The sequence below is a fragment of the Ornithorhynchus anatinus genome, chromosome 5 (genome assembly GCF_004115215.2).
Source record: "Ornithorhynchus anatinus isolate Pmale09 chromosome 5, mOrnAna1.pri.v4, whole genome shotgun sequence".
Lineage (NCBI taxonomy): Eukaryota > Metazoa > Chordata > Mammalia > Monotremata > Ornithorhynchidae > Ornithorhynchus > Ornithorhynchus anatinus.
In genome coordinates this window covers 39,675,420-39,819,598 of record NC_041732.1, presented here as the reverse complement: position 1 = coordinate 39,819,598, position 144,179 = coordinate 39,675,420, and the positions used below count along the sequence as shown (strand labels likewise).

The window sequence follows — 144,179 nt, the reverse complement described above, 5'->3', positions numbered from 1 at the left end:
CTTCAAATCCCTACTTAAAGCTCACCTCCACCAAGAGGCCTTTCCAGACTGAGCTCCCCCCTTATTCCCTCTGCTCCCTCTACCCCCCTTCACCTCTCCACAGCTAAACCCTTTTCTCCCCCCTTTCCCCCTCCTGTCCCACCCCCTCAGCATTGTACTCATCCGCTCAACTGTATATATCTTTATCACCCTATTTATTTTGTTTAATGAGATGTACATCACCCTGATTCTATTTAGTTGCCATTGTTTTAATGAGATGTTCTTCCCCTTGACTCTATTTATTGCCATTGTTCTTGTCTGCCCGTCTCCCCCGATTAAACTGTAAGCTCATCAAAGGACAGGGACTGTCTCTATCTGTTGCCGACTTGTACATTCCAAGCGCTTAGTACAGTGCTCTGCACATAGTAAGTGCTCAATAAATACTATTGAATGAATGAATGAATATAATAAAAAACACTGACATTAAATCACATATTCCATATCAATACTATACTGGGAGCAGGACTGCTGAAAACTGGACTGTCTGGTATGAAACTAATTGAATGGTCCCTCTAACTCCACAGCCACTAGAGTTTCTTTTTTAATGGTATTTGTTACGTGCTTACTCTGTATCAAGCACTGTTTTAAACATTGATATAGTACAAGATAATCAGATTGGACACAGTCTGTCTCCCATATGAGGCTCACAATCTAAGTCAGAGAAGATTCAATCCCCATTTTACAGATGAGGCAACTGAAGCACGGAGCAGCTAAGCGACTTGCCCAAGGTCAGCAGAGCAGGATTAGAACCCAGGTCTTCTGACTGACTCCCAAATCCGTGCTCTTTCCACCAGGCTAAATTTACATCAACGAGTTAGACTGTAAGCTCATAGTGGCAGAGTGTGTCTGCTATATTGTTATATTGAACTCTCCCAAGCAGTTAGTACAGTGCTCAGCACACAGTAAGTGCTCAATAAATATGATTGACTGACTGACATCTTGACGGCAGTGAGAGGAGCCTGGTGGCATCCAGGGTGCCGAATAAGGTCGTGGATGTTGAAGGGAGGTCTCCATCTCTAGACTGTGGGTCAATGTCAGATGGGAGACAGCCTTCTCAAGAGTGACAGTCGGAAAGCACTGAGGCTCTGGAAGTCTCTCCCTTGGAGGAATGAGGTGAGGGTCTTCTCTTTCTCATGGAAGGCCCAGACTCAACTCATCCATTTCAGCTTTGAGGCGTGATGGCGAGGGGTCAAGTGCCCCCGGTTGGAAATATCTTTAGTAACAGGAAATTGCATTTTCAGAGAGATAGCTTAGTTCGTAGGTTGTTTATAGTTTGGGAAGATCCATATGCTGCGGATAAATGGAATCTGGATTTAATGACACTATTTAGAAACATTTTAGCTAAACACGGAAAATGGGGGCAAGAGTCAGTGTGCTCCCTCCCCCGGGGGGAGGGAAGTGGAATGCTTCTGTTTAGTATAACAAGTGTTAACATGGCCTCCTCGAGACCTCTGAAAGGGGACAGCGCCCTTTCAACAAACCAAAGCACAAGAAAAACAGCGGGGAAGGATGTAAACAGTCTAAAACTCAAGATTTTTATCTGTCAAGTGGTGGTACTGTAAAAACAAACTCCTCCCAGTTAGGGCCCCGGGGGCCTGGGCTGTGTCAGATTCATCAATGAACATTTTCATATGTCACACAAAAAGAGAATGGATGTTTGTGCAAGAGCAAATGCTTTTTGCTTTCATTTGTGTCCCTGGAAGGTCAGAAAGCCTCACACACTGTGCTGGGAGCCTATTTCTGCTGGGCCCTCTTATTGGATTTAATTAGGGAATAAAAGAGCAAATCCTCTAAATCCTCTATTAAGAGAACCAAATTAAAGTTCAGGGAGGCAGAATTACCTTATGAGCTGAGTGGGCTCAGGTAGACAAATTCTCATTTCAGCTCTGTCTCTGCACGTGTTATGACTTTTTGAACAGAGATGTTCAGTATTTACTGTGAACTCACAGTTTGCCAGGCACTGTATAGAACAGGGTAGTGAATAGAGCACGGGCCTGGAAGTCAGAAGGTCATGGGTTCTAATCCCAGCTCCGCCTCTTGTCTGCTGTGTGACCTTGGGCAAGTCACTTCACTTCTCTTGTACCTCATTTACATCATGTGTGAAATGGGGATTAAGACTTTGAGCCCCGTGTAGAACATGGACTGTGTCAAATATGATTAGCTTGTATCTACCTCAGCGCTTAATGAGTATGCAGCTTGTATCTACCTCAGCGCTTAATAGAGTACCTGGCAGATAGTAAGTGCTTGATGAATACAGTAAAATATAATAATAACAATAAAAGCAATAATAATAATGATACCGTGCAACAGAGTTAGTATACATGTTCCTTGTCCACAGTGAGTTTACAATGTAGAGAGGAACTTCTTGTAGGAAATTCCAGTAATAAAGATAATAGTAATGATGACATTTAAGTTCTTACAATGTGTCAAGCACTGTGCTAAGTGCTGGAGTAGATTAAAGGTTATGAGATGAGATCGAACACAGTTCCTGCCCCAAATGGGACTCCCAACCCGAATCATCCCCACTTTACAGAGGAGGAAAAGGTGGCTCAGAGAGGTTAAAGGACTTAACCAAGGTCACACAGCAGGCCACTGGCAGATCTGAGACTCAAACCTGGGTCCTGGGAATCTCAGGCCTGTGCTCCTTCCACTAGACATGGGCGAGGGGTCGGCGGCAAGATAGACGAGTTCAAGGTATAGCGAATAGGTTGGCATTAGAGGAGAGAAGAAGTGTGCGGGATGGGCTGTGTAATATAGTATCTGCCCTTATGGAGCTTCCTTTCCAAAGTGGCATGACAAATGCATCAGAAATAAAAATTATTTTCCCAGATTGAGCCCTCCCTTTCACTCTTCCCCTCCTCCCCACCCCATTCCCCCTACTCCCTCCCTCTGCTCTACCTCCTTCCCCTCCCCACAGCACTTGTATATATTTTTATACATTATTTATTACTCTATTCTATTAATGATGTGTATATATCTATGATTCTATTTATCTTGGTGGTATTGATGCCTGTCTACTTGTTTTGTTTTGCTCTCTGTCTCCCCCTTTAAGACTCTGAGCCCGTTGTTGGGCAGGGATTGTCTCTATCTGTTGCCGAATTATACATTCCAAGTGCTTAGTACAGTGCTCTGCACAGAGTAAGCGCTCAATAAATACGATTGGATGAATGAATGAATGCCTCCTTCCTATCAACAGAAGAAGCATACCCCAGTGACTAAGGAGGCCATTCAGGCACCATGTGTAAAAGGGTCACAGAAATATGCAGCTCTAGTTTCTTTAGCATAGTGAGCCTTTTGTTTTGGTCTGAGTGAAAGAAGGTTGAGAGGACCAGGCCTAGAGGGACCCTGAAAAATGCCAGTTATCTGGGGTTTTCCACCAGCTTCAGAGCTGGCATTATGACTGCAGATGCATTTCTCTCCAGAGACTTTTATATGTCTACATCGAAGCATGTGCTTTGGGATAGGGGAGGAGGGGTGGTGAATGTTTTGGTTACCCCACTCTTTGCGGCCAACCAACGTTCAGCACTTAACAGAAACTCTGATTAGTAATAGTAATGGGGGTTATTAAGCCCCTGCCGAGTTCAATAAACTGGATTAAGTGTTTAGGAAATTACAACAGAAGCAAAAATTACAAGAGAAGCAGCATGGCTTAGTGGATAGAGCATGGGCCTAGGAGTCAGAAAGATCTGAGTTCTAATCCCAGCATTGCCACTTACCTGCTGTGTGCCCTTGGGCAACTCACTTAACTTCTCTGGGCCTCTGTTACCTCATCTGTGAAATGGGGATTAAGACTGTGAGCCCCATGTGGATCATAAACCGTGTCCAATCTGATCAGCTTGCATCTATCCCAGGGCTTAGCATAGTGCCTGGCATATAGTAAGTGCTTAACAAATGCCATAAAAAAGAAAGAACAAAAGTCTTTCAAAATAATAATAATAATAATAATAATAATAATAATAATAATTGTACTTGTTAAATGCTTACTACGTGTGAAGCCCTGTTCTAAGCTCTTGGGTAGATGCAACTTAATCAGGTTGGACCCAATCCCTGTCCCCCATGATGTTCACACACTTCATACCCATTATACAGATGAGGTAACTGAGGCCCAGAAAAGTTAAATGACTTGCCCAAGGTCACACAGCAGACAAGAGGAGCAGCATGGCTCAGTAGAAAAAGCATGGGCTTGGGAGTCAGAGGTTGTGGGTTCTAATCCTGGGTCCGCCACTTTCATTCATTCATTCAATTGTATTTATTGAGTGCTTACTGTGTGCAGAGCACTGTACTAAGCACTTGGAATGTACAATTTGGCAACAGATAGAGACAAACCCTGCCCAATAAGCCACTTGTCAGCTGTGTGACTTTGGACAAGTCACTTCACTTCTCTGTGGCTCAGTTACCTCATCTGTAAAATGGGGATTAAGACTGTGAGCCCCACATGGGACACCCTGATTACCTTGAATCTACCTCAGTGCTTAGAATAGTGCTTAGCACATAGTAAGTGTTTAACAAATACCATAATCATTATTATTATTATTATTAAGTGGCAGAATGGGGATTAGAACCCAGTTCCTTCTGACTCCCAGGTTGATGCTCTATCCACTAAGCCATACTGCTTCTCAGTGGACCTAATGGAGCTAATGGACAGATGCTTTTAAGTGTCCAGGAGCCTCACATTAGCAATCTCAATTAGGAGCTCAGCCCAGTGGAGATAATAAGGAATGTATTGGTGATGGGCTAAGTCTTATTTCCTTTCCCTTCCTGGTCACTAAACCTACCCTGGCCTGAGTAGCTTCAGGACTGTCCCCAGAGTCCATTTAGGCAGACGGTAGGATGGAGAGGCATGGAAGAGCTGCCCGCGTCTCCCAGCATCAATAGGGAATCACTCTCCCCTCGGGCTAGGCAGGACACCCCTATGAGGAAGCGATTCCAGAGATGGACCAACTGCCCAAATTCAAGGCCTTAAGATGAATGAGTGCAACTGTAAAGAGCAATCTCGGTTAGTAATTCCCAGAGAAGGAGGTGTGGATAATTCTGCTATTAAACGGTAAGGAGGAGAAGCACAGATTTTTCCATATTCCTCTCAACTGGGTGGTTGGCCTAAGGAAGCTCCAGTACCTGGGGGATGAGACAGAGATCCAAAGTTGGCTAGCCTGGAGCCGTGTGGCCCAGTGGCTAGAGAATGGGCCTGGGAGTCAGGAGGACCTGCGTTCTAATCCTGGTTCCGCCACTTGCCTGCTTTGCAACCTTGGGCTAGTCACTTCACTTCTCTGGGTCTCAGTTACCTCCATTGTAAAATGGGGATTAAGACTGTGAGCCCCATGTGGGGCAGGGACTGCGTCCATTCTGATTTGCTTGTATCTATCCCAGGGCTTAGAACAGTGCTTCATACGTAGTAAGCACTCAACAAATACCACAGTTATTATTATTACTATTAACACATCTGCACAGTTGTCATGGGATCAAAGCAATGGACCTTTTATCGCTCCAGAGTCAGGAGATAAAACAGGGAGGAGGCTGATGTTCAAATTCATTTCACTTTGGCTTTCTCCCCAAAGAGAAATTGCCTTCTGGAAACAGCAAACGGCAAACCCCACCTGCTGAATCGGACTTACTATGACTCATTGTTGACAATCCTAATGGCAAGGGACTCAGGCTGAGGCCGCATTGTGCCTTAGGGACGAAAATGGCCAAGGAGACTTGAGTCCGGACGGTGGGACTAAAGAGCTTGACTAGCCAAGCCCCTGGATAGCCTCCAAGGGCTTTGGTCACGTTCCACAGTTAGGTCATTTCTTTCTCTCAGCAGGCACATTCTCTAATCCATGGATTCTGACTGTGAAGATTCATTTTACGCAAAGCCTGCTCCAGCCAAAGCATTTTTCCACAGAGCTTATCAGTGAGAGCAACCAGGGCCCCGACCTGAAGGGAATGAATGATTAGTGAAGATTGATTGTGCACAGAAGCAAAGACTAGGGTGGGGCTAGGGAGAGGGCAGAGCCAGTGGGCCATTTATGACTGACTCAGTTTTTCTCCTGTTCTGAATGCAGCTGTGGTTGATAGGTTCATCTCAGCAGCAGAAGACTCTTTGGGGAGCAGGGGGACACAGTGAAAAGAATGCAGGCCCGGGATTCAGAGGACACGGATTCTAATCCCAGCTCTGACACTTCCCTTCTGTTTGCACTGGAGCAAGTCATTTTAACATCCCTGGGCCTTGGTTTCCTCATCCGTAAAATGGGGATTCAATACCTAGACTCTTTCCCCTTTAGACTGTCAGCTTCATATGGGACAAGGCCCGAGTCAGACTTGGTTATCTTGTATCTACTCCAGCCCTCAGCACAGTGCATGGCATGTAATAAATGCTTCACAAATATCACAATTATTATTTTATTATTGGAGATGGGCTTTATCATCCTCAAACTTCACCAAAGTGCTCCACTCATCAGATAGATTCCTGCAGCAGGGGCACTTTCATTCATTGGATCGTATTTATTGAGCACTTACTGTGTGCACAGCACTGTATTAAGGGCTTGGGAGAGTACGATTTAACAATAGACACCAAGGGCAAACATAGCAGAAAACTCAGCTTTAGAAAGAGGTTGATCTAAAACCAGAAAACACTGATTTTAGAAAACACTGGTTTTAGAAAGTGGAAATCAAAACCCAAGAACCTTATGGTCCAGTAAAATTAGAATTCACTTGAAAAGCAGCATACTGTAGCAAATGTCGGGGTGTAAGTAGGATGAGGTGGAGCACTACTACACAGTTTCTGCATTTCTCAGCTTAATATGGGAGAAATTGGGTTTCCTCAAAGGACAGAGATCTTCAATTTCCCGGGCTTCTATAGGATTATCTCATATTAAGCCACCCGATCGATCCACGTGAACAGGAGGCTCACTGTGATTTCTGTCCCCTCCACTTGTATTTGGCTCTCTCTAACTCTTGTGAGAAGCAGAAAAGCTGTAGCCTCAATTAGTTCTTGCATTTCTGCAGTGTGGCCTAGTGGAAATAGGTGCTCAGTAAATACGATTGATTGACTGATTGACATCACTCTGCATAAAGTCAGTGCTCAAGAAATACAAATGATGGATTAATTGATAGCGCTCTGCACAAAGTCAGCACTTAATAAATACTATTGATTGATTGCTGTCGTCACCTTTAAATGGAGTGGGTGAATGCCAAAGATTGGAAGGTGTTACTTTAGTAGTAGTAATGGAAGTAATAGTATTTCCTGAGTGTGCAGTGCACTGTGCTAAACACTTGGGAAGTTCCAAACAAAGAAGTGATGCGCTCGCTGACTACAAGAAACTTACCCCCTAACACGGGAGATGGGTCCAGTGCTGACGGTGGATGTGAATGAAGTAACTAAGTGTCAGAGATGGCTGTGGGTGAAACTCAAATGGTAGTGCTGGGAAATAAATTATTTCCACTCATTCAGACTACCCAGCAGGGAGCTCTTAGGAAGCCAAGTGGGTTCACCATGTTCATTTCTCCCAAGAGAGCGTTGGTTTCAGCAAACAGCTCTTCAACCCAGTAGGTTTTTGCTCAGCCAGTGTTGTCCCTCCTTATTTAGGGAGAAGCAGGCTTTGTGTTCCCAAAGTAGAATCTTGTCCTCCTTTCTTCCCCTGCTCCTTTGATTTCAGAGATTTCAGTGCAGCCCGAAGGCATCAAGCCCAAGGTCTTCTTGGCCCGGCACCACCAGCAGGTAGAACAGTTGTAAGTCCCACGATGTAGGGTGTTTCTGTGACTATGGTGTTTCTATTGCTATGGGGTGAAACAGAAGTCCTGGAATATTGGGAGGAAACAGAAGTCCCAGAATATCTCTCCGGGCAGTGCCAACTCAAAGGTTTCCATTTCCTGGGACGCAGTTGAAAACATAGACAGAAGGGAGAATTAAGGAAGATAAAGGTGAAAAATTCCCCTCCTTAGGAGGGCATTGTGATTTTCTGAGCGAGAGAGGAGAATTGAGCAAGTTATTTCAAAGGCCTTAGAATGCTTGACCCCCCTCCTCACAGTCATACCTGGAGAATTTCCAGTACTCTAAAACTACGGGAGGGAGAGTCGAGCAGAGACATACCCACAGAGAAGGGCACAGATGTTGTGGATGGACGGACAGATTGATGCATGCATGAGGCAGTGGATGGGGTGATGGGGTGGTGTCCGTCTCCCTTGATTAGACTGTAAGCCCGTCAAAGGGCAGGGACTGTCTCTATCTGTTACCGATTTGTACATTCCAAGCACTTAGTACAGTGCTCTGCACAAAGTAAGCGCTCAATAAATACTATTGAATGAATGAATGAAAGTGTGGTGGGGTGACCTGGAAAGAACCAGGAGGCCTGGGGGAGGGAAGGAAGGGGCTTGGGGACAGTCTGATAAGCCAATAAAACAGACACATTCCCTGCCCACATCAGTAGGCCAGTAGAAGCAGCATAGCTTATTGGAAAGAGCATGGGTTTGGGAGTCAGAGGTCGTGGGTTCTAATCGTGGCTCTGCCACTTAGCTGTTTTGACTTGGGGCAAGTTACTTAACTTCTCTGTTCCTCAGTTACCTCATCTGTAAAATGGGGATTGAGACTGTGAGCCCCACATGGGACAACCTGATTACCTTGTATCTACCCCAGGGCTTAGAACAGTGCTTGGCATGTAGTAAGCACTTAACATATATCATCGTTATTATTATTGTGATTACCCATTCCATTCCTAGCTTGGGCCGTGGCTAGCGAGTGGTAGGTAATCTGCTACAAGTCAAAACTCACCTGTGCTGGGCAGCAGCGGTGTGGGAAAGAGTCAAGGGCGGAGATTCAAGTTTACTGCGTGGAAGGAGGCAATGGTAAACCACTTCTGTATTTTTACCATGAAAACGCTCTGGATACACTACCAGAATGATTGCAGATGGAGGTGGGGCATTCTGGGGAAGCAGCGTGGCTCAGTGGAAAGAGCCCGGACTTGGGAGTCAGAGGTCATCGGTTCGAATACCGGCTCTGCCACTTGTCAGCTGTGGGACTGTGGGCAAGTCACTTCACTTCTCTGTGCCTCAGCGACCTCATCTGTAAAATGGGGATTAAGAGTGTGAGCCTCACGTGGGACAACCTGATTACCCTGTATCTCCCCCAGTGCTTAGAACAGTGCTCGGCACGTAGTAAGAGCTCAACAAATACCAACATTATTATTAGTATTATGGGAGAGATGTGTCCATGGCACCGCTGTGGGTCAAAGACGACTTGACAGCATCAGACATGACAAGAATGCTTGAAAGCTCCTTTGCGTTTCTCACCTGCCTACAAATGCCCATTCCTGCCACCCATGGGCATTATTTCTGGGTGAAATTTTTGCTTGTTCTAACTTCTCTAAGTTACACAATTAAAAAACCAAGCAAAGGAAAATTAAGATATGCAGTTGCTCCAAAGCCTAAAGAGTAACAATATCTGATTTTTCCCCTCTTTTCCCCAGACTGACACTGTAAATTAATCCTTCTAGACTGTAAGCTTGTTGTGGGAAGAGAATGTTACATTGTTGTGGTGTACTCTCCCAAGCATTTAGTACAGTGCTCTATATACAGTAAGTGCTCAATAAATATGGTTGATTGATTGATTGATTACAACAGGGCTCAGTTCAAAATCCAACCAATGGAGTCCTGCATGCTGCTTTGAGCTCTGATGGTGGCTGGGAACTCAGACATTTCACAAAGCCTAAAACTATCTGGTCCTCAATTTGTCAATCTGCAAAATGGGTGACACATTCCATGCATCTCAAGCTCTCCCAGGTATACAGTAAGAGCAGCAGAAGCAACAGTCCAAGGGTGTGGTTTTTTTTTTTCATTTTTTAAGATTAACATTCCAGATAGCATTCAGACAGTACAGTTTGCTGTGCTGGAAGTGGGTGCAACTGACCTAAAGACACCACTGAAAAGAAAGAAAGAAAATCCCATTTCATCTGGCTTCATTTTACTGCTCATATAGTGGTAGAAAATCCTCACTGTCACCAAGAAGGTTTTAATAAAAGCACAATTTATTACAATCCACTGTACTCAGAACATCACAGTGGAAATTAGAGACTTTCCTGTTTCAGATTCATGTCTTTGGGACATTTTTTAGAACAGGGCTGAGTGACTGATTATCTAGGAGCTCCCCTCTTAATTGCAGTTATTTGTTCTCATAACCACAGCCCATTTTCATTGCAGACTCTCTGCAAAGCTAGTTATTGTATCAATTACCTGCTGCTTCTCAACAGTTTTCTCTCAGTCGGTAGATTGAGGAAACCGAAGGCCACACTAAATGGAGTAAGCACAGTTGGCTCTGAGAGTGCCTGTTTTAGGGGGACCTCACTCTTTTTTGGGATTCAGTTTCCAGGAACCATACCCCATATTTGCTTTTAACAAATGAATTATACGATTGATTTGATGGGACTTGGTTAGGAGCAAACTTTGCCCTGAGAATAAGGCTTTGAGTCACCACAAATGGCTAATCAGATTTTACTAGATTTGTAAGGTGGGCGAGGGTAGGGATCATTTCTACCCTCACTACTGCATTGTTCTCTCCTAAGTGCTCAATAAATACTATTGATTGAAAAGCTCATCCTTTAAATCTGTAAGATAGTCCTCTAATTTTTAATAATGGTACTTATTAAATGCTTACTTTGTGCCAAGCACTGTTCTAAGGACTGGGATAGACACAAGTTAATCAGGTTGGACACACTCCCTGTCCCACATGAGGCTCACAGTCTCAATCCCCATTTTTTTTAACAGATGAGGGAACTGAGGCTCAGAGAAATGAAGTGACTTGCCCAAGGTCACACAGCAGACATGTGGCAGAGCCGGGATTAGAAGCCATGACCTTCTGAGTCCCAGGACTGGGCTTTAGCTACTTGGCCATACTGCTTCCATGTTGCTCTAGACTGCAAGATTGTTGTAGGAAGGGAATCTGTGTTTATTGTCATATTATACTCTCCCAAGAGCTTATTCAGTGCTCTGCACATAGTAAGTGCTCAATAAATATGATTGAATGAATGGATTGATTTGGAATTAGGTTGAGAGGCAGGACCAGGACTGTGAGGTCACACCATCTCAGCACCCCTACTGCCATTAGGGTGGCCTTGGTTGACTTTCCCTAATACTTGTCATCCCTTTGGTCCACCTGAAAGTAACAGGCATACATCACATTGTGGGTGCATGATACAAGATGACGTGATGACACTATATAGAACCACATGAGGTATTCCAAAGACTCTGAGCCCTTGCTCCTGCTCCAGAGCCATTGAGTTCCCTTTCCAAGTTTTTTAAAACCTAGGAAATGCCTCTGAGCCATGGAACACAGGGGCAGGAACCAAGGTGCAGGGAGGATGGATGTTTAAAACAATCACAACAATAGTAATAATGCTAATAATGGTATTTGTTAAGTGCTTACTATGTGTCAGGGAATGGGCCTGTTTATTGTTGTATTGTACTCTCCCAAGTGCTTAGTACAGTGCTCTGCACACAATAAGTGCTTAGTAAATACGATTGAATGAATGAATGTGTCAAGTAGTGTTCATTCATTTATTCATATTTATTGAGTGCTTACTATATGCAGAGCACTGTACTAAGTGCTTGGGTTCTAAAGCCTGGGGTAGATACATGTTAATTAGGTTGAGCACAGTCCCTGTCCTACATGGGGCTCACAGCCTTAAAACCCATTTTACAGATGAGGTAACTGAGGTAGAGAGAAATTAAGGACTTAACCAAGGTCCAGAGCAGACAAGTGGTGGAGCTGAATTAGAACCCAGGTCCTTCTGACTCCTAGGCCTGTGGTCTATCCACTAGGCCATGCTGCTTCCCTAAAATATAAACATGGGACATAAAGTTTGCCATATCTGCCCCAGGCAATGGAACAGGATAGCAGAAAACCCAGACTATCTGGTATTAAAATGGGACAAATGTCCATCCTAGCTGCCATCTCTGAGGAAAGGATAATGCTGTTGTCTGCCTCCACCAGTTCACCCTCTCTCCTATTTTGGGGCATTGGACTACCACACCTTGCAGGTGAGCAGTGACACTGAAAAAAGAAGCTGAGGATCAGAGGGTGGAGCAAGTGACTGAGGCTATGTCACAGGGGAAAAAACACCCAGCTGTGGGCATGGCCCTACTTGTGGGAGGGACGGTTTCGGAAGCGGGGACGGAGTTAGAAGAGTCGGAAAGGTCTGGAGGTTCGGAAGCCAAGCTTTCCGCTGCGTACGAGAAGACATGGGAGACACCTGACACAGACCAGCTGCTTTTGCTTAACTCTGAGCTCTGTGACTGCTTTTAATAATCAGGCTGCAAATATACCACCGTTCCAGCTTTCTAATGCTGCCAAGAGTACACTCGGTACGAAGGGAGGATATAGCCCGCTCCGTGTTATCCCTACATAGTTCAACTCCAGAACGGTCAATTGCCAGGTCGTGGAGAGCAGACACGCCAGGAAGAGAAGCATACTTGGTGGAGTATATATTTTCATGTTGCACCACCAAGTGTTCCTGAGACCGCCATTGATCTAATGGAATGTTGGATGTCGTTCCTCCAGTGGAATGAACATATTTCTCTTGATTTGAGCACTGTTGACATTTTCATCAGCAGTGGAGGCTATAAAAGCCACATCTTGGCAACTCATAAGGTGAAATTTTACTCAAGCATTGCTTCAGGCGGCAGTTCTGAGGCTCTGGGTCGATTCTTTTCATCAGAGACCCAGAAACACCGTGATTAAGGCAAATAATTCTTTCCAGTTACGGAGAAGAGGCACAACAATGAGATTTATTTTATTGTTTTAGTGTTTATGTGAGTTCTTGTTTTTGACCCAGAGGATTGTTTGAACAGTCTCTGATGTGTTTCTGATGTGGGGCTCACTTCACTCTCAGGAGCTTTGTGAGAAAGCGACACCAGCCCCTTTCGTCATGAGGGCTTTCTCCTCCCATAGATGCGTCAATTTATTTATGATCACGGTATTAATTTCACACTGAAACCTCAAATATGGATGACAAGCTCTCCAAGCCAACATTAATCAATGCTTAGGATCCTTTTCCCTTTAAGCCTCTATTCCCTCAGTGAATCTTTTGAGGCTGAGGGTAAAGGCTGCACCTAGATGAATAACAAATGATGATGATGATGAAGGTATTTGTTAATCGCTTACTAGGTGTTAGGCACTGTTCTAAGTGCTGGGGTAGATACAGGTTAATGAGTTTGGAAACAGTCCCTGTCCCACGGGAAGCTCACAGTTTTCATCCCCCTTTTACAGATGAGGTAACTGAGGCCCAGAGAAGTGAAGTGACTTGTCCAAGGTCACACAGCACACAAGTGACAAAACTGGGATTAGAACACAAGTCCTTCTGACTCCCAGTCCACTAGGCCATGCTGCTTCCTGGATTATGAGGCTTGTTTCACTATGCCAAATATCAATCAATCAGTGGTATTTATTGAGTGCTTACTATGTGCAGAGTCCTTGGAAGAGTACAGAATAAGTAGGCATGTTCCTTGCCCATCAGGAGCTTACAGTCTTGAGGTTTTTTTCTGTGGCAATACCAAAATGGTGGCCAAGTGAGTATGAAGGAGAATGATCTCCAATCTCCAAGAAGCCTAAAGAGAAGTTTCCCTATCGAGTTGATTGGTTTTACCAAGTGAAGAAGCTCCCGGAGCAATGGTCCGAGTGCTGTGGTGGAGGGGAAGGCATGAAAGTCCACGGTGGCTTAGTGTAGAGACTCTTTGAGGGCCTAGAAGGACTGCATAGAGGAAACAGGGCCTAGGGCTAAGAGCACTGGAGTGGACCTCAGGAGATCTGGGTTCTAGTCCCAGCTCCATCACTGGCCTTCTGTGTGACTTTGGGCAAGTCACTTAATCTCTCTGGGTCTCAGTTTCCTCATCTGCAACATGGAGATGAAATAGATGGGACCCTCACATGTGACAGGGACAATGTCTAACCTGTTAACCTTGTGTTTACCCCAGCTCTTAGCCCAGAGTAAACACCTAATAAATGCCATCCTTGTTGTTATGGTTATTTCGATTATTCACCCAGCCTTCCCATGTGCCTTTCCACACTTCCTTTCCCCACCTTGAGAGGGTTAGGGGAGGGTGTTGGTGGTGTCATCACCTGCACAGAAGCAGTATGGCCTGGGAGTCAGAAGGACCTGGGTTCTAATTCCGGCTCTGCCACTTGTTGGCAGTGTGTGACGTTGAGCAAGTCATTTCACTTCTCTGGGCCTCAGTTACCTCATCTGTAAAATGGGGATTGAGACTGTGAGCCCTATGTGGGACGGGGACTGTATCCAACCTGACTTGCTTCTACCTACCCCGGAGCTTAGTACAGTTCCTCACACAAAGTAAGTGTTCAAAAAATACCATTGTTATTATTATTCATCGTTCAATAGATTGTGAGCCCCTTGTTGGGCAGGGATTGTCTCTATCTGTTGCTGAATTGTACATTCCAAGCACTTAGTATAGTGCTCTGCACATAGTAAGTGCTCCATAAATACTATTGAATGAATGAATATTTACTGTATGGTTAGTGTGTGTGCAAAGCACTGTACTAAGTGCTTGGGAGAGTGCAGTGTAACAACAAACAGACACATTCCTGCCCACAATGAGCTCACAGTTTAGAGGGGGAGACAGATATTAATATAAATACATAGAGAAATAAACAGATAAATAAATTACAGCTATAGACAGCTATAGACATATATGCTTATTACCATTTACCAATAATAAATACCATTATTATTATTATGCTTTCCCCTTCTGGCTAAGGAATTTGAACTTACCCCACAGGCCCTGGGCTCTACTTAACTTCCTTCTCACAGTGGGGCCTTGGTGGGATCGTTCTTCAAGCTTTCTCTGAAGCCGGTCCAAGTAGGCGGAGTGGCTGCGAGAGAGCACCTGCTGTTCCAGCCGAGGGATGTGAGATCCCGGGAGGCTTCTGGAAAGGAAGAAAGGATAGTAGAGGCTGCTAGCTGCCCAACAGCAGGAAATGCAAAGTTGAAGTTGACTCTTACTGACCTCCAGTCCCTTCCACAAAATCTCTGAAAAGCACCCTTCCTCCCTTCATCTCTGTGGAGCAGGACCCTCTTTATCACCTCTACCATCATTATCTGGAAACATCTAGGCTCTAATATGAGCTGGACCTAAGGAAAGGGGTTTCATTCATCCAGGTCGGGTAAGGTGGGGGCAAACTATGCCCTTTCTGAACTTTAAGACCCAACTTCCTCCTCACTCAGCAAATATTCCCATAACATGGAGTAACACATCACCACAGGGTTGAAATCAATCAGTCAAATGTATAGAGAAGCAGCATGGCCTAGTGGCAAGAGCATGGGCCTAGGAGTCAAGAGGTCGTGGATTCTAATCCCACCTCCGCCGCTTGTCTGCTGTGTGACCTTGGGCAAGTCACTTAACTTCTCTGTGTCTCAGCTACCTCATCTGTAAAATGGAAGTTGAGACTGTGAGCCTCATGTGGGACTTGTATCTACCCCAGTGCTTAGAACAGTGCTTGGCACATAGTAAGCGCTTAACAAATACCATACTTATTATTATTTATTGAGCACTTATTGTGTGCAGAGTGCTGGACAAAGCACTTGGGACAAGGCAGCATGGTGTAGTGGACAGAGCACAGGCCTGGGAGTCAGAGAGTCATGGGTTCTAATCCCAGGTGTGCCACTTGTCCGCTGTGAGACCTTGGGCAAGTAAGTCACTTCACTTCTCTGTGCCTCAGTTACTTCATCTGGAAAATGGGGATTGAGACTGTGAGCTCCACATGGGCCAAGGACTGTGTCCAACATGATTTGCTTGTATCCACCCTAGCGCTTAGTACAGTGCCTGGCACAAAGTAAGTACTTAACAATACCATTATTATTATTTCAATCAATCGTATTTATTGAACACTTACTGTGTGCAGAACACTGTACTAAAATCTTGGGAGAGTCCAATATAACAATTCAGCAGAGCTAGTACAGACGTTCCCAATATAATGATGTCTTATTACCCCGAGGCTGACCACTGCCCCAAGAGACTTCAGGGAAACTTTTCTTTTGGGGTTGAAGAGGATCATGAAAAGCTTTTGATCTTGTCTGCTGTGTAGTTAATTCCCATGTTGGGAGTCAGTATAAGAGAGTTTAAGAGATTTGGCCCATCTGTGCTCTGGAGCAGCTTGGTTGACTTAAGGTTGGGAGGTGGATTCCATTGGTGACCCTACTTTTGAACCTGCTTTTAACTTCTGGAAAATCTCCTTTTATCCTGAAGCTCATCCTGCTTAGCATCAGGCCAGAAGTGAATTTTTGGGAAAATTTATTTAACATGCGGAGATCTTATATTAAAATCTACAGTATTTCCTTTCAGGAAAGTGGCTTTGTTCTTTTTTTTTTTGCACTGTTGCTCTTTAGTATTCTCTAAAAATCCTGTTTTGTTGTTGTTCATTTGAAACTGGGGCTTTAGATCAGGGAAGTATAAAAAGTGATGTATATGATGGTTATAATTTGTGAAGAGGTAACTTTGAGTTAGTTATTCACAGATGTAGAAAAAGAAGATTCTTGCCCTGGTGTACTTACATGGGAAGGAGACTGTAAGCTCCTTGTGGGCAGGGATTTAGTCTACCAATTCTGTTGTATTGTACGTTCCCAAGTGCTTAATGTAGTGCACTGCACACAGTAAGCGCTCAGTAAATACCATTTATCCATGGGAATCCTATGAATCCTATAAATTCTATGAAGAGCTGTTGGGTCCAGCTAACTCATGCTAGGCCAACACTGAGCAACTTCTTATTTACTCAGTCTTCGGAGCAAGGAAGGATCAATGTAGAGACAGTGAGGAGAGAGAGGTGGGTGGAAAAAAAGGAATTTCTGTTCTTCAAACTGACCTCCCTCACTCTCCTGGCCCATGCTCACACTGGAATTTCTGGGTCTCAGTTTCTTAGCCAAGCTGGCCCTGGCTTTGGAGGCAATTTGTCCAGAGCCTTAAAAGAAGCTTTCCTTATTTTCCCCTTTTTTTGTCTCTAACTTGCAGAAGTTAGGTGAGAAGGTAGGGATGAGGTCATGGGCTGGGCAGCTGTGAGGAAGGGAAGAGTACAGTAAGTTAGTTTAAAGTCAATTGCAGAGGAAGTGGCAGAAAAAGAGTGAGTCGGCACCCATCTTCTATCTGTCCAGACCAAGGAGGAGACGTCAAAGGAAGCAGTGAGATTTAGTGAAAAGAGCAAGGTCCTAGGAGTCAGAGGACTGGGTTCTGGTCCCGGCTCTGCCGCTTGTCTGCTGTGTGACCTTGGGCAAGTCACTTAAATTATCTGTGCCTCCCTTACCACATCTGTAAAATTGGGATTAAGACTGTGCACCCCATGTGGGGCAGGGACTATGTCCAATCTGATTAGCTTGTATCTATCCCAGTAGATACAAAAACCATTTAATTTTTTTAAAGGAAGACATCCTCTTCCTTGGAAACATCTCTGTTTTGCTTTAGTCCCTTAGGCCTCCCCCATTCAACTGTAAATTCCTCAACAGGCAGTTTCTTATTCTTCTTTGGCTAACTCCCTTCAGCACCTAATATGGTGTTCTGTGCAAATTAGAGGCTCAGCAAATCCTGGTGATGATAATGATGATCCTTTCCAGCTGTCACTTCACAGAGTCAACCAAGGAGTTGCCACAATAAAATGGAATGATGGTGGAATCCATGTGGATTGAATCAATCAATCAATTAATCAAACAAATCTATTTATTGAGTTCTTACTGTGTGCTGAGCACTGTACTAAGTGCTTCAGAGATTAAAGTATAGCAGAGGTTCTAGACATATGCCCTTCCCACAAGGAGCTTACAGTCTACAGAAGAGAGAGATTAAAGTAAATTTCAGCTATGTACATAAGTGATGTGGGCTGAGGGTGGAGTGAATTAAGGGTACAAATTTAAGTGCAAGGGTGATGCAGAAGGGTGAGGGAGAAGAGAAAATAAGGGCTCTGAAAGTGGGGAGAGTGATGGCACGCCCAGTATGCAGGGGGAGAGAGTTGCAGGCCAAAACCAGGATGAGAGCAAGGGTCGGTAGTATGGTAAACGAGATCAAGGTACAGTGAGTAGGTTGGCATTAGAGGAACAGATTGAGTGTGCTAGGTTGTAGAAGGAAATCAGGGTGGCTTAGTGGATAGAGCATGGGCCTGGGAGTCGGAAGGACCTGTTTTCTAATCCCGGCTCCACCACATGTCTGCTCTGTGACCTTGGGCAAGTCACTTTACTTCTCTGGGCCTCAGTTCCCTCATTTGTAAAGTGGGGATTAAGAGTGTGAGCCCCATGTGGAACAAAGACTGTGTTCAACCTGATTCACTTTGCACATAGTAAGCACTTAACAAGTACCATAATAATAATTACTATTAGTGAGGTAAAATCAGAGGGGGCAATGTGACTGAGTACTTTAAAACCAGTGGCAAGGAGTTTCTGTTTGATGTGGAGATGGTTGGGTAACCACTGGGAGTTCTTGAGAAGTGGGGAGATGTGGACTGAACGGTATTTCAGAAAAACCATGTGGGCAGCAGAGTGAAGTATGTCTTGGAGTGGGTGGAGAGACAGGAGGCAGGACTGATGCAGTAATCAAATTGGGATAGGATAAGTGCTTGGATCGACATGACAGCATTTTAAATGCAGAAGAAAGGGTAGGTTTTATCCGTGCTGTAAAAGTAGAACTGACAAAGAGAAAGACATGAGAAGGATTAGGCGATGCCATCTTTGGGGTTGGCCCTCCAGACTGTTACTTGAATCCAACAGGAAACCAATAATGATTAATAATAAATATGGAATTTGTTATAATTATGGTATCTGCTAAGCACTTACTATGTACCAAGCACTGTTCTAAGTGCTCGGGTAGATTGAAGGTTGTCAGTTTGGACAAAGTCCACATCCCCACAAGTCTAGGTAGGCTGGAGTAGGATTTAACCCCTGTTTTACAGATGAGGAAACTGAGCCCAGGGAAACCCAATGACCTGTCCAAGATCACAGAGCAAAACCATCTCCTTAGGACTGTAAACTCACTGCGGCTAGGGAATGTTTCTATTTGTTGCTATACTGTACTCTCCCAAGTGTTTAGTACAGTCCTCAGTACACAGTACATGCTTGATAAATACGATTTATTGATTGGAGAGGGGCAGTTTGTGCTGAAATACAGAGCCATTCCTGCCATTGCCGGTTGATTTGCTCTCTCTGCCAATCAGCAAATAATGGTGATTTGGTTGTCTCCCTAAAAATGCCAAAGGGAATAGGCCCATTGTTCCACCAGGGACTTTGGTGAGTTTTCTAATTGCCTGTGGTCCCTATTCTTTGAAACAACTTTTTATTTCTCCCTTCATCTCCTGAAACAACTATTGCGGAGAAAAGGATTCTGAAATTTTATAGAGCAGCAATAAACCATTATTATTGATTAAATAAGAAGGTGCTGTAAAAAAAGAGAGAGGAGAATTTGCTACAGATGTTATCTATTTCAAGGGCATATGAAATTCCAGATGTCGGTAGTAAAATGTGGCCTCTAATTCATGTTGTTAGAGGCAGAAAATGCTTCTGGCGGAGGAATCTGGTCTCACTTTTCTGTGCGAAGACCTGCCTGCCCACCTGCAGTCAGGTGAAAGAGTTAACGGCCAGGGATTTTCTGCTTTCCATTCAAGACATGTGGCTGTGCTCACATGGTCACGTAAAATCAAGTGAGTCCCCTTTCTAGGAAGGAAGGGGGAGAAAAAAACGGTTCAGTAGGAGCTTTCCCACTGGCATTGTGCCAGTAGTCTTTTGGCTTAGTCAATTGGCTCAGCCCCTGCTGGGCAGACGTGGGTATCAAAATGGGGATTGGAAATAACAATCTGAAAGCTTAAGAAGTGTTTTCAAGAATGTTGTTCACCAGTGACCCAGCAATTCCTGAATCATTTCTTCCTCCTGAGGCTGAAAACCAAAACTCTGCAGACAGAGAGAAGGGAGTTGATGTCCTTTCAAACCCAGCCCATTTTAAAAATAGCTTCTGAGCAGAGCAACGGAAAGGTTGGCAGTCCCTGCCAACGGAGGGGCCGAGGGAAGCCCACGGCTGTGGCGTCTGTGGTGCCACAGATTGACTTTCCCACCCCTTAGTATATCCCTGAGCTGCCATACTCAGTGTGGCCTAGTAGAAAGATCTCGGGCATGGGAATCAGAAGACCTGGTTTCTAAACCTGGCTTTGTCAGTTGCCTGCTGTGTGAACTTGGACAAGTTACTTAACCCCTCTGAGCCTCAGTTTCCTCATCTGTAAAATGGGGATTCAAAATCTGTTTTCCCTTCTACCCTGACTGTGGTTCCCCTGGTGGGACAGGTTTGTACAGTGCTTAGTTCATAGTTAGTGCTTAACAAATGCCACAATTATTGTTATTATTAGTCCTGCATCTCTGATCCGCAGCACTCTCTTCTGAGCTATGGAGGCAGGACCACCCTACGTAGTTACTTTCCTGGACCATAAGCTCGTTGTGGGCAGGGAATGCGTCTGCTTATTGTTACTGTGTACTCTCCCAAGCGATGAGTACGGTGCTTTGCACACAGTAAGCGCTCAAAAAATGCGGTCGAATGAAAGAATGGATGGAAGTGGATTTTAAAATATCAGAAGTTGGAGTCCGCGATCTGGCTCTATGCTCCCTCCTTCTGGCCAACTTCAATATGACCTTCCTGGGCCTCCTTCCAACTCCCTCCCCCGGCAGAGCCGGTGCAGGCGAAGTTCCTGTGGGGAAACACTTGATCAGGGCCCTAGAGTCACTCGCCGGCTGATCAGATGTCTTTCTCACAGGTCCCGTGAAGAAAAATCAGCTCCACCGTCATGGTATCCAGGTGCCTTCTTACTAAAAGTGCAATCCGGTGGAAAGGATGGGACATTGAGCAGTTCGTGATAGACCCGGATGGGGTCTTCGAAGGACAGACCTCACTCAGTTTTGAAATGAAATTTTCCTTCTTTGTTTATGCAGCACCTAGACCAAAGCCCTCTGAAAAGCACTTGGGAGTTGTATACAGCATAACGGAAAAGCATCTCAAACAAGTCCCCACAATCTGTTCAGGAAAGTGAATATTGGCAGGGCAGCACAGTTGAGCAATTTCAGGCAGGGAAGGAGTCTGAGGGGAATGGGAAGTCATGGAGTATTGGAAAGGTGGCCTTAGTGGAAAGAACACGGGCCTGGGAGTCAGGGAACCTCATTTCTAATCCCAGTTCTGCTCTTTGCCTGGTGGGTGACAGTGGGCAAGTTACTTGCCCTCCTAAGTGGCTTCTACCCCCTTCACTCCAGAGAAACTGCCCTCTCAGAAGTCACCACTGATCTCCTTCTTGCCAAATCCAAGGGCCCCTACTCCATTCTAATCCTCTTCGACCTCTCAGCTGCCTTCAACATTGTAGACCACCCTCTTCTCCTAGAAATATTATCCAACCTTGGCTTCACTGACACTGTCCTCTCCTGTTTCTCCTCCTATTTCTCTGGCTTCTCATTCTCATCTCTTTCATGGGCTCCTTCTCTGTCTCCCACCCCCTAACTGTGGGAGTCTCTCAAGTTTTGGTCCTCTTCTATTCTCCATCTCCACCCATTCCCTTGGAGAACTCAATCGCTACTATGACTTCAACTACTATTTCTATGTGGATGATTTCCAAATCTACATCTCTCTCCTTCTCTGCAGTCTCACATTTCCTCCTGCCTTTAGGACATCTCTACTTGAATGTCCCACCAACACCTCAAATTTAACATGCCCAAAACAGAACTCCTTATTTTCCCACCCAAATCTTGTCCTCCCCCTGAATTTCCCACTGCTGTAGACAGCACCATCATCCTCATCGTCTCACGAGCTCACAACCTTGGCGTTATCCTCAACTTCTCATTCAACCACATTTTCCTATTTGTTCAGTCTTCACAATCTAACTAAAATCTGCCCTCTCCTCTCTATCCATACTGCTACCATGTCAATCCAAGCACTTATCCTTTCCCGCTTTGATTTTTAGCCTCCTTACTGTCCTCCCTGCCTCCTGTCTCTCCCAACTCCAGTCCATACTTCTCTCTGTTGCTGGGATCATTTTTCTACACAGATGCTCAGTCCATGTTACCCAATTCCTCCAGAATGCCCATTGGCTGCTCGTCCACCTCTGCATCAAGCAGAAACTCCTTCCCATAGCCTCTAAAGCACTGTCACCTTGCCTCCTGCTATTTTACTTCACTGATTTCCTACTACAACCCAGCTTGCACTCTTTGCCCCTCTAATGCCAACCTATTCACTGTACCTTAATCTCATCTACCTCACCACCAACCTCTTGCCCACATGCTGCCCTGGCCTAGAATGCCCTCCCTCTTCATATCCTACAGACATTCACTCTCCCTAACTTCAAAACTTTATTAAAAGCACATCCTCTAAGAGGTCTTCTTGCACTAAGCCCTCATTTGCTCTTCTCCCATCCCCTCTCTGTCACCTTGCACTTGAATTGGCACCTTTTACTCACCTCTCCCTCAGTCCCTTACATACGTATACATTATTTATGGATTTATTTGTTTAATGTCTGTCTCTCCTTCTAGACTATAAGCTTGTTATGGGCAGGGAACATATCTACCAACTCTGTTATACTGTACTCTCCCCCCAAATGCTTAGTACAGTGCTCTGCATACAGTAAGTGCTCAATAAATACAATTGCTTGATTGACTTAATTTCTCTGTGCCTCATTTTCATCATCTGGAAAAGGGGGATTCAATACTCTCCTTCCTACTTAGGCTGTGATCACTTTGTGGGACAGGCACTGGGTTGTACCTGATTATCTTGCATCCAATCCAGTGTTTAGTGCAGTTCTTGGTACATAGTTTTTGCTTAAAAGTATATCAAAATTAGTATTATTATTAGGGGAAACACTGACCCCTCACAATTTACCTGTAATAATAGAAAGTGGGGCAATTGCCCTGGACTCTTGGCAAATTGGGCTCTGAGCCACTGCTACCATTTTCCCCATCCCAATAATATTAATAATAACAATAATTATGGCATCTGTTAAGCGCTTACTATGTGCCAGCCACTGTACTAAACCCTGGGGCGGATACAAGCAAATCAGGTTGGACACCGTCCCTGTCCCACATAGAGCTCACAATCTCAATCCCCATTTTACAGATGAGGTAACTGAGGGACAGAGAAGTGAAGTGACTGCCCAAGATCACACAGCAGACAAGTGACAGAGCTGGGATTAGACGCCATGAGCTTCTGACTCCCAGGCCTGGGCTCTATTCACTATGCCATGCAAAGTGTTTGTTGCAGTGGGTGGACATTTATATTGAGAAACCTAATCCACTCCCTGCTCAGTTTTACTGGGCCTGTATTTTCCCAAATGGCTTGGGATATAGATGCAAATTCCTTCTTCATCCCTAACCCACCTGCCCCCCAGGCCACTTCCCACCAATTCCCCCTCCCCCCGATTCGCCACCCCCATTCTGCCTTTCCCTCTCTGGACCCGGCATCACCCTGGAAACAGTTCCGCTTAGAGATGTCTCCGAAGAGCAGAAAGCCCCACAACATTTGGGAAGTGTGCCTGGGAAACTGGTTAACACCACACTACGGCTGTTTTCCATGTTGTCAAACCCGGTGGGGTCATTCAGGAATGCAGACATTTCCACTAATTACTGCTCCGAAGAGTCCATATTCATAGGACATACCAATAGAGGAAGAGAAGGGGCTCCCAGGCAGGATCGTTGCTCTGGTCAACAACCTGAACGTAGCCCGTTCACAGGGGCTGAAGAGGACAGGGCAGGGAGGAGGAAGGGCAGGGCAGGTGAAAACAGGGTCGGACTAGGATTCAGTAGAGCTGGATTCCAGTCCTGGATCTGCTGCTGACGTGCAGTCTACTGACGTAAACCCTTAAGTGCTTACAACTTTCCATAGCACTTATTTACATTTCTTACATGCCCTATTACTTAGGCCCTAGTTCAAGTACCTACCCTTTTCCTTCTTCCCAGCTGTAATTTATTTTAGTGTCTGGTTCCCCCACTAGACTGTAAAATCCTTGAGGGTGGGGCCCATGTCCTCATCCCATTGTCTCTCAGGTGCTTAGTGTAGTGCTCTGCACACAGTAGGTGCTCAGTATATATTTCCATTATTAGCCATACTCATTAAGCTCTGACTGTATGCAGACTATTTCATCAAGTGTTTGGAAGAGTACAGTGAAACAGAGTTGGTGGGCATGTTCAAGAAGCAGCATGGCTCAGTGGAAAGAGCCTGGTCTTGGGAGTCAGAGATCATGGGTTCAAATCCCAGCTCTGCCACTTGTCAGCTGTGTGACTGTGGGCAAGTCATAACTTCTCTGTGCCTCAGTTACCTCATCTGTAAAATGGGGATTAACTGTGAGCCTCACATGGGACAACCTGATTATCCTGTATCTACCCCAGTGCTTAGAACAGTGCTTTGCACATAGTAAGCACTTAACAAATACTAGCATTATTATGTTCCCTGAGCTTACAGCGAGCTTACAGTCTACAGGTTTTCACTGACTGATTGATTGAATGCCTTATTTGGGACTTTCTCTTGCTTAGCTTCTAGGGATGGAAGCACTTGACATTCACCCCACCGTAAGCCCCACAGGAATTATATACATAGCAATAACATTTAATTATATTAATGTTCATCTCCCCCTCTAGACTGTCAGTTCCTTGTGTGCAGAGAACGTGTCTACCAACTCTACTGCATTGTACTCTTCCAAGTGCTTAGTACAGTGTTCTGCCCACAGTGAACACTCAATAAATACTGCTGATCAATTGATTTTAATAGGGACACATAAGATAACCACTGTGTATGTGTTTTGGAAAACAAAATGACAATGAAAATTCAAGATATTTCTCTTCTTGGGACAGGGAACATGTCTACTAACCCTGTTGTATTGCACCTTCCCAAGCACTTAGTACAGTGCTCTGCACACAGTGAGTGCTCAGTATATTCCACTGATAGATTGACTGATTGATTTTCCCTGAGGCAGTGCCTCTCTGTATACATGATTCTGGCCTAGCACAGACCCTCTGGGACTGCTTAATGTGGAGCAACTAGCTACCTGCCCCTTGATGGCTCAAACCATTGACTGAGATTTCAGTCGATGAGGAAATGCTAGAGGAGCAAATCTTTTGAGCTCTTGTCAGGATCAGATGACTGTGACCCACCAGGAGACAAAACTAAAGGGAATGGCTGTCCACACCTCAGTTTAGGCATAGCTGAGTTCCTCTGGTTCAAGTAGGCTTGTTAGATGCTGTTTTCAAAGGCCAACAGGTTGGCAATGTTACTACTAATATTGGTAGTACATCTTTGGACCCCTCTCAGGAGCTCACCTGGAGAGTTTCCAGTCCTCTGCCAGTCTTGGCTATGGGAAGGAGAGTCAAGCAGAGGCATGGCCTTTCCATTCCTAATGTGGGCAGTGGCTAGTGAGAGGAAAGCAATCTGTTACCACTCAAAACTCACCTGTGCTGGGCAACGGCAGTATGGGAGACACTCGAGGGCGGAGTCTCAAGTTTAACCTGCAGAGGAAGGTAATGTTAAACCACTCCAGGTGTCTACCAAGAAAACTCTATGGATATACTACCAGAACAATTGCAGGTGGAGGTGGGGTACTGTGGGAGAAATGTGTCCATGAAGTCACTATGGGTGAGACGATGCTGCAAGACAAGACAAAACAAGACATCTTCAGTGGCCAAAAACTTGGCAATGTTACTACTTCTATTACAACTACCCTCTTGTTTTCTCTCATGCATGTAAGTGTTTTGCGTACAGTTGGTGCTCAAAAAATACCATTTATTGATTATTTAAGTGTATGGAGGGCTTCTTTAAAGGGGAAGTTGCAGTATCATAGTACCCCAGGATTGGAAGTGCCTTCACACAATCAACTAGCCCAGCTTCCTGCAGTTCATCATCTCCCCAAATTCCTGGAAGGGAGGACCAGGCTGAAGGTGTGAGTGGTTTTAACACAATTAGAATACAGATAGTAACCACCCACTTAAATGGGATCTCTATTATTATGATCTCTTGGATGATTCCAACCACAATTCAGTGACTATTCCCCTTCAGACGTGACTGTGTCAGACACTACATTTCTTTGAGGATCAGACCAGTGGATCCTGGTTTGGATGAGTATGGGATGAACAGGAGGTAGGGGGTTCTCTTGAGAAATGTGGGAGGGGGAGGGCATCTGCTGCCTTTTATTTCTCCACCAAAGCATGAAAATCCTGGAAATGAGGAATTGCATTTAAATTGCAGACAGAAACATTTTACTCCTAGAGGAGGCTGTGGATGGAAAGGAGCTTCAGTTAGGGAAATACGTAGTTTCTTGATGACTTTGCCCTCAGTCTTCCTTGAAATGGAGAAAGCTAAGAGGTCTCTTCCCATCTTGTCCCAGTCTCCAGCATTGGTCTTGGGGAGGAAGTGGGCTACTGATCTGAACACCAGATTAGGATTCAAAGTCCTGTGGCCTTGGGGAAATCACTTTAACATTGGTAAAATGGCTTTTCACAACAGGGATTTTATAAAAACCAATCAGAGAACTTTGAGTTCCTGAGAAATTGGCACAATTTTAAATTCAGGGCATCTTATCAAGTCCTTTTTTTTCTAGGCACATGTTTACTTCTTTGGGACTAATCCATGCATTAGAATGTACAAAGTGTCCTTGATTACTGGCATGTCCCACAATCCAGTGGGGCTATTATGCTCCTGAAAACTGTGACTGTATTGTCACTGAAGCCCCACTGTTGGCCTAGTAGAAAGAACACTGCACTGAGAATCAAGAGACCTGGATTTTGGTCCCAATTTTGACTATATTTGGCCAAAGTGGGTAAAGACAGCACACAACCTCACGACGTGCTATACTTCTTCCCACTTTCTCACTTGTTGCACTCTGGCCCCCGACCGGTAGGGATGCAAGTGGGAGTGGTGTCATGCAAGCTTCTAGCACTATAATTGATTACCCCTCATAGGTGTTTCGTCCTAAGGTCTCAGAACAGAGGCTTATCTGCTTTTTGGAAGACCATCAATCAGCATCATGAGCGGCTGCATCGTGGAATACATTTTCCCATAGACATACATGCTGTAGGTTGGGATCCCTTTTCAAACATCTGGAAAAATACTATGAAATTCCTTTATGCTCTATACACTGTTATTCAAACATCATTAAACTATTGTTAAATCTTTGTTAAAGTAATTTAAAGCACAGCCTCAGAACACTAACTAAATGAGAAGTTGAATGATTATGAGTCTTTGCAGGCAACTGCCAAAGTAGGAGCTTGTACTGCTGATTCTGGTAGGGGTTTTTGAACTTCGAAGAAGAATTTGTCTATTTTAGGTTGAACAACAGTCTCCTGACTGAGTTCATATAACATACCCTGAAGCAAGTTGATTCTTTCAATACTCTGCTCTGAGTAAATGCTCAATAAATATCACTGATTGAGTCTATATCTGGGAGGCTTACTCAACCAAAGATTTTCAGTGACAACAGAGACCTGACTCCCATTCTCCTACCTAGGGAGTGCTCTATCCAAAGATGCACCTATAGACCAACAAGTACAAGGCCAAATAAAGGGACCATAGCTTGTAGGCAATGGGGCCTCAAGTTTCACCTCATATTAATGCACTGGGGAGCGTCACAATTCTTTATGGCCTGTGAGACTTGGACAGAAAGTACATCTTGCTTCTTGAGCACTATTATCAATACCACCTGAGAGTCATTCTTACATAAGTCAAATGGCAACGAAAGAATAACAACAAGATCAGTCAGTTCACCCAGATTGACAGTATTAAAATAATGTTCCTGGTAACCCTCCCCCTGTAGGCTACTAGCTCCTTGTGGAAAGGGATCTCATCTGCCAACTCTGTTATATTGTGCTTTACCAGTGATAATAATAATAATAATTATGTTACTTGTTAAGGATTTACTATGTGCCAAGCACTGTTCTAAACACTGGGGTAGATACAAGTTAATCAGATCAGATACAGGCCTAACCCCACATGGGGCTCATACTCTTGATCCCTATTTTCCAGATGAGGGAACTGAGGCCTAGAGAAGTGAGGTGACTTGCCCAAGGTCACACATCAGGCAAGTGGCAGAGTCAGGATTAGAACCCAGGACCCCATTAGAGCCAAAGGGTGCAGTGGCTCCAATTTTCACAAGACAAGCTGGCTCCCTGGTGCTCATTTAGAAGAGCCAGGGGCTGGGTGGCTCATGAAGGGTGGGCCATTACCTCTGCCCTCCGTGACTTCAGATGAGGCCTGGCAGCATTGGCGCTTATAAAATCCTGGGGACGAACCATTCCCTAGCACTGCACACTGTTCTACACACTGATTGATTGATTGATTTGCTGGGCAGGACAGATGCAAAGAAGGGATGATGGTAGGAGTTCCAAGCCATTGCTTTATTGTGAACCAAAAAGGGAAAATGCAAGCAAGGACAGAAACCATGTAGTCAAGCTGAGTAAACCACAGTCTCAAACAGTATGATGTAGATACAAGAGCTGACTGCCGAAGGGTTCCCTGCCCAAATGGGGTTGCCATTGTCCTTGAGCAGAGGCTTCGGGATGATTGGGGTCTCAAGAGCAGCTTCAAAAAGTGACCTGCCCAGCAAATGGCAAATGCAGCAAGGAACCATCTTTATAACATGGAATGGAGTATCGACCCTTAACAGTTATTCAAATGGCATGGAAAGCAGCATGACCTAATGGAAAGAGCATAGGCCGAGGAGTCAGAGGACCTGAGTTCTAATCCTGATTGCTATTTGCCTGCTCTGGGCCCTTGGGCAAATCACTACATTTCTTAGTGCTCTGGTTTCCTCATCTGTAAGATGGAGATTCAGTACCTGTTCTCCCTTCTACTCAGCCCATAAGTCCACTGAGGGACAGGGTCCCTATCCAACCTGATCATCTTATATCTACCACAACACTGAGTAGGGTCCTTGGCAAATAGGAGGTGCTTAATGAGGTGCTTAACAATTGCCATTAAAAAAAATCACGCCTGAACAGAAAGAAAGGTTCTCTCTGTCAGTGTCATCTTTGAAAATAAAGGCCATCTATCTGTATTGTTTTTATTCATCATAGTAGTCCCCAGATTATGGAGTGATTTTCCCAATTATGGGCTCCATTTTAGTAATTTCTGTATCTGGGGGATTCCAAGATGACACTGGAAAATCTTTGATGTCCATTTTATAATTTAAAATGCTGAGTTCTAATCTCAGTTCCATCCACCCCTCTCCTTCTCCTGAGATTAGTTACCCTCTCTATATATTAGGGTGTGAAAATTTGTTTCTGGGAATCTGAAGCTGTAGTTTTGACTTCTCAAACCAATCAGTTGTATTGATTGAGAACTTACTGGGTGCAGAGCACTGTACAAAGAGCTTGGGAGAGTACAATATTACAGAGTTGGTAGACATATTCCCTGCCCACAGTGAACTTACAGTCTAGAGACAATTGTATTTATTGTGCACTTACTGTGTGCGGAGCACTGTACTAAGGCCTTGGGAGAGTACAACACAATAATATAACAGACATTCAGGGACACAGACACTTATTTAAATGAATAAATTATGGATAGGTATATAAATACTGTGGAGCTGAGGGAAGAGTGAGTCAAGTGCAAAGGCGACAAAGAAGGGAGTGGGAGAAGAGGAAATGAGGGCCTGGTTGGGGAAGGACATCTAAATCTTTGGTCAGTGGGAGTGGCAAGGGTGAAGAGTGGGTCTATATGCACATTTATCCCTGACATGGATAAACAATAAATGGATTAACCTTCTGTCCACCGTGACTTGTCATGTGAAGCAGCGTGGCTCAGTGGAAAGAGCACGGGCTTTGGAGTCAGAGGTCAAGATTTCGAATCCCAGCTCTGCCACTTGTCAGCTGCGTGACTGTGGGCAAGTCACTTAATTTCTCTGTGCCTCAGTTACCTCATCTGTAAAATGGGGATAAGACTGTGAGCCCCACGTGGGACAACCTGATTCCCCTGTGTCTACCCCAGCGCTTAGAACAGTGCTCTGCACATAGTAAGTGCTTAACAAATACCAACATTCTTATGTACGGGCTTTGGAGCCATTTAGAAAGAGCCCAGGGCCAGCTTTAAACGTTTGGTTCCCCTCCTAGTCGACATAACATCATTACATTATGCTGTGTGTAGAAATATGTCTAAAGAGCGTTTCTCGAGGGGGGCCTCTGATCCCCCTTCCCTTTGCCACTTGTTCTAGGAAATTTGGTCCCCCCTCTCAGGGACTTGTTAATACAGGCACTGCATCCACCCTGAACAGAAGGAGGGTGGGCATCCCTGACCTGTTGCTGCCGTGGTCCCACTCCCCCTGCATCTGCCTTCCTATTCCATGTTCATTCATTCAATAGTATTTATTGAGCGCTTACTATGTGCAGAGCACTGTACTAAGCGCTTGGGATGAACAAGTCGGCAACAGATAGAGACAGTCCCTGCCGTTTGACATGTTCACCATACTTCCTCTGCCCACCCACCTCTCTCCCTTCCTGGGCCACCTCTCTAACAGTTTTTCCCAAAGTGGCCCCCTTACCATCTGCAGCCGGCCCCACAGCTTCCTCATCCTCTCTGGGTTGTATTATTACCTGAAAGAAAACAATCCCCTGTATGGAAGCCATCAACAGGGTAGTGGGTGGAGTCAAAGGCCAATAATAATAATAGTATTGGTTAAGCACTTACTATGTGCTAGTCACTGTTCTAAGCACTGGGGTAGATAGGAGCAAATCAGTTTGAACACAGACCCTGTCTCACAGTCTGAATCCCCATTTGACAGATGAGGTAACATGAGGTTCGCAATCTTAGTCCCCATTTTACAAATGAGGCCCAGAGAAGTGAAGTGACTTGCCCAAGGTCACAGCAGACAAGTGGCGGAGCCAAGATTAGAACCCATGACCTTCTGACTCCCTGACCTGTGGTCTATCCACTATGCCATGCAAGAACAAGATATCAAAAAATTCCACCTCTAAATAATAATTACTAGGTGCCTACCACTATTCTAAGCACTGGGCTAGATACAAGATAATCAGACCCCACTCGGGGCTCACAGTGCTCTGCACACAGTAAGCACTCAAGAAATATGAATGAATTAATGAATTCTAAGTAGGAGGGAGCACGGTATTGAAGCTCCATTTTGTGGAAGGGACCTGAGACACAGAGAAGTTAAATGACAGAGCAGGAAAGAGAATGCTTTTTCCAGTGTGGAGGAAAAACCATTAGCTAATGTGGTTCCAACATGACCTACCCCAGATCAGAATGTATCCCAGGGATATGTGGGGGTTATGTGGTGATTTTTGGTCTTAGAAGAACTAGAGAAATCAAGGAAGTAATTTTTCTCTGTCTTTGGGTAGATGGGTCGTTGGCAAGGCTGGGTTCAGATCGGAAATCAGGATCTAAGAAAGGTAATGGCAGGATTGGTTCCCCTGGGATCGTCCCACTTGAACCTCCCTGGGTGGCTCCTCCCAAAGATAGCGGTGCAGGTGGCCTTCTCCAAGATGTTGACTGCACGTCTCCTCTCAAAGATGGAAGTCTTGCTACCCACCTCATATATTGCTGCCGCTTCCCAACCAAAGTGATAGAAGGGCATAAATCAGGGTGTTAGCACCCAGCTACTCAGTTTGCCCAGTTTAGGGGCAATAGGCAAGACCCGGGGAAGCAGAGGCACATTTTCCATCCATCTCAGGGCAGCTGGATTTCTGAAATCATCCCTGGTTTGGAGGCCTATTTGTAAAGCTCTCAGTTGGAAGTTTCCATCCGTCCACTGGTTCCAAAGTCTCAAAAAAATCAAGCCTTCAGGAATCTTCTCTAGGGCTACGAAGGAAGCATATTGTGAGCACTGCTCACTGCTTTATCATGGATTGGAGCATTTTTGCACTGACCTGGATTGCCTTGGGATGAAAGCTGAAGCAGACAGAGACTTCCCCAGGCACTGAGCCACTGGGTCTCTGCTGCAGGGGAAGGGCTCAGGGTCTCCGATGATGTTCCCCAGAGCCATTTTCCAGCAATGTCTCATCAGGTCTACAGAACCCCTCGTCTCCATGTGGAACATCTGGTTCTTTTGCATCAAACACGCTGGTCCGGAGGCAACAGCCCAGTCAGATTAAGAACAAGGACACGTGGGTGTTTCCTTTGGGACCTCTGCTTTTCCCTATTGAGGCAGCTTGCTGTCTTTAGGCCTCCTCCCCAGGGAGCTTTCCCTCCCCTAATTTATTGTCTCTGGGCCAAGTGGTTTGTAAATGTGATAATGACCGTTCTAATTTGCTGTGCTAACAGATAAAACCGAAGAGCTGAGTGGGTGGTGAGCTGCCGGACAGAGTCCTGGGAAGGCAAAAATCAGCTGCTGCTCTCTCTGCAGCTGCCCTGCTGCTGCTGCAATTTTGCATGTACCCCTTTGCAACTCTCCAAACCAACGACCCTCAAGGCCCAGCCTGAACTCATTACCCTTCCAGCACTTCATAATGAAGACTAATAAACGCCTGATGGTTATGCTTGTACAAACGCTGTCTGGTTGAAGGAAACCCAAAGAGTTTGCACACAGAGAGGAAACAAAGGGCTCACTAGCCCGGGCAGGTGGCATTGGTTCTTTTCAGAATGCCAGTGGGCTCTCTCACCAGTCAGTCAGTTGTTTTTACTGAGTGCTTACTGTGTGCACAGCACTGTATTAAGCACTTTGGAGAATGCAATGTAACAATAAACAGGCACATTCCCCACCCACTACAAGCTTACATTCTAGACTCTTGCACTCCTTGAGGCACTTGATGGGTGGAGGGACGGTCCCCGGATCCCCTCACACCTCTCCCCTGAGGCCATGAGAACCCACCCTCCGGGATTAGCCGGACCATGTGGGACACATCGAGAGACATTGCCGTTGGCTGCCTGATGAGGGCTAGGAAGGGGCTCATCTCTCTGTGTCACCCGATAAGAGAAGTCATGAGAGGGCAGCATCGAACTCCCTGAGGAAATGTGCTCGAAGAATAATCTGTTTAAAATACGGGAACAGATGGATTGCATTTTCCTAACCTTTAGCTGGTTCCAATGTGCAAACAGTTAAGATCATAATGTTAACATTTTCTCAGATGTTTTATGTGCATATAAAATATTCTCAAAGAATGTGCTTTTGAATGCAAAGTTTGATCCAATTACAATTTTACTAGAGTTTATAAAAACATAAAAAGTATGTTTTCAGGGTGTCTGAGACCCTGCTGGCCTTTACAGTAAACTTGGAAACTTGCTAGAGAAACATAATTGCCACTACACAGGAGATGGACCTATGGTTCTTGTAATTATGAACATATTATGTCAACACGGCACCATCTCCCAAGCTCCAAAGTGAGTGAGATGACGGTGAATGGAATTAAAATCAATTAGGTGGACCTTGTCCAAAAGGGATGGATGGAGTGGGGGAGACATTTTCTGACTTCACGTGGCTAGGAGCCCCCAGAGGGTAACTTTGGCGGGTGACTGCCGTCAGGTTGCCTAAGAAGTTTCCTAGGCAGAAAAGTAGCTTTTAAAGATAATAATGTGTTGAAAGACTCATTTTCCATGTACCCGTCCAAATGCCAAATAATACATGGCAGTTGGAGCAAAGCACATAAATGATTATCTTTTTAATACCCATTTTTGGCTGTTGGAATACATGACAACCTACTGCATCTTGTCAGGGAGGCCATGCTTTGATTTGGGGCTCAACTTTTGGTGTCCCTTAATTCAGAGGCTTTGGTTGGGTTCTCGGAAAATGTAGTTGCATAATAGGCCTGTGTCTCAATACGCCTTCTTACTACTTGACTGTACTTTATGATTCCATGCATAAGTGGTTCATAATTTTAACAGCCCATTCCCATTAAGAAATGTTGAATAGAAATAAGCTGTTAAGATTATGGAGCACGTGTACATGGGATCGTAAAGAAATGGCTCTGAAAAGGAAATAAAAACTGTGGTTCCCTTCTTTGTGCTGACTCAGTACTATAGTCCCCTGAGCACTGGGGACTACGGGACCACAGAAGGCACGATCTCCTGCTACCCCCATCAGGGGATGATCCCCAAGATCTTGGACAAACACGCCTAATACATCCTTCACAAGTCTCTGCCATCCAGGGTTGGAATCCCCTATTCACAGCTCCAGTGTCAGGGAATTCCTTGGAGTAAATTGGCTTAGCCAGCCCAGGTTCAAGCTCCAGACACTGAGAGGAATATCCCGTCCTTCTACAAGAGAGGGAGGATTTGGGATTCCCCACTTAAGTGAATGCTTGGTCTCTTGTCAATTACATCTCCGGAAGGAGGACTTCCCCTGTCAAGCCCTCTTTCCTGTCTCCCTCTCCCTTCTGCATTGTATATGCGCTGGCATTTGGTATTCATCTCACCCTCAGCCCCACAGCACTTATGTACATATTTATCAATCAATCAATCACATTTATTGAGCACTTACTGTGTGCAGAGCACTTTACTAAGCACTTGGGAGAGTACATCACATTATAAAAGAGTTGGTAGACACAGTTTCTGTCCAAAATGAGCTTACAGTCTATAAATTGTATATTGTACAGTATTTATTTATATTACTATCGGTCTCTCCTAAACTGTGAGCTTTCAGTGGGCAGGGAACATGTCTACTGACTCAGCTATATTCTCTCAAGCTCTTAGTACGGTGCTCTGCACAAAGTAAGCACTCAATAAATACCGTTGATTGACTGATTGATTGTCAAGTCAACATTGGGCTGCAAATAAAACTTGAAAGTTGATCTCTTCCATCGAGCAGAAATTATTATTCCCTGCCACCTTTCCTGCCCTCCCCTTCCAGCCCTCACCTTCCTTCATGGAGGAAGAAGAAAAGGACCTGGGTTAGTTCTGAACATCGCAACGCTGCTCTAAACCAGACCAATGAGATGGGGTTTGAGATCAGCTTAGTCACTCCCCAAGAAGCTGGCAAGCAAGATCTTAGACACACACACAGAGGTCAGCTAGGAGGGGTGAGGAAGAGGTAAATGACTGTTTTCTTAAAGGAGGAAAAGGAGTTGATACTCTCATTTGTTTGAGATGACAAGATAAGGGATTAATATGCTTATGCTACAGCGAGGAATGCTTATATAATAACAGCTGATAAATTTCAAACCAGAGTATCAGTCATGGATGCCCCAAACTTTCAAGGGATGATGGCTTTTGGAAGAAGGAGGGCTAGACTGTTTGGAGGGGGCAAGGGTAGGACTTCTCTGAGATCTATGAGTTGGGCTCAGGTCCTGGAGGAGAGGATTCTGGGATAGCTAATGTTAGGGGAGCATTGCTTGTTATTTTGGCTGACAAGAATTTTATTTTAGTCTTCCTTTCCAGTCCTCAGAGAGACCAGTGAATTTCAATATCTTCAACTCCAAAGTGAATTTCCTCTCAAATTCCCAACAAATTGGAAAATCACAACCACTTTAGAAGAGGTGGAGAAAGAACTGAGGAAGGGGAGACGCCTTGCTTTTCCTTTCCCCTGCTGCTTGGTTTTCCTCTTCGTTTTCTTTTTCTCTCAAATCCCATAAATGTTCAAGCTTCTTCTAGAAGAATCACTGGGGATTTGGAGAGACAGGCTCCCATGCTTGAATGTTCTGTAATTTCAGGAGACAAGTCATGACCTCTTCTGCCCTCATGCCATTTCCAATCTGCTCTCCAGTGTAGATCCATTCAAGTGGGTCATCTTGGCTAATTCCCCTCCAGAAGAGCAAAGCAAATAAGCAAACCAAATGAACTTGTTTTGTTTTTACAGCTTCCAGAGATACTGGCCACAGCTGGAGACCTCCCGGGAGGCCCTGGATAGAGGAAGACTAGCCCAATAGGCACATTTTATCCAAATCACTTTCCCAGAAGGGTTCTGGGAACTAGGAGAGCTCTACTTTTGACACTGTTCCTTAATTCTCTCCAGACAGTTTTCTTCTTCCTCCATTTCCCTTCCCTCTCCTTCTGTTCCTTCTCCACGCTCCTCTTCAAAATTGTTTCCACAGGAGATTTTGATCCAACAAAGCCTAGAAGAAAGAGAGCTGCTTCACTCCCACCCAGCCAGCTCCATCTGGAACCTTCCAGAGCCTCTTCCCCTTGGCCCCCAGTAGATCCACAGGTCCTGGGCCACAAGGGTAACTCAAACCCTAAATTGTTAGATATCTCAGTCTGTGTTTACAAAGTAAAGACAAGCTGCAAAAAGCAGGGTTGGATTTATTATTTGTAAGTCAAACCAGCTGTGATCTGCCGTCTGTGGACACTTCCTCTGCAAATGCCAAATGTCACTTGTGCTAGAGCCACTTTTTACACAGTTGTTTTGTGTTTTTTTCTTTTCACTTCTACTCACCTCTCACTCTCCGTAACATCCACAGTTCTAGTCTGTTGATCCAGACCTAGCCCTTTCTCCTCCTTCTCTTACTTCTCCCACCACCACCCATTGCATATGAGTGCTACTTTTGAAAGTCCATCTTCCTGAGGGGAAGACGAATAGCTGGTGAAGAAATGGGTGTCTGCATTGCAAATGGGAATGTTTGGGGAAAGGGAAGTGGAAAGGAAAGAGGTGAAAAGTAGGAGGGAAAGAGAGGAAGAGGGAAGACCAATAGAAGATGAGGAGGGCGAGGGGAGACGAAGAGATGAGGAGCAGAGGAGAAAAAGAGAAGAGGAAGAGAAAAGGAGGAGGAGAGGAGAAGGGGGAAGCAGCATGGGCCTGGGAGTCACAGGACCTAGTTTACAATCTTGATTTTGCCACTTGTCTCTTGTGTAACCCTGGGCAAATCACTTAATTCCCTGTGCCTCAACTTCCTCATCTATAAAATGGCAATTAAATCCTGCTCTGTCCTACTTAAACTTTGACATCTATATGGGCCAGGGATTGTATCCCACTTGCTTATTGTGTATCTGCCTAATAGTGCTTGGCACATAATAAGTACTTGAATACTATAATTAATTAATTAAGGGAGGAAAGGAGGAGAGAAGGGGGGAAGAGGGGAGTTGTGGAAAAAGGACGAGAGGAGAAACTTACAGAAATCATTCTTCTCAGAAAAACTCCAAACTCAGTTTCATGAATCGATTCTTGACTGAGTTAAACCTGATCTCAGTGCATCCCTCACCCATTTACAAATGAAAAGTTCATCTTCATCTATCCACTTCTATTTGTGTTTTGACTTTTTTAAACATCTATCTGCCTTATATTTAGAAAATGAACTCTGGGAGGGCAGAGGCCTCTCCCTCTTACTAGGTAACGTCATCAGTGCCTGGGTCACATAGAAGTCAATCAACGGTTTGATGGCTGAGGATGAGTAGGCTGTATGCTTCATTAATCTCCATACCCATAGCCTTGTCTTGTCACCCCTCAGCTAGGACACATCTCTAAATGCTGAACCGTTTGGCCTGGAAAGGACTCCAGAGAGTCAACCTAGCTGCCTGACTCTGACAGTGCCTAAGAGAGGTCTAGAAACCAGCTCTTCTGCTCCTTGAGAAGTAGCATGGCCTAGTGGCTAGACCATGGGCCTGAGAGTCAGAAGGACCTGGGTTCTAATCCCAGCTCCACCACTTGTCTGCTGTTGACCTTGGGCAAGTCATTTCACTTCTCTTGGCATCAGTTACTTCAGCTGTAAAAAGGAGATTAAGACTATGAGCCCCTTGTGGGACAGGGACTGTGACCAACCTGATCAACCTGATTAACTTGTATCTATCCAAGTTCTTATCACAGTGCCCAGCACATAGTAAGTGCTTAACAAATACCACAGAAAAACAAAACAAAATAAAACAAAAACCCTGCAAAAAGTACTGTGGAGGCTTAAAAACTCCTCTTCCAGGGCTAGGAAGTAGGATACTCAGCTGGGTGTTGAGAGCAGAGGGGCTTCTCTGGACTTTGCCCTTCACTCTGGGTCTTGGGCCATTTTGAATTAATGGTATTTATTTATTGGACCCTCATCACGGTGCAGATCCCCATACTAAGCACGTTAGAGAGTACTAAAGAGTTGGTGGACATGATCCCTGGCTTCGAAAAGTTTACAGTCTAAAGGAATCCCGGTATGTGGAGTCGTGGGAAGTGTCCCTGACCCCATTGATCTTACAACCCAGAGGCTATTTCTTTTCCTATTTCTTTGAACTTTTACCGTGTCTTGGGAGACAGAGAAGCCACAACCCAATCTCTCCACTTTGCTGTCCCCTGGAGCTTGATGCCTGGAACTTCCTTTGCTTAAGGAAGCAGTGTGGCTCATTGGAAAGAGGCCGGGCTTGGGAGTCAGAGGTCGTGGGTTCTAATCCCGACTCTGCCACTTGTCAGCTGTGTGACCTTGGGCAAGTCACTTCACTTCTCTGGGCCTCAGTTCCCTCATCTGCAAAATGGGGATGAAGACTGTCAGCCCTACGTGGGACAACCTGATTACCTTATATCTACCCAGCGCTTGGAGCAGTGCTCGGCCCATAGTAAGTGCTTAACAAATGCCAACATTATCATTATTAATCCAGTTGTCCCATGGGATCCACCTCAGTAATAATAATAATGATAATAATAATAATGTTGGTATTTGTTAAGCACTTACTATGTGCAGAGCACTGTTTTAAGCGCTAGGGTAGATACAGGGTAGATACAGGGTAATCATGTTGTCCTACTTGAGGCTCACAGTCTTAATCCCCATTTTAGAGATGAGGTAACTGAGGCACTGAGAAGTCAAGTGGCTTGCCCAAAGTCACACAGCTGACAGGTGGCAGACCCGGGATTAGAACCCATGACCTCTGACTCCTAAGCCTGGGTTCTTTCCACTTGAGCCACGCTGCTTCTCTATAATAATTGCATTACTAGTTAAGTGCTTAACTCTCTGCCAGGCACTATTCTAAGCACTGGGGTGGATAGAAGCAAATCGGTTTGGACACAGTTCCTATCCCACTTGGGGCTCACAGTCTTGAACCCCATTTTACAGATGAGGTAACTGAGACCCAGAGAAGTGAAGTGACTTGCCCAAGGTCACACAGCAGACAAGTGGCAGAGCTGGGATTAGAACCCAGGTCCTTCTGACTCCCGGGCCCGTGCTGTATCCCTAAGGCTGCTCTGCTTTTAGGTTTCCCTTTTGGCCCTCAGGAAATACTTTCCCTGGTTACTTTCTCCAAACTCTTCCTCTACGCACTCTGTGTGAGCCACCCTCGTGTTTCCACCCTTCAGGCATCAGCAGACGGTTTCCTTATGCCCCTGTAAGTGGGTGCAGCTGGGCCAAACAAAAGTAATTTCAGAAATCTCTTCCAGTTAAGTGCAACTCTTCAATCATTTCCCTTGCTCTCTCAAAATTGATTCCAATTTGTCAGCATTGTGTGGTCTCCCCAGCACCGTCTAAAGCGATGGGATTCGGGCCAGTGGGCCAAGGAGAGGGGAGGAGGGGGCTTGCCAATGGCATGATGATAGTCACCATACTGCAGTGTAACTCTAGTTCATATTATATTCCACATAATAATAATAATGGTATTTGTAAAGTGCTTACTATGTGTCAAGCACTGTTCTAAACCCTCAGGTAGGTACAAGCTGATTAGGTTGGGCACAGTCCCTGTCCCAAATGGGACTCATAGTCTTAATCCCCATTGTACAGATGAGGTAACTGGGGCCCAGAGAAGTGAAGTGACTTGCCAAAGGTCACAAAGCAGACCAGCGGCAGAGCCGGGATTAGAAACCACATCTTTCTGACTCCCAGGCCCAAGCTCCATCCACTAGGCCATGCTGCTTCCCGTTCATCGGTTCCTCCTGAAAGTTCTATCAGGAGGGAGAAGGTGAGCACTGTGGCTGAGAGGAGCCTGAAATCTTGCCATCCCTCAGCGGTCCTCTAGATTGTCAGGGCCTTGTGGGCAGGGAACATGTCTACCAACTCTGTTATACTGTAATCTCCCAGGGGTTTAGTACAATGGTCTGCACACAGTAAGTGCTCAGAAAATATGACTGATTGATTGTGATCATCTTTGTCTTTTATACTGTTTTCCTCTTTCCTTTCTTGTCTGTCATCTACCCACCCCAAATTCTCACTGTTGGTCCCTGGTGGGTAGGGACTGTGTACGTTCTTTAACCATATATTTGTTTCTCAGTGCTTAGTACAGTGCTTTGCACATAGGAAGCACTTCATAGATACTAATGCTGCTACTACTGTTGCTGCTGCTACTGTAGCTCGTTCTGTGCAGGAAATGTGTCTGTTTATTGTTGTATTGTACTTTCCCAAGCGCTTAGTATAGTGCTCTACACACAGTGAGCACTCGATAAATATGACCGACTGAATGAATGACTTCTACTGTCACAAATGTCCCTCCAATGAAATGTCTAAATGGGCTTTCCCTAGGGCATAAAGGCTGATTTCCTAGGGTGGCTTTCATTGAGTTAAAAAAGCGTATCTTTCCTAAAGCCCCTGTCATTCCCTTTTTGGCCTGTCTCATCAGTGGGAGTTGTAAGCCAGGTGCTCTTGCCCTGACTTCCCAACTCAGTTCATGCCGCTCCCCATTCACAAAGATAGTAAAAATGCTTAGGGTCCCATTAAACCCCGTGTGTTTTTGCAAGTCCCCTCCGTTGTATTGGCTGAGAACCTGGGTTTCTCAGCTATGCTGAAAGAACTTTTCAGAGGAAATGCTCAGTGGACCACGGACTGCATTTACAGCTGGGTTGGTGTCTCTCAGCCAGTTTTCAGTCTGGATCCTTATCCCAAACGTTCGCTCCAGCATAAGTGGTTTATGGCCACTGATTTTAGAATTTTAACAAATGAGATTCTGTTTTTCTGGAGCTGTGGTCACTATTTATAAAACCCCAACTTTAACAGGTTGTTCACTGCCCACCTGCTCACAATTCAGTTCTCCTCTAAATTTTACAAGCTCTTGCTTGGAGTTTTCTCTGAGATTTTTCTTGGTCTGGTATCGGGATCAGCAATAATTTTTGAGCACCTAATAATAATTATGGTATTTGTTAAACACTTCCTATGTGCCAAGTACTGTTCTAAGCCCTGGGATAGATATAAGATAATAGGGTTGTCCCATGTGGGGCTCACAGTTTTAATCCAAATTTTACAGATAAGGTAAATGAGCCAAGAGAAGTTAAGCGGCTTGCCCAAGGTCGCACGGCAGACAAGTGGTGGAGGCGGGATTAGAACCCACGTCCTCTGACTCCCAAGCCCGTGCTCTTTTCAATAAGCCACACTGCTTTGTGTACAAAGCACTGTACTGGACATTTGAGGGACATACACAATAAGTAAAAGATAGGATCCTTGCCCTTGAGGATTTTACAAGCTCATCTGTGGTGACTGAAGCCGTAAATATCTCCTTTAAGAGGCCTTCCCTGACTAAGCCCTCCTTTCTTCTTCTCCCTCTCCCTTCTGCATCATCTTGACTTGCTCCTTTCATTCACCTCCCCTCCCAGCCCAACAGCACTTACACACAGATCTGTAATTTATTTACTTATATGAAGGTCTGTCTCCCCAACTAGACTCTAAGATCATTTTGGGCAGGGAATATGTCTGTTTATTGGTACACTGTACTCTTCCAAGCTCTTAGTAGAGTGTTCTGCACACAGTAAGTGCTCAGTAAATATGATTGAATGAATGAATGATTGAATGAATTGACGAATATACTGTAGCTAAGAGTAAGAGGACAGCTATAAATATTAAAATGAGCACATAAAAAAAGAATAATAAAGAGAAAATTATATGAGCCTTTTGTGATCGAAGCCAGACCTCCTCTAATACCAAGGATGTGCCATTTTATTCCTCACTTGGAGGTCAACTCCACCTTTTTTTCAACTAATCTTACAATATATCCTTCATTCCCTTGGACTGTCTGTGGTTGAGCGGAGTCTGGCAGTTAATTCACCAGAGTCCTTGGCGAGCTTGTTTCCCAGGACCTGTGATGTTCTTACTGATATTTTCATTCCAATGGGGGAACCATTAGGATTTGAAACTCCTGATAGGAGGACTGAAAACCATCTTTCGTTCCCCACTGTCATGGCAGGGACTTTCCAGATTGGAATACTTCAAACCCTGCCAAGAGTTTCCCATAGCTGCTGAGCAGGATTTTTGCACATCTTTAATTGATCGTTTAAAAGGGTGGGATGATGAGATACCAGGCTTGAGGTTTTGGTGAGAAACCTGGGTTCTTCCCAAAAGGAGAGAGGCAGATTGCCAAAGGACCTGACCAACTTTTGAGTAAGCGGGGTAGATAGAATCCTGCTCCCCCGTTCCTGAAGATATTCTGTCCTGGGCCCAGTAGTGGGAGAACCTAGTTCAAAGATGCCTTTAGACCCCCAAATTCAGTGTGCCCAGAGAAGACAAATTGACTTTACAGGCAGATCTGAGATCCTGAGGTAGGCCAGCCAAGCTGATTTGTTTTCTTTTATAGGCTTGAAAGATTTTAGGCTTGGACTCAATGTATGGTTTGAATTAGATTTGGATAGTGGTACACTGGCAAGTGGGGGCTTCAGAAATTTTTTGTTCAGTTTCGACAGGGAACATCTAATGCTTCTGCGGCGATTTAAAACCAAACCACGAGGCTTTGCCAAGAAGGTTTAAGGAAGACAAAAGACAGAGATGAAGATTTCCAAATGGCCAGGGAAGTGGGGTGGAAGGAACTGAACTCCTTAAAGTTTCTGGAGGGTCTCCACCCTTAGGAGGGTCTCTCCCGCCTAAAGTGAGCAGAGACAGTGATTGCATGGGCTTGGCTGGATGGGTCGCTTACCTCGTTTTCCACCATGTGGGTCCCATCTGGCTCCCTCAGTCGGACAGCAGATGGAGGCAAAAATGTCTTGTGATGATCCATTCGGGTCCAGGCGGCCAGGCTGGGGAGAAGCTCTGGAGCTGTGGAGACAATCAGTCTCCCTGGGGAAACACTTCCTCAACTTGAACTGGAATCTTAAGTATTTTGTATGGGGAAAAAAATGATTCCCTTGTCCCACTTTTATGAGTTGCTTAACTGAAAAGCAGAGTGGTCTAAAGTAATAATTATGATATTTGTTAAGTGCTTACTATGTGCCAGGCACTATACTAAGCACTGGGGTGGATACAAGAAAATTGGTTGGACACAGTCCCTGTCCCTCATGGGGCTCACAGTCTCGATCCCCATTTTACAAATGAGGTAACTAAAACCCAGAGAAACAAAGTGACTTGAAATTCCAAAACTTCAATCAGCTCAACCCCTCCTACCTCTCCTTGTTGATTTCCTACTGCAACCCAGCCCACATACTTTGTTCTTCTCATGCCAATCTACTCACTGTATCTCAATCTCATCTATCTCACTGCTGGCCCCTTGCTCATGTCTTCCCTCTGATCTGGAACTCCTTCTTCCTTCACATATGACAAACCACCACTCTTCCCACCTTTCAAGCCTTAGTAAAATCACATCTCCCCTAAGAGAATGTCCCCAACTAAGCCCCCATTTCACCTACTCCTTCTTCTGCCTGCATCATCATTCATTGCACTTAGATCTGAACCCTTTAAGGACACCCTTGGCACCAGGACACCTCGGTTCACATCCAAAATTTATTTTAATGTCTGTCTCCCCATCCAGACTTTAAACTCCTTGTGGACAAGGATTGTCCATAACTAAGCCAATTTTTAGCTGTCCTGAAAATGTTACCTACAACTTAGAAAAATTCCACCAATCAAACGATCAATTGTCAGAGGTGAAGTTGCCCTCTCTGAGTGCCCTATTGGACCATTTCCGAAGCACTGTCAGAGTAAAGCAAGTCCAATCATGTTCAATCTATTTTATGGCTCCATGTGTGAGGTGAGACAAAGACCCTGGAAGCTGGTGTCAGAACCAATGAAAGTCTTGAAGAGAGTCATCCAGGAGCTGGTATGTGCTGATGACCCTGTTCTGGGGTCACATATCTATGGCACACAGGTAATTATTTATTAGAATTTATTGAGTGCTTACCGAATGCAGAGCACTGTACTAAGCACTTGGAAGGTTACAATGTAATAATAGACGGTCACGTTCCCTGCCCACTACAAGCTTGCTTTGCAGAATCAGTACAGCAATGATTCTGTGATGGTCAGAGACTGCTCAAGGCATTACACAACATGGTCATTTTCTGCTATGAGGTATATCCGGTCCCAGGAGGAATGGAAGCTATTATCCACTCAGCTCAGTTTATGTGGATGGGACGTTGGAGGAGAATGGGAGTGCAACTAGTTGGAGCTGTTCAGGAGTAGAGACAGTGAGATAAATACATTTCCCCCTTTTCCCCTTGGAAATCAAGGAAGATGACCCCGCTGGTGGCTCAGTAACCCAAGTCAAGGAGCACTAGATTACAAACTCCTCCACTAGATTGAAAGCTCCTGGAGGCCAAAAGGTAGTGTCTACCCATTTTACTGCACTGTACTCTCCCAAATATTTAGTTCAGTTTTGTGCATACAATAAACGCTCATTAAATGACTTTGATTGAGTTTTGTGGTTCAAGTCTCCAGGCGTGCCCAGCTTGAGCTCCTCATGGATGTGGGACTGGGGAAAACTTTGCCCCAAATCATTCCCCTGCAAAAGCTGAAAACCCTAGCTGCAGGAGCCCTGGAGCCACATATGAGGCAAGTTACCCTTGAAAGTCAAAGAGAATGGCTCTGAGTTTGAAGAATAATTTTATGTTCTAGTGTGCATGTAGACAATACTATATATTTATTAATAATATTTATTGAGCTCCTATTGTACGCTTGGAAGGGTTTGGAAAAGTACACAAGTATAAAAGACACAACTCCTGCCCTCACAGAGCTTACAATCTAATGGTGAAGATAAACAGAGAAGGAATTACAGTATTAAAAAGAGGAAATCAAAAATGGAAAAATGGAAAGGTAAGTAAATAGGAGATTAAATATCTTCATCAGTAACATAAAACACATGGCTGCCAATAATTCCGCTACTAAGCAGTTGAGTATCCAAGGATAATTGGATAAACAAAGAAGTCATAACTTAATCAAGATGGTAGAGTCTGGTAGAATGGAAGAGAGTTTGCTGATGGCAGGGAACCAAGCTTCATGACAAACTGAAGGTTTACAAGCTGGGTCCATGTCTAACCTGAAGTCTATATACTATAATATATATAGTATTTCTTAAACACTTACTATGTGCCACGCACTGTACTAAGTGTGGGGGTAGATACAAGATAATCATGTTGGACACAGTCCCTGTCCCACATGGGGCTCAATGTCTTAATCCCTATTTTACAGGTGAGGTAACTGAGGCACAGAGAAGTGAAGTGTCTCGCCCAAGTCACACAATAGATGAATGGCAGAACCAGGATTAGAATTTAGGTCCTCTGACTCTCAGCCCTGTGCTCTTTCCATTAGGCAACATGGCTATATTTGTTAAGTGTTTTACTCTGTGCCAGGCACTGTATTACGCACTGGGGTGAATACAAGCCAGTTGGGTTGGACACAGTCCCTGTCCCACGTGGAGCTCACAGTCTCAACTTCTGGCTCCCCATGACCTGGGGTTCCATGTTCTATCCACTATGCCAGGCTCTTTCTCAAATAGTTGTGAGACTGCAACCTACTGCACGGGATACATCTGACTTCTAGAGCAGTGTCACTCTGAGCCACCTTTTCTGACTCTTACTTAACCTTCGATGCAGTATGCAAAGGCAGGGGAGAGGCAGGGTCTGGTGGAAAGAGCACAGGCTCGGGGTCTGAGGACCGCAGTTCAATCCTGGTTCTACAACTTGCCTGCTCTGGGACCTCCAACAAGTCATTTAACTCCTCTTTGGCTCAGTTTCCTCATTTGTAAAATAGGAATAAGATGCCTGCTCTTCATCCCTTCATCCCAGCTCTGCCACTTGTCGGCTGTGTGACTGTGGGCAAGTCACTTAACTTCTCTGTGCCTCAGTTCCCTCATCTGTAAAATGGGGATTAAGACTGTGAGCCCCACGTGGGACAACCTGATTCCCCTATGTCTACCCCAGCGCTTAGAACAGTGCTCGGCACATAGTAAGCGCTTAACAAATACCAACATTATTATTATTATCCCTATTAGACTGGGAAATGCTTGAGAGAAAGGAACTGTGCCCATTATGATTATCTTCTATCTACCCCAGTGATTAACACAGTGTTCATCAATCAGTCAGTCATACTTATTGAGTGCTTGGGAGAGTACAGTAAAACAATGTAACAGACGTATTCCCTGCCTACAATGAGCTTACAGTCTAGAGGGGGAGACAGACATTAAAATAAATAAATAAAATTACAGATAAGAAATTTATGTACATAAATGCTGTGGGACTGGGAGGGGGGATGAAAAAAGAAGCGAGTCAGGGTGGCAAAGAAGAGAGTGGAAGAAAAGGAAAAGAGGACTTAATCAGGGAAGGCCTTTTGGAGGAGATGTTCCTTCAAAAAGGTTTTGAAGGAAGGTAGAGAAATAGTCTTTTGGATATAAGGAGGGAGGGTGTTTCAGGCCAGAGACAGGACATGGGAAAGAGGTCAGAGGCGAGATAGATGAGATGGAGGAATATTGAGGAGATTAGCATTTGAAGAGCTAATAATAAACTAATAAAAATAATAATCACATAATACACACTTAAATGCTATAGTGATAATAAAATTGTATTATTATTATTATTATTGTTGTTGTTATTATTCCCTCTAGACTGTAAACCCGTAGGTAAGGAACGTGGCTTGCCAACTCTGATGCATCATACTCTCCCAAGTGCTTAGTACAGTGTTCTGCACATGGTAAGTGCTCAATAAATACCTCTGATTAAATAGCAGGAGAAGTTTGCCAACAATGAGTCCTTCAAACGAAGCCAGCTCACCAGGATTGACGACATGCTCTTTCTAACATAACTTTGTTAAGTGGGAGGGGTGAGGAAGGTGGTTGTTAGATATCAGTCAATCTGTCAATCAGTCAATCAAATAGGGGCTCATTAGTGATCTCGATAGGCCAAACAAATGTCTTAAAGATAAACCAAAGCACACAGTCTCAAACCAATTGATAGAGCAAAGGACTGCTGGGAGACCCCAGCACCCGACAGTCCAGCTGGACATGTAGTAATCAGGAGATGAATTGCTGTCCTTGACCAGAAGCCTTGGGGACGACAAGAAGATTAAGAGGAATGCTTGAAAACAGCAGCAGGCCCCACAAATGGCAATTGCATCAGTGTACACATTGTAGAATGAATGGCTGATGGACATAGTTTTTTTTCCACCACATCTGCACTCACGTTGTCAGAGGTATCATCATAGATACAAAGGACACATGCTCTTTTACCCATATATAGCACTCAGTGGACATAAGGAGCCTTAACATATATACCTGTTAACAGATTTATTCACCCCTCTCAGAGTTGCACCTGGAGAGTTTTCCAGTTCTTTACCGGTCTCAACTATGGGAGGTAGAGTCAAGTAGAGGCATGCCTATTCCATTCCTAGCTTGAGCAGTGGCTAGCAAATGGAAGGCAATCTGCTACAACTCAAAATAATGTTGGTATTTGTTAAGTGCTTACTATGTGCAGAGCACTGTTCTAAGTGCTGGGGTAGATACAGGGTGTTCAGATTGTCCCATGTGGGGCTCACAGTTTTAATCCCCATTTTACAGATGAGGGAACTGAGGCTCAGAGAAGTTAAGTGACTTGCCCACAGTCACACAGCTGACAAATGGCGGAGCTGGGATTCGAACCCCTCACCTCTGACTTCCAAGCCCAGGATCTTTCCACTGAGCCACGGAAAACTCACCTATGCTGCACAGCAGCAGCATGGGAGAGAGTCAAGGGCCCAGACTTCAGCTTACTGCATGGAAGGAGGCAATGGTAAACCATTTCTGCATTTTTATGAAGACAACTTTATGGATACGCTACCAGAACGATGGCAGGCGGAGGTGGAGCATTCTGGGAGAGAAGTGTCATGGCGTTGCTTTGGGTCGGAGACGATTCAACAGCATAACAGATTTATTCACTTTAAGGAGGCAGGATCTCTCTCTGCTTCACAGTCCACAGCCATTCCCGGCCAGGGAAACAGCCCAATGTGAGAGTCTAAGCCTTACTCGAAAGCACAGGCCATATCTCTTGGAGTGGCATAATGGTTTTGAGATCCCTGGAGGAGACATTTTTTTAACTCAGATCAGGCTAGGAAGTGCCAGATGCAACTTCAGGCAGAAACACAATCAGTGGCTCATGTGCCAGAGAAAGAAATGGGGTTTCTCTCATCTCACCGTGCATCTGGGTCTGTTCAGTGGTTCCCCTCAGCCTCTCTCCGCAGCTCTGAGCCTCACCAGAAATTAGATCTACTTGCCTCCTCTCCTATCATTATTCAGGATTCTTAGAGCTGAGGTCACTCTGGCTATTTGGGAGAACCAACTAGAGGGGAAGAGCAGAGGGGGGAGGGGTGGGTGAGAGGAAGGAGAAAGGCGTTTCTCTCTTCTGCAGAGAAAAATGCCCTGGAAACCATCCTTTCTGGCACCTTCTCCCAGAGCTGTGTCAGTAGGTCAAACTGACCTCGGATTTTGGACTTGAAACAGAAGCTGTAGTTTATTTTCCTAGCTTGCCATCTCTCTTCAGAGTGTGGAGTGAGGGAGTTTGCTCTAGGGCTGTTTTTCTAACCCTTGGTACCCTTCAGGAGGAGGTGCTGACTGGCAGGGTATTTTGGAGGGGAACATTGTATGAGTGTGTGTGTGCGTGTGTGTGTGTGTGTGTGTGTCGGCGGAGTATGTCTCCATCCTGGTTTCATTCAATCATATTTATTGAGTGCTTTTTTTGCAGAGCACTGTACTAAGAGCTTGTGCACTGTACCAATGATTCATGCAGAATGAGCCAAGTGCTTTAACATCTGCACCTACTCATTTATTGTCTTTGGGGCAAGGATATTTTTTAAACGTCCTGCCTCTGGCCTGGAATACCCTCCCACCTCAAATCTGACAGACAATTACTCTCTCTCCCCTCAAAGTCTTATTAATAATAATAATGAAGGTATTTGTTAAGCACTTACTATGTGTCAAGCACTGTTCTAAGCACTGGGGCAGATATAAGGTCATAACTTTGTCCCACGTGGGGCTCCAAGTCTTAATCCTCATTTTACAGATGAGATAACCGAGGCACAAAGAAGTGAAGTTACTTGCACAAGGTCACATAGCAGACAAGTGACAGAGTTGGAATTAGAATACATGTCTAATCCCAAGACCGGGCTCTTTCCACTAAGCCACGCTGTTTCTCTAAGCCACATCTCCTTCAAAAGGCCTTTTCAGAGTAAGCCCCACCTTTCCTCATCTCCCACTTCCTTCTGCAACACCCTGACCTACTCATCCTCCCTCCCAGCCCCACAGAATTTATGTACATATCTGTAATGTATTTGTTTGTATTGATGTCTATCTCCCCGACTCTAGACTGCAAGCTCATTGTAGGCAGGGAATATGTCTGTTTATTGTTGTACTGTACTGTCCCAAGTGCTTAATACAGTGCTCAGCACACAGTAAGCACTCAATAAATACGACTGAATGAAAGAATGAACAAACGAACTCATGGAAACATCATCCAATACATCCGTGATGACTAAGAATTCAGAGGATGCTAAGTACTCAAACCTGTGCTGTTTGAGCTTGTCGGGGGGCGGACGTGGTTGATAGAGGTCATTTTCTTCCTCGGTTTTAGCTGCTGGGAAATTTTCATTTTGATATTTCTCTTGAGTCTTTATTATCAGGAGAGAAAGGCATCTGTGAGAGCCAACTTCTGACTGTATTGTGTGCCAGGCTTTATTTTGATTTAAATAAGTGCTGCCAACCATCCCTTCTACTGAGTTGACTCCATCCTGAGGACAATTCTTCCTCTGACACAATCCCTACCTCCATCTTCCCTCTTGATTACATATCCATAATTTATTTATTTATACTGATATCTGTCTCCCCCTCTAGACTGTAAGCTCTTTGTGAGCATGGAGCGTGTCTATCAACTCTGTTTTTATTGCACTTTCCTAAGCACTTAGTACACTGCTCTGAACATAGTAAGCACTCAATAAATACCATTAATTGATCGATTCTCCCCTCTTGAGAGCCCAGCCTGGGCCTTTGGAAGCCAGTCCTCTTCTACAGGGGCCGATGACTGTCAATCAGTCGATCATATTTATTGAGCGCTTACTCTGTGCAGTGTATTGTACTAAGCACTTGGGACAGTACAATATTATGATATAACAGACACATTCCCTGCCCACAGAAATCTTACAGTCTAGTGTCTGATTACAGCAGAAACATGTTCTGTTGTTTTATGGTAAGGGGAGCCAGAGCTGGTCATGAGGAATGGTGGGGGGGAGGTTGCTCAGAAATATAGAATGGGGTTTTAACAATAATAATAATAATAATGGTATTTTTAAGCACTTGTGTCAAGTACTGTTCTAAGCGCTGAGGCAGATATAAGCTAATCAGGTTGAATACTTTCCTATCCTACATAGGACTCACAGTCTCAATCCACATTTTACAGATGAGTTAACTGAGACCGAGAGAAGTGAAGCGACTTGCCAAGGTCACACAGCAGACAAGTGCTGGCACGGGGATTAGAACCCAGGTCCTTCTGATCCCAAGCCTGTGCTCTAACCACTAGACCATGCTGCTTCATAGCTCCTCCAGTAGGGGGTTCCCAGAATTACTCATCTCTGTCTCCAGCATTGGTACGAGCAGAAGCGGCAGCAGAGGTGACCAGTTCGGATGCTGAAAACCACGCTTCACTTGACAGCACCGTCTATATCCAGTTTCTTTCCATGAAAGCCAGGGCAGGTCTGATGCGTTTTGCATCTATGTTCTGGCCACCATTAGGCTCTTCCTGTTTTCATGTGTGGAACTGGGAGAGTATGGAGCATAGCTACATTTGGTCAGTAAGCCAGTCTTATTAATTGGGTGCTTACTGTTTGAGAGCACCATACTAAGCACTTGGTTGAGTATGACATAACAGTAAGCAGACAAATTTTGGTATTTCCCCATGGCCTTAAGTGCCCCCACCAGCCTCCCCCGCAGTGTTTATTTTTGACAATTTTAAATCAATCAATGATATTTATTGCACGTTTACCATGTGCTAAGCACCTGGGAGAACATAATACAAAAGGGTTGGTAGACACGATCCCTACCACTTTTAAATTTGATTGTTGTTAAATTCCCTGACACTATTACAGCCTGAACTATGATCTGCCAAGACCAGAGGTGCTTCCAACCCCTGGGACAGTTGAAGTAGTGGCCCAGATAGGTGACAGTATCCTCGGGTTCATTCATTCATTCATTCATTTTTTCATTCATTCATATTTATTGAGCACTTACCGTGTGCAGATCACTGTACTAAACGCTTGGGAAGTACAATTCAGCAACAGAGATAATCCCTGCCGACAATGAGCTCAGGTCAGGGTGGTCAGTACCCCACACATCGCCAGAGCTGGGAAGGGGCTGAAACCTACCACCGTGAACCCAGCACCAGAGACTTCTTGTAGGAATTGAGTGAGAGAAACTGAGTGAACACAAGGGAGGGAGAGAGGAGAACAATATTCCTAAAAGAAAGAGAGGTGTCTGCAGGGCTCTCACTGCCTCCGCTTTGCTTCTTGGGAAATGTTTTTAGACTCTGCTGGGCGAGAGATGGGATTAAGCGTAAACCCTTTTGACCTGTGGGAGCACAGAGGGTTCATTCAGCTTCGTTTCCTTTCTTGCCCCCTTTTCTTTGGGGAGTGACCAGGAGAGAGGGCAGCGGTGTCACCGTATTTCCCAAGGAGAAAACAGTTGAGGCTGCCAGGGGTGAAAGGTTAAATGCTGGTGTCAATAAAATGGAGGGGATTTTGGGGAGGGGGAGGTGGGTAGGCGGGGATACACGCCTGGTTGGGGCTCTAGTGAGAGAAAACAGACAACAACCTAAAACACCCACCCAAACGTTCCCCTATCTACTCTGGACTCTGAGTTGTTTTATAAACTGAGCCTTCGTGTTGCCTTCATGATTTAATGTGAAATTATAAGCTGAGGGTACACCGCAAAAAGGAATATCAAATGTTGGAAACTGCCAAAGTCTAGACCCTTAGAGATCCTAGAGCCTATAGAAATTTTTTTCTGGAAGATTGAAAAAACATAGAAAAAAAACCTATGCTTGTTGTTCAGGAAAGAAATATCAGCCCAGGAGGTAACCTTCATTTAAACTAGCTGCAAGGAGCTCAGCAGAGGAATTGGACACTGCTATTTATGCTATTTCTGAGGGAAACTCCAGGCTTCCTTAGATGGGACACTAGACTGTGATTGGCAAAATAACCAGATTTTGTGGACATTCAAATGGGATTGATGGATTGTGGTCTAATGGATAGAGCATGAGTCTGGAAGTCAGAAAGACTTGGGTTCTTATCCTGGCTCCACGATTTGTCTGCTGTGTGACCTTGGGCAAGTCACTTCACTTCTCTGTATCTTGGTTTCCTCTTCTGTCAAATGGGGATTAAGACTGTGAGCCTCATGTGGGACATTGACTGTGTCCAAACTGATTAGTGTGTGTCTACTTCGGTGCTTAGTACAGTGTCTGGCACATAGTAAGCGCTTAAAAAACACCATTAAAAAAATTGATTAACAAGGAGGGAAGGGGTTTCCAGGGGTGGGGCCAATGATTGAAGAATGGCAAAATAGAGTAAAAACGTGAGCACAGGGAAACAAAAACTGAGCAATAATTAGAGATGAGCATAACGTGACCAGATTTAGGGAAGTTTAAAGCGGGGCAGAGGGTGAGACAAGATGTGTTTGAGTGAAGCTGAAGCAGAACAGACATTAAGAGTCAGTGGCAAAATGGACCAGTGGAAAGAGCATGTTGGGAAACCTGGCTTGTATGGGTAGCTCTGCTCTGAGTGACCTTGGACAAGTCATTTAACCTTTGTGACTCAGTTTCTTCATCTGTAATATGAGGGGCAAAGATAGCTGCTGTCCCTATTTCTGGATAGTGAGTCTCATGTGGGTCAGAGGCTGTGTCTCATCTTATTATGTATTTACTACAGTGCTTGGCCCACTTACTTATGTAATAAATCTCATAATGATAATAGTGCAGAAAGAGGGAAAGAAAAAGGCAGAAAAAGAAAACCAGAGATAAAGAGCAGAGAGCAAGAAATAAATCAATCAAATGGTATTTATTGAGCACTTACTATGTGCAGAGCTCTTTACTAAGTGCCTGGGAGAGTACAATACAACAAGAGACAGGGAGATGGGTGGAGAGGTCAAAGAGATGGGAAACGGGCATGGGGGATACATGCGCACAGACACAAACACACACACAGGTCTCCGCATGCTTACAAACACATACGTGCAGAGATACACCCACAGCATCCGCTGGTGATCAATCAATCAGTCAATATATTTATTGAGTGTTTATTGTGTGCAGAGCACTGTACTAAGCGCTTGGGAGAGTACAGTATAACGGAGTTGGTAGACATGTTCCCTGCTCACAATGAGCTTACACTCTAGAGGGGGAGTCAGACATTAAGAAAATGGATAAATAAATTATGGCTATGTACTTAAGTGAGGGGTGAATAAAGTGTGCACATTCAAGTGCAAGAGATGACAGCTGCTGCTGCTGCTGCTGCTGTCGCCTGGGTGGAGTTGGAGTCATTCATTCTTTCATTCAATAGTATTTATTGAGCGCTTACTATGTGCAGAGCACTGTACTAAGTGCTTGGAATGTACAATTCGGCAACAGAGACAATCCCTGCCCAATAACAGGCTCAAAGTCTAAACGGGGGAGATGGACAGCAAAGCAAAGCAGAACAAAACAAAACAAGAAGTCTGGCGTAGATATCATTAAGATAAATTGAATCATAGAGATATGCACATCATTAATAAAATAAATAGGGTAATAAATAACATATACAAATATGCACAGTGCTGAGGGCAGGGGAAGGGGGAAGAGCAGAAGGCCAGAGAAGGGGGAATGGGGAAGGGAGGAGAAGCAGAGGGAAAGGGGGGGGCTCAGTCTAGGAAGGCCTCCTGGAGGAGGTGAGCTCTCAGTAGGGCTTTGAAGAGGGGAAGAGAGTTAGTTGGCGGATGTGAGGAGGCAGGGCATTCCAGGACATTGGTAGGAAATGGGCCAGGGGTCGACAGCAGGACAGGCGCGAACGGGGGACCGTGAAGAGGTGAGCGGCAGAGAAGCGGAATGTATGGGATGGGCAGTAGAAAAAGACAGGGAGGTGAAGTTGGAGGGGGCAAGGTGATGGAGAGCTTTGAAGTCAAGAGTGAGGAGTTTTTGTTTCGTGCGAAGGTTGATAGTCAACCACTGGAAGTTCTGAGGAGGGTAGTGACATGCCCAGAGCGTTTCTGTAGGAAGATGATTCAGACAGCGGAATGAAGAATAGACTGGAGTGGGGAGGGACAGGAGGATGGGAGATCAGAAAGGAGGCTGATGCAATAATCCATTCGGGATATAATGAGAGCTTATACCAGCACGGTAGCAGTTTGGATGGAGAGGGAAGTTTGGATCTTGGCCATATTTTGAAGGTGACACCGAGTCATTCTCTCGGTATAGGTAGTGCTCCAGCGCTTAGTACAGTGCTCCAGCACTTAGTATAGTCCCTGACACATCATAATGCTGAATGAATACCACAATTATTAGTAATAATTATAATAGTATTTGTTCAGCGCTTACTATGTGCCAGAGACTGTACTAAGCTCTGGGGTGAATACAAGCAAATTGGGTTGGACACAGTCCCTGTCCCATCTGAGGCTCACAGTCTTAATCTCCATTTTTTTACAGATGAGGTAACAGAGGCACAGAGAAATGAAGCGATTTGGCCATAGTCACAAAGCAGACAAGCTGTGGGGTGGGGATTAGAACCCAGGTCCTCGGACTTTTAGGTCTGTGCTCTTTCCACGAGGCCACAAGGAATAATAATAATAATGACTGTGGTATTTGTTAAACACTTACTATGTGCCAGACACTGTACTAAGTGCTGGGGTGGATACAAGCAAATCAGGTTGGACAAAGCCCCTGTTCCTCAGGGCACTCACAGTCTCAGTCCCCATTTTACAGATGAGGTAATTGAGGTCCAGAGAAGTGAAGTGAGTTGCCCAAGGTCACGCAGCAGACAAGTGGCGGAGCCGGGATTAGAACCCATGACCTTTTGTGTCCTAGACCCATGGTCTATCTACTACACCTGAATCATCTGGATGGCAAAAGGCCCTTCACTGCTGCTGGAGACGTGGAAGCCAGGTCCTGGCCGGCTCTTCCCTCCCAAAGAATAGTCCTGGGGGAACCTGGTCTGGTCATGGTGAGGGGGGAAATTGGTGAGTGGGGAAGGTCGGGTGTGGGCTAACCATTCTCCAAGAGTCACATTACAAAAGCCGGAACCGTGCAGAAAGGCTGTGGTCTCAGTGCTGTTTAACATACTACGATTTTTCAGTTTGGAAAGACAAAAGGCGATTGAAGTTTACAGAATTCTGAAGGGTGTGGACAGGGCCAACATGGGGATATTGCTCACTACAGCCCACAGTACCAGAACTCGGGGGACACCCAATGAAGCTTGAAGGTGCTAGCTTCAAAACAGACAAAAGGAAACATTTTCCCCGCAGTGGGTGGTAAGCAGCATATGGAACTTGTTTCCACAGGAAGTTTTGCAGGCTGAAAGTATCAATAGGTGAAAGAAGGGTTTGGATACATTTATGGATGAGGGGGAGAATTATCAAGGTGGTGGGAAAAGATAGGAAGGCTTGAGGAGGAGGTGTAAATAGATACTTGGATGATTGAATCGTGATGGATTATAAAAAGTTTTGAATGTTAGAATGGTAACATTAGGATGCAACTCAAAGATGACAAATACCGTACTATTTTTCCAAGCCTCTTTTGTTGCCACTGACAAATACGGAGCAATGGGTTGAATAGACCACTTCTCTCACCCACTATGACAGGGCTTATGTTCTTATTGGAAAATAACAATCAATCAACCAATCATATTTATTGAGCACTTACTGTGTGCAGACCACTGTACTAAGTGCTTGGGAGGGTACAGTATAACACTATTACAGAGTTGATAGACATATTCCCTGCCCACAACGAGGTTACGATCTAGAGGGGGAGACAGAAATTAATCTCAGTAAACAAATTATAGATATGTAAGTGCTGTGTGTCTAGAGGGGTGAATAAAGGGAGCAAATCAGGGTGATGCACAAGTGGGTGGGAAGATGAAATGAGGGCTTAGTCAGGGAAGGCCTCCTGGAGGCTTTGAAAGTGGGGAGAGTAATTATCTGTTGGTTATGAAGAGGGAGGAGCATTCCAGGCCAGAGGCAGGACATGTTAGAGGTTGGCAGTGAGATTGAGGTACAGTGAGTAGGTTGGTATTAGAGGACTGAAGTCTGCAGGTTGAGTTGAGTTGAGTTAGTAGGGGGCAAGGTGATTGAATGCTTTAAAGTCTACAGTAAGGAGTTTCTGTTTGATGCAGAGGTAGATGGGCAGCCACTGGAGGTTCTTGAGGGGTGGGGAAACCTGGAAGAACAACATTATGTGCTCTGTGAGAGAGTGAGTGAGTGTGAAAGGGAGAGAGAGGGAGAGAGCACATTCCAGACTGTAAGTTTGTGATGGGCAGGGATTGTGTCTATCAACTCTACTGTATTGTACTCTACCAAGGTCTTAGTTCAGTGCTCTCTACACAGTGAACACTCAATAAATACCACTGACTGACTGATGCAATGTTCTAATGTGACAGTGTTTATATTTTAATCAGAAGTTATGCGTGGAGAACATAAGCAGACATTTGATCAATGGCCTCTGCTGATGTAGACAACTGTGGCTGATTAAAGTAGAGGTGGGATTGGCAAGCGCTTCCACATACTGTGATTAATAATAATAGTAATAATAACAATGGTATTTGTTAAGCACTTACTTATGTGCCAAGCACTGTTCTAAGAGCTTGGGTAGATACAAGTAATCAGATTGTTCCCTTGGGGCTCACAGTCTTAATCCCCATTTTCCAGATGAGGTACCTGAGGCCCAGAGAAGTGAAGTGACTTGCCCAAGGTCACACAGCAGATAAGTGACGGAGGAGAGATTAGAACCCAAATCCTCTGACTCCCAAGCCTGTGCTCTTGCCAGTAGGCCATGCTATGTATGCCAATATTGTTCCTTGTTGGACTATTGCATCTATTACCCAATGTCTGGTGCCCCTTTCATTTCTCCCTCTTTGTGCTATGAACCTCCAGAAGCCTCGTCAGTAATGTAATTTCTAATTCCTGAATGGCAGGCTGATCTATTTCCTGCTCCTGTCTTCCAGTTGTCTCCAATTATGCCATACTTGCTTAAGATTTTGCTTCAAGGAAGCAGTGTGTCCTAGTGGAAAGAGCACAGGCCTGGAAGTCGGAGGTTCAAATCCCAGCTTCACCACTTTCCTGCTGTGTGATGCTGGGCAAGTCACTTCACTTCTCTGTGCCTCAGTTCCCTCCCTCATCTGTCAAATGGGTATTGAGAGTGTACACCCCATATGGGACATGGACTGTGTCCAGCCCGATTTGCTTGAATCTATGCTAGTGCTTAGTGCAGTGCCTGGCATTCATTCATTCATTCATTCATTCATATTTATTGAGCACTTACTGTGTACAGAGCACTGTACTAAGCACATAGTACCCTCTTAACAAATACCATAAAAAAGGTAACACTGTTTTTCCTGCCCAACCTATATATGGTTTCTCTATTTCAGTTCATCATTCAGAAGCCGGATATCTCTGCTGTTGTCCTGACTTCTCCTATATGTCCTGCAACATGCATTATTTCGATCCTGATGGACTGACTATACTCCAGGACCTTATTGTTTGAGGTCCTGTCTTGTCATTTGTGGCTACATATAACATGTAGGAGGCGGGATCGGAATAGCCCAGAAAACAAATGTGGGCTCTGGGGAAAGTCAAGGCTTTAAAGCCACTGTGGGCAGAAAAGTGTCTGTTTGTTGTTACACTGTACTCTCCCAAGTGCTTAGTTCAGTGTTTAGCTCACAGCAAGCGCTCAATAAATATGATTGAATGACTGAATGAGTAAATGAGATTGGGTGTTGCCTTTGCTATATAGGCCATCAGGTTGGTCTGAATCTTTTGCTTATCTGGGTGACACCTTCTTCCATCCTCTCAAAGCCTTTTTGATTTGGCTTTCTGTCTATTTTTATCACTTTGTTGGTTGTAGTGATGCTTGGGTAGCAGAGTCTGGTTTCTCAAGGTTTTTCTGTCACTGATGGAGTCCGTTGATAGAGTTGAGGGTTTTCCACTTGGAGACTGGTGGGAACTGGTGGGACTGATAAGAAGCAGTGTGGCATAGTGGATAGAGCATGGGCCTGGGAGTCAGAAGGTCATGGGTTCTAATCCCAGCTTCACCACTTGCCTGCTGTGTGATGTTGGGCAAGTCACTTAACTTCTCTATGCTTCAGTCACCTCATTTGTAAAATGGGGATTGAGATTGTGAACCCTACGTGGGACAGGGACTGTGTCCAACCTGATTTGCTTGTATCCACCCCAGCGCTTAGTACAGTGCCTGGCACATAGTAAGCACTTAACAAATACCACAGTTATTATTATAACATTAACCTTGGCTTCTCGAGCTTGATTACCAATCCACAGCACTTTGCCGATTCTCAGAAGCACTGCAGAATCATTTCCACTGTTTTGTGTGGAAGCTTCTAGAGCAAGGAATCAGTATACTCGAGCTTTGATGATGCTCCCAACCAACTTAATTGAAATAACTTCCCAAAGGATTGGAATCCTATTTGGATACTCACTTCCAGTTTCCTTGTTGCAACCTCAAAGGTGGCTACTTAGAATAGGCCGAATGAGGCTGGTTTTCAGCATCACCACCCTCATCAACCACATTTATTGAGTACCTACTCTGGACAGAGTACTGTTTTAGGGATTGGGGGGCTACACAGAAGTAAAAGATACTACATTTTTTTCCATATGCTGTCAAGTCATTTCTGATTCACAGTGACTTAATGGACTTGTATCCATAGAGTTTTCTTGGCAAAAAAATACCAAAGTGGTTTACCACTGCCTTCTTCCACATAGCAAAAACTTAAGTCTCTGCTGTTGTCTTTGATTAAAGTTTTGACTATTTGATCATCTGCCTTTGACTCTTTTCCATGCTGCTGCTGCTCAGCACAGGTGAGTCAACTTTGCCTGACATTTTGGTTTAGACCTTTCCATTATGGGTAACCCTGAGAAGAAGATATCTCTTAATGGTATAGCTCTAAGCTTCATTGGTGTATGCAAACCCTCCTGCCACGATAAGACACCCGTAACATACTTAGTACTTACTTTACCCAGAACATTTTCACACAATTTTTTTTAACAGAATTTGTTAAATGCTTACTGAGTGCCAGGTACTGTTCTAAGAGCTGGGGAAAATATGTAATAATCAGTTTGGACACCGTCCATGCCCCACATGGGGCTCACAGTCTTAGTCTCTATCTGTTGCCGACTTGTACATTCCAAGCGCTTAGTACAGTGCTCTGCACATAGTAAGCGCTCAATAAATACTATTGAATGAATACTCATTTTACAGATGATGGAACTGAAGCATAGAGAACTGAAGTGACTTGCCCGAGGTCACACAGCAGACAAATGGCAGAGGCGACTTTAGAACCCAGGTCCTTCTGACTCCCAAGCCTGTGCTGTATCTACTAATTTGTATTGCTTACCCAATTATCTCATTTTATTCTCCCAACAGCCTGTGAGGCAGCTATCATCATCATCATTATTATCATCATTGTCATCATCATCATCATTGTCTCCATTTTACAGATGAGGAAATGGAAGCTTAGAGGGGTTCAGGATCTTGCCTGTAGTGGCGCTGGGATTACAACCCAAGCCTAGTGCTCTTTTCACTTGTCCACTTTACCATCCAACCTCATACACAGTCTTACTTCACTCCATTGATGACAGGGAAAGGAACAGTCACGGCCCTTCCAATTCAGAAGAATCTTAGGATCTTGCTACATTTTTCAGGGCAGTCAAACTTTTTTAGTAGTTGCCAGAACCCATGTCTGCAGACATTGTCGGATACTTTGGTAAAGTTCAGGAACACCGGGGAGAGCTCTTAAATTTGTTCTCATATCCCTGCTACGATCATGTCTTTGGCACCTTGCTGTGTCTTTGGTGGGGAGAGAGATGGAAAAGCTTTTTGCATTACTTTTAGGAGCAGATGCCCAATGGGAGTCTCTTTTCCTCAGTCCAAACCAGCTGACCTTTCAGAATGGGCATCAGCAGCCATAATGACGATGCTCTCTGTTCCTAGCCTGCCACACGATTTTGGCTCCTAAAAGTAAGGACTCTAAAGTGCTCCACACCAGGGAGAAAGCTGCCTACTCTTCCTTATGCTCGGACCGTTCTGCTTGGCCGGTCTCTCAGAAAAGTAAGACAATCTTTGTTAGGCCATTAAAGAAAGGAATGGGGAAGGAGTCTGCAAGGAGGGGTTCGAATCCATTGGTTGAGCTAAACTCTCAAGTTGCCAACGGCAAGCAAATGTCTCCCCCTCCATACACCTCCTCCCTTAACCCGGCCCCCATCCCCCACCCCATTCCGCCTGGTAACACGGGATGTAATCTCGTTTCTAAACACACAATTACAGAAAATAAAAAAAGTAAAAAGACAAGAAAAGAATAATTAATTTCTGCTTCCTCATGCAAATCCTTTGGCCAGTCATTTAAGGATCAGGAGCAGGAGCAATTCAGGTCCTTGTGCAAATTCCAAACTGAAGGCATTAAAAAAAAAAAAGACAGAAATTGAATGGATTTACTTTTCTAAGAACCAGAATTAACAAAGGTTCCATTTTCCATGGTTATGCGTCTGGCCAGACAGGCCTCACTGACAAGCACTCCAAACACATGTGCTGGCCTGATGAAAAGGCCTCAGTGTTGACTGACAGATAATTGAAGTGACAAATTGTTTCATTGTATTTGGCAGGGAGAGTGCTGTATTAGATAATTATGGAGAGCAGAGAAACTCTGGGGTCTCAGGTCACAAGACATGCCTGACCCTATTTTCTGAAAACTCTGAATGGAGTCCTGGTCCCAGAGGTCCTGAGTGTGATGCTGTCTCCTTTTTTGTGCTTTTTTTTCTTTACTTCCCCCTTCACTCCCCCACCCTCCCTACACTCCCGCCTCCACCCTTTCCGATCTAATGATTAAGAGTAAGGAATACAACTCCCCAAAGCCATGGGCCAGCCCCCCATCCTTCGCATCCTTCTACAAAACAACTTGTAGATTTTATCCATGGTAACAAGTTTGCAAATTCTCCCTTTTATTAACTGGCTGTGGTGGCCAAGAAGAAGGCACTCTGTTCTGGGGAGAAGGCGGGTCCCGAGAGGATTCGTTCACCCAGGCTGCGGGTTTTTGGCTACTGTGCTTAGAGAAAGGAGAAGAGAGTCAGAGGCAATGCCTTTCTGGACCGCGTCCTGCTTCTGGGCCTCTCTAACCCAACAGCTGTTTTCCCCAAAGATGCTTATCTATTTGCACATTGTATAAACAACTTAAAATAAAAGCAGGAGCCGCCAAAAGCAAGCCACCACCAAAAAACCCACATCACCACAACTCGAACTGTTTCAGGTGCACATAATCCGCTGGCATGTGTGGGTAGCGTAGGCCTGAGGGTGAGGAAATCTGGGCAGCAAGAATAAAATTCCACTTCTCCAAACAGCCCGGGTGGTCCTCTGATGGAGAGGCAATTTGCGAAGAGCTGACGCAGAATGAGATAATCTTGGTTTACACCTACAACTTCCCTTCATCACAGGATCTTGACTGTTAGGATGAAGAGGAAACAGAGAGAAGAGAAGAGCACTTTCTGTGGAGGAAGGAGTAGAGCCAAGAGCACCTGGAGTGTGTTGGTGGGACTATCTTCCTGTTCACCCTATTTCCTGGAGATGGTTCTTGGTATGGAGTAATCAGAAGCAGCATGGGAAGCAGCATGGCCTAGGAGATAAAGCCTGGGCCTGGGAGCCAGAAGACCTGGGTTCTAATCCTGATTCTGCCACTTGCATGTTGTGTGACCTTGGGCAAGTCGCTTTGCTCCTCTGTGCCTCAGTTTCCTCAACTGCAAAATGGGGAGTCAATAACTGTTCTCCCTCTTACTTAGACTGTGAGCTCCAAGTGGGACAGGAACTGTACTTGGTCTGATTAACTTGTATCTACCCCAGCGCTTAGAGTAGTGCTTGACATACAGAAAGTGCTTAACAAATACCATAAAAAAATAAAATCAAGGAACAGAAATTAGATTTAAATTTTTTTTTCAAAGAACACCCTAACTCTCCAATGAGGAGCCTTTAATCCTTTAAAGGATGAGAAAATATGCTACTACCCTCAAGACTGACTTTCCACATGGCATTTTTTCTCCATTTCTTACTCTTTTTTTTGGCAGTTTCTTTTTGCCTTTTTTTTCTTTTTACTTCTTTTCCTCCCTCCTTTTTCCCTGGAGGAAATGTGCATAAGGAGAGTCTCTGAAGGTGGTGAGGCATCTTGGTTTTATGTTTACAGAAGTCACAAGTGAAAGAAACCATATGAGAAGTCACATGGCAGCCACATTAATTTCCTAAACCTAACCTCTCCTTCCTCCCCTCACAATCTCCTCCCTGTCTTCCTCTCTGTCCCTGCAATTGCCCAAAGACATCTTTTCCCAGGGACCAAACAGCCCCAAGGATCGTCTTTCAGTTTCTGAAGGTTACATAGACACTTCCCTTTCAACTCTTGATTCAGAACTGTGACTTTAAGAACAAAACTGCCAAGTGACCTTCAGGAACAGAATTTGATAACTTGAGTTTGTGTCCTTCGAAGGGGAACAGTGATGGAAGGCGAAGGACTTTTGGGCTGGAACATCATTTTAAAGTACAAATGACAGAGGGAACTGATGGGGAAAATGGGGGAGCCATGGGGCTCTCATCTGTCAAGCCACCCAGCATTGGGATCAGTGAATTGAAGGGAATGGCCAGGGAGGGGATGGTGTACAATACAGTGATAGGGATATGAGTCATCAATACAATCATATTTATTGAGCTCTTGCAGTGTGCAGAGCACTGTACTAAGCACCTGGGGGAGTACAACACAACTGTATAACAGACACATTCCTGCCTGTCTACAATGAGCTTACAGTCTAGAGGGGGAGAGTTGGTGTGAAAGAGGCTGAAAGAACAAACAAATCCTCCAGAACATGGAAGGACTGTTGTGCCATGGGGTCTGACCCCAGAGTGCTAGGTTCTGGTCATCTGAATTTGGGTGTGCAGAGTGGCTCCTTCATGGACAGCTACTCTTATCTACCAGAGACAAGTCAACCAACTAGCAACCTGGCTTGTGCCTCTGTTTCCTTGCATAGTTTCTGTTGAATGTTTTCCCTATTGAATTTGGGTCCAGTCTTTGGCTGGGCCTTCGGGAAAAATCTGTGTTACCCAGCGTCTTTAAAACTATATAAAACATGTCAACATTGAGCCAGGCTATCAGAGAGTGGTTTTGACCAACAGGCCAGTTCAGTCTCCACCTTTAACTGGGCCATATTCCGGGTTAGTGGCGAGAGATGTTTATAAAGTAATGCACTTAAATGTTTGTAAATGCTATTTCTTCCAAGTAGAAAATATAATAATAATAATAACATAATAATATTTGGTAAGCACTTACTATGAGCCAAGCACATTGGTCAAAACAGGATAATCCAATTGGACACAGTCCCAGTCCCACACGGGGCTCCTGACCTAACGGGAAAAAGAACAGGGATTTAATCTCCATTTTACTGATAAAGAAACTGAGGCACAGAGAAGTTGTGACTTGCCCAACGTCACATAGCAAACAAATGACAGAGCCAGGATTAAAACTCAAGTCTTCTAACTCCCAGCCCTGTTTCCTTTCCACTGCTGCTTCTCTTGCCTATTGGGAAGGAAAAGAGGAAGAGGGCAGATGGCAGCCAGTGGAATTGAACCATGCAGAGTACTAATAAGGAGCCCAGTTAAGAGGGGCAGGGATAAGAGCCTCTTGGGCATAGTTGCAGCCGAGCTCACAACAGACCAAAAAGGAACATCCTAGAGAAGATTTTTTTAATAACTGTGGTATTTGTTGAACGTGAACACTGTTCTAAGGACTGTGGTAGATATGAGCTAATGAGGTTGGGCACAGTCCCTGTCCCATATGGGGTTCTTAATCCCAGTCTTAATCCCCATTTTACAAGTGAGGTAGTTGAGGCACAGAGAAGTGAAGTGATTTGACCAAGGTCACGAGGCTGAGAGGTGGCAGAGCTGGAATTAGAACCCAGGTCCTCCTGTCTCCCAGGCCCATGTTCTATCCACTAGGCCATGCTGCTTCTCTATCTAGGAGACTAACGTAGAAAGCGGTAATGTTTTAGGAAATGAGTTTATTTGGGAGGTGGGAATTGAAATTAATTGTGACCCTGAAAATGGTTGGAATTGCTCATGTACCCCCTGAGGGGATGGAATGCATTCATTCATTCAATCGAATTTATTAAGCGCTTACTGTATGCAGAGCACTGTACTAAGTGCAGGCTTTTAGAAGCTTCCCCCTCCACCACACTCCATCATTATCTTCCTCCCTGAAATTTTCCACCTTGACCTCACCCATACCTGCACAGGACCTCATCTCTGTGCAGATCAAGACATTTGCCTAAACTCATTTTGGAGCAGAAATTCCCATCTGCTGTGGCTTGTGTTATTTTTTCTCCCCACTGTCTACAGAGCACAAATAATAGTTATTAAAGTCTCTTTCCCACCATAGAAATAAAATACGACCATGGAAATCCTGCACAGCCACTCCATTGAGAACTCTGTGAAGCTGGGTAATGCCAATAATTCAAAACAGATGAACGGAATGGCAAATACTATAGACTTAGTATCCTAGTCTGACCCGACCTTTGAAACTTGCTGAAAGTTATCCTTGAAACTCACCAGAACTCCTTGTGTAACTTCTGTAAAAGGGTTATTTATCACAAAGTCATAAATAATATTTGCTATGTATTTTCTCCATCCATCTAGAAAATGAATTAGGTTAGAAAACATTTATGTGCTTGGGACTGAGGTCTGCTTTTCTATTGCAGGAGGGGGCAGGGTGGGGGGGAGTGGAAAGGGGGATGGGGGAGGAGGAGGGGAGGGGCTGGTACAGGAGAATATCCTGCATTTAAATAAGCCTGAGCTTCCTGTAGCTCCATCTTGTCTAAGGTGACGGTCTCTATGAGGTTGGTTTAGGCCAGTGTTTTTATATGTTGCTGTTCTATTTTAGAGATGCTCACAGTCTAGTTGTGAGTGATTTGGTTACCAAAGTAATCGGGGTGATTTTCACACTCTCCAAATGGCCTTTGTGCAAGGAATCCCCATGGGTTGACAAAAAAAAGAGGGAAACAAACCCAGATGCCCTCCCTGGGGGAGGGGAGGAGGGGGTCAGATGAGAGCCTGTAGCTCTGTTCCTCAAGTTGCTTTAGGATCTTGGGGTTGTGGAGGGGGGTCGGGGGTGGGGAGTGCACTCAAGGCAATGGGATGAGGACTCTTGAGAAACACGCTGGTATCACGTTTCATCGTGGTTCTTTGTTTCTTTGCTCTGCTCTTCAAGTGCATCTGGCAAGTTGGGTTGGTGGGGGGGCGTTGTTTCCGTTTTATCTCCTCCTTGGTCCCAGAGCAGGTGGCTCCAGATTAGGTTATTTGATTTGTTTTTTTCTTGATTGGAGCTGTTGTTGTTTGTAATATGATTTGCTGGCATTTAGCTGAAGTCTTATGGACGGTCTGTGCTTTCAGGCTCTCAGGTTTTTGAGTGGCTGGGGTGGTCTTGAAGGTTCAGGTTTGCCTTTCCCATATTCTTCCATGGTCTCTAGGATCAGCGTAGCAAGGACATCTGTTTTCCCCATTGCACACGATTTAGTGGTTGTGATAATGTGGTATCACTCGGGGATTTCTTGCTTCTAAACACCAGGTTTCACTCATGTTCATGGGGTAGGCTGTGCTGGGTCTGTCTCCCTTCTTCTCTCAATTACCCCTCTCTTTCTCTCTCTCTCTTCCTCCTTTCCAATCATTTTCTTAAGCCCCCTAGGAATCTCTTGAGGTCTCAGCTGTAACAGGAAAGGTAACCAGCACTGCCGCTAGCCGGATGGTCTTAGAAGAGCAGGCTGCTGCTAGCTAAGGGTGGGCTGTAGCATGTGCTTGCCTTTTTTTTTGGTTTTTTTTTTTAATTGATTTTTTGGCAGCCATCTTTGTCAGTCTGCAAGGAAGGTTGGAGGTTAGGGATAGGATTAGAGGGTGAACCCTCACCTGATATCTTCTTCAAGGGTCCAGATAAGGCACCCATTTAGAGATAAGGAAAGTCTCCAAATTGCTAGCCTTCTGGAGGGACACACTTCAGATCTCGTTTGGTGCTTTTACCTGAAAGCCAAAAGTACACTTGGGATCTGAAATGAAATGGATGCACATTGGTTCCTGTCACTCTTATGTTAATTGTGGCTTTGACTCTAAAATGGAGCACTAGCCAGATTAGAGAAACTACTGAATTCCCACTCGTGGCCTTAAAAGAGAGTTACACTTTATTTTGTGGTATTTGTTAAGTGCTTACTATATGTCAAGCAGTTCTAAGTGCTGGGTTAGATAGATAAAAGTTCATTCATTTGTATTTATTGAGCACTTACTGTGGGCAGAGTACTGTTCTAAGTGCTTGGGAGAGTACAATATAACAATAAGCAGACACATTCCCTGTCCACAATGAGTTTACAAGTTAATCTGGTTGGACACAGTAGTCCCTGTCCCACATGGGGTTTACAGTCTAAGTAGGAGAGAGAAGGATTGAATCCCCATTTTACAGTTGAGGAAACTGAGGCACAGGGCAGTTAAGTGACTTGCCCAAGGTCATACAGCAAGAAATTAGCAGAGCCGGGATTAGAACCCAAATCCTCTGACTCTTTCTACTAGGCCATGCTGCCTCTCTACTAGATCACACTGCTTCTCTGTGAATGCTCACCCTCTGGGATGGACCTATCAATCAGAGTGATGGAATAGAGTTCCATCAGTTTACAGTATGGTGAACCTAGTGCATCTTTCAAGCAGCTTGGGATACCAGCTCCAGAGAAGGAGGCCAGGAGCTTCATCATCCCACTGAGGGAGATGAATAATCCATATCCAGCAAAATGCCCCAGCTAGGGGGACATTCCAAGTTAGGGATGGACCAAGCCAGCATCACCACCTGGGCATTCAGTCTCCCAAATTTGCCCAGTCCCTTGGAGCCATGGGTAATATTCCAACTCCAAGAACTGAAATCATGAGGAGGAGAAGGTAAATTAGAGAAGCAGCATAGCTCATTGGAAAGAACCCGGGCTTGGGAGTCAGAGGCCATGGGTTCGAATCCCAGCTCTGCCACTTGTTAGCTGTTTGACTGTGGGCAAGTCACTTCACTTCTCTTGGCCTCAGTGACCTCATCTGTCAAATGGGGATGAAGACTGTGAGCCTCACGTGGGACAACCTGATTACCCTGTATCTAGTCCAGCTCTTACAACAGTGTTCTGCACATAGTAAGCGCTTAATAAATACCAACAATATTATTATTATTATTATTAAGTTGGGGGTTGACCTGGAATTAGGGCCCAGGGTTTGAAGTCATCTTCTTTCTTGGTGATAGAAGCATAACATGGCTTGAGACAATCTCTTTAAATCTCCAAGTGGACATGATTAGAGTGACTGTCTCTCCTATTTTTTGACCTAGGAAAGGGGAGAAGAAAAGAAGGAACAAATGAAGAGGATCTTATTTTCCTCCTAGATTCAGTGGAATCTGAGCAACTAGAGGTGAGAGAACTTGTCTTTCTTAGGGTTAAGTTAGCCCCTACTTGTTGTTGATTCTTACAGTGTGGAGGGAATTAGATCTGATGTCTTCTTTTGTGCATGGACAAACCCAGCTTGTGGAGAACTAGAAGAGCTGGATAAGGAAGTCAGAATGATAGTCTTGGCCTTGCTGGTTTACAATAGGAGCAGCACTGTAAGTTTAGTGACTTACAGTGGGCAGGTCTCCTGTCTCTGGCCTGGGATGCCCTCCCACTACATATCTGACCCACAAAACTTTACTGAAGGCACATCTCCTCTGAGATGCCTTCCCTGACTAAGCCCTCCTTTCCTCTTCTCCCACTCCCTTCTGCATCACCCTGACCTGCTTCCTTAATATTTCCCCTCTCCCAGCCCTTCAGCACTTATGTACATATCTGTAATTTTATTTATTTATATTAGTGTCTGTCTCCCCCTCTAATCTGTAAGCTCACTGTGGACAGTGACTGTGTCTGTTATATTGTTAAACTGTACTCTCCCAAGCGCTTTAAACAGCGCTTTGCCCACAATAAGTGCTCGGTAAATACAATTGACTGACAGGCTGGCTGGCTGACTGACTGACTCCCTGGCCATTTCAGCATCTCTCTTCAAGGACCTAAAAGGCCTTGTGACTTTATCCTGCTGGCTTATGCAGAGGAAGGAAACTCATCCAGTCTTACCCCGTGAAGAGTTCAACTCATGCCTCATCTGAGAATAAAGCTCAGCTCCTGTAGCTCTAGAGGAATCCACTAAAAGGCAGGTAAGTCTTGAGCCTGTCCAGCGTTTATGCTTTAACTTAGCCTATGCTCAGCTCTTGTATGCTCGTCATCGAACAGACTTCTGGGCACAAGTTACCATTCGCTTTGGCAAAGCTGCCCCAGGAAGTCACGGTCCCCTGCGGTTGAGTTGGGCCAGCGAGCTCTTCACAGCTTCATTTGGCAGTTGTCTCTATTGCACTTTCTTCTCCACGTCCAAGAACAAGTGCCACTTTTGGCAGCAGGACCCAAGCTGTGAAACCTGAGGCTGGAAATAAAGGAACTGGATGCTGACCCCAAGAGAGTGCTGCCGGGGCCTGGCCTGGATCCTAAAGAGCCAACTACCCAATCCAACAGAGAGAAAAAAGAGGTCGGCCAAGACAAACCGAGAAGCAGTGTGGTCTAGTGAAAAGCAGCATGGCCCGGGGGAAAAGCACAGACCCAGGAGTCAGAGGACCTGGGTTCTAATTCCATCTCTGCCAATCGTCTGCTGGGTGACCTTGAACAAATCACTATACGTCTCTGTGTCTCAGTTACCTCGTCTGTGAAATGGAGATTTGGACAGTGAGCCCCATGTGGCTGTAGACTGTAAGCTCATTGTGGGTAGGGAACATAACTGCTGTTGTATTTTCCTCTCCCAACCTCTTAGTACAGTGTTCTGCACATAGTAAGTGTTAATAAATACTAAAGAATATAATGTGGGACATGGACAGTGTCCAACCTGATTGTCTTGTATCTACCCCAGAACTTAGTACAGTGCCTGTCACATAGGAAATGCTTAACAAATACAATTTAAAACAACAACAATGGGCTCATTCTCCAAATCCTTAAGAGGCACATATTAAGTTATTTTTAAGCTTTAAATTTTAAGCAGGAGGGAGATATTTTCTGTGGTGTGGATGAAGATCCCAGTGGTCCACCAGTACCTACCATCAAACACAAAACTTAGTGAATGGGACCAGAAAAGGCCTCAATGGGCACCCTAAGGAAGAGAAGTGAAATTAGACTGAGAAGTGAACAGTCAGAGGCAAGGAGGACTAAATGCTGTATAGGAGAGAAAGAAGAGAGGAGGTGATGGCTCATCTGCTAAGCTTCTAAATGTTTAGAACCTTCTTTCTGCTTCACCATGGTAGGTGGAGTTTAGGGTGAGAATGCCTTGAGGAAGAGAGAGGGGCTCAGAGAGATTTTTGCTGACTTGCACCTTGGGAATGAGTTCTGACCTTGTGCCCAGGGACCCAAGAAATAAGGGTAGGCTACATTGGGGCAGGAGTCTAAAAAACATAAAACTCCTCTGGACCTCTACACTGTCAGCTCCTTGTGGGCAGGGACTATGTCTACCAACTTTGTTATAACATACTCTCCCAAGAGCTTAGTACAGTGCTCTGCACACATCAAGTTCTCAATAAATACAACTGATTGATGGACTGATCACTTTCCTATTTCCCTCTTTATCTGGGAATCAAGGTTTGGTCAGGAAAACTTTGATTATTTTTCCTCTTTAATATAGGGATCAATCAATCAATCAATGGTATTTATTGAGCATTATTGTGTTCAGAGCACTGTACTAAGCGCTTGGGTAAGTGCACTGAGTTGGTAGATATGTTCCCTGCCCAAAATGAACTTACAGTCTAGAGACTAGCTTACAGTCTACAAACTTTGAATAGTCAATCAATCAATAGTATTTATCCACCACTTACTGTTTGCAGAGCACTCTACTGAGCGTCTAACAGAGCACACTGGTGTAGCACACTGGTGTAAGTAGGCATGATCCCTGTCTTCAGAGAGCTTACAGTCTAACCGGGGCAGCAGACTTGAAAATAAATTAGGGGCACGGGGAACCAACAGAATTTAAAGATTCAGATATAAATGCTGTGCGATGGTGATGTTGGGTGTTCTGGGGTTGGGGGTGAGCTAAGCAAAGTTTGGGTGATTAATGACTTTTCTAGATGTTTGCAAGGATTTTCCCTTCCAGTTAGGCATTTCTTAAAAATCATCCAAGAAAGGCAAATGAATAGTGAAAGGTGAACTGAGAACCATCAGGGTTCCAAGAGATGGGAGAGAAAGTGGACCACACGGATTTAGCCTCTGGGGGTCTTCAACTGTAGCCCTTTAACCTGGCTGCCCTGGGAGCAAGTGCTCCCTGTGGGATTGTGTTCTACCATCGACATTGAACTCAAAGTCTCTTTTGTGAATCGCTGAAGTAGGGCATCACTACTGAGAAGTGGGGAATGTGAACAAACCTGCCAAATTATTAATAAGGCAGCAACCCCATCCATCTTAATGAGACAGGACTAAGAAAGTAGCAGCTGAGAAGGAAGCACACAATAGCTTCCTTGCTTTCCTAAAAACAAAAAACAAAAGTCCTCCCAAATTAGAAAGCAGCTTCTTAGTGAACCTGGGATTCTGGAAATCTGTGGAAAGATAATAAAATCTTTTTCTTAATGGTATTTGTTAAGCATTTATTAAGCACCAGACACTGTATGCTGGAGTAGTTACAGGCTAGTCAGGTTGGACCCAGTCCATCTTCCACATGGGGCTCTCTGTCTAAATTGGTGTTCTATAGATGAGGCATAGAGAAGTTAAGTGACCTGCCCAAGGTCACACAGTGGAGAAGTATCGGAGCTGGGAAAATTCTCAAGTGATCATTCTTAAAGTCCAAAGAAACCAACAAACCATTCTGGAAGCTGCAAATCAGAGGACACAGATTGTTCTCCTGGATAAGACACCCTGACATCTGAGAATTTTGCCTCCCTACTAAGACTGGGAAACACTGTCTTGATTTCAATCATACAATCAATTGTATTTATTGAGTGCTTACTATATGCAGAGCAGTATACAAAGTGCTTGGGAGAGTAAAGACAACAGAATTAGAACACATTTTTCCTGCCCATAGCGAGGTTACAGTCTAGAGGGGGAGGCAAACATTAATATGAGTAAATAATTTATAAAATATTATTTAAAGATATATCTGTAAGTGCCATGGTGTTGGGAGTGGGGCGAATATCCGAAGTCCAAAGATCACAGATCCAAGTGCATAGACAAAGCCAAAGGGAGAGTGAGACAGGGAGAACTTAATCAGGGAAAGCCTCTTGGAGAAGATATGACCTTAATAATCCTTCGAAGGTGGAGAGAGTGGTGGAGAGTAGGGAGAGGATATGGGAAAGGGGTCAGTGGTGAGATAGACTAGATAGAAGCACAGTGGTGGTGCTAGAGGAGTGGAGTTTGTGGACTGGGCTGTAGTAGGAGATTAGTGAGGTGAGGTAGAATGGGACACGTTGATCAAGTGCTTCAAAGACAATGGTAAGGGGTTTCTGTTTGATGTGGAGGTGGATGGGCAGCCTTCGGAGGTTCTTGAGGAGCGGGAACACATGAACTGAATGTTTTTGTCGATAAATAATCCTTGCAGAAGAGAGATGTATGGATTGGAGTGGGAAAAGACAGGAGGTTTTCAAGTCAGTGAGGAGGCAGATGCATTAGTCAAGAAGAGATAGGATAAGTGCTTGGATTAGGATGGCAGCAGTTGGATGGAGAGGAAAGGAAGGATTTTAGCAATATTGTGAATGTAGAACCAACAAGATTTGGAAACAGATTGAATATGTGGGTGGAATGAGAGAGATGAGTTGAGGACAATGACAAGGTATGGACTTGTGAAATGGGGGAATAGTGGTGTTGCCTACAGTGATAGGAAAGACAGAGGAGAGACAGGGTTTGGGTGAGAAGATGCATGCAAAGACAGTTGAGGTCTGGCCCTGGGGGGCTGGAGCCCAGTGCTGAGTGACTTTCATTTTAGCAAGTGTCAGTAGCACTTCAGAAACCTCTTGGAGGCTAAGGGCTTCATCTTCTCTATGTTTTGTGAAATGCTGGTGAGGTGACATCATTAGTCAATCAGCCAATCCCAGGATTGAGTTACTGTGCTCACTGAGAGCAGAGTGCTGGACTTGGTGCTGGCAATAAACGAATCCTGGTCCCTTCACTAAGCCTGATCTCTTCTCACGAGGAACATACAATCCAGAGGGGAAAGAGATGCTCAGCAAATACTGAAGGTGATGAGGATGGTGACGATGGCCATGATGATGATGAGACAGGCATGAGGTATGCATCTATCTCCTCCTGCCTTCAAAACATCTCGACTTGGATGTCATCCCATCAACTTAAACTTAACATGTCCGAAACAGAGGTCCTTATCTTCCCGCCCAAACCCTGTCCTCTCCCTGACTTTCCCATAACTGTAGATGGCACCACCATCTTTCTCGTCTCACAAGCCAGTTACCTTGGTGTTATCCTTGACTCCTCTCTCTCATTCAACCCACATATTCAATCCATCACCAAATCTTGTCAGTCCCACCTTCACAACATTGCTAAAATCCACTCTTTCCTCTCCATCCGAACTGCTACCATATTAATATATTCACCTATCCTATCCTGCCTAGATTGCTGCATCAGTCTCCTTGCTGACCTCCCAACCTCCTGTCTCCTCAATCCAGTCCATATTTCACTCAGCTGCTCTGATCATCTTTCTACAAAAATGTTCAAGACATGACACCACCCCCACCACACACAAAAATCTCCAGTTGTTGCCCATCTACCTCTGTATCGAACAAAAGCTCCTCACCATTGGTTTTAAAACACTCCATCACCTTGCCCCCTCCTATGTCACCTTGCTTCTCTCCTTCTACCTTCTCACTTTTCCTCAATCTCACCTGTCTTGCGGCCTACCTCTGGCCCACATCCTGCTTCTGGCTTTGAATCCCCTCCCTCCTCAAATCTGACAATTACTCTCCCCCTCTTCAAATCCCTAATGAGGGCATATCTCCTCCAAGAAGCCTTCCCAGACTAAGCCCCATCTTTTCTCATCTCCCTCATCTTTGCTCTCTCATTCACCCCAGGACAGCATCAGTACCAGATGGGAGACAGATCGGATAAAATCTGGACTGTCTGGTGTAAATCAGGACAAATGGCCACCATAGACATGGGGAAGCTTGATGGGCAGGGATCCGGACAAGGAGGCAAGAGGCCTGGGCTCTCGCCCCATTGCCAAGTTGCTCTGTGACCTTGGGGACATCACTGGATTTGAGGAATGTATGTCAATGTCTCTGAAACAGACTCTTGGAATCTAGGGAGTGGTGGAGATTGGGAGTGGCAGGGAGGCGAGGGGTCATGAATAGGAGAATCAGAGAATCAATCTAATGATCTTTATTGAGCACTTACTATATATAGAACACTGTACTAAGCACTTGAGACCTTACAGTACAATAGAGATGGTAGACACGTTCTCTGTCTACAATGAGTTTACAGTCTAGAGATGATTACCGTCCAGTGAATTAAGGGGAGATAGAGGCAGAGGGTTTGAGGATGATGTAAACATCTGAGAGGCTAATTTCCTACTTATCTTTCATTTAGTTCATGGAATATGATCAGCAAAGGTGATCTGAGGTTCCATCTCAACCCATGAGGATTTCAAACTCTGGAACCTAAATCCTGGATTTTGCAGTATATTTTTATGCTGTCAATATTTCATTGCAAATTCCAAGAATACAGGGTTATCCCTCAATTGTTGGATTTGAGCAAAAAAGTAAAAGTAGTATAGCCCACATCCTCAGATGATGTGATAATTATAATATCCCTGGCAGTTCAAGTTGAGGGATGCCGACCACACGGGAGGACATTTCAGTGCTACTGCAAAAAAACACATTCTGACATTGCAACGGGTGCTCTGATTTTATACGGTGCTTTTTCCCCCTCATTTAACATGCATGTTATAGGCATGAAATTATGGCAGTTTGATTCCAAATCCAAGGCTGGATTTGCAGTATTTATAATGATTTTCAGTGTTTGTAAAGCTCTTGGTGCACAACTTTTTGAGTGAAGGAGCACTATGAAGGGAAGAGGTTAGGAGACTTGGAATGTGTATGTGTGTGACTTGAGGGGGAGAAGGGGAGGGGAAGAGAAGGAGGAGAGTAGCGATTATGAATCACTATGATTTTGACACTTCAAAAATTTTGTCATGATTTTGTTGCATAAAACTGTAAAAAATGAAAGAACCAAAATCCAAGCAGAAACTTCACCAATCAAACAGCCCACTGGTCTCAGGAGAATGTAACAAATCTTAAAATCTTCCCTATTTCATTTCAGGGTGGTGGGATGGGCTGTGGCTCAGACACTGTGCGAGGCTGTGAGCCCAGTGTGTCTGGAATGGGGATCATATGCAGACTGGCTGGGGTGGCCCATGTGCTGGGTGTCAGTCTCAGGCCTCCTCCATGAGCACAAAACCAGCGAGTGAGTACAAAACCAGGTAGCGAGTGAGCGTATTGCGGGGCCTGGGTGTAACAGCTCTCTGCCATCATACTCATTAGATCGCCCCATCTGTAGTCCTGAATGGACTTTGTTTGGGGGGCTCCACTCTGCTCCTAATGGACTAAAGCCAGTCATTTGGCAAAAATCAGCTCAGTTGCTGCCTTTGTTCTTAAAGAGGCCAGGCTGAATGCGCCTGGGGACTAATATATTCTATTATGCCCCCAGAGGCTGGCCTCTGGGGAAGCACTTTCAATTAGAAGTGTTGGGGAGAAGACTGAGTTTCCCGCCCACCGCCTCCAGCCCCACATTCAGTCAAGAAACTCCCATCAAACCAGGGCCAGTGGGGGACTTGCTTTTCTTGGTCCCATCTACACAGCTATCACCTGAAACCGATGGAAACGATGCAAGGCAGAAAGGAACCTGAACTCCCTTGGTTCTGGAGCTGTTGGGCCCCAAGTGGTGAAGGTTGGCATGAGTCCAGAAGATGGAAGCGGGACTGGGGGCAGAAAGGAGGGACCTGCTTATTTGTAGGTAGATTGGGCAGTCTTGGACATAGAAGGAGAAGGTCAGTCAAGTGTTGATGCTGCCCTGACACACTTCCCCTGCTCCTCCCACACATTTTTGGGATCTCCCACCTCAGCTAATGTGTGGAGTGACCCTACTAGCCTTCTAACCGTCTCCCCCGCTTCCATTCCCACCTCAATCATCCCCTCTGAAGTTGGACTCTTCCAGCTAAGTTCCTCCCCCAAGGACCCTGGGTGGGAGAGGGCATTCGGGGTTTCCGTGCAGCCCACGGGTCTCATGTTCCGCGGCCAATCATCCCCAGAACAATGGAAATATTACATGTCACAGATAAGCCGAGGGAGTGAAAAGACTTGGGGAACGAGGGTCAGGTTCTCAAATGTTTAGCAGACCTTTTCAGCTCAGGAATAGGAATTTATATTCTCTGGGTTTCTCCCCAGTGCCTGGGTCAATGCACAAGGTCCCCCGTTCCCAGACTCCCCGCCCCCTAAGAGAGGAGGATTACTCTCTGGCAGGACCCAACAGGTAAGATCGAAGGGTAATTGCTCTCCCGCAAGAATTAACATTAGGTGGATTCAGCCAGTGCTATTAGAGGTTTGAGAATCTTTGAACCAGTTGCCGGTGGGAAGGATTGTTCTCTGTAGTACTCTAAATTCAGGAGACAGGCTCCTTCCTTTTTGGGGTGGCATTGAACTGGTCCCATTTGGATGAAGAGGAGGAGAGGAATCTGGAGAATGGACTATTAGGACCTTTCCAGAATCCCTCACATACTCATAGGCTGAATGATTGGAACTGGAAGCTGTAGGAGTCTTAGTATTTATCAAGCACCTTCTTTGTGCAAAACACTGTACAGAGTGCTGGGAAAAATGCAACTTTGTGAATCAGACCTGGTTCTTGGTCTTCAGGGACTCACAACTTAATGATATGAAGGGAAGTGGGGACTGGTGACAGATATATAAGGTAGTGAAGAAGCAGTGTGGCCTTGTGGAAAGAGAGTGGGCCTGGGAGTCAAAGGACCTGTTTTTTAATTCTGACTCAGCCATTTGCCTGCTGTGTGACTTTGGGAAAGTCTCTTAACTGCTCTGTACTTCAGTTTCATCATCTGGGAAATGGGGAATCACTCCGTTTCCACTCCTATTTAGACTGTGAGGCTCATGTGGGACAGGAACTGTGTCCAGCCTTACTATCTTGTATTTACCTTAGCTCACAGAAAAGTGCTTGGCACACAGTATCATTATTATTATTAGTGATGATGGTGTTCCTGAAGGAATCAGTCAGGCTGGCCTGCTCTCTGGCTCAGCCCCGGCATTTTAATCAGTTCTCCTAGTTAATGACCACCCAGGCAGGGCTACAAAATGCACTTTTCAAAGATGAAGAGAGAAGATCAGACCGTCATGGTGTTTGATGACATTTCTTTTGTCATTTCCCACCTTTCTTAGCTGGTTTTCAGATTCCATATTTCCTTTGATTTTGTCTTGATTTTTTCACCCAGAGTTCATTGTATAGCAATTTTGTTTTCCAGAGCATATTCACACCACTTATCTCACTTTCACCCGAATAGCATCCCTGTGAAGCAGAGAAAGGCAGGTATTACTTTCCCCATTTTACAGATGATGAAGAAACCAAGACATAGAGAGGGTCAGTGACTTGCCTGAGATCACCCAGCAGGCCAGTGGCAATGCAGAGACTTGAACCCAGGCCTGAAACAATGATGTGTGCTGTGGTGAAGTGTGTACTATATATACTGTGCACCCAAGTATGAACTGTCTCCCAGTACGATACTCCCTGTTGTTGGGCAGAGATTGTCTCTATCTGTTGCCGCATTGTACATTCCAAGTGCTTAGTATAGTGCTCTGCACATACGATTGAATGAATGAACTTTCCCAAGTGTTTAATATATTGCTCTGCATACAGTAAGCTCTCAATACAATCATTGATTGATCATGAGAAGAAAATGGAATTTGCTCAGAAAAAAGGATGAATAAGTAGACTCCCTGGACCAGAGACTCCAGAGAAATCATGAGACAAAGCTGGAGAAAGTGTTTAAAAAGAGAAGAATGGAGATGTCTCTTTATCACCAAAAAGGAATCCTGAAGGGAGAGGAAGGAATCAAAAATCCTGGGCAATAGGGCTGAATCAAATTCCAGTAGAGGCAAAACATTTCATCATTCAAGGATAATATTGTATTATCCTGTCAAGAATCCAACAATAAATAGCAATAAAATGAAGGAAATCATAGTACTAAAGATCATGTGGTAGTTTAAGAAGTGGTTGGCTATATACTTAGGGACTGAAATAGGTAGAAAACCTCTCACCCCAGAGGAGAGAAGGCTGAATTTGGAAGGGTTTCCTAGCTGAGGCACTCTACTTGGGAAGTTTTTATTTATGGAATTTGTGTGGCATATTAAGCAATTTGGTGGTCTAGATGGCAGTTTTTGGGAAAAAAAAAAGCCTGATGGACAAATTACGTCTTTTTTGGTTCATAGCTTTCTCCACAGTATTAAAAGGGATTTGATAAAGGGCAGCACTCCTGTGAATACAAATATTCAACAGGATCAAGTTATTATTATTATCACTATTATCAAATGTGGAGCTGTTGGTTGCCCACAGGAACCCACAGCATGTTTTTTGTTTGTTTGCTTTTATTTTTTATGCTATTTGTTAAGCATCTGCTATGTGCCAGGCACTGTACTAAGTGCTGGGGTAGATACAAGCAAATCGGGCTGGACACAGTCCATGAGGCCCACAGTTTTAATCCCCATTTTACAGATGAGGTAACTGAGGTACAGAGAAAGTGAAATGACTTACCCAAGGTCACAGCAGAAATGTGGCAGGGACAGGATTCGAACCCAGGTCCTTCTGACTCCCAGGCCTGTACTGGATTCACTAAGCCATGCTGTTTCTCTATGTAGTAAGACATCTGGCTGCTTCTGCCATTGAAGGTGGGAATATTGGAGGTACATTTATGCTCTTAAAAATGGGAGCAAACCACCAGGATGTTGCGGCAGGTTTACCTTTCTCCTTATCAAAGTACTTTCTTATTTTATTCCTAGGCAGCTATATTCTTTTTTACATACTTACATACTTTTTTTTGGATATTATTTATTTGTACACTTGATAATTTATTTGACTGTTCAATTCTGGTACATTGGCACTAGAGTTCTGTTAGATTCCTGGTAGATCTTTTCCCTCTAGACTGTAAGCTCCTGGTGGGCAGGTAACATGTCTCCCAACTCTGTTACACCGTAGGAGAAACAGTGTGGCTTAGTGAAAAGAGAGCAGGTCTGGGGGTCAGAGGACATGGATTCTAATCCTGGCTCCACCACCTATCAGCTCTGTGACCCTGGGCAAATTGCTTAACTTCTCTGTGCCTCAGTTTCCTCATCTGCAAAATGGGGATTCAATCCCTGTTCTCCCTTGTACTGAGACTGGGGGACCTGATTATCTTGTATCTATCCCAATGCTTAATATAATGCTTGGCACACAATAAGCACTTAATACCACAATTATTGTTACTATTATTCTCCCAAGTTCTTAGAACAGTGCTCTGCACATTGGAAGCACTCAGTAAATACCACTGATTGATTGACCGCTACTTCCTGTTCTATTCTTTTCCTTTTTCCTGCTCCCACTCTCCTCCATTAGACTATAAGCTCCTCAAGGGTAGGGAGTGTGTGTCTTGCTTCTGTGGTCTGTAACTGGCAATCATGGGTAAAGAGTGCAATTGTGCTTGGCTGTGTACAGCACGCCTGCCCTCCTTCTGCTCACTGCACTCTGTTTCCCAGACAGACCATGACTGGCAAGGATGAGGGTGGGTGTGTGGTACTGTATAAACCACTAATTCTATAGTAATAGCTAACCCCTTTACACGGTAAGCTCCTCCCTCAAAACGGTAAGCTCTTTGTGGGCAGGGAACGAGGCTACCAACTCTATTATATTGTGCTCTTCCAAGCGCTTAGTACAGTGCTCTACAACCAGTAAGCACTCAATAAATAATAATAATGATGGTATTTGTTAAGTGCTATTTGCCAAGCACTGTTCTAAGTGCTGGGGTAGATAAGAGCTAATCAGGTTGGACACTGTCCTTGTCCCTTATGGAACTCACACACTTAATTACCATTTTACAGATGAGGTAACTGAGGCACAGAGAAGTGAAGTGACTTGCCTCAGGACACACAGCAGACCAGTGGTGGCGCTGGAATTAGAACCCAGGTCCCTCTGACTCCCAGGCCCATACTCTATCCAGTAGGCCAAGTTGCTTGATTGGTTGATTATAATCTATTCCTCTGTGCATCAGTTGATTCTCGGTCTTGGATTCTCAGGACTGAGACCCATTCACCATGCCTAATGGGATTCACCAGCGTCACCCTCCCAAGCACTTACTACCCTGCTTTGGTTCAATAAATTCCACTGAATAAAGTATTAGAAGTGTCACAGACTATTGAGAAATTTGCTTACATAAGAGAAGACAGCTCTGTTCCACACTTTCCCTCTAAACACTTGATTGTGGTAAAGAATTGAAAGAAGAATATTGTTTCAGCACTTTAGATTCTGAGATTTACCTGCTCACTGTTAGCTGCTCTCAGCATTCACTACTGGGGCTAAGGCACCTCTCATTTAGCTAAGGGTATTTATTAGAACAAAGAAAAATGACTTTTTGAATCAGGCCAAAGAACCATCCAGCCTATTAGTTTACAGAAGTATATTTGAGACACTTGGAGAAACAATGATGTGTCATCTCATGTCCCTATTTTTCCCTCTAAAAGTTCATTATGGGCCTATTATCAGTTAATCAATTGATCAGTCCTATTGATTGAGCATTTACTGTGTGCAGAGAACTGTACTAAATGCTTGGGAGAAATACATTCTGTGTCCACAGTGACATTACAGTCTAGAGGGGGAGATAGTAACAGAAATTACGGATATGTTCATAATGCTGGGTAGCTGAGGGTGGGGTAAATAAAGGGTACAAATCCAAGTGCAATGGCAATGTGGAAGGGAGAGGGAATAGGGGAATTGAGGGCTTAGTGGGAAGGCTTCTTGAAGGAGATGTGATTTTAATCAGACTTTGAAGGTGAGGAGAATGATGGTCTGTCAGGTATAAAGCAGGAAGGAATTCCAGGCCAGAGACAGGATATGGGCAAGGAATTGGTGGTGAGACAGATGAGATTGATGTTCAGTGGCATTAGAGGAGTGAAGTGAGTGTGCAGGGTTGTAGAAGAAAATCAGTGAGATAAGGTAGGAGGGGACTAGGTGATTGAGTGCTTTAAAGTCAAGGGTAAAGAATTTCCGTTTGATATGGAGGTAATGGGCAACCACTGATGGTTCTGAGGAGTGGGGAAACATAGACTATTGAACATTATTGAACATTTAACAGTATTGAACATTAATTCATCAAAACCCTTCTTAAACCTACTATTTGCCTGACTTCCTGGAAGAGTAAATCTGCATTCTTGGTGGAAGGATTTGGGAAAACTGAATTCTAGACCTGGCATTGCTGTGTGTGTTCTTGGGTAAACCAATGATCCATTCTGCACTCTGATTTTCACCATCTATAGAATAATAGTACATCTCCTCATGTGTCTCTTCCCTTATTAAATGTATGTTGCCAGACACCACTGCCTCACCTTTTTATTTCTAGATTGTGAGCCATCCCAGGAACAGAGGCTGTGCCTAATTACCACCTGTGTATTTTCTCCCAGTGCTTAGTACAGTGCTCTGCACACAGTAAGCACTTAATAAGTACTATTACTCTTGTATCTCTTTGGGGCTGTCATGAAGATAAATAAGATATAGCATAATGCAAGCTATGCTCAGTTCCATCAGAACTTGTGGACTTATTATCCATTTGGGATGAAACCCAGCAGCAGAATTGGGGCAGAAGTATCAATATGACAGGTGGCTGGAAGAAAACCTTGTATGCAGGCATATGACATCAGACATGGGGCGAGTACCACAACATTAATCTCTTTTTACAGGATTCTACAAGATCACAACCTCCACATTTTAGAACTGGGGGTATTTTTATCATTATTGATCCCATGCCCATCCCTACATTAGTAAGACGCTTCAATCAGTAAGACATTCCATCCATTTGCACATTTGACAGCTCAGAGATTTGATGTACAGACTATCTCCCTCCCCTTCTGTCCCAGCTCCATTGCTTAACCCATTGAACTTTGATGCTCATTCATCATTTAGTACTTAAAATCACCTTATTCTTCTACTGACCAAATAGAGAACCAGTTAATCAATTTGTGGTATTTTTTGAGTACTTGAGAAAGTACCATAGCGCAGAGTTGGTAGATGTTATTCCCGCCCACAAGGAAGTAACAGTCTAGAGAGGGAGACAGATATTAAACTCGATTAGGAAGAAGGGACACAGTAGAGTATAGAATATTTACTTAAGTACTTTGGGGCTGGGGTGATATCAAAGGGCTTAAATAATAATTATACAGGGAGGGAAAATAATAATACCTGCGATCTTAGGGCTGTCCTCAACTCACTCTATGGAATATGTCTATCAACTTTGTAGTACTGTACTCTCCCAAGCACTTAATAAGAATAATAATAATTACTATTATATTTATTAAGCACTTACTATGTGCCAGGCACTGTTCTAAGTTCTGGGTAGATACAAGATAATCGGGTTGGACAAAGTCCCTCTTCCACAGAGGGCTCACAGTCTAAATCCCCATTATACAGATGAGGGAACTGAGGCACAGAGAAGTGAAGTGACTTGCCCTAGGTCACACAGCAGATAAATGGCGGAGCTGGAATTAGAACCCATGGCCTTCTTAATCCCAGGCCCTTGCTCTATCCACTAGACTACACTGCTTCTTTAGTAGAAATAACATTTGTGGTATTTGTTAAGCACTTACTATGTACCAGGCACTGTACCAAACGCTGGGATGGTTACAAGCAAATTGGGTAGGACACAGTCCCTTTCCCACATAGGGCTCTCAGTCTAAATCCCCATTATACGGATGAGGTAACTCAGACCCAAAGAAGTGAAATGACTTGTCCAAAATCACACGGCAGAAAAGTGGCTGAGATGGGATTAGACCTTTGACCTTCAGACTCCCAGGCCCATACTCTATCCACTATGCCATGCTGTGCTCTGCATATATACTATGCAAGTACTATGTATGTATCTTTAAATTATTCCTTTATATTACTGTCTGTCTCTTCCTCTAGGCTGTAAGCCTGTTGTGGGCAGGGAACGTGTTGTATTGTATTCTCCCAAGTGCTTAGTAGACTGTAAGCTTGTTGTGGGTAGGAAATGTGTCTGTTATATTGTTACATTGTGGTCTCCCAAGTGCTTAGTACAGTGCTCTGTACACAGTAAACACTCAATAAATATGATTGGCTAACTGACTGCTCCGGACACAGTAACTTCTCAGTAAATTCCATTAAATGATGATGTCTTACCAAGAGACAAGTTTAACTTCTTCACGACCTGGTTTCTCTGTTACATTGTCTCAGCTGCCTTGATTCCTTCTCACGTGAAGTCCTTAGCATCCAGCTGGTTGTATTAACTGACGTCCTAGCGGGATTTCTTGTGACACTGGCAGAGAGGGACTAGTTGAGTGAAAAGTGCATTTAAAAGGTGGTAAGAACAGAGTTGCTTCTTAATTATTTATAGCCTGTGTGCCCCATGAGGGAGAGGTGTCCAACTCAACTATCTTGGGTCTCCCTCAGTGCTGAGAACAATGCTTGACACATTGTAACTGCTTAACAAATACAATAAAAAAATTGTATCAAACAATCAATGGCATTTATTGAGTGCTTACTGTGTGCAGAGCACTGTACTAGGGTCCAGGAGAGTACAGTACAACAGAGATGGCAGACATGTTCCCTGCCCACAACGAGCTACATGATTTCATATCTGTGCTCTTTAAAAAGACCTCTGGAAGTGCCTGGGGTTTCCTGCCATAAAGGGGCTTGGTAAATGAGCAAAGGCTCTTTTCTTATTTTGGGAATGTGTCAGGGCCTCCTCACTGTTCCCAGTGAGAATTCAGGTGGATTTACGGACTCTGTGTCACTGGAGAATGTGCTGCGCCCCTTCCCAGAAGGACAGGATTTCCTAATCATCCACTATTTCCTCTTCCCATGACCCTCCATAAGCTGTTCCTCTCTCTTTGGCTCTCTCCCAAGAAGGCAGACCAAGGCACCTTTAATCAAAAGCTCCAATCCCTTTTATTCCTTGAAAGAATTACTGAGGCAGCTAAAACATTTTGGGGATAGGAGCAAGAGTTGCTGTTACCCCTACCATCCTCACGAATGTCATGCTGAAGAGAGTTATTTGGGGCCTGTCTCAGGGTGTGGTCTTTACTTTTTTTAATGACATTTGTTAAGTGATTACTATGTGCCAGGCTCTATACTAAACTCTGTGGTAGATGAAAGATAATCAGGTTGGACACAGACCCTGTTCCACATGAGGCTCACAGTCTTCATTTCCATTTTACAGATGAGATAACTGAGGTACAGACTTGCCCAAAGTGACACAGAAGACAAGTGGAGGAGCTAGGATTAGAACCCAGGTCATCTACCTCCCAGGCCCATGCTTTAATCACTAAGCTACACTATTCCACACCAGCTTCAGGCCTTGAAAATGCTTCCGTTGCCTGGCAAGAGCTGACAGCACTGCAGGAAAAGCATGAAAGGACACAGTGCATATCACACAACCACTGTTAAATGCTTACCACGTGCCAGCCACTGTACTAAGCATTGGGGTAAACACAGATACAAGATAGTCAACTAGGATACAGTCCCTGTTCCACATGGGGTTCACAATTTATGGTGGCAGGAGAACAGGTACTGGATCTCTGTTTTACAGGTGAGTGAAATTAAGTGACTTACCCAAAAGGCAGGCAAGGGATGGAGGAGGTATTAGAACTCTGGATATCTGACTCTCAGGCCCATGTTCTGTCCACTAGGCTATGCTGAATTTAAGTGGTGTTTAAGGAAGAATTGGATTTGCCTTTCAAAGAATTGGGGCCAGAGATGTGCCATGGCTTCACTTTCCTTAAGTGTATTTTTACAGTTGTCTCTGGTTCCACGTTCCTTGATTCTTCTAGCCCCTCCTGGGCTCCAGGAGGCTGGCCAGGCCCACAGAGGGAATGAGCTCCCAGAGCTTGGAGGGCAACACCCCAGCAATTGGAGGGCAGAGGGTTGAGGGCAGGTTGGGAGGGTGGACTGGAGGACTAGGATTTAGCTCCCACAGAGGAGATTGCGGCTAGAGGAGAGAAAATATGTCTCAGGCCATGTGTGATCCCTTCCCTCCTGCCCCATCCCTCCAAACCTTGTCCCAGCTTGGGTAAAGGGCCCCACGTGTGCGCATCCTCAGGCTGTCTGCCATAAAAGCAACACATCATAAAAATAATTGAGTGCAGCACTGAGGAGGGGGGCAGGAGGCGGAGCATATAGGAGTCTGGGCTCTGCAGAGGGAAGGGCAAAGCTTGGGGCCCAGACCTTCCTCCCCATCTCAGAGCTGCTAGGGTCTGGTCCTGGGCAAAGGCCTGGGAAGGAGGTTGGGCAGGGGACTGCAGCCCAGGGGACGTGGCTGAAAGCTATCTGGCTCCAGAGTCCTTAGGCAGAAGAGAGTGAAATGTTCCTCCCTGGCATGAAGGAATGGAGAGTTTACCTCCTAATCTCTAGCTTGGCAGAGAGAGAAAGGAACTATAGCTTCTCATTATAGTCAGTTATGTTCTTTCCTTTGCTCCCTTACCAATTTGAACATACGAGGAATGGAAAGTGTGAAAGAGAGAGAGAGCATGAGAGAGTAGGAGGGAGGGAGAGAAGAGAGAGAGAGAAAGGGAGAGAGACAGAGACTCTGCTTTTCTTTCAGTAGCTCCAATACTTCAGGAATTTAATGTCTGCAGAGTTCTGTGCTGGGCTGGTGGAGTTCTGAAGGATCTCTTGACTCACTGGGCACTAGGAGGAATGACACCACTTAAAGAAGGAAGACCCATGTACCCTCAAGATGGACAAAGAAAGTTAGATAGTGTACATTGGATTTTCTGGTCATTTTAGGGGATGGATTGACAGAGGGTGGTAAACAATAATAACTGTGATATTTGTTAAGCACTTATTATGTGCCAAGCACTGTACTTAGCACTGTACTAAGCACTAGAGTAGAGTATGTGCAGACCAGACATAGTTCCCATCCTATATGGACTCTCAGTAGAAGGGAGAGCAGGTACTTAATCCCTGTTTTATGGAGGAGAAAACTGAGGTACAGAGAAGTGAAGTACTAAGAAGTGGAGTAGATAGAGTATGTGCAGACCAGACATAGTTCCCGTTCTATATGGACTCTCAGTAGAAGGGAAAGTGGGTACTTAATCCCTGTTTTATGGAGGAGGAACTGAGGTACAGAGAAGTGAAGTGACTTGTCCAAAGTCACACAGCAGTTAAGTGGCAGAGCCGGGAATAGAACCCAGGTCCTCACACTCCCAGGTCTATGCTCATTCCACTGGGCCACATTGTTTCTTGGTCCTGTTTGGTGGCAGGAAGAGGCTTAATTCTCTGTCATTTGTTCCTGCAGGCAGTTACAATGTGGGTTATGGTCAGGTGGATGTGGACTGAGACACTGGGTCTTTCCCTTTGGGCTTTGTCCCTGAGAATAAACCTGGGGCAGGAGTTCATTTATCTGCAGGGCTGACGGGATGGTCCCTAGAGGGAGGTGGCGGACCCTGGCTACCAGAATACACAAGTAGGCCTTCTTTCTCTTTGTCTCTGAGACAATTGCTCCCCTATCTTAGTCTCTAAGGCCTATCCCTAAACCAATGGGAGTATGTGGTGACCGAACTGGAGGGAAGAGACAGTCCGGACAATAGTAAAAAAAGTTTAGCTAAGCGGCCAAGAAGACCTAACCAGAAAGAAGCTGGGGATCATTCAGATGGTTCCTCTTAGATTTAAGAGAACCATCTTCATTTACACTTACCCCTTAAAATGATGAAGGGTGTGGCTAGGCTATTAGGTATTGACCATCGGTGTTCACAGATTTAGAAACTCATCAAATCCCCAAACCAGCAGAAGCAAACAGGTAGGTTTAGGAGCTTTGGCCCCTTTCTGCCAATAAAAGTTCAGCTCAAGTGTTATTTAAAGGGAGAAAATTTAGTTTTGGATGAGGGGGAAGGACTAGAGTCAGAGGAAAACAACCACAAACCAAAGAGCATTTCCCTACAAATTACCCCTGAATTAAGGAAGACACAGATTCAGTGAACTCCCCTCAGTCTTCCCCCACTCCCTCCACTTTCCTCCCTCCCCCAGCTCCTCCCTGTGGGGAATACACGCCTTGGGCTCCAGTGTTAGAGCATTAGCAATTGTTTCAGGATTAACCTGTTGACTCCCATGGTCTTTACTGCAGTTTGGAGGGCTAGGAAACTATCCATAGGCACCCCATACCTGCTCAGCTGAGTCAGAGCCCGGTGCTATTGTGGGTGATATCTCTTTAAGAAAGTCTTGCTCCTTCACAAATACCATAGTTTTATTTGGAATCCATCCACCTAGAAATTAGGTCTGCGGGGTCCAGAACAGGCTTCCCAGAAGCATTCTGCCGTTTTTGCAAACGAGTAAACGGGCAGGCAGAGCTCCTAGCTCCTGCCTCACATTTTAGAGGGTCCGTAGGCTATTTGCCATTCTGGGTAGCATCACTCCACTCTAATACCACCCTACTGCCCACAATGAAACCTTTGCAGGGAGCCCTCCATCCTTCTTTAGACCTCAAAATGTGTTCAAAGTGGAATCAAAGTGAACTTTGTGAGTCTTTTCTGCACCTCAGAACCTTTGCGATAGAGTTTCCCTTATTCTCTGTCTCTGTCTCTTTGTGTCTGTCTGTCTCTTTCTGGACTCCTTCAACTTAATTCCTGTTAGCTCAGGAAAATACTCTAGCGGTTCAAGAAAAAACAAAAAACTCTGCATGCAACCAGCAGGCTTGAAATGAAGGGGACACTTCGAGTTTCATTTGCAGCCAGCTAGGTAACAGTTCTGACTGCTCTCCAGAGTTCATCTCTTTGAAACTTTCTCCAATTAATATTGGACCGTTTTCAAAATTGTTTCCGCTTTTGTGGGTCTGTTGTTTTCTTCTTTGTGTTTTTGGACCAAGCCTGATTTTAACATGTGTGTCTGAGTGACTGACTCAGTATTTATACAAGTAATGCCGATAAGTGAACATGTGTTTTCAATGTTTTGGCTTCATATAAAAAAATTCTCTAAATTGTGATCATTTTGTAAGAGCAGTATGAAATCCAGAACTTATTCTTGTGAACACAAAGATAATATTTCTGACAACTAAGAGACTCTATCCTCCTGGTGTTCGGGATTGTTTGGAGGCCACCACACACACACACACACACACACACGCACACACACCCCTCCCCCCCCTTGTTTTTCTAGATATGACAGGGAAAGAAAAAGGCTTCTTTTTAAAAACAACAAGGATTTCCAATCAAAACCCTTTCGGTAGGCTCAGGGATACAGCTGCAGAAACCAGAACTTGTGTTGAGGAGTTGCGGTCTGGTCGTTGACCTGCCTGTTGAATTAGCAGCAGGAAAAACCTCACCTCCACCCCACCCCTCCCCACAAACCATTAGCTCTAAGCAGTTCTAGCTTTGAACCGGACCTCCGGACCACGAAACTGGGGAGTTGAACTACCAGTTTGTAACTGGTTGGTGCTCTAACCTTCAAAGAGAGAGCGAGAGAAAAAGGGGGCCTCGGCTACATCTTGGGTTTGCCAGAACCACTACGGTCCTCTCCGTCTCTCCTGGCAAAGACCCAGCTAATTATAGCCTTAAACATTTTCTTTCTCTCTTTCTTTTCGGTTTGGTTTTAAGGGGTGTTGACCTGTATTTAGCTCTACTCAACGGAGCCCTCTCGCCAGGGAAACGATTGGCTAATTGCGCCTGTGACTGACGTTGGTAAATGAGTGTAGCAAAGGGCAGCTGGGAGCTGATTGGCTGAGGGGGGATGGGGAGGGGGGAATTGAGAAGCCTCTCTCCGACGAGAGCACCGGGCACTCTCGATCCCGCAGCCTCCGGAGTAGGTACTGCACATCCCCAGGCCAGGGAAGATCGGGTGGTGTCCGGCCGTCCCCCTATCCCGCAACGACCAGTTTGAAAAATCCCAAGTTTTTGTTTTTTTTTTTTCCGGGCAGCCAAGTTGAGGACTAGGCAGAAGCTTCCCGGACAGGGTGGGACTTTTTTGGGGAGGGGGTGGGGGGAGAATGCTTTTTCGCTCTTAGACACTCCCGGAGACAGCCTCAAACTTTGTCCGGCCCCGAGGCCAGCGGGGAGAGAGGCGAGCCCAGCACCAAGTCCACCCCACCCCGGTGATGAGGATGGGCAGTGCAGGTCGAGTGCCGGGCCACCGTTGGCAGGCCGTGTGGGCGCTGGTGGCCTGCTTCGCGGCCGGACTCTTGGCCAGCGGCCTGGCCAGCGAGTACGACTATGTGAGCTTCCAGTCGGACATCGGGTCCTATCAGAGTGGGCGATTCTACACCAAGCCCCCTCAATGCGTGGACATCCCGGCGGACTTGCGGCTGTGCCACAACGTGGGCTACAAGAAGATGGTCCTGCCTAATCTGCTGGAGCACGAGACCATGGCCGAGGTGAAGCAGCAGGCCAGCAGCTGGGTCCCTCTCCTCAACAAGAACTGCCACATTGGCACCCAGGTCTTCCTCTGCTCCCTCTTTGCCCCCGTGTGCCTGGACCGACCCATCTACCCGTGCCGCTGGCTCTGCGAGGCCGTGCGGGACTCCTGCGAGCCCGTCATGCAGTTCTTTGGCTTCTACTGGCCGGAGATGCTCAAGTGTGACAAGTTCCCCGAGGGAGACGTCTGCATCGCCATGACCCCCCCCCAACGCCACCGAGGCCTCCAAGCCTCAAGGTAAGACCGGCCCCTGGCCCCTGGCCGTCGAACCCACGGCCTACCGCTGTCCTGGAATGCCCTGCCTCCTCACATCCGCCAAACTAACTCTCTTCCCCTCTTCGAAGCCCTACTGAGAGCTCACCTCCTCCAGGAGGTCTTCCCAGACTGAGCCCCCCTTTCCCTCTGCTCCCCTCCCCATCCCCCCTTCTGATCTTACCCCCTTCCCCTCCCCACAGCACTTGTGTCTATTTGCATATATTTATTACTCTATTTATTTTGTTAATGATGTGTAGATATCTATGATTCTATTTATCTCGATGACATCTACGCCGGACTACTTGTTTTGTTTTGTTCTGTTTTGCTTTGCTGTCTCCCCCCGTTTAGACTGTGAGCCTGTTATTGGGCAGAGATTGTCTCAGTTTCCGAATTGTACATTCCAAGCGCTCAGTACAGTGCTCTGCACATAGTAAGCGCTCAATAAATACGATTGAATGAATGAATGAGTGCCTCACCGCCCTCTCCTGGGGGAGGTAGTGGTGGTGGGGGGAAGGTCAAAAGTCCCTAAAACCAGGGGCTAGGACTGTCACCCTTCTGCTCGCCGCCCTTGCAAAAGGGAGCAACCAGGCTTTGCCTTGTTGGAGGATTTGAAAGTCCGTGCCATCGTTCGTGCTGGCTAGCGGCTGGTTAATGCTCCTTCCTCGTTCTTCTCCTCCTCCTCCTCCTCCTCCAGTGCTACCCTAGCCCACTCTCTCTCTCTCGGGCCCTTAAGGTGGTTTTCCCCAGCCCCAGGTGCCCAGGATCCTCTCCAGGACCCACGCGGGCTTTCTTCTGGATGGAACCAAGTTGGCAATCTGGAATTCGAAGGGCGAGGTCTTCTCGCCCTCGTCGTCGCCAATAAGGGACTGAAGTCTCCCGAAGCCGTGAAAGAGAGGTCGGGGTTCTCAGCTTCAGAACCAAAAGTCGGGCAGGGCCAGGGAGTGTCTGTGCATGTGGGTTGGGAGAATACTGGAAGCTGCTTTGTTTATTTTCGCAGATACAGGGAGGTGGGTTGGAACTCGGCGCTTAGTCATTTAATAGAGTAGCCCCGGGACAGCGTTCGGACTGGCTGTAAATGCATTTAGAAACCTTTGGGACTTTCTTTTTTTTTCTTCTTTTCTTTCGCTCACGCTCCCCTTTCCTCTCTCACCGCCCCCCGCCCTCTCTGCCTCTAAGAAAGAGCCCTGGGGACCAATGTTTTACTGGAAGACGAAAATCCCCACCCATTTTCACCGGTTGTGCCCCTCCTCCCCCACCACATTTTTTGGGGGGGAGGGGGGCAATTCAAGGGAGGGAAAGCAATGCAATATGTCCACTGTCTCGACTAGGGTGTGGATTAGTCCTACGAACTCCGGACTGGTTAAGTCCAGGGCTGCTGAGAACAGATGTGTGGCTGGCCCCTCAGAATTTGCAGACCCTAAAAAGCACTACAGGAAAAGCATTTTAAAAGACACAGAATCGCACACACGGAGGCGTGAGGGCCCCTGGATTTTAGGGGTTGGGTGTGGAGGGGAACCATAACTTAATTACACTTTTTTTCCCCTTAATGGGATTTAAGAGAGCCAGTGTTAGTGACGGTAGTGATGTTCTGCGAAACCAGAGCAGGGGCTGGAGGGAAGGACGACGAAGTTCAGTGAAGAGGGCATGGGGCAGCCCCTCTGTACCCCTCCCCCCCACCCTCTCCACCCCCTTTTCTTCACAGGGCTAACCTGAAGGGAAATCCAGACCTTCGCCAGAGCGGAGCAATTACCTTGAGCAAACAAAGCGCTTTATGTTCTGCTGGTGGAACCATCCCCTTCAGCCGAACAGGCTTTTTCCTCTGCAGGGATTAGTCCCCCCTCGCCTTGCCCTGTGCGGGTCTTCCGTCAATTGCCCCTCTTTTGGGCAGGAAGGGGACCCCATTATCTGGGATTTACGGAAAACCGCCCTGGTTGTGGAGTGGGGAGAGGGGATCAGCCACTGCAGAAACAGCTGCAAAGGGGAATTTAGAGGGAAAGAGGGGGAAAAAAAGATGCCTTTATGGTGCCTTTTGCTCCGGAGTACTGCTGCCACAAATTAACATGTGGTAGCAATCCGTTGACTGTTGTTGCGCCCCTTATGTATCTCTGCCTCCTCCCATCCTTGCCTGACTCAGGTAAGGGAGACGGCTAATTTGCCAGAAGAGGCCTTTTGGGAGACATTTTCCCAACTGACCACAGTCCCGGCAGGGGCAGCGCCAATCCCTTCAAGCAAAGTCCCTTCAAGCAGCTAAGATCCGTGGCAGGTTTGAGCCAAAGCGGGCATGTGAATGGGCTTAGTGACATTGTGATCAGCTCCGGGGAAGCAGGGAGCCTCCTTCATCTCTAATGAAACCCTGCAGTTAGTGGCAGAAGAGGTGCCTCGCCTAAGATGCGAGCATAGCACCTGCGAAGTGATCACTAATCAAATCTCCACTCACCTCGTAGAAGGCAGAGAAATAACCTCAGCCACCCAGTTTATGATCTCACAGCCTTCCAATCTCACCAGGTTGGACACTGCCCTAGCTTTGTTCCGACCCTGAATTCGGGAGTTTGGGCTGACCCATGTTTCCACTTGAACTTGAATATGTTGAATAAGCCAGGGCTGATGATCAAGCTGCTCTCTGTCAGGCCTGCTGGAGAGCCAGCTCTGCATTTTCAGAGAAAATCCATCTCAAGTCTTTTAGATACGTAGCTTGAAAATTCCTCTCCCTCCCAAAGTTTTTAAACAGCTTTTGTCGACTGGAGCTTTAAAAATGGGCACATCTTGGTTTGGTTTTATTTATTTTTATAGGTTTTGAGCATATTTTGAACATCCGGAATGATTTTTCACAAGTGCTATGCATAGTCGCCATCCTCCCAGTGTTCCTGGGGCTCTTTCTCCTCTGCTTTGTGTAGTTAGCCAGAAGAGACCGTGTGTGAGTGAGTGAATGAGTGTGTGTGTGGAGGGGGGGGGCAAGGGGCAGCCCCATAAGCCCGCATGTCCTTTTTTAAAAAACAGATGCAGTTGTCGAAGTTCTGCCTTTTAAAACTTCTCTCTCCCTTTCCTGGGACTGCAATGTCAAGGTGGTGGGTGATGAGCTCGGACATTTAAAGAGACTTTCTTTTCCTGTCTCTTAAAAAGTGAAAGCTCTTAACTGATCTTCCTGAGTTTCGGATGTACAAGGCTTGACTTCTTGTTCACTTGAGTCCTGACCCCGCTGTCTAACTTCCCTTCCCCCCACCTTCTCTAACCTGGAAATTTTAATAAAAATGAAGCCTTTCAGTTTCTTTTTTCTCCCTTAATTTTTTTTATTAGTACCTTAAAATCGGGATTTGGTTCCGCTTCTCAGATGGATGACCTGCTGAATTCCTTCTGCCTCCCCAGCCCGCAGGGCCCCAAGGACACATCAGGAGAGTCACAGATTAATATTGCATTACACATTCCTTCTTCTCCCCCTGGACTAAAGCTGCTCCAGAGACGTCCATAAGGAAACAGTCAAAAGGGGGAAAAGCGAGGCTGAAAACACACAGAGGTCTCCTACAAACTAACTAGCCTAAGAAGCAATAAACTGACCTTCAAGGTCCAAGCTTAGTTAGAAACGGTAAGGAAATTACTCTGCCCTGACTTCTAAATGCTGGTGTTGGGTTTGCAGCCTTCTAGGCAGAGCAGAGAAGTTGAGTTTAGCTAGAGGGGATCCAATATCCTGGAAGGCCTGGCTCTGTACTTTCAGATTAGATTCTTGTGACATTACAATGTGTTGGCTTCTGGCTGTTCACCTAAAACCTCAAGGGAAAATAAAGAACACTCCTCCTCTCCCTATGGGGATTTAGAGTAATAACAGCGCTTTAGACCATGGTGATGTTGACCCTGACAGATTCCCCAGTAGGGATGCCCTCTGCCCGTCACTTCTCCCATTGGTATAGAGCCAGGAAGCAAAAAGTAACTACTTGTCACTGGCTTCTTTGATAGTATCTTGTCTTGTATCATTCTGTCGAGCCGTCTCTGACCCATAGCGATGCCATGGATGCATCTGTCCCATAGTGCCCGACCTCCATCTGCAGTCATTCTGGTAGTGCATCCATAGAGTTTTCTTCAAATCAATTCACCAGTCCTGATGTATAATGAACTTCCATGAGTTGAAAGGTTGATTTCTACAGCCTGATGGAAAACTGTGTGCTTCTGTCCTTTTGAAATACTGATTCTTGTTCTGGCAAGATGCCTGGTCATTCACCAGACTTGGACATGTTTTTGAGTGTGTGTTCCTGAGAGCAAGCAAAATGTGTGTGCATGCGTGTGTATGTGTTGTGTGTAAACCCTACTCTAGAATACACTACTCACTGGAGTTTACTGTGAACCATCTCTACTTGTCTGGGCTAGGATCATGTAGAGAACAAGGATGAGATTACGTGGTATCAGGCAAGCACTTTTGCTGACGTGGTGCTGGGACTCGCTAGGCAGGGGATGGAGGTACTGAATGGGAATTATGCTCTCTTTGCATTTGTACTCTGTTGCTGCACAATTTCTCACGTTCACTGCGATCCCAGCTCTGAGTTTGGGATGTCTTTTTGTGATCTATTTGGAATAACCGCTGTTCTTAACATCATCCTAGAGAATTGATCATAGCAACGTTCCTCTTCCTCTTTTTGAAGTTTGCCACCAACCTGCCCCCAACCTAGACTCTCTAAGTCCCAAGTGGCTATACAATTGCCCACCAATGGGTATGAGTCAGAACGATATGAGATGTAATAATAATAATTATGGCACTTAAGTGCTTACTATGTATCAAGCACTGTTCTAAGCACTGCGGTAGATACAAGTTAATCAGGTTGGACACCATCCCTGTCCACATAGGGCTCACACTCTTAATTCCTATTTTACCGATGAGGTAACTGAGGTGCAGAGAAGTGAAGTGACTTGCCCAAAGTCACACAGCAGACACAAGACAGAGCCGGGATTAGAACCCAGGACCTTCTGACTCCCAGGCCTGTGCTCTATCCACTAAGCCACACTGCTTTTATCGCAGTCTTCATGAATGGTAGAGGGTCCATGTTTTGTTTCTTCCATAATTGTTCTGTGTATTGGCCAATGGGTGCCCTTCTCATCCCTGGACTCCCACCACCAGAGGGACAATCCCCTCTTCTTGCCCTCTCTCTGCTGCAGATCCTAACATCGAGGGGCCCAGTCTAGTTCAGGCCCGGAAGTTCACCCTAACAGTCCTTAGCACTTCCCCAGCACTCCTCATCTTCAAAGCACTTTGCAAGCACTCACTAATTAAAGTACGATCTCTCCCCCCACCAATTTCTGCTCTTCCATTTGGCAGCTCTTCCCCTTTGCTGCTGCCCACCCCCGACTCCCACTTCCTTCCTGCTCTGTCAGAGACCCTCAATGTAAACCTTGCCCTTTAAGGGGTTGGGCTGTATGGGATTGGGGTTGGGGTTGGGGAATTGCCATTGGATTCTTTTCAGTCAAGCCTGGGTTTGGTGCAACCTTTGGATGCTGGGTTTGGTTCACTAGGCTTGACCACTGAGATGGGGCTCGAGGTGGCCAGAGAAATAGGAAAAGAATCCTAAGAGACTAAATAAAACTAAACTAATTGCAGTTAGACAAAGCCCCTACTGTGGAAACAATACTGACATTTGTGGAAACAATACTGACTCCAACTAACAAGTGAGAAGCAGCATGGGCTAATGGAAAGAGCACGAATCTAGGAATCAGAGGACCTGGGTTCTATTACCAGCTTTGCCCCTTGCCTGCTGTGTGACCTTGTACAAGACACTTCACTTCTCTGTGCCTCAGTTCCCTCAGCTTCAAAATGGGGATTCAGTACCTTCTCCCTCCTACTTAGGCTGTGACCCCTGTGTGGGACCTGGTTATCTTGTAGCTATCCTCAGCGCTTAGTGGAGTGCTTGACACACAGTGTGTCACAGTTATTATTGAGGCAAACCTTTTGCTTCCTTTGATTCTTTAGAAACCCCAGTGGTTATCCATCTCTCGCTGTATCAAGAAGATCCTTACCATTGGCATTAAGTCCCTGCACCAGTTCTTTCTTTCTAACCTATCCTCTCTCTTCACCTCCCACTCCTTGCTCTCACTCTCTGGCCCTGCCACACACAAATACTTTCCTACTAAGTGTATCTTGCTCTCGATTCTCCCACTTCTGATCCCTAGCTCATTCCCCTGCTAATCTTCCAGACCACAACTCTCCCCAACTTCTTTAAGCCTCTTCTTGAAATCCCACCTCCTCCGGATGCCTTCCCTGATTAAATAGCACCCACCTTTAGGACTTGATTACTTTAATCTTCCCCTCAGCACTTTTTGCTTATTTATTTTTTAATGGTATTAAGCACTTACTATATACCAGGCACTGTACTAAGAGCTGGGATAGATACAAGGTAGACCATGGGCCTGGAAGTCAGAAGGACTTGGGTTCTAATCCAGGCTCTGCCACTTGTCTGCTGTGTGACCTTGAGCAAGTCACTTCACTTCTCTGTGCCTCAATCACCTCATCTGTAATATGGGGATAAAGACTGTGAGCCACATGTGAGATATGGACTGTGTCTGCCTGATTACTTTATATCTACCCCAGGGCTTAGTAGAGTGTGTGGCACAAAGTAAGCGCCTAACAAATGGCATTTAAAAAAAAAAAGATCTAGTTGACCACAGTCCCTGTCCCAAGTAGGGCTCACAGTCTTAATCCCCATTTTGCATATGAGGTAACTGAGGCAAAGAGAAGTTAAATGACTTGCCCAAGGTCACATAGCAGCAAAGTGGCAGAGGTGGGATTAGAACCCAGGTCCTCGGATTCCCAGATCAGGGATCTTGTCACTAGGCCATGCTGCTTTTCATACACTTGTATTCATGAATAGATATATACTATATACTTTTAATCATGAATAGATATATACTGTATATTTTTACTCTGTTCATTCAGTAATTTGAACATTTCATCCTGATGTGCTTGTATTGTTTCCAGTCATACCCTTGTTCTTCCTCCAATTATCCCTATCTTTCTATCTCTTCCTCTTTCTCTCCCATTTGTTTATGTACTTCTTGGGGCTGGTGATAGTATATCTGGCCATTCTTTTACTCTCCTAAGCACTTAATACAGTGCCTAGCACTCAGGAGGTACTCAGTGCCACTGATTGATTTTTCCCTCCTTTCCTGCAGTGCTAATTTAGATGGTGTTTGGATGGACCAGTTAATCTCTAGCCTATAGCTGAGGAGAGTTCCCTCAGCCTCAGACCCTTAGGAAGGCTTCTTTCAAGCCTATCCCTAACCAACAGTACCCACTGTCTTCTTCCAAAGACCCAAGTCCTCCAGATAATAATAATAATGATGTTGGTATTTGTTAAGCACTTACTATGTGCAGAGCACTGTTCTAAGTGCAGGGGTAGATACAGGGTAATCAGGTTGTCCCACGTGGGGCTCACAGTGTTAATCCCTATTGTACAGATGAGGTAACTGAGGCACAGAGAAGTTAAGTGACTTGCCCACAGTCACACAGCCGACAAGTTGGCAGAGCTGGGATTCCAACCCATGACCTCTGACTCCCAATCCCGGGCTCTTTCCACTGAGCTACGCAGATGATAGGGGACTCCATCGGGGGCTTCGGTGTCTGACCTGTTCTCTTCTCCTGCAGGCACTGCAGTCTGTCCTCCATGTGACAACGAGATGAAATCCGAAGCCATCATAGAACACCTCTGTGCGAGTGAATTTGGTAAGGACGTGTTCAGCTGGCTTCCGGTTAACCTCCTAGGTTACTTGAGCCGGGGCTCCCTTTTTACAGTCCTCTAGCCTGTAAGAATGTGTCTGTTTATTGTATATCGTACTGTCCTAAGTGCTTAATATGGTGCTCTGCATACAGTAAGCACTCAATAAATACAATCGACTGACTTCTAATGTAGAGCAGGACGGGGATTCTTTTGGCATGGGCAGGGGTACAGGCAGGGCCTCCTCTGATTCAGATCACCCTTAATACTAATAGTAATAATAATAATAAAAATTATTGTATTTAAGGGTCAGACACTGTACTAAGTACTGGGGTAGTTACAAACAAAGTGGGTTGGACATATTCCCTGCCCCATGTGGGGCTCGCGGTCTCAAACTCATTTTAGAGATGAGGTAACTGAGACACAGAAAAGTGAAGTGATTTGCCCAAGGTCCCACAGCAGAGAGGTGGCAGTGCCAGGATTAGAACCTATGGTCTTCTGACTCGCTGGCCTGTGTTCTATTCACTACATTATGCTGCTTCAAGCCTTTCTCCAGAATGGCCATCGGGCAGGCTTGCTGATGGGGCAGGAGGTGCCGTGGTGTAGGGGTCACCAATTTTTTTCTCACCAGGCACCCAGGGACAGGGCAGTTCAGCATAGCATCTGTCTTCTTCACTCAGTCAATCAATCAGTGGTATTTACTGATCACTTAATCTGGGCAGAGCACTGAACTAAGCATTAGAAAGAGTACAACAGACTTGGTAGGCATGTTCCCTGCCCACAAAGAGCTAACAGTCTAGAGGGGGAGTCAGATAATAATATACATAAATGATACAGTTATTTAAATTCTATGGGATTGAGGGTGGGGTGAATACCACTTGTCTGAAGGGTACAGATCCAAGTACAACCTCTTGGTAACTTTCTGGAAGCTACAGACTTAGCATCCCTCTCACTTCATTCTTGAGAGACCGGTTGGTAATTCCAAGGTCTTCCCACCTGTGCATTCTTTCCCAACAATTAATACAGTGGACCCAGTTAGCACTTAATACTTACTAGTACTGTTACTCTTACCACTATCATCATTTTTAATAATGACGATAATGGTAATAATAATGTGTTGTATTTATTAAGCGCTTACTCTGTCAAGCACCGAATTAAGCCCTGGGGTAGATAGGGGTAGATCATCCATGTGATCCCACATGGGGCTCACAGTCTGAGTAGGGGAGAGTACAGTTATTGAACTCCCATTTTATAGATGAGGTAACTGAGGCACAGAGACCTTAACTGACTTGCCCAGGATCACAGAGCTCACAAGTGGCAGAGTTGGGATTAGGACCCAGATCCTCTGACTCCCAGGCCTGTGCTCTATCCACTAGACCAAACTGCCTCTCCCTACTATTAGCAGCGTGGCGCAGTGGAAAGAGCATGGGCTTTGGAGTCAGGGCTCATGAGTTCGAATCCCAGCTCTGCCACTTGTCAGCTGTGTGACTGTGGGCGTCACTTAACTTCTCTGTGCCTCAGTTCCCTCATCTGTAAAATGGGGATGAAGACTGGGAGCCCTACGTGGGACAACCTGCTTCCCCTGTGTTTACCCCAGCACTTAGAACAGTGCTCTGCACATAGTAAGCGCTTAACAAATACCAACATTATTATTACTATTATTATTATTATTACTATTATTACTACTATTATTACTACTGCTATTACTATTAATACTACTATTGCTACTATTATTAACATTACTACTACAGCTACCATTACTAATAATAATGACAGTATTTCTTAAGCACTTACTAGGAACCAAGCACTGTTCTAAGCACTGGGGTAGATTCACGGTAATAACAGTGATAATGATGGCGTTTGTTAAGCACTTACTATGTGCAAAGCACTGTTCTAAGTACTGGGGTAGATACAAGGTGATCCGGTTGTCCCACGTGGGGCTCACAGTCTTAATCCCCATTTTACAGAGGAGGGAACTGGGGCAGAGAGAAGTGAAGTGACTCGCCCAAAGTCATACAGCTGAGAAGCATCCGAGCTGGGATTTGAACCCTCAACCTCTGACTCCCAAGCCCAGGCTCTTTCCATAATCAGGTTGTCCCACATGGGGCTCACAGGCTTCAATCCCATTTTACAGATGAGAAACAGAGAACTGACTTGCCCAAAGTCATCCAGCTGACAACTGGCAGAGGTGGAATTAGAACCCATGACCTCTGACTCCCAAGCCTGGGCTCTTTCCACTGAGCTACACTGCTAGCATTACTACTACCATTACTAATACCTTCCAAGTGCTTAGTACAGTGCTCTGCACAGAGTAAGTGCTCAATAAATATGATTGAATAATATGACTACAAGTACTATTACTGCTACTATTACAATGACTGTTTCCGCTACTATTACCACTATAACTCCTACTATTATTATTACTATTACCACTGCTACAACACTGGGCCTTGTGGGAAGGCTCATTTGTATATATTTTTATTACCCTATTTATTTGTTAATGAGGTGTACATCCCCTTGATTCTAATTATCGTGATTATGTTGTCTTGTTTTTGTCCGTCTGTCTCCCCCGATTAGACCGTAAGCCCATCATTGGGCAGGGATTGTCTCTATCTGTTGCCGAATTGTACATTCCAAACGCTTAGTCCAGTGCTCTGCACATAGTAAGCGCTCAATAAATACTATTGAATGAATAAATGAATGAATGAAGGCCTATAGTGTTGGTCACATCCCACCCTGAACTGAGGAAATCACAGACGCTGGTAACCCAGAGTCAGGGTTTCCACTGTGAGTCCATCATTGGGCAGGGATGGTCTCTATCTGTGCCCGAATGGCACATTCCAAGCGCTTAGTACAGTGCTCTGCACATAGTCAGTGCTCAATAAATATGAATGAATGAATGAATGAATGAATGAATGAATGAATGAATGAATGAATGAACGCCTACAAGTTTGTTCACATCCCACCCCGAGCTGAGGAAATCACAGACACTGGTAACCCAGAGTCAGGGTTTCCACTGTGAATCCGTCATTGGGCAGGGATGATCTCGATCTGTGGCCGAATTGTCCATTCCAAGCGCTTAGTCCAGTGCTCTGCACATAGTCAGCGCTCAATAAATACGAATGAATGAATGAACGAACGAACGAATGAATGAATGAATGAATAAATGAATGAATGAATGAATGAAGGCCTACAAAGTTGGTCACATCCCACCCCGAGCTAAGGAAATCCCAGACTCTGGTAACCCAGAGTCAGGGTTTTGACTGTGGGCAGGGATGGTCTCGATCTGTGGCCGAATTGTACATTCCAAGCACTTAGTCCAGTGCTCTGCACATAGTCAATGCTCAATAAATACTATTGAATGAATGAACGAACGAATGAATGAATGAATGAATGAATGAATGAATGAATGAATGAATGAATGAAGGCCTACAAAGTTGGTCACATCCCACCCCGAGCTAAGGAAATCACAGACTCTGGTAACCCAGAGTCAGGGTTTCGACTGTGAACCCGTCATTGGGCAGGGATGGTCTCGATCTGTGGCCGAATTGTCCATTCCAAGTGCTTAGTCCAGTGCTCTGCACATAGCCCTCAGTAAATACGATTGAATGAATGACCACTGGACGATTGAGAGAAGCCTCCCTGGCAGTCCTAGGCCAGTTGGTCTGGTGGTTGCTAAGCCTGCCTCTAGGTGTCAGTGTTACTCCACTCAGAGACCACGGCGTCCAAAAAGGAGGCCAAGGCCAAGGAGGGAGAAGGCCGTTCCGTCCAGGTGGTGGTGAGGGAGACCCTACGTTGGCAGGGGACAGGGACCAGGGTGGAAGAGGAGAAAGGTGAATCTCTCGGTTAGTTCATTCATTCATTCAATAGTATTTACTCAGCGCTTACTATTTGCAGGGCACTGTACTAAGCGCTTGAAATGGACAATTTGGCAACAGATAGAGACAATCCCTGTCCAGTGATGGGCTCACAGTCTAAACGGGGGAGACAGACAGCAAAGCAAAACAGAACAAAACAAGACATCATCAAGATAAATAGAATCAAGGGGTTGTACATCCTACTAACAAAATAAATAGGGCATTAATTAAAATATACAAATGATCACAGTGCTGAGGGGAGGGGAAGGGGAAGGACAGAGTTATCGCCTGGCCAATCTTCTTCCGGGATGTTGGTAAGCACGGTGGCCTATTGGTAAAGTTCCATGCATCCAAGAGTCAGGAGACACGGGTTCCCACCCCAGCTCTTCTGCTTGCCTGCTCTTGTGTCTTGAGGCGTTTCTGTGCCTCAGTTTCCTCATCTGTAAAACGGGGAATGAATTACCTGTTGTTTCTCCTGCTTACACTATCCCAAGAGGGATAGGGACTGTATTTAATTTGCTTATTAGGTCATCCCTTAATACAGTGTTTGGCACATAGTGAATGCATAACACAATTGTCAGTAGCATTTTTCTGCTGTTCTGGGTTATCTATTTCCAGAGGCCAGGGGTGAGGGGAGAGATTGACTTCTGATGATAATAATAATAATAATAATACATGTAGTATTTGTTAAATACCTACTATGTGCTAGGCGCTAGGGTAGATACCATACAATCAGATCAGTCACAACGCTGTCCCAAAGGAGGCTCATAGTCTAAGGAGGATAGGATGAACAGATATTTAATCCCCATTTTACACCCAAGGAATCTGAGACAGAGAAAAGTTAAGTGTCTTGCTCCAGGACACCCAGCAGGCAAGTTCTGGAGCCAGGATTAGGTCTCCTGACTCCCAGTCCTGTGCCCTCTCCACTAGACTTCACTGCCTCTTCTTTGATGCCCAGGGAGAGAGAGTTTCTGTCAAACTAGGATCCTGGTAGGGGGCTACCAGTCCTCCCTAGCTGTAGAGTAATGGCTTTCTGAAGTCCCTTTTCCCTCAGTGAATCTATGGCTTTCTTCCTCCCAACTCCAGGAGCGGCCCCCGACACCTACTTCACCACCCTCTCCCTCCCAGGAGTCGGGGGGCTGGGATGATACAAAACTCAGCACTCAGTGCATTTGTCAAGGACACTGAGTCATTTCTGTACTGGGCTGCCCGTCAGGAAGAGAGCAAGAATGTCCACTCCCATGCCAACAGATTTTTGTCCCTGAGCAGGTTAGACCCTGTCTTGCATCTTCACTAGTCACCGTCGGGATCCACCCACTGTCCCCAAAGTTCCAGCTTTTCCACTCTGGAGTCCTCTCTCTCCTTTCCTGGATAGAGGGGAGGAAAGGCAAAATAAAGACCCCCTTGACTCTGCTGCCTGTGGGGAATGAAACACAGAGTCTTATGCTTGCACCTTAGGCAAAATGATAATGATGATGATTATGGTATTTATTTAGCACTTACTATGTGTCAAGCACAGTTCTAAGCACTGGGGTAGATTCAAGTTCATTCATTCAATAGTGTTTATTGAGCACTTACTATGTGCAGAGTACTGTACTAAGTGCTTGCAATGTACAATTCAGCCACAGATAGAGACAATCCCTGCCCAATAATAGGCTCACAGTCTAAACAGGGGAGACAGCAAAGCAAAACGGGACAAAACAAAACAACATCATCAAGATAAATAGAATCATGGAGATATACACCTAATTAACAAAATAAATAGGGTAATAAATATATACAAATAAGCACAATGCTGAGGGGAGGGGAAGGGGAGAGAGCAGAGGGCAGCGGGGCGGGGAGGAGAGGGGAGGAGGAACAGAGAGAAAGAAGCAAAGTGGCTCAGTGGAAAGAGCACGAGCTTAGGAGTCAGAGGTCATGGTTCTAATTCCAGTTCCGCCACTTAGTTGTGTGACTTTGGGCAAGTCACTTAAGTTCTCTATGCCTCAGTTCCCTCATCTGTAAAATGGAGATTAAGACTATGAGCCCCACGTGGGACAACCTGATTACATTATTTTCCCCTCCCCCCCATCTCCCCACCCGGAGATTAGAACAGTGCTTGGCACGTAGTAAGCGTTTAACAAATATTTCATGTTGATTAGGTCGGGCATGGTCCCTGTCCCAAATGGGGCTCACAGTCTCTGTAGGAGAGAGAATGGGTATAGAATCCCCATTTAACAGATGAGGAAACTGAGGCACAGAGAAGTTAAGTGACTTGCCTGAGGTTACACAGCAGGCAAGTGGTGGAGCCAAAATTAGAACCCAGGTCCTCTGACTCTCAGGCCCCTGCTCTTTCTACTAGGTTACGCTGCTTCTCATGCACCAGCTTCTTGCATCAACATTGGCATCAAAGTCCAGAGAGGCAGCTAGATCAATCTGTGGTTTGTCCTATTGAGGCCTGGACTAGAGTTCCATCCCCAGAGGCTAGAGGGTCCCAGAAATCCTAGTCAACCTCCATCCTCTAATGCAGCAAAACCCAGTCCTTCCAGTTCCCATAGAAGTGGAAACCCTACCCAGCTGAGTGGACTAGTTCAAGAATGAATTACGAGGTGCTCTGTGTTTGGACTTGGTGTAGAGTTGAAAGCTGGGAAGACACAAAGGTAGGCTTGTGTAGTGACCACATGTCTACCCCCACCTCTCTCTAGTCCCGAGGACAAGGCCAAGAGAAATGGCACAAGAAGCTCTGGGAAATCTCTGTGGTGTTGGAGATGCGAGAGGGGAAAAGCTCAATCTTCAAACATTGAGGGCTTCTGTTTCTGGGGGGTACTGGTCACTTCACATCTTAAGTCTCTAGTGTTCCATTTCCCTAGCCTCCCTAGGGAAGCTCAAATTTCAATTTTTTTTCATCTGAAGTTTCCTCTTTATTATTCTTTGTGAACAGCACCTGAATGTGGTGTGCAGATTCTTGAGGATAACCCTGCTATATCTGCCTGATAAATTACTGCAAATGTTAAGCAGTAGATTTCATCTGGTCTGATTATTTGCTTTGACCAAGGATTCTGACTGCTCCATGAAGTAATGAGGCCCTCTTCTGAATAAACCTTCAGTCTACAGATGACTGGGGCTTGGAGCCAAAGTTGGCTTTAAGATGGAGGGTTACTTTAGAAAATAAGCACCAAAAACTCCCCTTAAGCACCTTTACTCTCTACCCAAGAAATCACAACCAGATGTATCCTGACACATTGTTTCAGGTGAAAAATCTTCGTAAGACAGGAGAGATGAGGGATGACATGCTAAGATTTCATCTTTGCTCTGAGATTGCTCCCTATATTTCCAAAAGAACTTGTCAATTCAAACGCCTCTTGATACTCAGGACAGTGGGCTTTCTGACATGCAGTATCAGAAAAGGAAGCTCTCTCAGGACTCTTGTTGTCTCACTTTGTACTGCGGAAACAGCCAGCAGTTTCTGCTGAGGATGAGACCCAGCGCATTCTGAACTTCCAGTCTGTGTATCCGAGGGGGTCCAGATTCATTGGGTTTCTAAGTTACCATGGAGAAATTCAGATTCTATTCTCCCCTTTGAGGAAAACCAGATTCTAGAATTGTCTTTCAGGATTTATACAATATCCTCTTAATTTTCAAAATGCTTGCTAGTTACTAATTAGCTAATCCTTCCCACACCCCGGGGAGGATAGGATTGTTAACCCTTCTTAATTCTTCACTTCCTTAATCTGAAGAAAAGGGATCAAGCAATTTGGGGAGGAAGCCCCATGAATGGGGGAAGAGGGAGGGGGAATTAGAACTCAGAGAGCATTCTTGTCTCTCATCTTCAGCCCAGAGAGCTCTGCTGCCTTTATGTCTGTGTTTTGTTTGGGACCCACCCACGTGGAATTGGCATCCTCCTGCCTGCCAAGCCTGTCTCCCGTCACTAATTCTGAAACGCCAAGGCCGGTGTGCAGTAACTAGATGAGCTGGAGGCAACCCAGGAGAATGGGTGAAAGTGCTGAGTTTCTTTACTTCAAGAACCTGCCAAAATTTACCCAATGGTGGAAGGGGCCATTGCGGGGGGAGGGGTGTGTGTGTGTGTGTGTGTGTGTGTGTGTGTGTGTGTGTGTGTAAAGGGAGGGGTTGGGGGAAGGGGGCCTGCCTGCCTTTTCATAGTCTCTGAGAGGTTTAATGCCACAGGGCTTTGGAGTCTGTGAGAGAGTCAGGATATTACCATTAGCACTGAGCCTTCCCACATTAATGTGGTGTTTATGGCAGAAATTGGTATTCCGGCTCTTTATAGGAATCAGGAACAAGCTCAGGTATTGTAACCAGTCTGGACTTTAGGGGTTGGATGATGAATCAGACAGGACCGCAACTCTGGGTGAAAGGAGCCGTTCTCTTCCGGGGATCTAAGAAGTGGAGAGGGTCCCTTTGGGTTGGGGTGATGAAAATGACTTTGTGTAAGCCCTCCGTGACTGGGGAAAATAAGACATTCATCTCCTCCCAGGCACAAGAACAAACACAAAGCAGATCCAACTGATACTGTACTCTGGCTTTCTACCTGCACCACAAAACTACTGTTCCTCTTTTGTGCCATCACAGAGTAATAAAAATGATGATTTTTTTTCATTTTCTGAGGCCTAACTGGCCACCAAAACACAGCCCAGCTGGAAATATGCCACCTAACAGTACCGTGGCTAGCAGAGGCGAACAACGGTGTGATGATTAGAGGGAAGACCCATGCACGCCCAAGACAGGAGAGGGAGGAAACCAGTTGGTGGCTTTTTCCCATCAAACTCAGCTTTACCCATCCTTGACATCCACTGTGATGAATAACTTTCCTGGATCTCTGTGAAAGACACCCAGCACACGGTGTCCATTCCTTTAGGCTAAACTGGCATGGTTGACACTCTGCCAGACATCCTCAGCCCCATACACCCGCTGTCTCTGTAGCCGGGCATCCCCAACTTATTGCCTTCTCTTCCAGTAACACGCTGCCCACCCTTCTGCAGGTCTGATTGGCCACACATCCTCATTTCCAAGCACATTTCTTTTTTCCCCAACAGGGAAAAACAACAGCAGGAACACCTGTGTGTGTCCACTGCTCAGGATTGGGGCTGGATCCGCTTGGATCAAGTAACAGATGTTGGAAGCCAAATGTTGGATTGTGCAGGGGCTCTGAATCCAGTATGGCAGCCTGCCTGCCCACCTGCTGGTGTGCCCTGGATGGGTTTATTTTTAACAAATGGTGTGTTTTTTTCTTTTCGGTTGTGAGGCAAAGCTGCAAAGGTTGTAGTAACACACCAGTGGTTCTCTGGCCTCTTGGCATCTTTGAAGGCACCCAAATCTGAACACTAGGAGATAAGAATTCAGTTTTCCTACCATAATGGTCCAGCTGCTAACTAATAGCTGAATGCTCAACAACCATCTTTCCTCCAGGTTAGTTTATTCCAAGCAATGATGATATAATTTGTAATTCCTCTGAGGTCAGGATCCTTTGCCTTAGGCTATTAACTCCTGCCTGTTCTGTGCTCCAGGATCTGTAAGCTCTCATACACTTCTCTGGCAGAAAAAATAAACTTGTATAACGATGTACCTTTTCCAAAACATTTCACAGCTACCACTTGTTCTGCTTCTCTGGCTTTTCTGGGCTTGAGATTTCAGTCTGTAAGTTCTGCTATTTTTTCTCTCTCTATGGACAAAGAGTATCTTTGCTTTCTAGAAGGAATGTTTTCTAAACTGCCTGCACCTTACCTCGTGCAGTTTTGCATTTCTGACTCTCCTTTCTTTCAAGGTGCTTGGCTACTTCCCAAGTTGGTAGCTCCTCACCCTACTTAAATTTAGGCTTATCTTGCTTTTGGTGGGTGGGACCCAAGAGTCATGGCCTGTAACTTTCCATCCAAAAAATGAGAGCCCCTTGACTTCCAGCCCAGTAATTCAAGGCAACACTCAAGGGGTCCTCCAGTAAAGGATGGCAGGAAAATGGGGCAAGCAGATATAATTTCCAAAGAAGAGGAGAGGTTTGTATTGAGTTAATACGGACTCTTGTATAAGCCCAGGACTATTCCAAGTACTCACTCAGGGTGTGTGAATGTGTGTGTGTGTATGTGTGTGTGTGTGTGTGTGTGTGTATGTTTGTATTTTGAGGAAAAAGCATATCATCTAGAAATCTAGTTTAGTCAAAGTAAAATTAAATAGACATGGGAGAACGAGCTGTTACCCTGGAGTGGAGTTGGCAGGCTGGAAACAACTGGTTTTTATTGTTAGTGAAGATCTCTAAAATATATATCACATCCACAGATATTTGACTGCTTGGAATGAGTTGTTACAGCATTTTGTGGGAAAACATGGGGCTATTTATTTGTTAAGTGAAATGGAAGTTTAAACCACACACTCGCAGTCTATGTCCTGTTCTAAATATTCTTCACATGCACTGGGCCGGGTTACACAATGCCCAAGCGCAAGGCCAAACCAGAACTATTCAAACTCTCAGTGCTGGCGGGGACGAGTTCATGAAATTAATTTGCCTACCTCTCTGTGTCGCACATCGCAGACTTCCAGGATGGAAATTGGAACCGGTTGCCCCGGCCAAAGCCTCTCTTGGGCAGGCCCCAAGCTCTCTGGATGCTACAATTTGTGCCCAGATCTCAGAGTCCACTCTGGAACTCTCTTCCTTCCCTGACATGTTGGGGTGACCATGAAAAAGGAATTGGGTGGGCAGGAACTGTATCTACTGATTCTGTTGTACTCTCCCAAGCACTTAGCATAGTGCTCTGCACAGAGTAAGTGCTCAACAAATACAATTGATTGATTGATTGGTGAGCTGGTTGGCTAAAATGTGGTGACATTAGACTTTCTCCCCTTATTATATTAGAAGTAATGTGGCCTGGCAAGTCGTATCTATTCCAACATTTAGCCCAGTGTTTGACACATAGGCCCGTAACAAGTACATTATCATTATTATTATTATTATCATCATAATTATTTCTTATGAGCCTGACCTAACCTCTCCCTGAATTTCTCTTGTGGCTATTCTTGTATCATCTAAGCATTTTAGTAGTATGAGCCACAAACACCTCCAAAGACTTTCCCGAGGGCTTCTGGCTAATTTCAATCTCCAGCCATGGGATTAGGTCAGGTGGGCTGGAGGCCAACAGCAGGGAATGGATCAGGTCCAGATATCCAGGTTTTGGGCTCCTGGCTGGGACACTTGCCCCTTTAGCTTTGATTGGCCAGGCAGCTGCCGAGCATACAGATGCCTTAAGATCCTCTTGGTTGTGAGTCTCCCTTTCCCCTACTCGAGTTTCTTGGTATGTCAGCGTTGTGGGAAGATGGAGAAATAATGAAATGCCTGGACCTTTTTTGGTTTCTTACATCCCAATTCTGGGATATACATTTCATTCCAAATATTTTGCCATTCTGGATGAGCCTACCAGCATGTCTACCAACTCTGTTGTGTTGTACTCTCCTGTGTTCATTCATTCATTCAATCAATCATATTTATCGAGCACTTACTATGTGCAGGGCGCTGTACTAAGCGCTTGGAATGTACAATTCAGCAACAGATAGAGACAATCCCTGCCCAATAACGGGCTTACAGTCTAAATGGGGGAGACACACATGTGCTTAGTACAGTGCTTTGCATGCAGTAAGCTCTCAATAAATGATCGATTGAGCCCATCAAAAGGCACCCTCATCTCCAAAACGATGGCCTGAATAATAATGGTAAGAATAATTATGGTATTTGTTAAATGCTTACTATGTGCCAAACACAATACTAAGTGCTGGGATAGCTATAAGATAATCAGGTCCCACATGGGGCTCACAGACTAAGTAAGAGGGAGGTATTAAATTCCCATTTTACAGTTGAATAAACCGAGGCAAAGGCAAAAAGAAGGTGAGTGGCTTGCTCAAGGTTGCACAGCAGACAAGTGGCAGAGCTGGAATTAGAACCCAGGTCCTCTGACTCCCAAGCCCCTGCTCTTTCCAATAGGTGATGATACTCTTGGCTTTCTACTCCCCCTGGTTTCTTTTTGCACCATGCTCTCTTCTTATTTTGCTCTCAGCTGGCACAGGCATTCTCTCAGTTGCTTGATAAGCTCTCAAAAAAAAAATCTTAAGAGCAAGAGTTGATTGAACTCTTTAGCATTTCTGGTGTCTTCTCTCCCATCAGTGTTCCCCCTTGCCACCTCCTCCCTGATCAGGGATTTTTCTCACCCATTATTTCCATTTTGATTTCATCCCAGTAGATATGTTTGACATTTACCTAATGTCTTTTGTAACCCCCTGCAATAAGGTGTGTGAAGTAGTAAATGGGCTTTAAGACACTGCCTAGATTCCTGCCAATTTTGCAGAAATTGTCATAGTAAATCCAATCTGTAGCTTTACAGAAGGAGAAAGGAACGGCAAGCGTCAATGTGCTTCGGACTTTCCCTGTCCCAACCTGCTCTGAACAGCCAATTAAAGAAGCATTAGCTCTTGGAAAGCTTCTCAAGGAGCTATAGATTGCTCTTGAAATCTTTGTTTAGTCTTTCAGGAATACTGTCACATGGATGATTTATCAAAGAAAGCTGTTTATCTGGCAGTAAAATAAACTCCGGGGCTGTTCAGACTAAGATTTCCCGTGAATTTCTACCAAGGTAAACACTGGTAACTGGCAGGTTACAAATTCCGTGTGAAAGCCAGACTCATACAATAAATATTTAAACTAAAGCTTTGCTGTGTAAGAGGAGGCTGTCACTGGAGCTGTCACTCTGCTATGCTCTGAAGGACCCTGACATCATGCCGGCTGGTTTGCTTATCTCTAATTATGGGGGCGGATAGAGAAGGCCAGCTCAGGGGCAGGTTCGACTTCAGATGTGTGGGTTTGAGCCTCGCTGCCGTTTTTCTGGGTTTCATTCATTCATTCAATCGTATTTATTGAGTGGGTTTGAGAACCACTTAGTGCTGGCAAACTGAGACTTCCTGATGTGGAGAGAAAAGGCTCAGCGGGACTCCTTGGTCATCCAACAAATTGCCTCATGATGAATTCTGGGGGAAATGAACCAGAAACAGGCAGCTTAGGTTTCCCTCCACAATTATTCCTTTCCTGAGAAGGGGAGGTTGCCCTCTTTGGGGAAGGGGTAGTGAGGGTCTGTGAGCTCATCATGGGCAGGAAATGTGTCTTTTCATTGTTGTTTTGTACTCTCCCAAGCGCTTAGTACAGTGCTTTGTACACAGTAAGCGTTCACTAAATACAATTGAATGAATGAATGAAAAGGGAGTGAGAACATCTTGGTTTTGAGCTTTGTCAGACTCCATCCTACTTGTGATAATTGCTGGAGGTGCCGTCCTAGAGCTCTGAGCCTGTCTAGCTATGGCCATTCAGAGCCTCCAAGCAAACTCAGGCAGAAATTTCAATTAGAACAAGAGTGAGCTTTCATACTTTTCCCTGTGGGGCCAGCAATCAGTGAGAACAAGACGGCTTTAAAAGAATGAATATGCACGTCTTCCTAGCTGGGAGACTGGTGCAGTTATTATCCCCATCGTCTTGATTTGAACGGTGTGGAGCTGGGGGTTGGGGACCGAGGGTTGTGTAGAAGGGAGAACTAGGGCAGGGATTGAGCAACTGGATTGTTTTCAACCACATTTCCGTGGCAGGACCCAGATTCAAACTCAGCTCCCCTTTATCCCAGTTCAAGTTTCTATCCACTCAATTAGCCCTTTCTTAAGTGGGATCTAGGCACCCCCGAAGACCTGCCATAACTTGCCTGGGGGTCTTCAGAAACAGAAGCAACGGGGAAAGGAGAGGGGTCAAAGAAAGTATTAATCATATTTATTGAATGCTTACTGTGTGTGCAGAACACTGTACTAAGTGTTTGGGAGAGTAAAATATAACAGAGTTGGTAGGCACATTCCCTGACTTTCTGAGGGGAAATGGGGCAGAAATCAATAGTTATTTGTGGCCAGATGTTTGAACTTGTTTCAAGGGCATAAGAAATATTTCCTGGCTTCGTCTGAAAGGTGGGTAAAGTATGAAATTATGATTTGGATTATGTGATGGCAGTGGAACAGGAAAATAGAAAGTTGTCCAAAGAGCCCTTGGAAATAAAACTGGAAACAACTGCTGAAGAACATTGGATTATCAGAGATACTCAATTAACAGAGACACTCACACTGTTACTCCTTTTTTAAAAAAAAAAATTACCTCGTGTCTGTGGACAAATTCTCTCTTCCCAGGACTTTTCTCTAAAGGAAGTGCTCCTTTCCTTTGTGATCCCTATGGAAAAAGCAACTGGATTCCAGGTCCAAGAGGGGTTTCATTTTACAAATGAGGTACCTGAGGTGCACAAAAGTTAGGTGACTTGCCCTTGGTCACACAGCAGACCAGTGGCAGAGCTGGGATTGGAACCCAGTTCCTCTGACTCTCAGGCCCTTGCTTTTTCCGATAAGTCATGCTGCTTCCCATTTCTTATGCCCTTGTAGTATGTTCAAGCATCTGTAAAATGGGGTTCGATACCTCTTCTCCCTCTCACTTAGACTGTGAGCCCCATGTGGGGTAGTGATTGTGTCCTACCTGAATTTCTTATATATCTACCCCATTGTTTAGTGCAATGCCTGGCATATACAAGCTGCTAACAAATAGCAAATCAGCAATTTCTACTAGAGAGGGAGTAACCAAATTTCCTGTAAGAAGAAAGCGTCCAAATGAAGTGGGTGAAGCAATGTGGCCTAGTAAAAGGTCACAGACCTGGGTTCTAATACCACATCTGTCACTTGCCTGATGTGTGACCGTGGACAAGTCACTTAACTTCTCTGTGCCTCTGTTTTCTCATCTGTAAAATGGGGTTTCAATACCTGTTCTCCCTTCTACTGAGACTATAACTGGGACGAGAGTGTATCTGATGTGATTATTTTGTATAGCCCTTGGTAGAGTGCTTGGCATGTACTAAGCAACTAACAAATACCATAGTTATGATCATTATTAAGGTGGGGATGGGGAGAAACCTTTCCAAACTCTGAGGCAGTACCACCCAAGATGGAGAAGGCAGAGAGTTCCAACTGTTGCTTGTGGAAGCTAACTGAGCATAGTCTTAGGAGAAACTTTCCCAAGTGAATGGAAGTAGCTTGGGTGAGTTTGCTGTGTTAGGTCAGGTGATTTACTTTCCAGTCATGAGCCAGGAGACAAATAGCCTCAGGAGGACCCTGCAAGAAGTCCCTACTTAAAGATCTCTTGATGTTTTCTGGGTTAGTTTTCCCTGGAGAGGAAGATCTTCTAACTCTTCCCAGCTACTGGGAGAGTGGGGCAGCCCCTGGGAAGAGGAAAATTTACATCCCTGCCACCAGTTCTAAACTGCTTCTGGTTGCCAAATGCCTCCTGGATCCACCTCAGTTGTTTCATGATGGGATTCCCTGAATCACTGCCAATGGTTTCTGGGTGGTATAAAGGAGTGCTCTTTACCAGCCACTGTCCAGTTCCAGAACTGCAGATCAAAAGGGAGAGATATTACCTCCTGACACAAAACTGCTTCTGAAACACTAAAACGATCTATTACCCCTCTTGGACCTGGGAGTACAGTTGCTTTTTCCACAGGGATCACAGAGGAAAGAAGCACATCCTTTAGAGAAAATTTCTGGAAAGACAGAATTTGTCCACAGACACGAGGTAATAAGTGATAAGGGCCTTGCCAAAGTAGCTAACAGCTGTTTTAACCTGGTCCATACACTGCTTGCGACCTTTAAATGAAGTGAAGATTTATCCAAATGCTGGCCCTCTTTTAACAGGGTCCCAGGAACGCCCTGCTCCACTGTGGTGTCCACATCACTCCCCATCACACCTACTCCTTTGTGGACAGGGAACCTCTCTACCAACTCTGTTATACTGTATTCTCCCAAGCCCTTAGTACAGTGCTCTGCACAGAGTAAGCACTCAATAAATACCATTTATTGTTTATAAAGTCAAGCCTCACACCACTTCTCTCAGGAAGGAAGCAATCAATCAAGAGTACCATATAGCAGAGTTGATTGACACGTTCCCTGCCTACAATGAGTTTACAATCTAAAGGGGGTATAATTGTCATTACTGACAGATGTAGAAGTCAAGCCTTGGGGACTACTGGCTGAGCCAGAAAAAGAGTCCAGGACTTTTGATTTACTGGCCACAGTCCTTCTTTCTGGATCATTTTGTCATCACTTCTGGCCCTGTGCAAATCTGAATGAATCATTCTGGTATTTTCAACTGAATAAGGCAAGGGAGTTTTAATGCCCTGACCATAGCACTGGAAGGTTTGTGTTGCTTTATGGCCGAGACCCGAAACCAGCATATGAGTGCCTGCCTGAGTCTGAACCTGGGGTTTGAGGAGTGGCAGCAGGGGCAGGCCTGCTATACTTCAGTGTGAATTGGCAGGGAAGGGGTTGTAGAAAGGGAGGTGTTGAGTTGTGAAACAAAGCTTTTGACCACTGGTCATTTGTTTTTTTTCATAAGAGTTAGTGTGTTAGAAATAGTATCTAATACCTCCAGAGTTCATTACACTCTGCCTTTCTAGAGTCTTTTTGGTAGAAAAATGCAGTGTGGTTTAGTGGACAGAGCACAGGCCTGGTAGTCAAAAGGACCTGGCTTCCACACCCAGCTCCTCCACTTGTCTGCTGTGTGGCCCTGGTCAAGCCACTTCACTTCTCTGTACCTCATCTGTAAAATGGGGATTAAGACTGCGAGCCCCATGTGGGACATGGATTGTGTCCAACTCTGTCAGAGAAGTAGTGTGGCCTAGTGGATAGAGTCTGGGAGTGAGAAAGACCTGGATTCTAGTCCCTGCCTTGCCATTTGTTAGCTATATGACCTTGGGCAAACCACTTCACTTCCCTGTGCCTCAGTTACCTCATCTCTAAAGTGGGAATTAAGACTGTGAGCCCCAAGACTGCAAGCCTGGTGTGGGCAGAGATTGTCTCTTTATTGCTGAATTGTACTTTCCAAGCACTTAGTACAGTGCTCTGCACACAGTAAGCGCTCAATAAATATGATTGAATGAATGAATGAATGTGGGACAGGGATTGTGTCCAACCTGATAACATTGTATCTACTCCAGCACTTAGAACGGTGCCTGGCACATAATAAGCACTCAACAAATACCACAAAAAACCAATTAAAAAACCTGATTAGCTTGCATCTACCTCAGTGCTTAATATAGGGCCTGGAACATAGTGAGTGCTTAACAAATACCATTAAAAATTAAGTCACCCTTGTCCTTCTTTCCTTCTGAGCATGGTCTACCATGCAGGAGCCTGCCCTGATGCCAGCAGTAATGAGGAACAGCATCCAGGCAGAGCGATAAGTTGATTTGGGATTCTTTGGGAGACAGAGAACTAATTTGGGGGAGAGGGGTAAATTTCTGGGCCACATGGCTGCCTAACAGCCTAGGAGCTAATCCATAAACCCAGTGCTGCCACTGGCCTTAATGAGTGAAAGGTGGGCTGCTGCTCCCCATGCAAGGAAAGGGAGCAGGGATGGACGCTGTGGAAGCAGATAGTGAGAGTTAGAAGAATAAAATATTTAATGGTGAATAATAATCCATATGGTATAAAATACTTAATATGTGCTAAGCACTGAGGGTAGATACAAGAGATGCAGCATGCCTAGTGGTAAGAACACAAGCCTGGGAGTCAGAGGATCTGGGGTCTAGCACTGACTCTGCTAGTTGCCTGCTGTGTGACCTTGTACAAGTGCTTCACTCTTCTGTGCCTCAGTTTCATCTGTAGAATGGGGATTCAGTACCTTTTATCTCGCCTATTTGGTCTCTGAACCCCATGGGGGACAGACATTATGACTGACTTAATTATCTTGTATCAACCCCAGGGCTTAGCACATAGTGAGCGCTTAATGAATACCACAACTATTACTCAGATTAGGCACATGGAGGTAAGGAAAGGAGGTATCGTATCTCCAAGTATATCCAGATGAGGAAACTGAGTGCTAGAGAGATTGAGTGACTTGCCCAAAGTCATGTAGCAGGCCAGAGGCCGAGCTCTGTCAGGCCAGGCTGCCTTGAAATGGAAGGGTGAAGTCATCCCTGGGCTTCCCGCACTGTGAACAAGTGAAACGCGGGGCCAACATTTCCCCCTGACTCGGTGCCTCCCGTTAGCCTTGGAAGCTTGTCTTTGCCCATGGGGGGACCACTGGCTGGACCTCCCTCTTCCACCCAGGCCGGACGCACCCCAGGAGCCCCGGGAACCGATTCCCGGGCCTGTTTCTTCTGGTTATTCTGTTTATTGTTCCTAGCTATCCCTGGAGTTTCAGAGGGGAACCTGCTGAGTGTGGAGCTCTCACTGCACTAGAGAGGGAGTAAAATCAATACGAGCTGTTTACTTTTCCCTGTGACTGACAGGGCCTCGCCTGCAGCCTTCTTCTGTTACAGCCTTAATGTGTCTTCTGGCAGGTTTCCTTGTTTTGAGAGATTAGTCAAAGAAAAGAAGAGTCAGCCTTAAGGAAGAGAGGAGTTTTCTTTCTTTTTTTCTCTCACTTCCCTATCTCCCTTTCTGATAGAACTTGAGGCCGCTTGCATGCCTTGAGAATCTGCTCCAAATGAGAACTCATTTCCCCCTCCCAAGTTCATCTATACTGTAAGCCCTTTGGACTGGGCTTTAGGGAAGGGGTCATGAAGGTAATGTTGGGAAGCTGCTTACAGATCTGTAATTTTCTTGGACTGGAGCTGAGCCGAAAGAGAAGGCATTAAATGACATCAAGAGGCACTGACGTCCCATGACTTTTCAAGGAGCAGAACCTGGAGGGTGTTTGAGTGGTCCAAGGGATGGGTCTTAAGGACTGGACTGGGAGATTGATGGATGACCCAGAGGCATAAACACATTTCCTGGAAATGTGAAAAGCTTTCGGTGCATCTCACCTAATCTATGTGTGCTGACATGTCCTCCTTGCTCTGGGTACCTATCTCATCCAAAAATGCTTGTTGAAAGAAAACACCCCACTGATACCCCTTGGTCAAACCCTAGAGAGCTGGGCTGGGACAAAGATTCAGGCTTAGATGATCTGCCACACCTGGCCCCATGGGGGTGAGGAAGAAATCTCTGCTGCCTTGGGCAGTGCTCCCAAGATTTGTTTCTTCCTCACGAGCCTCAGCCCTAGGAGGAACAACTCTATCAATGTCCCTGTTGAATTTATCTCAGCCAAATGAGAAACCTGAAGTGATTGATCCAGCTTTGAGCTGGGTTTGTACTGTTCAGGCACCAAATGGAGCCCACCTTTCTGATGGTTGGCGTATTGGCCAGCTCTGATTGAAGGAGAGTATGGGCTCGTGTGTGTGTGTGTGTGTATGTGTGTCTGTGTGCCTGTGTGTACACTGACAGCCCACAAGGTTCCAGAAAGATGAGAAGACTCATCAGAGCCCTGGAGGTACTGTTTGGGGCAGGGTGCAAGTGAGAGAACACATAAGGAAAAAAAGAGCATCCGGAAGGGTAAAAGGGAAGATGATGTAAAAGGTTAGCAGTGAGGATGATGAGCCACTGCAAAAGGATGCTGCTGCTGCTGCTGATTGAGGCATTTGTTAAGCGCTTACTATGTGCAAGACACTGTATTCATTCATTCATTCAGTTGTATTTATTCAGTGCTTACTGTGTGCAGAGCACTGTACTAAGTGTTTAGGAAAGTACAAAATAATAATAAGCAGACACATTGCCTCAATGAGCTTACAGTCTTGGGCGGTCAGGGGGAGACAGACATTAATACAAATAAATAAATTACACAGATATGTATATGCGTTGTGGGGCTGGAGGTGGGGAAGAGCAAAATGGGCATGTCAGGACAACACAAAAGGGAGTGGGCAAAGAGGAAAGGGGGACTGAGGGAAGGCCTCTTGGAGGAGATGTACCTTCAGTAAGGCTTTGGGGGGAAAGAATAATTGTCAGATTTGAGGAGGGTAAGGCATTCCAGGCCAGAGGTAGGACATGGATGAGGATCTGGTGGTGAGATAGGCAAGACTGAGGCACAGTGAGAAGGTTAGCATTAGAGGAGACAAGTGTATAGGCTGAGTTGTAGTAGGAGAGTAGTGAGGTGAGGTAGGAGGGGGCAAGGTGATTGAGTGCTTTAAAGCCAAAGGAGTTTTTGTTTGATGTGGAGGTGGATGGGCAACCACTGGAATTTTTTGAGGTGGGGGGAGTGACATGTTCTGAACGTTTTTGTGGAAAAAAGATCCAGGCAGCAGAGTGAAGTATGGACTGGACTGGGGAGAGACAGGAGGCTGGGAGGTCAGTAAGGAGGCTGATGTAGTAATTCAGGCAGGATAGGATGAGTGAGTGTATTAACGTGGTAGCAGTTTGGATGCAGAGGAAAGGGCGGATTTTGGCAAAGTCGTGAAGGTGAGATGGTCAGGATTTAGTTATGGATTGAGTATGTGAGTTGAAGGAGAGAAAGGAGTCAAGGATAATGCCGACGTTAGAGGCTTGTGAGACAGAAAAGGGGTGATGCCTTATACAGTGATGGGAAAGTCAGAGGAATGACAGAGAAGCTATACTAAGTGTTGGGGTCGAATCTAGGAAATCAAATTGGACACAGCCTTAATCCCCATTTTACAATTGAGGTAACTGAGTCACAGAAAAGTGAAGTGACTTGCCCAAAGTCACATGGCAGACAAGTGGCAGAGCCAGGATTAGAACCCAGCTCTTTCTGACTTCCAGGCCTCTGCTCTCTATCCTGTAGACTATGCTGCTTCTCTGCCGTTCCTGCCCAAAGGGAGAAGCAAAAACATGCTCATGTTGCTGCTTCCTTCTTGGAAGTGCTGAGCAGAGGACCTCTCCTCTTGGAAAGTGAACCCAAACAAATCTGCATGGAAGAGAAATCTAGATATCCCTCAAGGCCCAGCCACTGGGCCTTGGTTTTATTCTTCTCCTGCTGCAGATGGTCTGTCCCCTGATACAGGTCTCCAGGACTCTTCTAAGGGGAAAACTCTTTTCTGGAGAAGGCCAACTAACTCTAAACACTTGCAAGGGCAAATAATATTATTCCCTCTGTCTTTGGGAATCAGACACTGGAGCTCACCAGAGGAGGAACTATCCTCCAGCCTTTCTTGGAGTTTTCCCTAAACCTCACAGGGATTTCAGTTTCTTTTTGTACTATCTGCCCCCACTTCTGGGACCATTGTCCTTTCTCCCTTTCTCTTTCTTCCACCACCCTCCATCCTCTTAGATCCTGGCTTCACCAGGACATAACTCCTTTCCCATCTATTCTCTTCCTTCTCCTTCTGCTATTTTGTGACTGACTTCTGACCTCTCATTCTCTTCCTCCATGATCCCTATTTCTCTGGCTGATGCAATAAGAAACTCACTAGATCTATAACTAAAGGCACCCATAAGGAGCCCATGGTGGTGGCTGAAATTGATGAAGTTGGTGATTTAGCTTTGGCTTTCACTCTGCCTTGAGTTGAGGGCTTCAGTCAATCAATCCATCAGTGTAATTTATTAAGCACTGGATGCAGAGCCTTGGGAGAGGGCCAAAGAATGATATACATGTTCCTTACCCTCAAGAAGCTAACTCCTCAGTAGGAACACCACTGACATTCCTGGAGCAATCAATAAATGATATTTATTGAACACCTATGGTATGCAGAGCACTGTATTGAGTGTTTGGGAGAGTACAGTTCAGTAGAGTTGGTAGACATGATTCCTGCCCACGAGGAGTTTACAGTAAAATGGGAGTGAAGGCTGGGTCAAGTCATCCCCGAATCTCAGGGTTCAATCAGGTAAGGGCTTTTGTGTGTGTGTGTGTGTCTGTGTTTGTGTTATTGGAACTGGCAGGGGCAGCTACTCTTATCATCCCCATGAATCTTGGTATCTCTCCCTCCCCACAAAAGGAAACATTCCCCAGGGGGTGGTGTTGAGAGGATAGTTGAGAAGGGCTGGGTTCACTTAGGAAGAAAGGTCAGAGAAGGTCATGACAAAGATAGCATTACCGTCTGTTGCTATCCGTATAGCCTGGGCTTTTCCAAATTGGAGGACTCACCTCTGGGGAAAAGAGGCCCCTTGAAAGCAGAAGTTAAATTAGTAGGCGCTCACAGGACAGCCTCTGTGGTAGCAAAGTACATGCTTCAGGAGGCACACTAACTCTTTCCAGCTACAAGGGCGCCATTCAGTTCAGGGGCCAGAGAGTGTTCAGTTCTCTAAGCATTCGACTCATTTCCAGACGGGACTTGGCTTTTTCGGCCTTTGTGGGTTTTTCTCTTTATCGTGATAAGAGACCTGTGGAAAGAGCTCCGGCCTGGAGTTAGAGGACATGGGTTCTAATCTCGGCTCTACTACATGTCTGCTGCGTGACACTGGGCAAGTCACTTAACTTCTCAGTTAAGTGCCTCACTTAACCTCATCTGTAAAACGGGGGTTAAGACTGGGAGCCCCAAGTTGGACAGGGACTGTTCATGACCTGATTACCTTGTAAGTACCCCAGTGTTTAGAACAGTGCTTAGCATATAGTAAGTACTTAACAAATACCACAATTGTTATTATAATTATTATTATTAATTAGGAGCAGTGAGGAATGGAGACTAGAGAATAATTGTTACCCAAGAGACAGTGCTGTCACTACTGTAAAAGGAGAGTGTGCCCTCTGTCCGAGGATAGAGAGAATTGCTGCAGCTATTCTGCCTGAGAAAAGTGTTGCCATTATCTGGAGGATCTGGCCCAGCGAATGAAATTCTAAATGAGCAATGACCAACTTAAAATAAAGCATCCTAGTTCCTGGCATATGGTAGCATGGGTAGGGAGCAGAACAAAAATATAGACATCAAGTCTGCTGTTCATCCACTTCAGTAAGCTTTACGGATGTAATTTATAACGCCGCAGGCAAGCATTGTGGAAGAAGCCAAAGAGAATGGAAGGCCGTAAGACACGCCCAGAACATCCGAGGTGAGAGGAGAGATCAATTTTGCCACTCAAGGAGGGAAATTCATTCATTCGCTTCATTCAGTTGAATTTATTGAGCGCTTACTGGGTGCTGAGCACTGTACTAAGCAGTGAGTACAATATTGGGAGAGTACAATATAACAATAAACAGACTCTTTCCCTGCCTGGGCTAACATGATCAAAACCTTCTCAAAGATTTCTTAGGAATAGTCCAGAGGCTCTCAAAAGGAAGCTAGAAAGGCTAGCTATGGGGCCATCCAGACCAGGGAGATGCTTTCAGATGTAGATATGCCACTGGGGGTCATGAGGGAATAAACTGCTTGCCTAAATACTGCACAGTGTAAACTACTTTGAGTTCTCTCTAGTAAGGCACAGTAGAAATGCAAGGTGGCAACATATCATTTGACTTCCAGACCAAATATGAATGCTTTCTCATATTCGGAGCACTGTATCTACTGTAATGCAATTCCGGTACCCTATAGTGGCTTACTATTGATTGGTGAGAAAATACAAAAGGTTTTATCAAGGATTGATTAAGACTTTGGACCTGAGGTGGGGAAACTCGTGGCTGTGTATGAAAGAACAGAAAACAGCAAATTCAAATGATCTTTTATGTTATTTTCAGGGGGAGAGACAGGTGAACAGACTGCTGTCTCACACAACATTCTAGAGAAGAGGGGCAGAAAGAGCAAGTTTTTGAAATTGCAGTGCACACTTAATCTAGAATCATCCCATCAGGCACCTTGTTTACAGAAGCTTCCAAAGTGATTGGCACCAAGATTGTTCGGTGATAGGCAAAGAAAGATGCCTCGAAGGGTTTTCTGCTCTGCCTATCCCCATAGCTGATGTGCACATACACAAGTTTCTGCCTCTCATTAGATTACAACTAACCCTGGGATCAATAATTCCATCTTGGGATGTGGGGCAGAATTAATATTTGACATACAAGCAGGGTCTAGTCCACCTGACTATAACTAGATATTGGAGCTACTCCTAAACCCTGGGCCAATCAACAGCCTAGCGCATAATACATTGCTCAAGCACTTAGTACAGTACTTTGCACACAGTAAACACTCAATAAATATGATTGAATGCATGAATGGAACCTTCTAGGAATGGAATTCATGCCCCAGATTGACTCAGAACTGGCTGCAGCCCTGATATCTAACAAGCAGATGGGCTAAGTTAAATTGACCCATCATTTATCAGGTATAGTCATGGGAAGAATTGAGTCCCAAGTAAAGTTGGAAGGGAACAGTTACTTTAATTATTCGTCCATCAGCTCTCTCCCTCCCTCATTCATCCACTCTCTTCCACTACGTTCTTGGTCACACTCTTCATTCCCCTCAAGGTCACCTTATCACTTTGCCTCATTCTCATCTCTTCCACCTCTGACTCATATCTGGAACCTTCTTCCCTGTCAAATTCAGCATGACTTATGGATAGAGCATGGGCCTTGGATTCAGAAGATCTTGGCTCTGCTGCTTTTCTGCTGTATGGCCTTGGGCAAGTCACTTCACTTCTCTGTGCCTCAGTTACCTCATCTGTAAAATGGGGATGAAGACTTTGAGCCCTACGTGGGACAACATGATTACCTTGTCTCTACCCCAATGCTTAGAACAGTGCTTGGCACATAGTAAGCGCTTAACAAATGTGAACATTATTATGATTATTACAATGGGGATTGATACTGTGAGACCCATGTGGGAAATGGACTCTATCCAACTTGATTATCTTGTATCTACCCCAGTGCTTTAGTACAGTGCCTGGAATAATAAGCACTTTACGAATACCTTTTAAAAAAAACTCACAAGATCACAGTCCTCCAATCTTCAAAACTCTTCTGAAATTCCACCTTCTGAGGGAAGCCTTCCTAGATATATTCTTTCCCTCCACAGGTCATGTCCTTCTAACTATTACTTCAGCATTTTTTCACCACTTCTGCTCTCAACAGCCACATAAAGCCCATTTGTATATAAAGACTTGTATACTCTACTCACCCACATATCCATCTTTCTATTCTCTTTTTTCCTCACCATGTTTAATTATTTTATCTGTTTCTCCTATTAGCCTGTAAGCTCCTTAAGATCAGGGATCATATCTTCTAACTCTATTATTATTATTACTATATTTGTTAAGCATTTACTATGTGGTAAGCACTGTTCTAAGCTCTGCGGTGGTTACAAGTTAATCAGGCCGGACAAAGTCACTGTCCTACATGGAGATCGCAGTAGAAGTAGAAGGGAGAACAAGTATTTAATTCCCATTTTGCAGTTGAGAAAATTGAGGGATAGAGAAGTTAAGTGACTTGCCCAAGATCACACAGCAGGCATCTGATGGGGCCAGAATTAGAACCTAGGTTCTCTGACTCCCAGGACCATGCTCTTTCCACTAGTCCACACTGCTTCTATTGTGCTTTGTACAGTATTCTGCACAGAGTAGGTGCTCAGTAACTATTGACTGGTTAATTAACCTACCTGTCTATAGACCAGGTTCGTTAAACTTTTGTTTTGCCTACTTTTCTGGATTTTGAGAAGTGGGCTTTTTAAAAAAATCAGATTCCTTTATCAGTTGGACCAATTGCCATCTGCCCATTGCCTTCAGGAAGGTTTTTTTCTGGTTGTCTCATCAGGAAGCTGTCTTTCCTCTTACTCAGCTGTTTCTAGTCTAGGCTAGAAATGATCCTGGTGGAAGCTTGTTCTGCGGAGGTGTGAATCCCAAGAGGGACAAAAGGGGCTGGGTTTTTGAGCATCTGAGTGTTCCACTTCTGGGACTTTATCCTACCTTCTTCCATCTTCAAGGCTGGTCAGAGCCTTTCTCTGACCCTGTCACAATGGACCTAAGCTATATTGCTGTCTTTGAATTTCAGTCAGGCAGTCAGTTAGTTGAATATACTGAGTGCTTACTGTGTTGTGTGCTGTAATCCCAGTTCTACAACTTGTGTGCTGTGTGACCTTGGGCAAGTTAATTCATTTTTCTGTGCCTGTTTTCTCATCTGTAAAATGGGAATTGACATTGTGAGCTTCACATGGAACAGGGACTGTGTCCAACCCGATTTGCTGTATCAACCCCAGCACTTTAGTACAGTGCCTGGCACATGGTAAGTGCTTAGCAAATACTACAAGTATTAATTATTATTACTGAGCACTTGGAAGGGTACAATACAACAATAAACAGACACATTCCCTGCTTACGATGAGCTTATGCAGATGGCTGACGCTTCATCTCAGCAACACCAAAATGATAGCATCCCCTTGTATTTAGACAGTATCCATCTTCCAAGATGGTGGAGTGCACCAGTCAGTCACTGAAATAATTTTCCAGAATGATGAATTTTAAGGGCTGTTTCCAATCAGTAGTATTTATTGAGCACCTACCAACTGTGTGTAGAGCACTATGATAAGTGACTGATTGGGAGAATACAATAAAGTTAGTAGACATGATCTTTACCCTCAAGGAATTTACTGTCTAGCAAAGGAAATAGTAAAATAAATTTCAGATTGAAGGAATTATAATTATGGTATTTAATAATAATTATAGTATTTGAGCACTTATCATGTTAAGCAGTGTTCTAAGCACTAGGGTAAATACAAGTGAGGATCACAGTCTCAGCAGGAGGGGCAACTGGTTTTTAATCCATATTTCACAGGAGAGGAAACTGCACAGAGAAGTTAAGTGATTCATCTTGGGTCAGCCAAGCACATGACATAGTGAAATTAGAACCCAGATCTTCTGACTCCCAAGCCCGTATTCTTTCCACTAGGCCATGCTGTTTCTGAAGAAGGGGATGTGAACTGAGTTAGTGCTTAAGTGATAGGATATGTAAGATACGTACATAAGTGCTTCAGGAGGTTGAGAGTATTTCAGTGCTTAGAAGGCACCAACAGTGCTGAAAGGGCAGTTGGGAGAAACTGGGGAGATTAGAAATTAATTTAATTTCATTAATATAATTAATATAAATTAATCAGGGAAGGCTTCCCTGGGAGAGGTGGGATTTCAGAAGGGTTTTGAAGATGAGGAAAGCTGGAGGGTTATGGCAAGAGTCTTGAGAGTAAGGCACAATGAGTGAGTTGTTTGGAGAGAAGAGAGGAGTGTAAAGTGGAGTGTATGGGAGAAGATCATGTAAGTAGGAGGGAAAGAGCTGATTGAGTGACTTAAAATCAATGATCAGGAGTTTCTGTTTGATGTGGAGAGTAAAAGGCAACTGTTTGAGGTTTTTGAGAAGTGGGAAGATGAGTGCAAATTGAGAGTTTAGACAAATGATCTGGGCAATGAAGTGGAGTGTGGCCTCAAGAGAGGAGAAATTGGAGGCTGGAGATCAATGAGGAGTCTCATATAGCTGGCCAGGAGGGAAATGACTAGTATCTGGACCAGCACGGTAGCTATTCTGTAGGGAGAGGAATGGGTGGACACAGGAAATGTTGTGACAGGAGTTGCTGACAGACTGAATATGGGGGTCGGAAGAGAAGCAGGCTTCAGAGACAGGGAATATTGGAGCATTGTCCTCTGTGATGGGAAATTTAGGCTGAGGGGAGGATCTGGAGAGAAGAGGAGATGTTCACTTTTGTACATACAGTAATAATAATAATAATGTTGGTATTTGTTAAGCGCTTATTATGTGCCGAGCACTATTCTAAGCACTGGGGTAGATACAAGGTAATCAGGTTGTCCCACATGAGGCTCACAGTCTGAATCCCCATTTTACAAATGAGGGAACTGAGGCACTGAAAAGTTAAGTGACTTGCCGAAAGTCACACAGCTGACAGGTGGCAGAGCTGGGATTAGAACCCATGACTTCTGATTCCTAAGCCCGTGCTCTTTCCACTGAGCCATGCTGCTCTTTGTCACTTCAGGTACAGAAGTAACTTTTCCAAGGCCATACAAATCAGGAACGGAAACCAGACAATCCAGAGCCCAGCCCACCAGGCCTTGTTGCACTGCTTGCTGTAAAGGGTTTTATACACCTGGGTCCTCAAATCGAAGCATTTGTACTGAGGACTCTTATTTCCTTGTAGGAAAATAGTAACCATGAAAAATGACTGCAAATGATTGTCCTGATCTTCCAGAAATACCTTGCTTCCTCATTATTTACAGAGACTGAGAAAGAAGAGCATTTTCCACTTCTTTCCAAGGTGGAAACTGATGCAGTCAGACTCAGGTTTGCAGAATTAAGAACTTACTGAAGGAAAAGTGTCTATGGGGGAAATACCCTTGCTAGTTCAGATAGTAAACACCAGTGAGTCTGACCCTCCATTTTTTTAAAATGGTATTTGTTAAGTGTGCTAAGTGTTATGTATCAAGCACTGTTTTAAGAACTGGGGTAGACAAAAGTTAATCAGTCAGACACAGGTCCTGTCCAACATGGGGCTCACAGCCTAAGAGTAATAATAATAATAATGTTGGTATTTGTTAAGTGCTTACTATGTGCAGAGCACTGTTCTAAGCGCTGGGGTAGACACAGGGGAATCAGGTTGTCCCACATGGGGCTCACAGTCTTAGTCCCCATTTTACAGATGAGGTAACTGAGGCACAGAGAAGTTAAGTGACTTGCCCACAGTCACACAGTTGACAAATGGCAGAGCTGGGATTCGAACTCATGACCTCTGACTCCAAAGCCCATGCTCTTTCCACTGAGCCATGCTGCTTCTCAGAGGGAGAACAGGTATTGAATCCCCATTTCAGAGTTGAAAATTTTGAGGCACAGAGAAATAAAGTGATTTGCCCAAGGTCCTACAGCAGGTTAGAGATGGAACCAAGATTAGAACCCAGGTCCTCTGTGTCCCAGGCCCATTCTTTATCCCCAAGACCATGCTGCTTCCCTCTAGTGCATGTAGACAGCTTTGCAAACCTTTTCAGTGAGAGGGGTTAATGGTTGGCTGTGGCCTAAGGGGAAGGGGATGTGGCCTATTCAGAGTGGGGAGGACCCAGCTGGTATATTATCTGTATTTATGGCAAGAATTATCTAATGACTCCTTTGTAAAGCCACAGGAGCTTATCTCATTGTTATGGTGTGAAAGCATATATTTCAGCTGCTCAACTATTCTCCCCAAATTATGTCTGGAGGGAAACCAGGGTGTTCAAAATTCAAGTTGGCTTGTCTATTCCTTGGGCCCAAAAATCTTGTATTAAGCAGGGGGCTAAAGTAGGCATTTGAATTCTAGAATTTCACTTCCTTCAGACTGAATGGCAGGGTGCAAACCACATGGTTAGGGAGATCTGTCCCTCACCTCTTCTGCTTCCCCTCCCCTCATCCCTTCTCAACCCTTCTCTTCTCTCTTTTCTTTTCCCTTCTCCTTTCCCCCTTTCCTTCCTTCTCCCCCTTTCCCTTCCCCCTCCCCTCTTCCACTCCCTCTTGGCTCCTTATGTTGGATAAACAGTCCCTATTGGTCATCATCATCATCATCATCAAATATGGTATTTATTGAGCACTTACTGTGTGCAGAGCACTGAACTAACATATAATTTATAGATAAGAACATAGTGCTTTAGGGTTAAGAGTGGGGAGAATATTAAATGCCCGAAGGTTACAGATCCAAATGCGTAGATGATGCAGAAGAGAGAGGGAACCAGGGAAAGGAGGCGTAATTGGGGAAGGCCTCTTGGACGAGATATGACCTTAATAAGGTTTTGGAGGTGGGGAGAGAGGTAGTCTGATGCATATGTGGGGGGGAAGGAATTCTAGGCTAGGGTAAGATGTGGGAATGGGGTCAGTGGCAACATAGGTGAGATCAGGGCATAGTGAGTAAGCTGTTCCTAGAGGAGTTAAGTATGAGGACTGGGCTGTAGCAAGATGTCAGTGAGGTAAAGTAAGAGGGAGTGAGCTGATTGTACTTTAAAGCCAATGTTAAGGAGTTTCTGTTTGATGCACAAGTGGATGGGCAACCTTTGGAGCTTCTTGAGGAGTGGGGAGATGTGGACAGAACTTTTTATTTGAAAAATGATCCATGCAGTATGAGTGTAGTATGGACTGGATAAGTGCTTGGATCAGCATGGTAGCAGTTTGGATGGAGAGGAAAGGGTGAATTTTAGCAGTTTTGTGAAGGTCGAACTGACAGATTTGGTGACAGATGGAATTTGTGGTTTGCATGAGAGGACAACACCAAATTTACAAGGTTGTGAGAGGAGGAGAATAGTAGTATTGTCTACAGTGATGGGAAAGGCAAGGGGAGGACAGGGTTTAGGTGGGAAGAGAAGTTGTTCTGTTTGGACATGTTAAATTTCAGGTGTCTGCAGGACATCCAGCTTAAAATATCCTGAAGGCAGGAGGAAATACAAGAAGGCAGAGAAGGAGAGAGTTCAGGGCCGGAGATGTAGATTTGGGAATCTTCAGCACAGTCGAAGCCATGGGAACAATGAGTTTTCCAAGGAACTGGTTGTAGATGGAGAATTGAAGGGGACCCAGATCTGAGCCATGAGGGAACCCCACTGTGAGATGATGGGAGGTAGAGGAGGAACCAGGAAAAGAGACTAAGAAGGAGCATTTAGGGAGATCGGAGGAGAACCATGAGAAAATAGTGTCAGAGAACAATGACCTTACTGAACTAGTGCTGTTAGTTCACCAACTGACTCTCCAGGCTTAAGTAACGAGAGCAAGGGAGATGGCTTGGTTTCTAATAAATATACCAGAGACTGTGAGTTCTCATCTTAACACCCTATTCATTCTAAGTCAAGTTCCTAGTTGTCCCTCTCGCCATCTATCAGCAGGATGGGTTTGGGCAGGGGGGCGGTTCAAAACAGCCTTTTGGGAAGATACGCTGCATAGATTGCCCCCTCAAAAAGCTCTTCATCATTGCTTTAAAGATGGGAACTGGATAAGAGTGAGATCTGAGGGAACTTATCAAAGTGTTGGGGTTGTCCCAGATTTTCAGGCTGAGGTGAGTCCTAGATTTTGGATGGGGCCTCTCAACTGGGAATAGTTCATTCTGAGGTTTCGAGGCAGTGGGACATAAGTCACTATTCCAACCTGAATTTAACAAATTCACCTGGGAATTAGTTTCCTCTTTCCTAGCCCAGCCATCTCTGTTCCCACAGGCTTCGTGGAGCCTCCCCTGTTGTGGATCTATTTCTGAATTGTTTAATGTGACTCCAGTGTGGTGGACCTCACAGCTGTAGCCACTGCCATCCCCTCGGCTGCTCTGCTACTCAGGAATCTTCAGTCCCTGGGCTAGAAAAGCAGGGGGCTCAAGATCAGCCAGAGAAAGAGGGGAAGGGCTCTTGACAGAACAAACTGGAGACTTCTTCCCCACTGAACTTCCCTCTTCTGCTAACTCCCATCCCAATCTCGCAGCCATATTGAAGTCTTTACCAGGGCTATGGTATATTGCGTTGGAGCTGCCAAAGGGGAAATGGTGTGGATTTAGAATGAAGAGGAGGGTGTCAGAAGATGAGGGAGTGAGGGTGGGGAGCTGAAAGTTGGGGAGTGCAGGTTCACTTAAGGTAGCCTGCCTGGAAATAGACACATACTAATCAATCCTATTTACTGAGTACCTGTTGTGTGCAAAAACAGATTATAATTTAGGAGGCTGCTAAGGCAGTGAAAGTCTATCTTCTGAAGAGTCTCTCCACTAAGGAAAGCAGTGTTACATAAATAGAACTCAGTCCTTTAGCCCACTCATTTGAGAAGTAGCCCGCCCTAGAGGAAAGAGCACAGGGCTGGGAGTCAGGAGAGTTAGGTACTAATCCCAACTCTGGCACTTGGCTGGTGTGTGACCTTGCAACATCTCTGTGCCTCAATTTTTTCATCTGTAAAATGGGGATGAAATGCCTGTTCTCCCTCCCCCCTTAGATTGTGAGCATCCTGTGGGACAAAGATTTTCTAACCTGATTATCTCCACTCCTCCCCCGCCTCCCGGTGCTTATTACAATGCTTGGCACTTAGTAATAGTTTAACAAATACCACATTTATTTATTATTTTGTTTCGAGCTAAACTCTGTTCAGGAACACTTGGGTCCAATTGCACCTGGCTTCAGACTGAGCCTCATGTGATCCTTTGGGGGCAGCCTCCTTATCCATTTAGTTAAGTAATCATCATCCAAGACAGATTACTCAAAATATCCCCCAGTAGGAACCAAGAAGCCAAAATAGTCTCTTTCAGTATTTCTTGGAGGGTCTTGAATAACTTGTGGTTTGTCTATTTCAGTTATATCTAAGTCTCTTTCCTTATTTCCCCACCATTCCTCTCCCTGCTTTGGAGACATCTCTCTCACTCAAGATGGTTATTTGTGGGAAAGTTGGGGAAATTGGAAACTGGGCGCTTCTGTGGCAGGAAAAGCTGTTTGACTTGGCAACTCAGCCTCAAATCTGAAGCCAAGATTCAATCAATCCCAATGATTGACTTTATTTAAGCTGTTGTATTCTTCTTTCCTCCTGTAGAGGGTAAAGGTGTTTATTGGAAAGGAGAAATGCCAAAGCCATTACCTTCTGCCGCTCTGATGTTCCCAGATCGCTGCCAGAAAGCTAAGACACATTTCTTTTAAGTAAAACCACAACACAAGGTGCTCTGCTCTAAATACTTATTTTTAATTTTGCACCTTAGATTAAGTCCATTTGGATTTAACACACTCTGTGAAATCGAACAATTAGACCAACGGACTCTGAATTGCTCATCCGGCATTATGTTTACAAGAAAGGCAGAGTGCAGAGTATGTCTTCTAGTCCCACAGGTGTCTCCTATCCAAAAATCCATAGTACCTAAAAGAAATAGCTTTGCCCCAAAGGAATTTTCTGCACCTGTGAAGCTTTCTTTTCATTCATTCAATAGTATTTATTGAGCGCTTACTATGTGCAGAGCACTGTACTAAGCGCTTGGGATGAACAAGTCGGCAACAGATAGAGACAGTCCCTGCCGTTTGACAGGCTTACAGTCTAATCGGGGGAGACAGACAGACAAGAACAATGGCAATAAACAGAGTCGAGGGGAAGAACATCTCGTAAAAACAATGGCAACTAAATAGAATCAAGGCGATGTACAATTCATTAACAAAATAAATAGGGTAACGAAAATATATACAGTTGAGCGGACGAGTACAGTGCTGTGGGGATGGGAAGGGAGAGGTGGAGGAGCAGAGGGAAAAGGGGAAAATGAGGGTTTAGCTGTGGAGAGGTTAGAGAAAAATCTAAAGTGATTTCCAATCCTAGACTTCTCAGGCAGGTCTCTGAAATCAGTAGATTTGTGAAGTATGATTGTGTTGAAATGAGAAACACTAAGGTATTGTTTGTTTGTTTATAGTATTTGTTAAGTCCTTAGTATGTGCTAGGCACTGTACTAAGCTTTGGAGTAGATACAGGATAATCAGTTTGGGCACAGTCTCTATCCCACATAGGGCTCACAGTCTTAATTTCCATTTTATAGATGAGGTAACCAACACACAGAGAAGTTAACCAAGGCACAGAGGAAGTGAAGTGACTTGCCCAAGGTCACACAGTAGACAAGTGGCTGAAGCAAGATTAGAACCCAGGTCCTTCTGACTCCCAGGCCAGTGCTCTACTCACTAGGCCATGCTGCTTCTCTAGTTTCCCACCAGCTCCACGTGTTGCTAAACAAAATAGCCGTAAAGGCAAAAGTGAACTCCAGAGTGTAGTCTCAGCCTTTTCTTTAATAGCATTTACTGAGCACCTACCTATTGAGCCAGAAGTAGCATGGTGTAGTGGATAGAGCATGGGCCTGGGAGTCAGAAGGTCCTGGATCCTAATTCTGTCACCACCCCATGTCTGCTGTGTGATCTTGGCAAGTTCCTTCACTTCTCTGCACCTCATTTACCTCATCTGTAAAATGAGGATTAAGACTGTGAGCCCTATATGGGACAGAACAGTGCTTGGCACATTGTAAGTGCTTAACAAATACTATTATTATTATTATTATTACTGAGTGCAGAGAACAGTACTAAGTGCTTGAGACAATATTCAAGACCTAGGAGACACCATGGAAGGAGCATGGGCTTGGGACTCATCCAAGTTCTAATCCCGGCTCCACCACTTGCCTGCTGTGTGACCTTGGGCAAGCCACTTTAACTTCTCTGTGCTTCAGTTACCTCATCTGTAAAATGGGGATTAAAACTGTTAGCCCCACGAGGGACAACCTGATTATCTTGTATCTACCCCAGCACTTAGAAGAGTGCTTGGCACATAGTGAGCACTTAATAAATGCTATTATTATTATCCCTGTCCTTAGGGCGCTTACAGTCTAGTGAAGAGAAAGACACTAAAATTATGGATAGGGAGAGTAGTAGAGCATATTCAATATATACATAAGGGCTACATACTTGTGGTAAATTGAGTGCTTATGTAGTGCCGAAGTGACACCTGGGAGTTAAAATGTGGGAAGATTAAAGATTATTCTTGAAGGAGGTGTGATAGAAGGGCTTTGAAGATGAGGAGAACTATGGTCTTTTTGCATATGAAGAAAGAGGGAGTTCTGGGCATCTGGGAGGCATGAGCCAGAGGGCTGCAGCAGAAGAGTTGAGAACAAGGCAGAGTGAATAGGTGAGCCTGAGAGGAGTGAAGATTGAGAGCTGGGATGCAGTGGGAGAGGAGAGTAAATAAGTAGGAGGGAAAGAGCTGATTGAGTGTTTTAGAGCCAATGCACAGGGTTTCTGCTTGATGTGGAGAGGAATGGGTAGCAATTGGAACTTTTTGAGGGAGGAGTGAGGAGACATTTGCAAAATGACATTTTAGAAAATGGATCTAGGCAATGGTGTGGGAATATGGACTGGAATGGGGAGAGACTGGAGGCAGGGAGGTTAATGAGGAAGCTGATGCAGTAGTCAGCAATAATAGTCAAACAACTGTGTCTGATTGGATTAACTTGTATCTACCCCAGTGCTTAGAACAGTGCTTGGAATATAGTAAGTGTTTAACAAATACCTTTAAAAATAATTCTGGGCAGAGAAGATTAGTTCAGTTTTAGATATTGAGCTTGAGGTGCTGGTGGGACATCCACAAATTGATGTCTTGGAGACAGAAGGAAACATGAAATTACAGAGAAGGAGAGAGTTTGGGACTTGTGAGGTAGATTTAGGAGTCATCCACATAGAGGCAGTAGGAAAGGCTGTGCAAATGGATGACCTCCCCAAGGAAGCAGCATGATCTAGTGGAGTGAACAAGGGGCTGGGAATCAGAAGGACCTGGGTTCTAATCCTAGCTCTGCCAATTGCTTGTTGTGAGACCTTGGGTGAGTCACTTAACTTCTCTGTGCCTCTTTTCCCTCAGCTGTAAAATAGGGATTTAAAACCTGTTCTTCCTCCTCTTTAGACTGTGAGTCCCTAGCGGGACAGGGACTTTGTCTTACCTAATTAGCTAGTGCCTACCCCAAGACTTAGACCCGTGTTTGACACATACTAAGCACTTTAAATAAAATCTTAAAACAAACAAAACAAATGAGTGGGGATTGAGAAGAGAACAAAGCCTAGTGGGACCCTACAGTTAGGAGATGGAAGGTAAGGGAAGATTTGTCAAAAGAGACTGAGAACAATTGGCCACAGAGGTTAAAGGTCTCTCAAATAGCCATCCCCCAGAACTTTGGTTTGTTGGCCTTGCTGACTCAAAGCAAGAAAGAGAAGTAGTGTGGCCTAGTGGGCCTGGGAGTCAGAGGACCTGAATTCTAATCCTGGCTCCACTATTCACCTGCTGTGTGACCTTGGATAAGTCCCTAAGTCAAATCAGTAAATCAATGGTATGAGTGTTTACTGTGTGCTGAAACTGTACTAAGTACTGGGAGAGTACAATGCAGCAGAATTAGCAAACATGATTCCTGACCATAATGACCTTACAGACTAGAGGGGAGATAGGCATTAATATGAATAATTTGGTAATTTCTAATATATAAAGATATGTACACAAGTGCTATGGGGTTGGGCATAGGGCAAATATCAAATGTTTGAAGGTCCCAGATCTGAATGCATAGACAATGCAGAAGGGAGAGGAAGCCAGGGAAAAAAAGGCTTAATTGGAGAAGGCCTCTTGGAGGAGGTATGACCCTAATGATCCTTTGAAGGTGGAGAGAGTGGTGGTTTGGTGTATATGGAGGGCAAGGCGGTTCCAGGCTGGGAGGAGGACAGGGCAGAGGGGTCAGTGGCAAGATACATGAGACTGGGGCACAGTGAGTAAGCTGGTGCTGGAGGAGCAGAGTGTGTGGATTGGGCTGTAGTAGGTTAGTGAGGTGAAGTTGGATGGGGCTAGATGAGTGAGCACTTTAAAGACAATGGTAAGGAGTTTCTGTTAGTTGCGGAGGTTCAAAGAGAAACTCCACATCCATTGGAGGTAACCACTGGGGGTTCTTGATGAGTGGGGAGACATGGACTGAATGCATTTGTTGATAAATGATCTGTGCAACAGAGTGAAGTATGGATTGGAATGAGGAGAGACAGGAGTCTGGGAGGTCATCGAGGAGGCAGATGCAGTAATAATAATAATAATAATAATAAGAGTATTTAAGTGTTTACTATGTGCCAGGCACTGTACTAAGTGCTGGGGTGGATACAAGCAAATCAGGTTCGATACAGTCCATGTCCTACATGAGGTTCACAGTCTTAATCCCCATTTTACAGATGAGGTAACTGAGGCACAGGGAAGTTAAGTGACATGTCCAAGGCCACACAACAGACAAGTGGCAGAGCTGGGGTTAGAACTCCATGACCTTCTGACTCCCAGGTGTGTGGTCTATCCATTACATCATGCTGTGACAGGATAAGTGCTTGGAGCAGCATGGTTGCAGTACGGCTGGAAAGGAAAGGGTGGATTTTAGCAAGGTTGTGAAGGTGGAATCGAAAGGATTTGGTGACAGGTTGAATATGTGGATGGAATGAGAAAGATGAGTTGAGGACAATGCCAAGGTTACGGGCTTCTTTAAATCTTAGTTCTCTCATCTTTGAAGTGGGGATTCAATACCTGTTCTCTTTCCTACCTAGACTGCGATCCCCATGTGGAACCTAATTAACTTGTCTCTACCCCAGTACTTAGTACAGTTCTTGGCACATAGTAAGTACTTAACAAATAATCACTGTTATTATTATTATTAAAGCCAGACTCATGCATGAAAAATGCAGAGGTCTGTACGTTTGGAGACTCCTTTATGCGTTGATGATACTCTGTCAATGATAGCCAAATCCTATTTGCACAATTGCTTTTGGTGAGTTGCACTTTTTGCTGACCTTGGATGCTATCTGGGATTGCCCAGAGAGACTAAGATGTAAGAATGACAATGAGCGTTTGAAAATGGGCTCCCACGCTGTTTTCTCCCTATGCCAATCACCTTGCAAACCCCATTTCCTGGAGGGAATCAATCACCACACTCTAGAGTCTGACTGAAACCAGACATTTCCACAATTCCAGGTTCCTTTTCTGATTGATATGTTTGAGTCAGTTAATTACCTAGCCTTTTCAAGGTGAGCTTTGTATTTTCCAAGCAAGCCATCTTCTTGCCTTTTAATCTATTGGCCAAGGCATTTGGGTTAAGACTTTGTATCTATCAGTAATGTTGGGAATCAGAACAAATGATGCTTAATGAAGACATGTTAGGGAAAATCTAAGGTGTTGATTTGATGAATTCCTTTAAATATATTGGCAACCAAACGCAAAGAAAATCCTACCGAGGACATAAGCACTTAGTACAGTGCTCTGCATACAGCAAGAGCTCAATAAATGTCATTGATTGATCGATATCAGGGCTTGCTGTTGCTATTCTGCATTCAGTAATACTCTAAGACTTCTGGCAAGAGTGCCTGACCTGTCTGGGTCCGGGAAACATTCATCTCATCTTGCACGGCTGCCACTGGGGTGACATAGAGGTGAACATAGAGTCTGTTGCTGCCTCTCGAGGATGCTTATGTGCTCCCTGTGCCACCATTCCCAAATCAAAGAGAAGCAGCATGGCCTAGTAGATAGAGCACAGACCTGGAAGTCAGAAGGACCTGTGTTCTAATCCCAGCTCTGCCATGTGTCTGCTGTGTGACCTTGGGCAAATCACTTTACTTCTCTGTGCCTCAGTTACCTCATCTGTAAAATGGGGATTAAGACTGTGAGCCCCATGTGGAATATGGACATGGTCCAATCTGATTATCTTATATTTACCCCAGCACTTAGAACAGTGCTTGGCACATAGTAAGCACTTAACAAATACCATAAGGAAAAATGGCAACTGGGGAAAGGTTCCAGAGCTCTCTGGATCCTTTCACTACTGACAAGCTGGAGGGGGAAAATGGGAGCTAGGGATGAAGACCAGCAAAGGGTCAAACTGCCCTGCCTTCTCTGCTCGCCCTAGCCCCCTCAGATACTGCAGTGGGTGTACATACAGAATGTAGAGGAAAGTCTACCAAGGACAGCTAATCACCTATCCAAACAATAGTTGCAATCTGTATCCCTAAAATAAACCTCGAAAGATGGAAAGATGTTAGTAATTTTTGGCCATATGTGCTCCCCCCCCCAAAAAAAAGGGAGAGCCAAATGGCAAGAAACTATTATTTTAATGTACAACACATTTCCACCCCTCTCCCCCTCCCACCCCATGTAAACTAAATTCCTCTACATGGTCATGGCAAAAGAACATTAATTTCTGATTCAGGTTGTGATTAACTCTGAAAGCAACTGAACCAAATGAGAAATATTTTCCATCGAAGCAATCTCATATGGAGTACGTTGCTCCAAAGGAAGGTGCGTGAACTGTCGGCCGCTCTGCACTCCTGCTTGGGCGAGAGAGGTCCGGCTGTGAGGGCCGGATGTCACGTTCTGCCTGACACGGTCGTCACAGTTGGGGGAGGCTTGTTTCCCAGCTGCAGGCACTTGTGCAGCCGCCTGGAACTTGCCTTCTAGAAGCAATTACCAAACAAAACAACTCTTCTCCCTCCCTCCCCCCTCACCTCCTCCACCCACCTCACCCCCAAATAGTTGAATAAAAAGCTCCACCAGTTTTTCTGTTGACCCAGGGACTTATAAAAAAGCAAACTCATTTTTAGGGCCTTGGCATTCAGTTCTCCTCGTAGAGGGTTATACAGTCATTTTCTTTCACTAGAGTATTTCTCTCCTCCCCACCTGCAAGGTAGGCCTGTCTTTCTCCCTGTGATTTACAAAGGAGAAAATGGAGACAAAAGGAGTTTTCTAACTCACCTAGGGTCCCTGAGGAGAGAGGGGCAGAGCTGGGATCAGAGCCCTGGGTCCCCTTTCTGCTTAGTTCCTGAGCCTGGCTTCCTCTCTGGGTAGATTACGTTTTCCTAACCAAGAGGGCTCTATGTTGATTTTGGAGAAATCCATCCCAAGTAAAGCCTCATAGGAAGAATTGGAAGGAAATTCACATCTGACTCATTGTCAATCTCCTAGTTAGAAGTAGGAAAAATAGAAGTTGAGGAGCGGGTTAAACCTAGCAGTGGGAAGCACAAGTTATTGAAGACTTCACGCAATAGGTAAACCAAAGAGAATGCACCCAGGAGAGGTAAAGGATACCCAGGTTGCTGAGGAGAGATGCTCCATGGAAGGATGCTCTGGGCCAGGGAGTCAGAAGGATTTGGAGTTAATCCCATCTCTGCCATCTTTGGGCAAGTCACTTCGCTTCTCTGTGCCTCACTAACGTCATCTCTAAAATGGGGATTAAGACTGTGAGCCCTACACGGGACATGGACTGAGTTCAACCTTGTACATACCCCAGGCACTTAGTTCAGTGCCTGGCACATAGTAAGTACTCAACAAATACCATAATACCAAATATCTAAGAGAGCAGTTTGACTACTAGTTCAGACTCATGAACCTTTAATACTCAGGACCTGAAACACAACTGTTTGCTGTCTAAAAACATATTTCCATCTCTGCCTCAGAAGATATGGGGAGAGTGGGTTGTTGTAAATTGGAGTGTCCAAGCACATAAGGTGATACTGGTTGGACCCAGGGACAAGGAGGTCAATGTGGGCCTGCAAAGGTTGTACCATAGTTGTCTTTGCTGCAATTCCACTCTCCTCCAGCCCGTTAGAGGGCTCAAATAGCTGTGCTTTGGTGGTCAGGATACAGCATAAAGTCCTGCATTTGAATCAGCAATTCTCTTCCTAAAGCAGATTTATGCTTTAATCAGAATTTTAGGGAGAGGGACAGAGGTGCATAGGGAAAGAGACAGCAAGAGGGAAAGAAATTAAAAAAAAAAAAGAAACTGCTGGTTTTTCTCCTCAGCATCTACAGGTACTGTTGTGCATTTAGGCGGTTATGGACGGGGAAACTGAAATTGTAATCCAGCCTGGCCAGATCCATCCAAATGGGGTGGACCACTTAGGGCTTGAATTGGGGAGGATCTTTGGGGTACCATCACCTTTTGTACAGAAGCTGGAGAGGATTAGGAAAATGCACCTGAACTAGAGGGAAAAGAGTTGACTGAACAGAAACCCATTTTCCAAACTAATGATCAGTTCAGAAACCTGAATAAACCCGGAGATGGTTATGAGCCTGATTTTATATGAGCCAAATCTTTTTTCCAATGAACCTTCATTTAGGTGTTCTGCATTTGGAGACTTGACTTTGGACTGTATCTTTTTTTTAACTAATAATAATAATAATGATGGTATTTGTTAAGTGCTTACTATGTGCAGAGCACTGTTCTAAGCGCTGGGGTAGACACAGGGGTATCAGGTTGTCCCACGTGGGGCTCACAGTCTTCATCCCCATTTTACAGATGAGGTAACTGAGGCACAGAGAAGTGAAGCGACTTGCCCACACTCACACAGCTGGCAAGTGGCAGAGCCAGGATTTGAACTCATGACCTCTGACTCCAAAGCCCGGGCTCTTTCCACTGAGCCACGCTGCTTCTCTGGGAAAACTCTCAGGGCCAGGCAGGACTAACCAGCCCTTTTCAAATGGGGAAATCTTTCACATTTCAAACAGCAATCGTCTCCATTTGGGCTGAGGGGAGAAACCAGGGACTGCTGTAATATCTAGTGAGTTGCTCCAAATTCATTAAATTGGGAGTACGGACCAGCCTTCTCAGCTAACTTACCCTGTCTGTTCACGTCGCCAACATCTGAAGTGTTGGGTTTAAACTCTAATTGAAAATGTTTCCTTGTTGGATTATGGGTGGAAGTCTTGCTGTCATTTAAATTGAGTGAGGTAATCAGGCACTGACGAAACTTTCCTACCCAGTAGAGGGCTAAATATTTTCCTATTGCTATCATCTCCTGGGCTGCGTTTAGAAAGTTGAGGTTTTCAGGGTTGGTTTATTCAGCATAGGAGAGAAGGGGTGTGTGTGCCAGTGAGGACTGGGAATTTAGGGATATTGTGTTCATGTGTGTGGATGAATTCCTTCCTCCCCTGACTGGTTTTCACCCCACTAGAAAGAAATTTTTATTTCTGCTCTCCATGTTTACATCAGTCAAACATAAAGCCCAGCCTGACCCAGTGCTCCTGGTAAAGGCATCTTGTTAAGGACTAAGGATTCTACCCAATAAAAATACATTAATGGAGGGTTAACAAAAGGCATAATAATCTCTTCCAGTGTGTCCTTCCTAGGTGTAACCCCACCTTCTATTCTATTAAAAGTGACCACTTTTAAGTGCTTCCATGTTGCCTTTCAATTTGCTTCAAGGTGGCAGCAAATTGCCCGCTAAATAAATGGATTCATCAACAAGATTTATTGTGCACTTATGGTGTGCAGAGCACTGTACTAAGCCTTTGGGTGCAGATAATAGAATAAGTACATATGAGCTCTGCCCTCAAGGAGTTTTTATGGTATTTGTTAAGCTTATACTATGTGCTAGGCAATATACTAAGCGCTGAAGTAGATACAAGCTAATCAGCTTGGACACAGACCATATCACACAAAGTGTTAACAGTTTTAATCCCCATTTTACAGATGAGATAACTGAGGTACAGAGAAGTTAAGTGACTTCACACAGCAGACAAGTGGCAGAGCGAAGATTAGAACCCAGGCCCTTCTGACTGACCGGCCCATCCTCTACCCAATAGCCCTTGCTGCTTCTCAAGTTTTGAGTTTCTGGTCTCATGGTGTTTTCGATCCCCTGAAGTTTACAAATGCCAATTTATTGGTGGCATATATGCACTGAAACTCAATCTCTTTCCTCTGTCCCTCCCTGTGTTTCCCTCTCCCCCTCCACTCTCTAGCTCTGCGGATGAAAATAAAGGAAGTGAAAAAAGAAAATGGAGACAAAAAGATTGTGCCCAAAAAGAAGAAGCCACTGAAGTTGGGCCCCATTAAGAAGAAGGAGCTGAAGAAGCTGGTCCTCTACTTAAAGAATGGAGCGGACTGTCCCTGCCACCAGCTGGACAACCTCAGCAACCACTTTCTCATCATGGGCCGCAAGGTGAAGACCCAGTACTTGCTGACGGCGATCCACAAGTGGGATAAGAAAAACAAGGAGTTCAAAAACTTCATGAAGAAAATGAAAAATCACGAGTGCCCCACGTTTCAGTCAGTCTTCAAATGATCCTCAGCCAGGGTGGAATTTCGGGGTTGGGGTTGGGGGGGAGGGAAGAGGGTTTTAAGGGCGAGGGTGGGGAGGACTTGAGGCAGCCCTGGAACTTTGGTGGTTCACACATATTGCTCCTTCTGTTACTAGTGGATGTTGTGCCCAAGTTGGTTTTGCTCCTTTTTGTGTGTTTATAGCTTCTGTAAGCCTCCGTTTCAGCATTCCTCTACCCTCCCCCACCTCCTCAGGCCTCTCAGAGCCACCCCTGTAAAGCCAATATTGAAAGCAGGAGGTGTAGTGTGGGAGGGACCAGGATGTCACAAATCCATTTTTTTGTTGTTCTGAGATGTCAGGAGCACCCTGTGTAAAGCCAGGTGCCAATTTATTTATACCAGTTGTGTGTCTGTTTAAATGGAGAAACTCTGTCAGCAGTAAGGAGGCTGCAATGGAGGAACAGAAAGGAAAGGTGAAATGAGATTATTTCACAAGTTAGACCACAATAAGAAAAAACAGGCAATACCAAGCATTGCAACATTCCTCTTTCCCTGATAGATTGCTGGAGGAGTTAACAGGAGCTAAGTTGGAGGACAAAACCAATTCTAGTTATTTGGCAAACCAAGTTGGTGAGAACATATCTGGGAAATAGGAGGATAATCCTTTCCTGTAGAGAGGAGGTATGCTATAGGGGCACATAGAAGAGGCAATGGCCTATAATGATAGCATTTTTAAATTAAAACCCAGGAAAACAATTCTTAGTAGCCCCTTTCTCCCACTCCCAATATATAAGCTGCACTTATCCAGGGAAAGGAACAGTTTATGTTGGGAGAGAAGTAAAGAAGGGCTGAATTCTATTTTTTTTTTAACGGTCTCTTTAACTCCTTGGGGAAACAGGGTTGTTTATGCCTCTGCCTGGCTGTTTTACAAGACCTTCATAGAGCTGGACAGAAGTGATGGGAACCCAACAAAGATTCTAAGGATTCTTACCATATCAGTAATGCTGTTACCAGGGACTAGGGAAGGCATCAGTTTTGCATCTAAGAAGGATGGCTGCTAAGAGGATTTCTGGAAGAGACTGAAGACCACTCTGGAGGTCTCTGTCTGATCATCTGTCTATGGGTGTGGGGGAGCCTTTTCTGCATGCCCTCTCATTATTTCTTTGGCTTCAAAAAAAAACACCTGCTTTAGGTCCCTTGTTTATAACTCCAAAGAGACTCTAAATTAAGCTTGTATTGTACAGATTTTAAAAGACAAACCTAAATAACCCACCTGGCCCCCTGTCCATTTTTCATTGTTATTTATCTGCATAGCAAGTCCTCAGCTAAAATATTCACATATAAAGCTAAATTAGGAGGGATGAAACACATCAGGACAAGAGAGTGAAATTTGCAAAGTGGACACATCAGTTATGGTGGGCAGGGAATGTGTCTACCAACTCAGTTGTATTGTACCCTCCCAAGCACTTAGTACAGTGTTCTGCACACAGTAAGCACTCAATAAATACCACTGATGATGATCAATTGTCATTTCAAAACCAGTCTCAGTTCAAGACCAAATCTTTAGGAAGCAGTTTTAGAAAGATTACTTCTACTTCTTCCCTCCATTCTATTTCGTGCAGCCCTGCATGGGGTGGTTAGTTACTGGATTTTAAAAGCAAGCTAAATCAGCGAGTGGTTAAGGAAATCCATAATCCTGTAGCTACTGAGCCCTTTGGGAAGATGCCTGTGCCTGGTTTCTGTTGCTGTGGTGGAGAGGGGAGTTTGTGTTGCAATTAGTCTAGCCCAGGAGGGGTGAAAGAGTGTGTTACTTTGAAGAGCTCTGTTCTTAAGATTTCATCTGTTACCCTGGCTGCCCCAATGAAAGAATCATAATGTAATTAACCGTATATAAAACTAGTGACAACGTCATCTTAACACTCCTTGTTCCTTTGTTTTCCTCTGGCCTTTTTAACAAAGCAGAAGGCTATTAGCAGACTTTATGTATAATATTTCAGTTAATATTTTTCGTGACATTTGTACGTACATAGATTAGGTGTCTAGTCATTTTTTTTTCCCTACTGTCAAACTGATCTTCAGAACAATCTCATAAGAACAAGGTTCTAGGTTTCTAGATTCAGTCAGTGATACATCATGTTCTGCTCTTTTCCCATCTCCTGTTTTGGAATAAGAAAGTCCTTGAGGAGACGTGTATGTGTGATGTGGGAACTTTATTTTTTTCCAAAGGGGTGATATTCTTTAAATGGTTTTGATGTAACAGTTGGCAGTTTCTGTAGTTCTGAGCGAAAGACTGAATGGATATTATGTCTATGAGGAGATTCATAGGAATGAAATTTTAAGAAAGATTTAAATAATAAGAAATGGAAATATATAAAGCTACAGTCTTAGGTTTGTGAATTGTAGCAGCAAGTTTGGCGCTAAGGTGGTGGTCCATGAATTTTTGACTTCTACCGTGTATGTTTTGAAATCCTTTTTCATTTTTTGAAATTTCACCACCACCATGCCCTTCCCCAGTACCAATTGCTGAAAAACATGGAGGTCAAGGAAAGGTATTCCAAATAAAGTACTTAGATCTTTAAGCATTCTGACATTTTCAGGGTGGGAGCAGGGAAAAAACTGTTCTGAAAGAACAACAGGCTTCGTTGGTCATTGTTGGTATCACTTTAAGATTCTGAATTGAAGACTTCCAAATAATATGCTGTTACCTCAAGCCAAGAGGAGCAAAAGTTGCAAGAGTAAGCTTTCAAGATAATGTACTAAGCACTCTGGATAAGTAAAGACTTCTCCAGGACAAATGGTAGGGCCGGTAGGGTCTTCCAAACCGTTAGAAAAAACGTACTCTGCACTGTACTGCTAATTTAAAGAGAAAGTGTTCTTGTTCTTTTTGACTTCGCTTTGGACTGCATGGTGCTGGTAGATGTGCACTGAGATCCCCTCCGAGGCAGAAGCCATCTGGAGCTCTTGCACTTGACCACAGTGGCTCAGGCATAGACATGACAAAAGAATTTTAACTTTTCACTTGACTCTGTAAATTGTGAATTTCCTGCTTTCAGAAACTGGGAACTGTTTCTTCTCATCAGACACCTAATATCTGTCGGTGTGTTCAGTGCCCTGGGCCGTTTCAGTGGATGCTCCTGAAATTCAGCACACAACATATCTACTTTACTGAATTTCAGTTTTAACAGTGCACCTCTGTGTCTTAATGAAGACAGATCCATTCAACAATGTTGTGTTTTCTTTTGTCCAGAGTCCCCATATAGCCTATTTTATATTCCAAGTTTATATGAAAGCTTTGAATACTGTGAAAAATGTCTTACATTCCATTTCATTTCAGTGTTTCTTGTTCTGCATTATTTTACCAGATGTTTTGATGTTATCACTTTTGTTACACATCTTATTCTCATGCTTTTCCTGCCATGTATCAATAATCAGTTAACTAAAATTTGCTCAATTAATCAATGGCAATGTGATTTCTTTTTTTCACCCCCACCCCTTCCTATTTTTATAAAGATGTTATTTTCTAATCTCAGTTTGATGGCTTTCAAATGAGAATTGGGTAAGCTGGAACAAGCATTCAGGAGCAAAAACCACATAGTAATCATCCAATGCATTCTCACCATCTGCCGCTAGTAAAAAAAATTCCATCACTGCTTGCCTCTTGTTTCTCATGATCCCATTCTCAAAGGAGGTTCAACCAAACCTGATCTTTTTGGCCTGCCAGAGTTTCTTTCCCTGGCTTCTTTCTTTTGAATAATTCCCCTCCCCTTAGTATCTGCTCCTAGGGCAGCTGACCGAGGCTTGCTACTTTGCTGACTAGTCGCCTCCAGTGTTCAATTTCTCCCTCAAACTGTTGATGATTAAATCTAAACAGCTCAAGTTTCCACAGGATTCTAGGTACTGCTCTGCCAAGAAAGCCAAACTGCTCAGGTTGTTCCAGATTGGATCATCCAATTCTTGCCTGAGGACATCTCCTCAGTCACAATTGGCTTTTGCAGGGCAGCTCTGGGGATAGTTAGTTTCCCAATTACTGGGCCATCTCTCAATCTCAGACCTTGGGGCTTTTAACAGAAGGAAAAGTGGGGAAGTAGAGGTGGTGGGGAGGTGGGAGCTGAGGAGGTGGAAGCTGCCGGGGGGTGGGGCACAGGAGGGAGAGACACGGGACTTCCCATTGACCCTAGGTCATAGATTTCTTTCCTCCTGTCCAGATTGGGGCTTGGATGTGCATTTATTCTCAGGACCTGAATCTGTTTCCGGTGAAGGAACACTTTGCTTTTCCTGGCCCCAGATGTTTTGGAAAGATGAATAGTGGACCATTTTATGGCTTAAAAGGTGAAAAAAATCAGCATATTCCCTTTCATTCCCCTTTGAGGTAACAATAAAGAAAATCTGCTTTTAGTTGAAAAATAAAACAAACAAAATACCTCCACCACACCCTACAACTAACCTTTGCTTTGGGAACTAAAGAGACATACAAAAAGGACACCCTAAAGTAAATTTAACATTTCCCCATTCAAACATCCCTTTCTTTCAATGGACGGGAAAAGCAAAAACAAAAAAACCCAAAAAGCAATGCAACTCTTCTGTCCTAAATTTACCAAATTGAAAAGGATAAAGACAGGCCAAGAGTCAAGGGAATTAGTCTTACACCTTCTTTTCCATATAGCATTCTTAAGGCATTTTTTACTTCAAGCCACCCAGAGAAGTAGCGTGGTCTAGTGGATAAAGCACAGGGCTAGGAGTCAGTAGGACATGGGTTCTAAAACTAGCTCTTCCCCTTGTCTGCTGTATGACCTTGGGCAAGTCACTTCACTTCTCGGTGCCTCAGTAACCTCACCTGTAAAATGGGGGTTAAGATTATGAGTCCCACATGGGACATGGACTGTGTCCAAACTGATTATCTTGTACCTACCCCAGGGCTTAGTAATAGTGCCTGCCACATAGTAAGTGCTTAACAATTATCATTTAAAAGACAAATAAACAAAAACCCTGGACCAACCTTTGAACTCACTCTTCCTGAATGAGAACAACTGATTACTCTCCCAAGTGCTTCGTACACATAGTAAGCACTCAAGAAGCACCAGTGATGATGATGATGATGAAGTAGATGCCCAAGTGCATTGATAAAGTCCTATCCTCAGTCTGGTGCTTTTCAGGAGTGATGAATCTCAAGAAAGACTGAGTGAAACGTCAAGGACCCATTTCCAAAATCTCTGCATACACATAGTGACCTTATCTAAATTGTCTTGGGCTTTCCACAGTGTGACCCAAAAGCTTTGGTCATCAATACC

At 44.9% G+C, this 144,179-nt stretch overlaps 1 protein-coding gene across 1 annotated transcript; it reads left to right on the top strand.

Annotated features, from left to right (window-relative positions):
• The first annotated feature begins 88,207 nt into the window (after nucleotides 1-88,207).
• On the top strand, nucleotides 88,208-142,350 carry SFRP1 (secreted frizzled related protein 1). The gene is given in 4 exon segments (XM_029065917.2): nucleotides 88,208-89,065; nucleotides 89,067-89,100; nucleotides 96,737-96,814; nucleotides 138,594-142,350. Coding segments are annotated over 4 exon segments (954 nt in total). The 5' UTR covers nucleotides 88,208-88,546; the 3' UTR covers nucleotides 138,917-142,350.
• The last annotated feature ends 1,829 nt before the right edge of the window (nucleotides 142,351-144,179 follow it).